At 45.7% G+C, this 144,179-nt stretch overlaps 2 protein-coding genes across 2 annotated transcripts; both read left to right on the forward strand.

Annotated features, from left to right (window-relative positions):
• Window positions 1-21,268: 21,268 nt before the first annotated feature.
• Window positions 21,269-54,459, forward strand: LOC138664665 (keratin, type I cytoskeletal 19-like). Its single transcript, XM_069751561.1, has 8 exons — window positions 21,269-21,742; window positions 22,570-22,652; window positions 34,778-34,934; window positions 41,148-41,309; window positions 48,513-48,638; window positions 52,735-52,952; window positions 53,151-53,182; window positions 53,455-54,459. Exons 1-8 carry the CDS (start codon window positions 21,281-21,283, stop codon window positions 53,544-53,546), a joined length of 1,332 nt encoding a protein of 443 aa, XP_069607662.1. The 5' UTR covers window positions 21,269-21,280; the 3' UTR covers window positions 53,547-54,459.
• An 18,520-nt stretch (window positions 54,460-72,979) lies between these two features.
• Window positions 72,980-90,973, forward strand: LOC138666700 (keratin, type I cytoskeletal 19-like). Its single transcript, XM_069754885.1, has 9 exons — window positions 72,980-73,537; window positions 74,763-74,845; window positions 76,045-76,201; window positions 76,388-76,549; window positions 81,158-81,283; window positions 82,991-83,223; window positions 85,985-86,010; window positions 89,532-89,608; window positions 90,845-90,973. Exons 1-9 carry the CDS (start codon window positions 73,043-73,045, stop codon window positions 90,971-90,973), a joined length of 1,488 nt encoding a protein of 495 aa, XP_069610986.1. The 5' UTR covers window positions 72,980-73,042.
• Window positions 90,974-144,179: the final 53,206 nt, after the last annotated feature.

Below are 144,179 nucleotides of genomic sequence, written 5' to 3' on the forward strand. Positions count from 1 at the left end.
GCGAAGCGGCCCGCATTCCCAGGGGATTCCCGTTTAAATCACAATCTCGTGCAAAGTGGCCCGGCTGCTGGCAACGGCGGCAAATGGGCTGTCCATCCGGTTGGTAGCGGTCGCGGGGTCGTCCTCTCCATGTCGGGTATCTCCGGGGTCTCATCCATGGAACATCCTCTCTACAGTTTGCCAACTCCATCTTGTGTCCTCTCATCTCCTGCATGGTTTTAGCCATTGAAGCAACAACATCAGCTAAAGAGTCAAGCTTTTGTTGAAGAGCCTCATTAGTACTGGGCCCCAGGGGCTTAGCAATGGCCCCAGACATAGCTGATGTCACTGGCACTCCCTGTTGTTGAGGTGCCTCTGCCATGGGTTGCGCAGGATCCTGATCCCGAGGTGCCTCTGCCAGCTGGAGACGTATAGCGCTCTCCTTTAATTGGGCAAATGTCAATTCAGGGTTCTTAAAAACAAGCATGCTCACATGCCCCCGGTGAGAAGGGGTGTAGAGTCCCTCAATAAATTGATCTCTTAGCAGTTTATCCGCTCCGGTGTTAAAAATGGGTTCAGCCAGTGTAAGTGATTTAAGGGCTTCCTGCAGGTTTAAGGCAAAGTCTCTCACGCCCTCATTAGCTTTTTGTTTGCAATTAAAGAATCGTATTTTAGCTTTGCTGCTGGCCGTGGTTTCAAATGTAGCTTTTAATCCAGCAAATATGCGTTCAACAGTGCCTTTTAGATCAGCTGCCCATGCTGTGACTTCTCGCTTAGCATGGCCACTTAACTGCATCATCAGGAGACTAACACGCTGAACTTCACCCACAGGGAACATGTCAAAATGGGCCAGCATCTTTTCTCTGAAATCGTCAAGGGTATTAGGCTCACCTTCATACATTGGAAGCCATGGGCCACCCGGGGTATATGGCATCAGCACCGGCATGATGGGCGCCACTCCTTGCACCGCTGCGCTGCCGGACTCTCTATTGACACTCTGTCTTTTAGCTGCATTAGCGTTGCCGGGTGCTGCGGCGTCTCCGTGCTGCGACATACTGTGCCCCCTTAGTTAATCCGGACCCTTCCGGTCCTCCGCTTCCGTCGGGATAGTGTAGATTCGTTCCGCTGTGCAGCAGGATCGATTTTCCCCTTGCTCTGATGTCAGAGCGCTCAGCTTGGTGCCGCCCACAATGACACGCCCCCTGCTGCTCCCACCCACCGCGCTCTGTAATGGCGGATTCTGAAGTTTTTCAGTTAGACTGGGGCTCAGGTGATGGCGTAGCTCAATTAACAGTCTCGTGCCTAAGGGTTATGAAGTGATTACCTCAGGGGATGGCGGCCATCTTTACTCCATTATAACCAATGGGGAAAAGTCACTTTCAATAGTTTTCAATGGGGAATGGATTTTTCTTTAATAAAGTCAATTTTCAAGATTTTTCATCCCAGTTTTCACAGTTTTGGGCTCCAATCACGGCACACAATACCCGGTATACGGGCTGGCTAGATCCTGTTCGTGACGCCAATTGTGACGCCCAGGAGACCGGGATACCCAGCACCGGACCAATGGAGTCTGTCTCTTGAGGGGGATGTCACGGGTGGCTTGACCCGGTGCTGTGGCCTCAGGCAATGCACAGTGTAAGGGGTATCGTGAGGGGACAGGCACTTACTTGATCAGCAGCAGATTCTCCCAGCGGTGACGATCCCGATCCTGGATAGATGGCTATTGTCCAAATGAAAGACTGAGGCACTGAAACGTTTAACCAGTTTACTTTAACATAAAAGGATTTACAACCAGTCCTGTCACCGGAGTCTGTATGGGAACTCTGAGTTACTTTGACCCTGCCGGGGTCTTCGCCTCTTATTGTGCGCAATTTCTGTGTGGCCCTGCTGCTGTATGTGAACTGGCTGCCGGCCCAATCTGTCCCCTCCAGGTCCTGGTTCGACGGGCAACCCGAGTCCTTTTATCGGCTTACCCCCTCCGGGAGTACCGCTGAAATCTGTATCTGTTGCTGCGTCCGGCCCTAGTGAAGCTGATATCACCTCACGTTTTTCCGGTTGCTGTATTATATATAATGAATACAGCCACGGATCCGGTATCCGTCTTTGCGCCTGTTCTGGGTAGTGATTAATGCTACCCGGTTCTCACAATGTCCTTTTTCTCTGTCCCTCTTCTCCTCAGGCCGGTGATTTAGGCCTGGTAACAGTCACAGGGCTGTTAGAGATTCAACTGTATGACCTCTCACTTTCAGCTCCTTAGCCCAACTGCCAGTTCTTCTCTCAGACCAGAATGGATCAAGGGGAGTCTCTGGAGCTCCCCCTTCTGGCCGGAAGTGGTAGTGCAGTTTTGCTATCTTAATATTTGTATTTAGTGTCAGTAACTATTTTTGTGGCAAATACCCCTAGGGGTGCCACACTCACCTCTCTTCTCAGGACGCCAGCGCTTTCAATAATTACCTGCTCCTCGTGCGGCTCCGACTCCAGCACTGACGCTCAGCAGAGGGCGTGCACTGACTACGTCACAGCGCCCTCTAACCTGAGCGTCACTGCTAGAGGACGCTGCAGACGGAGCCGCACCGGAGCGAGGAGCAGGTAATTATAGCGCTGCGCTCCCCTTACCTGCTGCGGCGTGGTCCCTGCAGTCCCTGGCTTCTCCGGCGCTGCAGCTTCTTCCTGTAGTTGAGCGGTCACATGGCACCGATCATTTACAGCAATGAATATGCGGCTCCTTCCCTATGGGGGTGGAGCCGCCTATTCATTTCTGTAATGAGCGGTGCCATGTGACCGCTCAGTGCAGGAAGAATCTGCAGCGCCGGAGAAGCCAGGGACTGCAGGGACCACGCCGCAGCAGGTAAGTATGACTACACAGCCCCCGCTCCCCCTCCCCTGCCGACCCCCGGGTATATGACTCGAGTATAAGCAGAGAGGGGGACTTTCAGCCCCAAAAAATGGGCTGAAAATCTCGGCTTATACTCGAGTATATACGGTAAGTAGTCTTTAAGCTTCCAGATAGGAACATTGGGTATGTTACTGTATGTACAATTAGAAATGTTAGCTTTCACCAGACCCTTTCTTCCAAACATAAACTTGCCAGGCTGAGCGCTAGTAGGTTTATTGGGTGACATGCAAGCAATAAGTACAGCGACCACTTGGAATATTCATTTTACATAGCACATAATCCCTTTAACTGTTCTCAGCTCACAAAAGGTGATCATCAATACTCAGTCCTATATAAAGAGCATAAGATAGTTGCAAGGTTTTATTGTTACCTTGGACTTTGAATTGCAGTAAAGAGCTGCAAGTTACACACACGCGCGTGTACACATGCAAACAAACACATGAATGAGCACATACAGTACAGACCAAAAGTTTGGACACACCTTCTCATTTAAAGATTTTTCTGTATTTTCATGACCATGAAAATTGTACATTCACACTGAAGGCATCAAAACTATGAATTAACACATGTGGAATTATATACTTAACAAAAAAGTTTGAAACAACTGAAAATATATCTTATATTCTAGGTTCTTCAAAGTAGCCACCTTTTGCATTGATGACCGCTTTGCACACTCTTGGCATTCTCTTTATGAGCTTCAAGAGGTAGTCACTGGGAATGGTTTTCACTTCACAGGTGTGCCCTGTCAAGTTTAATAACTGGGATTTCTTGCCTTATAAATGGTGTTGGGACCATCAGTTGTGTTGTGCAGAAGTCTGGTGGATACACAGCTGATAGTCCTACTGAATAGACTGTTAGAATTTGTTTATGGCATGAAAAAAGCAGCTAAGTAAAGAAAGCTAGTGGCCATCATTACTTTAAGAAATGAAGGTCAGTCAGTCCGAAAAAATTGGGAAATCTTTGAAAGTTATCCCCAAGTGCAGTGGAAAAACCCATCAAGCGCTACAATGAAACTGGCTCACATGAGGACCGCCCCAGGACAGGAAGACCAAGAGTCTCATCTGCTTCTGAGGATAAGTTTATCCGAGTCACCAGCCTCAGAAATCGCAGGTTAACAGCAGCTCAGATTAGAGACCAGGTCAATGCCACACAGAGTTCTAGCAGCAGACACATCTCTATAACAACTCTTAACAGGAGACTGTGTGTAGCAGACCTTTATGGTGAACTAGCTGCTAGGAAACCACTGCTAAGGACAGGCAACAAGCAGAAGAGACTTGTTTGGGATAAAGAACACAAGGAATGGACATTAGACCAGTGGAAATCTGTGCTTTGGTCTGATGAGTCCAAATTTGAGATCTTTGGTTCCAACCACCATGTCTTTGTGCGATGCAGAAAAGGTGAACGGATGGACTCTACAAGCCTGGTTCCCACCGTGAAGTGTGTCACCCCACGTAAGGGCAATGGGGTACTCGGTACCGGGTCCTTCAGTTCCCTCAGCTGGGATGTCACGGTGGCCCGACCCGGACCGTAGCCCTCTGAGGGGTGCCCAATAAAAGGGTAGAGTTCATAGATAACGGTAGTGTTCGTGATGCCACCTGTGGTATTCGGTCAGGGTGACCGACGCTGCTTAGGGGTCCGCTGGGGTGATGGAATGGCAGCTAGATGGTATATCTTCCCACAGGTGAAATATATCCCCAGGGCTTCCCAGAAGTGTAAATGGTGATGGTGGATGGTGCAAGGCGCGGTGAATAATGAGGACACAATGGGTGCAGTCTCTTTACCTTTACTGAAGGCTTCAGCATCCACAGTCTAGGGTGCCGGATGACAGGGTAGGCAGAGTCCGGCCGGTCTGATGGCAATTCCAGAGTCCCCCTATCCAGGTGGAAATCACTAACCTTCCCCTTGCACACAGTAACATAGTAGGCCCCTACGTGCATTAGCTCCCATAGGGTCCTCACTCTTGTTACTCTTCTCTCGGTCCCCCAGATGGATAGGACCAACCCCTATGACGGTGGTGGCCTGAGGCTTTTTTATAGGGATCCTAGCATCACCCCTCCTCCACGTTGCCACCTTGTCTGCTTAGGTTCTTAGGTCAGGCAGCCAACTTGGAAATGACTGTCCTGCCGGTCTCTGAAGTAAAGCGTAGAGTCTATTACTCCCTCGGTGTTCCGGCCACTGGATCTGCACTCAGTGGGAGGCAGCCTGCTTCTAGCTGGTCTCCCACTGGTGTTATACTCCTGTTACTATGACTTCAGTGCTCACTCACTACGGCACACTTCCTTTCTTGTCCTTTCCTTGGAAGCAATCAGGTGCAGGCGAAGCTCCGTGTCCTTCTTTCCTTCCTGGGCCGAGCCCAGTCTGCTCCTCTCCTTTCCTCCTCCTGAACTCCAACTCCAACTGAACTCACTTCCTAACCAAACTCCCAGTTTTACCCAAGTGTGAGGAGTGGCCTAATAGATAGAACCTTTTGCTCCCCATGGTGGCCGGCGTGTGAAGTGTGTGTGTGGCTATGATACCTAGCAGGGTGAACTCCTTTGGTGCCATCAGACGTAACATCGCTCCCCCTGGTGGAAGAACGACATTACTGCAACGACCAGGACTCTGGGGCACTGCACTCCCCCCCCATTAAATAGAGCACTCCCGGGCTGGGAAAAGAACACAACAATTACAGGTTAGCAAAAGACATGCAACATTTTTTAAATGCTTTAAACAAATAAATTAACAGTGCTTCCCTTTATGGGAGGTGAGAACACTTGAACGTTGCAAACAAAAACATATTCAAATTATGCATATTATAAAAGAGAACAATTACTAACTTACTATGAAATACAATTACCCATACAGGTATTCTATCTTACTAAGTGCAAGTACCCTCTAAGGGTATACTATCATTAACCCTTAATGTGCAATTTTAACCTTTTCTTTATTCTTCTCCTCCATATGCAGGACTATCTGTCTACCCCTACGGGCCTACTGCATTTTTTTTTCTTCCTAAAACCTTACTTTTATCTAAAGTATGTCATTAACATTCTATCACTATCTAGATACATACTATCAGCTACATAAACATTATTAAAGTGTAACAAGTAAACATTCCCTTTAAGAGGAAAAATCAGTCTTTTCTGAGGCAGTGCAAATAACCAACAAGCCAGTAATAAACTTTAAGACTGTAGAAACTTTCACGTTGTTATCAGGAACAGTTTCTTCGCAAAGTCTTCTTGCTTGTAAAACCAGTAGAGAGCACCCTTAAGAAGGTGCAAACTATTTACAGAGGACAGTTCGGGAACCATTCACCGTCCATGATTCCAATGTTCCTTTTAAAACTATGATGAACTTTTGTAAACTGGAACAAAATAGGGATCCCGGGTAAACTAAGGGATCCCTTTAAGAGTTAACCCTGAACGGGTTCAAAGCAGCAAAAGAATGAAAACAGTTAACTATATACATTTTTCAGGTTTTCGAGGTTTACTCAAGTTCTGGTGGTAGTCCAGCTGGAGACTGGCGGTTATCAGGTGCTGCAAAGGGGACTCCCTCACTCACGATGGGAACCTGAGCACCCACAATGTTCCGCTCAGGCTCAGGTGAAGCACGGGCCACCGCAGGCATTAGTTCCGTAATCACCACAGTGGTAGCTGGATATACAATAGGGGTGATGTTAATCTGCAGGACCCTCGGTGGTTCAGCAGTTGTAGCAATCGGGGTTGCTTCTTTAACACTAGTTGGCGCTGTCAACGGCGCGCACCTCTTAACATTTCGGGCGTACCAACCTTTGTTTCCCCAATGATGGGTGTAAAGTCACCGGGTCCCCGAGGTGCAAGTCTCGGTCTGGATGCCCCCTTCCAAGATGCGACTCCACTTCGTATCTGTCAACCCGAACTTTTGGCACTATCCCGGATTCCTGAATAAAGCCTTTCCCTCTTTGGAGATGGTAAGTCACCACTATACCGTGGCTCACTGGGGGACGGTCGTCTCTTCGAACTCCAGCGGTCGATGTGGCACTTTGAGCATTCGGTTTATTCCGCTCCTTCCATTGCGAAACCAGGCATTGTTTGTATTGCTCCCAGGTGAGTACTACGATATAGGAGCCCTCCTGTCTGGACCCGTCCTGCTTCTAGCTGGTCTCCCACTGGTGTTATACTCCTGTTGCTACGACTTCGGTGCTCACTCACTATGGCACACTTCATTTCTTGTCTTTTCCTTGGAAGCTGCCGCAATCAGGTGCAGGCGCAGCTCCATGTCCTTCATTCCTTCCTGGGCCGAGCCCAGTCTGCTCCTCTCCTCCTCCTAAACTCCAACTGAACTCACTTCCTAACTAAACCCCCAATTTTACCCAAGTGTGAGGAGTGGCCTAATAGATAGAACCTTTTGCTCCCCTGGTGGCCGGCGTGTGAAGTGTGTGTGTGGCTGTGATACCTGGCAGGGTGAACTCCTTTGGTGCCATCAGACATAACATTGCTCCCCCTGGTGGAAGAATGACATTACTGCAATGACAAGGACTCTGGGGCGCTGCACTAGCATGGAGTAGGAGGAGTGGTGGTGTGGGGATGCTTTGCTGGTGACACTGTTGGGGATTTTTTCAAAATTGGCATACTGAACCACCATGGCTACCACAGCATCTTGCAGCGGCATACTATTCCATCCGGTTTGCGTTTAGTTGGACCATCAATTATGTTTCAACAGAACAATGACCCCAAACACACCTCCAGGCTGTGTAAGGGCTATTTGACCAAGAAGGCGAGTGATGGGGGGCTACGCCAGATGACCTGGCCTCCACAGTCACCAGACCTGATGGTTTGAGGTGAGCTGGACCACAGAGTGAAGGCAAAAGGGCCAACAAGTGCTAAGCACCTCTGGGAACTCCTTCAAGATTGTTGGAAGACCATTCCCGGTGACTGCTTCTTGAAGCTCATCAAGAGAATGCCAAGAGTGTGCAAAGCAGTCATCAAAGCAAAAGGTGGCTGCTTTGAAGAACCTAGACTATAAGACATATTTTCAGTTGTTTCACACTTTTTTGTTAAGTATATAATTCCACATGTGTTAATTCATAGTTTTGATGCCTTCAGTGTGAATGTACAATTTTGACAGTCATGAAAATACAGAAAAATCTTTAAATGAGAAGGTGTGTCCAAACTTTTGGTCTGTACTGTACAAACACACACGCATGCGTGTGCGTATGCACACATATACAGTGCATTGAAAAAATATTCGGCCCCCTGTAACTTTTCAACCTTTTCCCACATATCATTCTTCAAACATAAAGATACCAAATGTAAATTTTTGGTGAAGAATCAACAACAAGTGGAACACAATTGTGAAGTTGAATGAAATTTACTGGTTATTTATACATTTTTGTGGAAATTCAAAAAGTGAAAAGTGGGGCGTGCAATATTATTTGACCCCTTTACTTTCAGTGCAGCAAACTCACTCCAGGTAAGTTCATTGTGGATCTCTGAATGATCCATGTCCTAAATGCTTAATGATGATAAATAAAATTCACCTGTGTGTAATCAAGTCTCTGTATAAATGCACCTGCTCTGTGATTGTCTCAGGGTTCTGTTTGAAGCACAGAGAGCATCATGAAAACCAAGGAACACAACAGGCAGGTCCGTGATACTCTTGTGGAGAAGTTTAAAGCCAGATTTGGATACAAAATGATTTCCAAAACTTTAAAACATCCCAAGGAGCACTGTGCAAGTGATCATATTGAAATGGAAGGAGCATCATACCACTGCAAATCGACCAAGACCCGGCTGTCCCTCTAAACTTTCATCTCAAACTAGGAGAAGACTCATCAGAGATGCAGCCAAGAGGCCCATGATCAGTCTGGTTGAACTGCAGAGATCTACAGATGAGGTGGGACAGTCTGTCCACAGGACAACAATCAGTCGTACACTGCACAAATCTAGCCTTTATGAAGAGTGGCAAGAAGAAAGCCATTTCTCAAAGATATCCATAAAAAGTGTTGATTAAAGTTTACAACAAGCCACCTTGGAGACACACCAAACATGTGGAAGAAAGTGCTCTGGTCAGATGAAACTAAAATCAAACTTTTTGGCAACAATGCCAAACGATATGTTTGGCGTAAAGGCAACACAGCTCATCACCCTGAACACACCATCCCCACTGTCAAACATGGTGGTGGCAGCATAATGGTTTGGACCTGCTTTTCTTCAGCAGGGACAGGGAAGATGGCTAAAATTGATGGGAAGATGGATGGAGCCAAATACAGGACCATTCTTGAAGAAAACCTGTTGGAGTCTGCAAAAGACCTGAGACTGGGACGGAGATTCACAAATAAACGTATCCAGGTGTTGGAATGGCCAAGTCAAAGTCCAGACCTCAATCCAATTGAGAATCTGTGGAAAGAGCTGAAAACTGCTGTTCACAAACGATCTCCATCAAACCTAACTGAGCTCGAGCTGTTTGCCAAGGAAGAATGGGCAAGAATTTCAGTCTCTTGATGTACAAAGCTGATAGAGACATACCCCAAGTGACTTGCAGCTGTAATTGCAGCAAAAGGTAGCACAACAAAGTATTAAAGGGACAATGTCACCTGAATTTGGAGGGAACAATCTTCAGCCATGGAGGCGGGGTTTTGGGGTTTTTGATTCACCCTTTCCTTACCCGCTGGCTGCATGCTGGCTGCAATATTGGATTGAAGTTCATTCTCTGTCCTCCGTAGTACATGCCTGCGCAAGGCAAGATTGCACCTTGTGCAGGCATGTACTACGGAGGACAGAGAATGAACTTCAATCCAATATTGCAGCCAGCATGCAGCCAGCGGGTAAGGAAAGGGTGAATCAAAAACCCCAAAACCCCGCCTCCATGGCTGAAGATTGTTCCCTCCAAATTCAGGTGACAGTGTCCCTTTAAGCTAAAGGAGCCGATTAATATTGCACGCCCCACTTTTCAGTTCTTGAATTTCCACAAAAATTTAAAATAATCAATACATTTTGTACAACTTCACAATTGTGTTCCACTTGTTGTTGATTCTTCACCAAAAATTTATATTAGGTATCTTTATGTTTGAAGCATAATATGTGGGAAAAGGTTGAAAAGTTCCAGGGGACAGAATACTTTCGCAAGGCACTGTACATTCATGTGTCACGGGGTCCTTCTCCGGTATTACACAATCAACAGAGCGAGAAATAAGTGAAAAGACCCAAGAACCTTTATTTATGCAAAAATACGAAAGGTCCATATATAATCCACCACACAAAGGATAAAATAGTCCAGAAGCCGAATGCAGTTCAGTAACAGGATAAAAGTCCAACAATTCAGCAGACAGAGGATAACATAGTCCATACACACTTCTTTCTCTCTGAGGTGCTGTGAACACATCATCATTCCACACAGGACTGACTGTGTCTCACCTCCCTGATTTTTACAAGTCCCTCTCTTCATTCACAGGTTAGGGGGGTGGGTCACAGGGGCTCATTGCTTCAACAAGCAAGGTCAACATGTCATTAGCATATAAGCAAACAATACAGTACCTTGGGGGCTGATATCAGATGGCAGCAACAGCCATTCTTCAATAAGCAAATAACTCCATCTAAAAGAGAACACCATGAAAATAAGTAAAATATAAATGTACACAAAAATGATACCCACATAGCATATCACACCATCACAACCTCTCCCCCCTCATAATAAGTGAGCACGCTATGAGGTCTACACAGACCTCTGGCCTGCTCACTTTAGTCCACATTGCTGAATAGTTTATAGTTCCTTATACAGTGGCAGGGGTTGCAATAATCATGAGCACTTGTCCATAAATTCCCTGGTCCTGGCATTATGGACATACCAGGCTTTTTGACTGGATTGGGCCGTTCGTTGATGTTCATTAGCCAAGGTAGCTAGCTGGGCGAGACAGTCTCTGAACTCTAGAACGTAGGGAATGATGGGCATTCTGGTATCTGCGATATCTCCCTCCAATTGTTCTTTCAGAAGAGTGAGAGGCCCACGGAACTTCTGCTCCCACAAAATGACTTTGCAACTCCCCAATGTAATTTCCAAGGAGGATATCTGCAGGAAGTCCTCCCATAACTCCAATCCAACACGGTTTTTCTCCAAAACCATAATCCAAATGTACTAAAGCTCGCTGTATATATTTGCGGACACCCCCGCCAGGACAATGGGAATTCCCGGGCCCTGGTGAATTGCCTTGGGTTAAACCACACGGAGGTCAGCGATAGTCAGGAATGCCCCCGTGTCTCTAAATCCCGACACTTTGAATCCATCAATTAAGACATCCTGCAGGTGGATGTATTTCTGATGGACAAAGTCCAGAGTCCGTACACTCCAGGAGGGGTATCTATGGTGCCGTGGTCGGTGGTCCACTCTGGTGGGGGTGGTGGTAGCTCTTCCTCAGGCAGATGGAATGCACAAGATGTACTGGATGAGGTGGGGCTGCATGGGGCTTCCTCTGAATCCTTGAGGGACAGCCAGACTGCAAATGTCCAGGTTGCCCACACCCATAACAACTCCTCTCTGTGATACCCCCAGGTCGTGGTCAGAACTGTTGGGGCCCAGGATTGCTTTCAGCCGTCGCCGACATGCCTGGGACATCTTATGTGCATTCATCCTAAACGATCCCCCCGTGGTGCAGGGGAGGTCTCGGAACTTGGCCCTATAGGAGTCTGGGGTGATATCATGGTAATCCAGGATAGTCCATTTTACAATGTTATAATCCCGATTCTGCTGTGAGTTAATGGTTTGGTAAGCCTTCGCCATGCTTCCGTTAAGGAGTCCCACTAACAAACGCATCCAGCCAGAGTGGGGCACCTCCAACACAGCACACTGCTGCTCAAAGTCCTTGAAGAACCCCTCCACATCTCCAGAAGCCTCATAAAATGGCTTAAACTCTGTCCTGGTGATCCTTACAGGCTCCAGGATCGTTGGGTTTACACTCCACATTGCATTACTCCCTCTTTCAAGCTCCATTGCTTCTTGTCGTCGCTGTGTCCAGCAGGCTGCCTCCTCCTTGTACTTCTGAGAGACGCCTGGGTCCAGAACCGCCATCTCTTCTTCGTAGCACACCACCCACTGACTTTTTGGGGTGGGGGTCCTCGTCTCCTGGGCTTGTCCTTCAAACATATGGGAGTAGGTAGTCTGGCTAGCACCCACCAGTAGATCAATTAACGCTCACCTACCTGATATTTACAAGTCCCTCTCCTCATTCACAGGTTAGGGGGGTGGGTCACGGGGCTCATTGTTTCAGCAAGCTAAGTCAACATGTCATTAGCATATTAGCAAACAATACAGTAATCTGGGGGCTGAAATCAGATGGCAGCAACAGCCATTCATCAATTAGCAAATAACTCCTTCTACAAGAGAACACCATGAAAATAAGTAAAATAGAAATATACACAAAATAGATACCCACATAGCATATCACACCATCACAGCATGTACATGTGCAAACATATGCATATGCTTGTGCGCACACACACTGTTATGCTATGACAGTCTGCAATAAAGAAGTGGGGCCTCAAACCATCTCTGGAGCTGGGACCCTAACTATCCCTGTCCTGGAGGTACTCTTAAAGGTAGAAAGGTCCGAGTCTCGGATGTTACTATGCTCCTAAAAAACCTTAATGTGTCCCCTCCCCCACCTCACAAAGCCTGAGACAAAAATGAAAGGTAAACTAGACACAAAGACAAGACAGGAATAACAGAAAACACTAACCAACAATAGGGAGTAGGATAGGGACAGGGAGCAATTAACTGAATGGGAAAAGGAAACAGGAGATAAAAGATACCGTCACATTAAGCGACGCTGCAGCGATATAGACAACGATGCCGATCGCTGCAGCGTCGCTGTTTAGTCGTGTGGTCGCTGGAGAGCTGTCACACAGACAGCTCTCCAGCGACCAACGATGCCGAGGTCCCCGGGTAACCAGGGTAAACATCGGGTTACTAAGCGCAGGGCCGCGCTTAGTAACCCGATATTTACCCTGGTTACCATTGTAAATGTAAAAAAAACCAAACACTACATACTTACATTCCGGAGTCTGTCGCGTCCCTCGCCGTCAGATTCCCGCACTGACTGTGAGGGCCGGCCGTAAAGCAGAGCACAGCGGTGACGTCACCGCTGTGCTTTACGGCCGGCACTCACAGTCAGTGCGGGATGCTGAGGGCGAGGGACGCGACAGACACTGGAATGTAAGTATGTAGTGTTTTTTTTTTTTACATTTACAATGGTAACCAGGGTAAATATCGGGTTACTAAGCACGGCCCTGCGCTTAGTAACCCGATGTTTACCCTGGTTACCAGTGAAGACATCGCTGGATCGGCATCACACACGCCGATTCAGCGATGTCAGCGGGAGATCCAGCGATGAAATAAAGTTCTGGCCTTCTAGCTCCGACCAGCGATGTCACAGCAGGATCCTGATCGCTGCTGCGTGTCAAACACAACGATATCGCTATCCCGGACGCTGCAACGTCACGGATCACTATCATTATCGTTGTTAAGTTGTTCAGTGTGAAGGTACCTAAACACACACGTACAACAACAACCTACAGAACACCACAACTTCAAGTCCAAAATTCAACTTCTTAGCTTTAGCACCAAGCACAGGAAGACTAATCTTTCACTGGCAGGGACTAAACGCCCAGAGTTTGTATATATAGAGGGAGTAAAGGGTAAGCCGTTGCAGCTGAGAACAACCAAGTAAAAGAGTCCTCAACCCCCTCAGCACTGAAGGAAAAAGAAATGCATTTAAATTCACACCATCTCTAAAGAGGACAGCGTTTCATTACCCGACATTACCGTCTAATTGCAAGTCTTCCAGGGGGACATGACACCACACACATATATACATGCATGTGTGTGTAAGGTACTATCAGGAACGCGGGATGCAGTGACGAGCAGGAAGCAGAGCAAGAGTTAACAGGTTTTATACATGAATTTATCTCAACTATAAATACTCCATGGAGGGAGTAAGGGGGTGTAAATATACAAGCCCAAACTGTGTATACGGCAAAAGTAACTACAACAGGTAATATAATGGGTTAACTTATCAGTCTCTGGTTCTCAGACGATCTTACCTGGAAAATCCCACGATGGCGCTGTAGGTGGTGCGAGAAGTCTCTGAGCCGTTCCTGGAGAAAAGTATAGCACTGTCTCTGTATGGCGGCGAAGTATCTTGGTCTTCTTACAAATGGTCCTGTGGTCCTGGAACAATGCGCCGAATGGAGAAGATTGGCGGCACAGCTATGGATGTACAAAGTCCTGGAGTGGAGGCTGCAGTCTCACCGCTGCGAACTGCATGCAACGCCTGATCACCTTTGCAAAGAGAGTCAGCAGACATCCAATGCACCAACCAGTTAGTGCTGTCAAGCTCGGGGGATAGCAGGGAGTTTGTCTCAGGAGTTGCGCAGTCTCTATGCACGGGGGATGGAATGCTGCAAAGTGGGCCTGTCAGTTTGCATCAGACAGCGGAGAGAGAGCCAACCTTCTCATATAACACATGCTGGGTACCCACCAAAAGCCCCGTTCCAGCGCACTCAATCTCTTTGATATCACACCCGCCACCATCAGTCAGGGGGAAAGGTCTACTCCGGTCAGTGCTTCAACTGGCAACAATGGTTACAGCCCCAATGGTTCCGGCCCGGACACACAAGAGGGACCACTATTCTGGTCCATCTTCCTACATTCCCCCACTCCTTTTGCCCGCCATTCCACGGGCGAGGGTTTTGTGAAACACATGACCGTCTTCCTCTCTTTAATACATTTTGCTGCCAAATGAAATGTTCCTGATTGAATCAATTGGGGGGTTTGCCCGCTGTGTTTCATTTGGAGCATCGTAAATTGGAAGGCGTAGCGGAGTCCCTTTAAGTGGTGGAATCAGGTTGTACAGAAGGGAGCAATGGTTCATCTGTATTCTAGAGATCAGATTCTTTGGGGACCTCAGGTCTTGGTTCCTCACTCTCTTCATCCTTTCTTCTTCTATTATTATTATTACTTATTTATATAGCACCAGTGATTCCATGGTGCTGTACATGAGAACTGGGTTCTTTGATAGACAAGGCCGAAGCATGTTCGGATGAACTATTTGAGTGGGAGAGCTCTCCCTCAGGCTGAATCTTGTACACAGGCCCCTTGGAGCTGACTCGTCGCTTTACCCATTACGAGTCCTCTCAGTATGCTCCAACTCCCGAAGCCTAGTCTGCACCAATTGATGCAAAGTCTGCAGGCGATGATGATGTTCTCGAACCCTGGAGGACACCCTCGTCCATGGGTAGTCCTCTTTTTGATCCAATTCTAACTCAATGATTCCCTTTCCAGCCCAACCGAAGAGGAGAGAATAGGGGGTATAACCCATGGTTCGGTGTACTCGATTATTGTATATCCACACCAAATCGGATACATACTCCGGCCTCCGGGCCTTCCGATCTTCTTCCAGAGTTCACAACATTTGAATTAACGTACTATTGAACCGTTCACAGGCGCTGTTTCCCTGAGAGTGATACGGTGTGTTGTGGGATTTGTCAATCCGGTAAATGCAATGTAAATCTTCGATCACTTTACCCAAGAAAAAGGCACCCTGGTCAGAATGGATCCATGTCAGGCATCCGTAGAGTTGGATGAATTGCATGTGCAGCTGACTCCGCAGTTTGATCCCTGGTTGGAGTCACAACAGCAAATTTCATGAAATGATCCACCATCACTAAACAATGTTCATACCCCTGGTGGGCCGGTCTGATGGTCAGACAGTCTGTCATAAACAGCTCCAGGGGAGTGAATGTCACAAAGGACTGTATGGGGGCCCTCTGCTCCGGCGATTTAGCCAAATCACATGTCCGACAGGCTCGAGAAGTCTCTTTCACAACCGCCTTTAACCGAGGATGAAAGATGAACCGTTGTAACCCCTGAAAAGTCTTCTCCTGACCAAAGTGTTCTCCTTTTTCATGTGCTTCGGTGGCAATCTCAGACAACAAACCTTCTGGAACTATGACTTGCCAGGTGGCACCCAGCTCTGCCTGAAGTTGCACTTTCAGATACAGTAATCCATTCTTCATCTGAAGGCATTCTCACTGTCAAAGAATCCGTAGAGTTTCCTGGGACAGGGTACTTCTTTCCGCCAAACTTGGAAGTCTCTTTGAGGTCACACACCGTCTAAGCAGAGCAAGTTCACTATCTTCTTGTTGTAACCAGACCTACTCATCCTGGGATCAGCCCAAGACGCCCTCACTGAGTCAGGATTTGTGCCTGATCCTGCAATGTCACCACCGTCCTGGCGAGGCCTAGGAAACTGGAAACCTCCTCACTTTCCAGTTCTTCATCTCTACTTCGTTCAGGTTAAGCATGTTTCATCCTAAAGAGGGCATCCACATGACTGTTCTTCTCCTCTTTTGTAGGCAATTTTGTATTAAAACTTTGCCATATGGGCCACCCACCGTTGTTCCAGAGCTCCCAGCCTCGCGTTTTCCATGTGAGCCAATGGGCTGTTATTTGTGCGTACCAGTACTTCAGAACCGGACAAATATTCTTTGAACCTCTCCGTCATAACCCACACCAACGCCAGCAGCTCCAACTTAAAGGAACTGTAATTGTCTGGATTACATTCAGAATCGTGAAGGGATCGACTTGCGTAAGCGTTCACCCTTGCTCTCCCCTCCAGTATCTGTGACAACACAGCTCCAAGTTCATGCAAACTCCTGTCGGTATGGAGAATAAACGGCTGAGAAAAGTATGCATAGGCCAACACAGGAGCTTCCATCAATGTCTTTTTCAGATCTTGAAAAGCTTCCTCCTGGTGTTCCTTCCAACGAATGTTCCAGTCCTTTGCGCCTGAGGGCACTCCTTTAAGCAGCTCCAGCAGCGGTCTTGCTCGCTGGGCAAAATTCTTCACAAATTCTTTGGTGATAATATCTGGTCAATCCCAGGAAAGCTCGAACATCCTTCACCCTCTCTGGCATGGGCCAATCCTGTATCACCGCGAACTTTTCTCGGGATGGTTTTACCTCGTCAGCAGAAACAACATGGCCAAGTACTCAATCTGAGTGAGGAATAAATGACATTTTTGAGGTTTCACCTTTAATCCTTCTAATGGTGACTCAACACCTGTTCCAGTCATTGTAGATGGTCCTTAAATGTAGCAGTGTAAACTATAATGAAGTCTAGAAAGATATGCATGGCTTCAAAGTTCAAGTCGCCCAGACACCTTTCCATGAGACGTTGAAAAGTTCCGGGAGCAGTGGCCAAGCCGAACGGCATTCGGTGGAATTAAAACAGGCCCATGTTCGGACATCGGCACTTGCCTATAGCCGCTTGCGAGGTCCAACATAGAAAAAAACTTGGCTTTTCCTAATGCAGACAGGGATTCCTTAAACCTGGGTAAGGGGTATGAGTCTCTCATGGTACAAGCATTAAGCTTCCAATAATCCACACAAAAATGCAGAGTCCTATCCTTCTTCCGCACCAGCACTATCAGAGCAGCCGAGGGACTATGACTCTCTGATGACACCTTTCTGCAACACCTGTCCCAACATATTCTTTACCTCTTGGTACAGCTGTGGTGAGATTTTCCAACAGCATTTTCTAATGGGCGCAGTATTTTCAGTGGGTATTTCGTGTGTGATAGCCGTGTTGCAGTCAAAATCGTCTTCATGGTGAGCGAACACGTCTCTATATCGCCCTATCAGAGCTTCCACCTGTTGCACCTGTGCCTGAGTGAGTTTGGCCAATTCATCCCGCATTTGTTCCAGGACAAGTCATCCATCCTGAATGTATTGGGTTTCTGGTGATGAAGAGGAGTTCAACGTCACAGTCCAGGGGTCTCCTTGCCGTAACTCCAGTTGTACAGTCCGAGATGATATTACCTCTTCAGGCATACTCACAATCTGGATACTTCATATTTGGGAAGAACTGTGATGTCCTGATCCTCTAAATTAACGCAACGTACAGGAACAGTTCCATCGCGCACGATGGCTAATGAACGTGCTACCAAGAATCCCGAGGGAAGTTGCTCAGAGAAAGAGGGCTCAACTTGAATCTCAACCAAATCCAATGGGATGCGAGTTCGAACGGGCAAAGTAAGTACCGTTTGTCCAAGTGGTAGAATGAGTTTGGAAGAAGCTGGAACAATCACTTTTCCTAACACTCCTCCTTCACGGCAAGATTCTTGAGCTTGAGCTGCACGCACTAATTGTTGGAATACTCTTCTCTGAGGAGTATGTGGACTCCACCATTTCAGAGTTTCGTTTGAGGGTTCATAGATGAGGAGACTCACAAATTCTTTCAAAACGTTCATTCCTAGAGTGGCGGTATGTCTTCTACTTACTTCTCCCTGGGTTAGCACCACTCCCTTTTGTCCTAGGTCTTTGCCACAAATGGAAATTTGCATCCACGCCACCCCTGCAACCGGAATGGGCAGTTGGTTGGCAGCCATCAACTTTATCACTGGGCCCCATTCAGGCCACCTTGCTTCAGGAAAATATAACTGGAAGTAGGTTTCTGGCATTGTTGTTACTTGAGAACCCATGACCACCAGGCAGCGCACTGCGCGACCATCGAATTTGGCCCATACTAGAGGGCATGCTCATGCTAGACTTGCTGGACTTCCACTACTCCTCTGCATCTGTCCTGGCTCCGGGTGGCGTCCCCCTGCTCGAAGCCCGTTAGTTTAACAGATGACGGAGTGGAACTCTTCCCCGACATGTACATTCCTGGGCTATATGTCCATTCTCGCCACAATTAAAGCAAGTGAGAGATCTCTGTCGACGAAGCATTCTGATGTAATGGCGGGACTGCAGGCCTTCCCTTTCCCCTGATGCATTTGCGGCCGTCTCTGACTTCTTTCTATTGTCAGCCAATTCTCCTTTAATATTCAGAAGTTCCCTCCTCAGCTCTTCCACCCATTAGGGTTCAGTGATTGTATTTATGGACACCTCCCCGCTCCAGACCTTCCCCACCGGGACTGTCAACCCCTGCTCCTGTTCACGCGTGCGCGCTTCACTTCCTATCTCAGAAAAAGTCACCCAAGGGTTTACCCGCACATGCTCTCGCAGGGTCTGTTTCGCCATCATGTCCTGCAAACCTGTCACTAAAAGGTCTCAGCATTATGTCCGTAGGGCCTACGCCAACACCATCATTCCTGACAATCGCAGTATGCAATTCCTGCAGTGCATTCATGTACTGATTCACGGTCTCCCACTCCCTTTGCATGCAACTAAAGAGACGTGTCCTCAATTCCCCTACATCTGTGGGATCTCCATGGTTCTCTTCCAAAATTTGCAGCAGTTTATTAAAAGTGTCTCGCTCTCTGGGGGTCCACAACATAACTCAGTCTCTGGCTTCTTCATCTAATGCCATGATAGCCACTTCAGCTTCCAATTCCGGAGTCATCCTCATTATACCGCTTATACGATCAGTCCTGCTCTACAACATGGTGTTACTCCCCATGAACGTTAAATTGTTTAACATTGCTCCCAGCTAGATGCTGGTCCTAGGCCCTCCCTAACTGCTTGGTCTGCCACCTCTGTGCTGTTGCACTGCATCCTGCCGACTACGCCAAGTGTAAGGTACTAGCAGGAACGTGGGATGCATTGATGAGCAGGAGACAAAGCAAGCGTTAACGGGTTTTATATATGGATTTATCTCAAAAGTAAATACTCCACGCAGGTAGTAAGGGGGTGTAAATATACAGGCCCAAAATGTGTGTAAGGCAACAAAGTAACTGCAACGGGTGATATAATGGGTTAACTTATCAGTCGTTAATGCAGCAGCTAGGGTTGTCCATCTAGCTAATCGGTATTCAGAAGTGTCCACTCTTCCCCAGTCGTTACACTGGCTGCCCATTCATTATAGAATCCAATTCAAAGTACTTGTTCTCACCCACAAAGCTCTCCACAGTGCAGCACCCCCTTACCTTTTCCCCCTCATTTCTGTATATCGGCCTAACCGGTCGCTCGCAGCGGTGACAGCCAGGGTTCTTCGGAGGGGTGAGTATATCCATATTTTTTATTTTTTTCTTTATTTTTTACATTAATATGGATCCCAGGGCCTGAAGGAGAGTTTCCTCTCCTTCAGACCCTGGGAACCATCGAGGATACATTCCGATATTTGTGTCCCATTGACTTGTATTGGTATCGGGTATCGGTATCCGATATTTTGCCGGTATCGGCCGATACCGATACTTTCAAATATCGGAAGGTATCGCTCAACACTACTTATGACTGTTGTGTTTGAAACTGTTAAATTGTAAAGCGCTGCAGATTATGTTCATGCTATATAAATAAAGATTATTATTTTTATTAGTCTCTGGTTCCCGGACAATGGTGACTGGAAAATCCCACGATGGCACCGTAGGTGGCACGAGAAGACTCTGAGCCAGTCCTGGAGAAAAGTGTAGCCCTGTCTCTGTACGGCGGTGAAGTATCCTGGTCTTCTTACGTGTGGTCCTGTGATCCTGGAATGAGGTGCAGAATCGGGAAGGATCCGCTGCGCAGCTATGGATGTAGAAAATCCCAGAGTGGAGGCTGCAGTCTCACTGCTGCGAACCACGTGCAACGCCAGATTAGCGTTGCAAAGAGAGTCAGCAGATGTCCGATGCACCAACTGGTTAGTGCTGTCAAGGTCGGAGGATAGTGGGGAGTTGGTCTAAGGAGTTGCACAGTCTCTATGCATGGGGGATGGAAAGCTGCAAAGTGGGCCTATCAGTTGGCTTCGGACTGCAGAGAGGGAGTCAACCTTCTCCTGTAGCACACGCTGGGTCCCCGCTAAAAGCCCCGTTCCCGTGCGCTCAGTCTCTGTTATATCACACCCGTTCCCATCACTCAGGTGCAATGGTCTGCTCTGGTCAGAAAGTGCTTCCCTCAGCAACAATGGTGACTGTGCCGACGGTTCCATCCCAGACACGCAAGAGGGACCGCTATTCTAGTCCATCTTCCTACATGAGCACACACATACATGTGTGCAGACACACAGATACAAATGCACACAGTACAGTGTGAAATATACATTTTTGTATGATGAATCTCCTTACATTTATTACACTGTTAAACCTTTCATAGACACTAACAATTACAATATGCTTCTTCTTCTTATTAACCTAGTAATAAGAAATTATACTACACGAAACACCTAGATTCTTCCACTATGAGCAGTGCATACTTACTTTGTTTTGACAGCTACAACTAGTCTTTACTTTTGTGTGTCACAGGGTGTCACCTCGTCTGATGTTCACCTTTCTACATACACACAAAATATTATATATAGTTAAAAAACCTTTCATGAAGCTGGGAATAGGCCTGGCATAGGAACGGACTCTTGTAAAATTCCAATAAAAACACTCTTCTGTATGCGACACCCACTAAACGCCCTATAAAAGAAGTATACCTTGAAGTTTTCCTTTTCTTAATTTAATACAACCTACCTGGACCTAACCATTGTATCACCATGAGCAGCAGCGGGAAGAAAGCTTGGACTTCTGCTGGATCCCTCAGAGGAACTTATCATTTTGGTGGTGACCCTAAAAAACTGTCACGTTGTTTGTCCTTACCATACAATGGAGGCTGCTCAGGGACATTTAGTGTACTTGGTGGAACAAAGCTAAGGAGAACAACTCAGGATGCTTTTCATTATGTCTTTGGACCTGAGAGTTTCCACAAAAGCTATAGTCTTAGAGCTGCTGGAAGTAATAATGAGTGGAAGAAGGAAAGCCTATTCAGCACGAACTCTAAAGAAACCATGACGTTTCTAAATGATCGGCTTGCAAATTATTTAGAACAGGTTGCAAAACTGAAAGAAGAAAATAATCGACTGGAAAGAAATATACAGGCATGGAATGAGAAAAATGCTCCAAAAGAACTACCAAACTACAAATCCTACTTCAAGATCATTGAGGGGCTTCAAAAAGAGGTAATACAAGTCTACGGATAGGGGTAAATGGAGGATGCCGTGTTTTCAGTCAAATTTAGTTTCTGTGATGCCAGATAGATATATCAGAAAATACCATACCGTAACTGGAATCAGTGAGATCTTACAGGGAACCTGCCAGCATGAATCGGAGACTGGCTGCACGATTGTAGCCAGGTATATTTTTCTCTGAAATGCTCCAGCGGTTCAGAGAAAATAAACTTTAATGATCCTTTACACATGAGTGAGAGACCTGTCAATCACCTGTAGCAGCGCTGGGTAGAGCCGGCCAGGGGCGGTGCAACATTAGTCTGGATATGATTCTAGATCCGATCTTTAAAGTTTATTTTTTCTGAGATTTTCACTTTAAATCTGCAAAAAAATCTCATTAAATATTTTTTTCCAAGGCACTATTAGAAATTCTGATTTAACAGTGGTTACTGGGTCCCCATTGAGGAGCCTCTTCTATCTGCCACAGTAGGTGGCAGCTACAAGTCATTTCTTTGGGGGATCTAGCATGTCCATGCCTTGTGCAACCCATATATTTCATGAAAATGGTGTAATAATATACTACTTCTAGGATAAAATGGAATTCTATTGGTCTCAGCAGTAGGACACACTGTCACCCGTATAGCATTGATAGTCCCTTCTAACAAAAAATGATTTTCCAAAGAGGAGAACTACTTTAAGGACTGCAGGGGTCTTTTTTTTAAGTTGTATCAAAATAAAAAAGTCAGTCATATTATACGTTAGTAATTTATAGCCCATATTTAATTAGTGTGGCCTTGAGACATTTATCTGACATGTTCAGTTTCTGCCATCCTTTTCAGATTTTGAATGCTACTATTGAGAATTCGCAGACTGTTCTGCACATAGACAATGCCCGTCTTGCAGGGGATGACCTACTAAACAAGTAAGTATATATGTAATGAAAGAAAAGTATAATTTTATCAAGACATTTATGTTGCCTTTAGGTATTAGATTTCATACTGGTTGGGTGTTGGAATACAATTTCATATGTATAACCAACAGTGTAATACAGGGGTGAGCAATTAGCCTTCCCAAGTGCAAAACTGGGGCTGTTGTGAAGGGCTGAAACAATAGGCTGAACTTAAAGAACTTAAAAAGGGGTATTCCCATCTCCAAGACCCTATCCCAATATGTAGTAGGTGTAATAATAATATTAGCAAATACCTCTAATTAGAAATATAGTATAGTTCTTCTGATTCGCTATGTTGCTTACCCCATGTGCAGGGCATGGCAGTAGCTTAGGTATCCATGGATATGACCACTAACAGCTAACTAACTAAATAACTAACTGTCACTATATAAGTGGTCATAAACATGGATGACTAAGTTACTGCAATGCCCTGCACATAGGGTAAGGGTACCATCACACTAAAACGACGCTGCAGCGATACGACAACGATGTCGATCGCTGCAGCGTCGCTGTTTGGTCGCTGGAGAGCTGTCACACAGACAGCTCTCCAGCGACCAACGATCCAGAAGTCCCCTGGTAACCAGGGTAAACATCGGGTTACTAAGCACAGGGCCGCGTAAACGTAAAAAAACCAAACACTACATACCTACATTCCTGTCGCGTCCCTAGGCGCTGTGCTTCTCTGCACTGACAGTGAGCGCTGGACAGCCGGAAAGCACAGCGGTGACGTCACCCCTGTACTTTACGGCGGCCGGCGCTCACCAGTCAGTGCGGGAAGCTGAAGGCGAGGGACATGACCAGACACTGGGAAGGTAAGTATGTAGTGTTTTTTTTTTTTACATTTACACTGGTAACCAGGGTAAATATTGGGTTACTAAGCGCGGCCCTGCGCTTAGTAACCCGATATTAACCCTGGTTACCAGTGAAGACATCGCTGGATCAGCGTCACACACGCCGATTCAGCGATGTCAGCGGGAGATCAAGCGACAAAATAAAGTTTCAAACGATCTGCTACGACATACGATTCTCAGCGGGGTCCCTGATCGCAGTAGCGTGTCAGACACAGCGAGATCGTAAGGATATCGCTAGAACGTCACGGATCGTGTTGTCCTAGCGATCAAAGTGCCACTGTGTGACGGTACCCTAAGTGACATAGCAAATCAGAAGAACTAGATTACATTTCTGATTGGAGACATTTTCTATTATTATTTTTATTACACCTGCTACTTAATGGGATAGGATTTTGGAGATGGGAATACTGCTTTAAGTCTGCTACTGATTTTGATCAGATGCTACCGGTGAGAATAGATGTTATGATAAGTCCTATGTGTGGAGAACCGGTGTAACAGGCCTGATTAACCCCCCCCCACCCAGAATATTCCCTGGCTTAAAGTGGCCTAGCCCTCCGGGTCAGAATATACCCCAGCCGCTGTAGATCAGATTTTTCATGTTTTTGAGATCCATTGAGTGACATACTTAATAACGGGGCCCCAGTCAGTGCACAGGGGTCCAGGCAGCACACAGGGGCCCCAGGCAGCGCATAGGGGGCAGAGACACCGAACGGGGCCCCAGGCAGCACACGGGTGGCAGAGACAGCGAATGGGGTCCCACGCAGTACACCAGGGCCCCAAGCAGTGCACAGGGCCCCAGAAAGCACACGGGGCCCCAGGTAGAACACAGGGGCCCCAGGCAGTGCACAGGGAACCCAGGCAGCACACAGGGGCCCCAGGCGGTACAGGGGCCGAGACACCGAACGGGGCCCCAGGCAGCACACGGGTGGCAGAGACAGCGAATGGGGTCCCACGCAGTACACCAGGGCCCAAAGCAGTGCACAGGGCCCCAGAAAGCACATGGGGCCCCAGGTAGAATACAGGGGCCCCAGGCAGTGCACAGGGTCCCCAGGCGGTTCAGGGGCAGAGACAGTGAACAGGGTCCCAGGCAGCACACAAGGCCGCAGGCAGTGCACAGGGGCCCCAGGCAGAATACAGAGGCCCCTGGTAGCACACGGGGCCCCAGGCAGCACACGGGGGCCCCAGGCAACACAAGGGGGGCAGAGACAGTGAACAGGGTCCCAGGCAGCACACTTTCCCCCCTTGCGTGCTGTATCTCCCCCCTTGCGTGCTGTCTCTGCCCCCCTGTGCGCTGTCTGGGATCCCATGCGCTGTCTCTGACCCTCTGTGCACTGCCTCAGGCCCCTATATGCTGCCTGGGGCCACTGTGTGCTGCTTGGCACCCTGTGCGCTGCCTGGGGCCCCGTGTGCTGCCCGAGACCCCGTTTGCTGTCTCTGCCCCATATGCTGCCTGGGGCCACTGTGTGCTGTCTGGGGTCCTGTGTGCTGCCTAGGGCCCCGTGTGCTGCCAGGTGCCCCTGTATGCTGCCTGGGGCCACTGTGTGCTGCCTGGGGCCCTGTGCACTGCCTGGAACCCCCATGTGCTGCATGGGGTCCCGTGTGCTGCCAGGATCCCCTATATGCTGCCTGGGGCCACGGTGCGCTGCGTGGTGCCCTGTGCACTGCCTGGGGCCCCTGTGTACTGCCTTGGGCCCTGTGCACTGTGTGGAGACCCCGTGTAATGCCTGGGGCCCCATATGCTGCCTGGGACCCCGTTTGCTGCCTGTGCCTCCATGTGCTGCCTGGGACCCCTGTGTGCTGCCTGGGCCCCGTGCGCTGCCTGGGGCCCAGTTTGCTGCTTGGGACCCCGTTCTCTTTCTCTGCCCCCTTGTGCCGCCTCGGACCCCGTTCTCTGTCCCTGCCCCCCCCCCCCCCTCAGCAGAACATTTCCCAGAATATCACATAGCCCAGCCTTCCAGTTTCTGTAAGATTTTCATTATAGTAATACCTCATGGGCTCTGGAAATGCAATATAGCGCTCAAAAAATATTCCAGCAAAATTTTGACACCAAAAGCCAAGTGGTGCTCCTTCACTTCTGAATCCCAACATATTCCCAAACAGTAGTGTGTGACCACAGACATTATGTATTATTGCAATGCTTAGGAGAAAATCTGTTATAACTTACGGCATGTTTTTATTAGCTATTGGAAAAATATTGATATTTTATTACAACACATTTTTCATTTTCATTGCTCAATGGTAAAGAAACCTATGAAAAACCAAGGGAAAACTTCTGACTATACCCCTAGATGAATGAATTCCTGGAAGGGTGTAGTTTCTAAAATACAGACACACCTTTGGGGTTTCCACTGTACTGGTACCTCAGGGGCTCTGCCAATTTGTTACAGTGATCGATAACGATTACAGCAAAGTTTGCACTCCAAAAGCCATGTCCCTTCTAAGCCCTGTCAGTGCCCAAATAACCACATATCGCCGTACTTTGGATAAATTGCGGAGCCATTTTTATCTTTTTGCTGTTTTGGAAAGTAAAGATAAGAACTGAAAAAAAATATTTTTTTTTACATGACAGACAAATTTCTAGAGGGGTTCAGCTTCCAAAATGATGTCTTTTGGAACATTTTCTGTTGTGCTTCTCACCTCAAGGTCTCAGCAAAATAGGTTAATAAATACAGTGGGTACGGAAAGTATTCGGACCCATTTACATTTTTCACTCTTTCTTTAATTGCAGGCATTTGGTAAATTCAAAAAAGTACATTTTTTCACATTAATGTACACTCTGCACCCCATCTTGACTGAAAAAACAGAAATGTAGACTGGCCAAGGAGCTCAGAGACAGAATTGTTGCAAGGCACAGATCTGGCCAAGGTTACAAAAGAATTTCTGCAGTAGCCAAGTTTCCTAAGAGCACAGTGGCCTCCATAATCCTTAAATGGAAGAAGTTTAGGACCACCAGAAGTCTTCCTAGACCTGGACGTCCAGCCAAACTGAGCAATCGTGGGAGAAGAGCCTTGATGAGGGAGGTAAAGAAGAATCCCAAGATCACTGTGGCTGAGCTCTAGAGATGCAGTAGGGATATGGGAGAAAGTTCCACAAAGTCAACTATCACTGCAGCCCTCCACCAGTCTGGCCTTTATGGCAGAGTGGCCTGACGGAAGCCTTTCCTCAGTGCAACAGATATAAAAGCCCGTATACAGTTTGCTAAAAACACATGAAGGACTCCCAGACTATGAGAAATAAGATTCTCTGGTCTGATGAGATGAAGGTAGACCTTTTTGGTGATAATTCTAAGCGGTATGTGTGGAGAAAAACAGGCACTGCTCATCCCCTGCCCAATACAATCCCAACAGTGAAACATGGTGGTGGCAGCATCATGCTATGGGGGTGTTTTTCAGCTGCAGGGATAGGACGACTGGTTGTCATTGAAGGAAACACGAATGTGGCCAAGTACAGAGATATCCTGGATGAAAACCTCTTCCATAGTGCTCTGGACCTCAGACTTGGCCGAAGGTTCAGCTTCCAACAAGACGATGACCCTAAGCACAAAGCTAAAATAACAAAGGAGTGGCTTCAGAACAACTCTGTGACCATTCTTGACTAGCCCAGGCAGAGCCCTGACCTAAATCCAATTGAACATCTCTGGAGAGACCTGAAAATGGCTGTCCACCAACGTTCACCATCCAACCTGATGAAGCTGGAGAGGATCTGCAAGGAAGAATGGCAGAGGATTCCCAAATCCAGGTGTGAAAACTTGTTGCATCATTCCTAAGAAGACTCATGGTTGTACTAGTTAAAAAGGGTGATTCTACTCAATACTGCGCAAAGGGTCTGAATACTTATGACCATGTGATATTTCAGTTTTTCTTTTTCTGTAAATTTGCAAAAATTACTACATTTCTGGTTTTTTTCAGTCAAGATGGAGTGCAGAGTGTACATAATGAGAAAAAAAATTAACTTTTATGAATTTACCAAATGGCTGCAATAAAACAAAGAGTGAAAATTTAAAGGGGTCTGAATACTTTCCCTACCCACTGTATATCAAGTTCCATATACCTGGTTGTGTTCCCTGCTGCATTGCCCAAAAAAATGGATCAAGATTGATCCAGGCTGCAAAAATACATAAAACAAATAGAAATAGATAAAAAGTTAAGAAACTTCCTCAATATTATTTTGAATACTATAAGGAATGCATTATTTAACATTGAGTGATTTGGATATGGGGTGAGGAATTCAAATCTGTAAGTCGCTCAAAAGTCATTGAAAACTTAATAAAAAAAAAAAACTGGGGGGCGTGGCTATGTAGCTGAAGAAGAAGGAGGCATCCTAGGAGAGCTCCATACATCCTGAGCTGAGTTTGCTATAAATATTGTGCGTGACCGAGCGGTACTAGCCCGGATCGGGACCCCGTGCACCGGAGAGTCTGGTGGACCTTCTGGGAGACCGCTGTGGAGATTTGCGGAGCCGGGAGCTGCAGAAGCTAAAACAGGCAGGAGAGCCCCATGTGCAGCGGCGGCCATCTTGGGAGCGCGCGCTAGGGAGCACAAGACACCGCGCTGTTCATTGCCGGAGCTGGACCCCCCACTATCTCGGAGGCAGCGGTGACTGACCGCACTGGTGGGCGCGACGAGGGACCTGCAAGAGGGAGCAGGAAAGAACGCGGTGCTGCTCTCTGCTGGAGCCGGGTCCCCCTCATCTTGGAGGCGGTGGCGGTGGATACTACTGGTAAGCCGTGAGGACTGATGCAAGTGGCGGTACATGCCGGGGGTAGCGGCCATCATATCAGCGCACACCCTGACAGTTAGGGAAGTGCGCTTCTAATCTTATTAGCGGCGCTGGGCGGTGAGTGTGCGCCTGAAGAAGTAGGGGTGGTGCAGTGTGTGCCCTGAGAAAGTGGGACCTGCGCCCCCCTGTCGGGTGGACATTTTCCCTGCTAACGCCATAACATTACAGGGATTAACCCCTTTTCAGCTGCTCCCCTTACGATAACTGTGGAATTGCACGGCTTGAGTGTTACAGCGGCTATCTCTATATACCGGATACCCTAAACTGCCTGCCCAGTGGACTCCTGTCTTATAACCTCGGGCTCCATAATACAAGTCTCAAAATCGGAATACAGCTTGTCCATAATTACTCCTTGGGTCGCTTTGTGAAATTCCCTTGTGAATATCCATCATGCAGCACCCTAGAGGAACATCGGCTGCTGAAAAATTAAAAAAATATGCCAAAGATGATCCTCATGATAATGTGCGCAATCTTAGAAATAATCCTACACCGTCTCAACGTAAAGGACGCCCCTCCGACAGCAATGAGGAGGGAGGAGAGGATGAACTGACTCTTAAACAGGCATCAGAGCAGTTGATGCAGGCTATCTCCCTCACTAGATCAGCTCTTACGGAGAAAATAGAAGATGTACATACTGAGGTGGGACGCCTGCGTCATGACATGCAAACTATGAGAGGGCGCATCACGGAGGTTGAAACGAGGGTGTCTCATATTGAAGACACTATCGCCCCTATGGAGGCTAAACTGACCAAAGCTGCCGGATCCGTAAATGCCTGGAAGCAAAAGGCAGACGACTTGGAAAATAGACTGCGCCGCAATAATATCCGAATTATAGGTCTCCCGGAGCGGTCGGAGGGTCAGCAGCCTGAACAGTTTCTGGAGGAATGGCTCAAGTCATCACTGGGAGATGGATTCTCCTCGACATTCGCGGTGGAAAGGGCCCATAGGGTCCCGACCAGGCCTCTTCCTCCTGGAGCCCCGCCGCGGCCTTTCCTGGCACGTCTCCTTAATTGTAGAGACAGAGATATCATCCTCCGCTTAGCACGGCAGAAGGGCCTCATCAAATTCGATAATGCTACCATATCGATTTTTCCAGATTTTTCTATGGAACTTCAAAAGCAGCGAGCACGATTTATGGATATCAAGAAACAACTTAGAGATAAGAACATCGTTTACTCCATGCTTTATCCGGCCCGGCTTCGCATCGTTTATAAGGGCTCCTCCTTATTCTTCACGGATCCAGCGGAGGCGACTGAGTGGTTGCGGTCTCGCGGGGGGTCGAATGCGGAAGACTCCTAACTTGAGCTCCCTGATTAATGGCAACATAGATAGAGCTTTCTGCCTGGATGCGGAAAATATTAACAATACCGGACACTGAGTCCAGTGAGGGTATCCCCTATTCAATTTGACTGTGGGAGTATGGAAATATGCTCCCCTACTGTTCAAGTTTTGTTTAGTTTGGTTTTATATACTAGTTTTAGATGTTTATTAAGCATGGCTGCCTCTAATGCTAATTCTTTGCTCTGTGCGGTGCCGTTAGACTGCACCCGAATGATAATGATATATATCAATGCTCCCTTTAAGAGTAAATATGGGGGCTGAACTTATATGTATGACCTGGAACATACGAGGTATAAAAACTCCTCGAAAGAAAATTAAGGTGTTTTCGCAGATTAAAAGATATCACCCTCAAGTCGTAGCTCTGATAGAGACACATCTGACAAGAGACACGGCTCGATGTATACAAAAGCCATGGGTACAGTGGTCCCTACACGCATTCCACACTAGCTATTCAAGAGGGGTCTCCCTGCTGATACACAAAGAGGTCAGATGGGAGGCTAAAGAGGCGAGACGTGATCCGGAGGGTCGTTTCGTCTTTGTGCATGCATTTATTAACTCACGAGAGTATGTATTGTTGTGTATCTATAACCCCCCTCCCGCTAACATGTCAATCCTACGTATGGCTCTGGGCTTCTCCTTAAAATATCCGGAAGCCAATGTTATTTGTATGGGAGACTTTAATTTAATAATGAATCAGTCCATGGATAGATTGAGATTGGACGATGTGGACTCAGGGGAAGTTGTGCCTCAGCACCCCTCACAATTAGCACTATTTATGGAAGGGAGTGGGTGGCTAGATTTATGGAGAATAAACCATCCAGAAGTTAAGGGGTACACCTGCCACTCGTCTACTAGGCAGTCTTTGTCTCGAATAGACTATATATTTGGGTCGGGTGGCTTGGCGCTATGGGTGGATAGCATCGAACATGGTAACCGGGGGATCTCAGACCATAGCCCGATCATTCTTAAACTTAAATATGGGCAATCCGATAATAGTAACAGGTCCTGGAAATTAAATCCCTTTTGGTTAAAATTGATAGACTCTAGTGATAGGACGGTTGATCAGTTGAATAGCTTTGTGCTGACACATTCGGAAATCCAAAACCTTGGTCTATTTTGGGATACCCTGAAGGCATACTTGAGGGGATGCTTGTCTTCTACCATTTCCTATATTAAGAGAGTGACGGCGAGGGAGGACGAGGAGATAGAGCAAAGATTAAAAGACTCAGAGGCCACTTATATAGCTAATCAGTCCAGCAGTAATAGAATTGAGTGGCTTACTTCCCAGAGATTGTATACCCAACATACAGATGCTAAGTCAAAGCGCAAATTATTTTTTACTCGTCAGTCCTACTTTGAGCTAGGGAATCAAGCCAGCACACTCCTGGCCTTCTTGGTGCGCCAGCATAGCACCTCCAACACAATATTGCAGATCCGGGTGTCCGATGGCTCATTGGTGTCCTCTACTGATGGAATACTTCAGGGCTTTTATGATTATTATACTTCGTTGTATAAGTCTAAGAGTGGTTTAGATGTCGATGAATGCCTGGATTATCTATCGGATATAACATTCCCCTCGCTGAGTCCATCCCAACGAGCTCTTATGGAGGCTGAATTTACTCTGGAAGAGGTAGAACATGCTATAGCAGATATGGCCACCGGGAAGGCCCCGGGACCTGATGGATTTCCCATTGAATTTTATAGAAAATATCGTGATAAATTAGCACCTATATTGCTGAAGGTACTAAGGGGAATATGGGAGGGAGAATCGGTACCCGAATCGTTTTATGATGCTAATATTATCGTGCTTAGGAAGGAGGGGAAGGATCCTCTGGATTGTGGATCATATAGACCAATTTCTTTAGTGAATGTGGACTACAAAATTTTCACTAAAATTCTGGCTACTAGATTGAATGCGATCATATTAGATCTCATACACCCAGATCAAACTGGCTTTATGCCCGGGAAAAATACCTCTATTAATATTAGAAGAGTGCAATCGGTCATTCAATATAGTTCATTAGAGCCAGACAATAAGTGGGCATTAGCTTCGTTGGATGCAGCTAAGGCTTTTGATTCCCTTGAGTGGTCCTTTTTAACTGCATGCTTACGGAAATATGGGTTTGGGAATAAATTTCTAAGAGGGATAGGTACACTATATGCGAAACCTGGGGCACGTATGGTGGTAAACGGTTCTGTATCTGCACCATTTTCCTTACATAGGGGAACTCGCCAGGGATGCCCTCTCTCCCCAGCTCTATTTGTCTTGGCTATAGAAGCCCTGGCAATACGGATGAGGTCCTCTGTAGACATTAAAGGGATACATATTGCTGACCGGGTGGACATTATTGGTCTTTATGCAGACGATATGGTGGTGTTTATGGACCAGACAGAAGATACATTGCCAAAAGTAATAACGATGATTGATAAATTTAGTACATTTTCTGGTCTATATATAAATTGGGATAAATCTGCTTTGATGCCTCTCTCCCATACCCCAATGCCATGCCTTGAAACCCTCTCGCTGCTGCCCATTGTCTCCAATTTTAAATACCTTGGAATACATATGTCTCAATACAGTCACCAAGATTTGCATCTCAATATATATCCACTATTGGACGTGGTTAAATCTAAATTTGCTACCTGGGACAAGCTCCCGCTATCTGTGGCTGGTCGTATTAACCTGATCAAAATGATATTACTCCCAAAATTGAGCTATTGTCTTCAACATAGTGCCGTTTTAATACCTAAATCTTTCTTTGCAACCCTGAATTCCCTTACCACATCCTTCATATGGGGGAAAGCTAGGCCTAGACTTAAATTATCCATTCTACAGAGACCCAAACAGGGGGGTGGGGCTGCCTTGCCGGACTTCTATCTGTACTACCTTGCTGGGCAGGCAAAAATGATAAATAAGTGGATGCCCGGGGAGTCTCTTCCCAACTCTGAAAGCCATGTATTACATTCAGCTCAGATTGATTGCCCGCTGGGCTTTTTGGAAATGGAGAAAATTACTGTCCCTCGTTTGCTTCCTTTGCTCCGATTGGCCCGTTCGATATGGAGGCAAATTAAAAAAGTTACAAAATCTGTTGATATAGCAGCCGAAATGCCATTGTGGAACAATAGCTATTTCCCGGGATTATTAGGCCATCCATCTACTGAATTTTGGATATCGTATGGTGTCCTCACAGTGAGTGATATACATAGCCAAGGAATTTTTGTTTCTTTTGAACAATTACAAAATACTCACAATATACCGAGATCTCAATTTTTCCGTTATTTACAATTAAGATCTGCTTTCCAATCATATGTACGGCATGCGGGTGCAGGTAGAACTATTTCAACTTTACCATTAATAGGAATTCTCAAATCACAAGGGCCTCAGGGACTCATCTCCTCTTTATATACCTATATGTTATCCATAGGCGAAGAATCCACCTTAGATTTAATTAAGGGAAAATGGGGGAGGCTACTTCCAGATACACTAGGAGAAGAATGGGATGAAATCTTGGAATCCCCGACTAGGGTCTCCCCATCAATCAATAATAGGATGACCCAACTGTATATTATATATCAATCCTATTTGACCCCGACTCGTCTATTTAAAATAGGCCATCTTCATTCATCAGACTGCTTGAGGTGTCATTCCAGTGACGCAGATTTCATTCATATGATCTGGAAATGTCCTGTTGTTTTTCAATTTTGGAAAGAGGTAACGGTACTATTGACATCCTTGGTGTCGATCCCTGTTCCACTTGAGCCACTGGTATGCCTGTTTGGGGTATGGGAGGCAGAGACATGGGATCACCACACGGGAATCTTTCTGAGAGAATCGCTATTTATGGCACGAAAGGTGTTAGCAATGCGTTGGATGGGAGGTTCCTGTCCATCTCTTAGGGCATGGATTGACTTAGTGAACTCAATTATTCCATATGAACGGACGCTATATCACAACAGGGGTTGTCCAGCCAAATTTGAAAAGATATGGGGAAGATGGAACTCATCCGGCCATACTGTTTAGATCAAAATAACTCAGTATAAGCATAAAAAGGGTGTATGATTATGCGGACACTATTTACTCACAGGGCGGAGTCTATTTAGAACTCTCCTGCAAGAGGCACTATGTTATGTTAGTTTTAGAAGCTTTATTAGAAGTTAATGTAGTTAAGGTTCAAATAAGATGTTACTGATTAACATACACAGTTTATTATCTTTATAATATTTTATACACGGCTATGTATGGTAATTTTCTGTAACTAACTAATGGATAATGATGTATACAAGCAAATGTGTGTATGATCTGTCCTGTAATTAATAAACGAATTTAAAAAAAAAAAAAAAAAAAAACTAATAAAAATATAAGTTTATACTTTTGAACTACTGTGTTAGTTTTCCAATGTCAGCCAAATAAAAGGATGTATAAAAAATTATGCCAACAAAAATAAGACATATGGAAAATGTAATAATTAACTGTTTTTTTTGTTTAATGAATATCCACTTCATTGGCAGAAGAATTGGAAATATGTCCAATTTTATTTTTTGTAAATTTCAATTTTTTTTTAAATTAACGCAAAACCAATTGACCTAAATTTAATAATAACATAAAGTACTATTACCACGTAAAGTGACAAATGTCAGATTAGTACAATGGCTGTATACTAATGTCCAAAATTTGCCAAATCATTAAGGTTGAGCAAGCTATTTGTGCCCGTCACCAACCAACGTCTATAGGTCCATAGAATAAGAATGGCAAATTTTTGTATTTGTTTTTAATGTTGCCTCTCCGTTGCAATGTTGCAATAGTCATGAGCGAACATGTTTGGATAAAGTGTTTTCGGTGTGCTCGAATAACATGTTCGAGTCTCTGCAGCTGTATGTATCGTGTCTGTTAGACAACCGCAACAAATGCAGGGATTGCCTAACAAACACCTTATCCAAACACGTTTGCTCTTGACTAATTAATCAAAGTATTTGGTAGCTAATGAGTTAACCTTAGTTTCGTCCATGTCCATGTGGGTGAAAATAAAAAGTTTGGTGAAAGGTCCTTAATAAAATCAGAAACATATTATAAAGATTACCTGTCACTAATAACATAGGTTAAAATAAAGTGATATATTTCTTTTCAAGATATTCCATGGAGCTCAGTTTGCGGAATAATATAGAAGCAGACATTAAAGCCTTGCGGAAAGGTCTTGATGGACTGACCTCAGAAAAATCTGACCTTGAATTTCAGATTAATTTCCTCATGGAAGATTTGTCATTACTAAAGAAAAGTCATATTGAGGTACTGTGATTGAGAATGATGGAGTAACTATTTTTGTACAACACTATACAGTACTACACGTCGGTCACTACACAACAATGCTCAATACTACACAATTAGCGTACAATACTACACATTACACAATAATGTGCAATACTTCCATTTTACAAAATAATAATAATCATACAGGGCAAAACATCATTACACTATACTGTACAGTACTACACAACACTGTACTTACAATACTAGCGCTTAGTATGTTATATGGTACAATGTAACACCTCAACACACAATGTCTGAGTACAATGTACAACACGGTAAAATTAGTATTCACTACATCACACTGGTCAATACTACACCTCCCTAAACTACATTACAATGTAAAATACTACACCTCACAACATTACACTGTACAAAACTACACCCCACTACACTATACATACAATATTACACCTCACTACATTACTTTGTACAATTCTACTCCTCATTACACTATATCATACATTACTACACCTCACTACACTACAATATATTGTATAATGCTACATCTCACTTATATACTGCATTGTATAATACTACACATCATTTCACTATACTGTACAAAACTGCACCTCACTACAATATACTGTATAATACTACACCTCACTATACTGTACAATACTACACTACATTATACTGTACAATACTACACCTCACTACACTATACTGCACTATATAATACTTCACCACACTACATTGTACAATATTACACCTCACTACACTTCACTATACTGTACAATACTGCACTGCACTTAATTTAATTCTTCATCTCACTACAATATACTGTATAATACTACACCTCACTATACTGTACAATACTACACTACATTATACTGTACAATACTACACCTCACTACACTATACTGCACTGTATAATACTTCACCACACTACATTGTACAATATTACACCTCACTACACTTCACTATACTGTACAATACTACACTGCACTATATTTAATTCTTCATCTCACTACAGTATACTGTATAATACTATGCCTCACTACGCTACACCTCGGAATGCTTCACCTCACTATACTATACTATACAATACTTCACCTCACTGCAGAGTACTATATAGTACTGCACCTCAGTACATATACTGTACAATACTGCACCTTACTACACCATAATGCACTGTATAATACTTCACCACACTACACTACACTGTACAATATTACACCTCACTAAACTTCATTATACTGTACAATACTACACTGCACTATATTTAATTCTTCATCGCACTACAGTACACTGTGTAATACTACACCTCACTACACTACACAATATTACTCTTCACTACACTACACTGTGCAACACGTCACCTCACTATACTATACTGTACAATACTTCACCTCACTGCAGTATACTATACAGTACTGCACCTCAGTACACTATACTGTACAATACAGCACCTCAGTACACTATACTGTACAATACTGCACCTCAGTACACTATACTGTACAATACAGCACCTCAGTACACTATACTGTACAATACAGCACCTCAGTACACTATACTGTACAATACAGCACCTCAGTACACTATACTGTACAATACAGCACCTCAGTACAATATACTGTACAATACAGCACCTCAGTACACTATACTGTACAATACAGCACCTCAGTACAATATACTGTACAATACAGCACCTCAGTACACTACACTGTACAATACAGCACCTCAATACAATATACTGTACAATACAGCACCTCAGTACACTATACTGTACAATACAGCACTTCAGTACACTATACTGTACAATACAGCACCTCAGTACACTATACTGTACAATACAGCACCTCAGTACACTATACTGTACAATACAGCACCTCAGTACACTATACTGTACAATACAGCACCTCAGTACACTATACTGTACAATACAGCACCTCAGTACAATATACTGTACAATACAGCACCTCAGTACACTATACTGTACAATACAGCACCTCAGTACAATATACTGTACAATACAGCACCTCAGTACACTACACTGTACAATACAGCACCTCAATACAATATACTGTACAATACAGCACCTCAGTACACTATACTGTACAATACAGCACCTCAGTACACTATACTGTACAATACAGCACCTCAGTACACTATACTGTACAATACAGCACCTCAGTACACTATACTGTACAATACAGCACCTCAGTACACTATACTGTACAATACAGCACCTCAGTACAATATACTGTACAATACAGCACCTCAGTACACTATACTGTACAATACAGCACCTCAGTACAATATACTGTACAATACAGCACCTCAGTACACTATACTGTACAATACAGCACCTCAATACAATATACTGTACAATACAGCACCTCAGTACACTATACTGTACAATACAGCACCTCAGTACACTATACTGTACAATACAGCACCTCAGTACACTATACTGTACAATACAGCACCTCAGTACAATATACTGTACAATACAGCACCTCAGTACACTATACTGTACAATACAGCACCTCAGTACAATATACTGTACAATACAGCACCTCAGTACACTATACTGTACAATACAGCACCTCAATACAATATACTGTACAATACAGCACCTCAGTACACTATACTGTACAATACAGCACCTCAATACAATATACTGTACAATACAGCACCTCAGTACACTATACTGTACAATACAGCACCTCAGTACACAATACTGTACAATACAGCACCTCAATACAATATACTGTACAATACAGCACCTCAGTACACTATACTGTACAATACAGCACCTCAATACAATATACTGTACAATACAGCACCTCAGTACACTATACTGTACAATACAGCACCTCAGTACACTATACTGTACAATACAGCACCTCAATACAATATACTGTACAATACAGCACCTCAGTACACTATACTGTACAATACAGCACCTCAGTACAATATACTGTACAATATAGCACCTCAGTACACTATACCGTACAATACAGCACCTCAGTACACTATACTGTACAATACAGCACCTCAGTACACTATACTGTACAATACAGCACCTCAATACAATATACTGTACAATACAGCACCTCAGTACACTATACTGTACAATACAGCACCTCAATACAATATACTGTACAATACAGCACCTCAGTACACTATACTGTACAATACAGCACCTCAGTACACTATACTGTACAATACAGCACCTCAATACAATATACTGTACAATACAGCACCTCAGTACACTATACTGTACAATACAGCACCTCAGTACAATATACTGTACAATACAGCACCTCAGTACACTATACTGTACAATACAGCACCTCAGTACACTATACTGTACAATACAGCACCTCAGTACACTATACTGTACAATACAGCACCTCAGTACACTATACTGTACAATATTACTCCTCACTACACTATATTATAATGTACAAAACTGCACCTTACTACACTATACTGTACAATCTTCATCGCACTACACTATACTGTACAATATTACTCCTCACTACACTATACTATAATATTCAATACTACAACTCACTAAACTATACTGTACAATACTTCACCTCACTACACTATAATACAGAACAAAAGGCACCAAGCGCACTACCATGGCATGAATGTAAATCGAACGGGGTGCAAAACAGTGGTAAATACTGAGTTCTGTAATGTAGAGAAAGCACCACTGTAATAATGCACACGACGCAATATATACAAAATGCAAAAAGAGGTTTTTATTGGTACACCACACACATGTTAAAACATCACTAAAATGCAACACAGCAAAGAACCTAGTCCATTAGAGATAATATCCACATGACAATCCGTGCATAATGTAATAATAACCAAACAACAGCCTATCATCTACTGGCTCATGGGACTGCTAATCAAAAACTTTATAAACAGTCAAAAAATGACCCCAACAAAAATATCCTAATAAGGAAATACAGGGCACAACCATTCCCAGGGCAAATGAGCCCTTGACCGGGAAACATATGCAAAGTTACCAGAAGGCCCATAAAGCAGACACCAGAGAGTTCAATAGAGTATGGGGCCTTGTTCCTGGGTCCATCTACTCGGTGCATGGGGAGACCTGCCCCTGCCAATATCTACAACGGGTAATCTATACTCTATTGAACTCCCTGGTGTCTGCTTTATGGGCCTTCTGGTAACTTTGCATATGTTTCCCGGTCAAGGGCTCATTTGCCCTGGGAATGGTTGTGCCCTGTATTTCCTTATTAGGATATTTTTGTTGGGGTCATTTTTTGACTGTTTATAAAGTTTTTGATTAGCAGTCCCATGAACAAGTAGATGATAGGCTGTTGTTTGGTCATTATTACATTATGCAAAGGATTGTCATGTGGATATTATCTCTAATGGACTAGGTTCTTTGCTGTGTTGCATTTTAGTTATGTTTTAACATGTGTGTGGTGTACCAATAAAAACTTATTTTTTGCATTTTGTATATATTGCGTGGTGTGCATTATTACAGTGGTGCTTTCTCTACATTACAGGACTCACTACTAGTGTTGAGCGATACCGTCCGATATTTGAAAGTATCGGTATCGGATGGTATCGGCCGATATCCGAAAAATATCGGATATCGCCGATACCGATATCCGATACCAATACAAGTCAATGGGACACAAATATCGGAAGGTATCTGTAATGGTTCCCAGGGTCTGAAGGAGAGGAAACTCTCCTTCAGGCCCTGGGATCCATATTAATGTGTAAAATAAAGAATAAAAATAAAAAATATTGATATACTTACCCTCGGACGGGCCCTGGTTGTCACCGCTGCAATCGCCATGCTTTTCTTCCTAAGAATGAGCGCTTTAATGACCTTCGATGACGTCGCGGCTTGTGATTGGTCGCGTGACCGCTCATGTGACTGCTCACGCGACCAATCACAAGCCGCGACGTCATCGAAGGTCATTAAAGCGCTCATTCTTAGGAAGAAAAGCATGGCGATTGCAGCGGTGACAACCAGGGCCCGTCCGAGGGTAAGTATATCAATATTTTTTATTTTTATTCTTTATTTTATGCATTAATCTAAATCCCGATACCGATTCCCGATATCACAAAAATATCGGAACTCGGTATCGGAATTCCGATACCCCAAATATCGTCCGATACCCGATACTTGCGGTATCGGAATGCTCAACATTACTCGTCACTACACTATACTGTACAATATTACTCATCACTACACTATACTATAATGTACAATACCATACCTCACTACACTACACTATACTGTACAATTCTACACCTCACTACACTATACTCTAATGTACAATACTACACCTCACTTTACAACACTATAGTACACTATACAATACTACACCTCTCTACACTATACTGTATAATACTATACGTCACTACACTGTACTATAATGTACAATTCTGCACTGCACTATACTGAATAATTTTCCTCACTGCACTATACTGTACAATATTACACCTCACTACACTATACTGTATAATACTATACGTCACTACACTGTACAATTCTGCACTGCACTATACTGAATAATTTTCCTCACTGCACTATACTGTACAATATTACACCTCACTACACTATACTGTATAATACTATACGTCACTACACTGTACAATTCTGCACTGCACTATACTGAATAATTTTCCTCACTGCACTATACTGTACAATATTACACCTCACTACACTATACTGCACAATACTTCACTTCACTACACTATACTGTATAACACTGCACCTCACTAAACTATACTACACTTTACAGTTTCCATAAAAAAGCTGGCTTCACGGAAGCGCCAATGTCATAAAGAGACTTTTTATTCATTCTTCATTAATACACTAAATAAAGAAGTAATTTTAATTGCTTGAAGCATGTGTGAATTAACCTTTTCTACTAAGATTGTATTTACTTCATCTGGTATAACTGAATCCTCAACAAATTGATTTTTGTTAGGCTGATGGATGAGACAGGGTCACATGGAGGTGAGATGATGTCTTTGTATGTGTCTGGTGCTTGTGGTATGAGGAATACAGATTGAAGAACATATATGAGGATATCGAACATCTGAATGAGTCCTTACATATAAAAATAAAACAAAGAATAATTATCCTGCAGGGATCAATCAGATCAATTTCAGGCTGCACAATAAATTTGCTTTCTTTTTATTCATCTATATATCTGGTAGAATTACAGTCTAGTATTTCTTTAGGAAGTGAACAGCCTTGAAACACAACTTGGAGCCAGAGTCAATGTGGAGGTTAATGCTGCACCGTCAGTCGACATGAGTAAGATCTTGTTAAAAATTCGAACGGAATATGAAAACTTGATGGAGGAAAACACGAAGGACGTGGAGAACTGGTTCAAGACTCAGGTACTGTTCTCAGCTCAGGAAAAAAAACACTGGATCCTGTGGAAGGAGCCAGCTGTGTGAATAGTTAGACCATTTTTTCATGACTGTGGTCCAGATATTTGTAAACAGGTATTAAGTCTCTGCTTAACCTTCCTTTTTGCAAGCTAAACATTCCCAGATCTTTTAATTGTTCCTCATAGGACATACTTTACAGTCCGCTCACCATCCTGGTAGCTCTTTTCTAAACTATTCTTTTAGTCGCCGCTCATTATTCAAGCTTATCTAGATCCTTTGGAATCCTTTTTGTGTCTTCTCTAGCGCTAGTTATCTCTCATAGCTTTGCATCATTTGCAAATTTTATTAGTTTACCTTCAGTTCCCTTATCTAGATTATTTATAGAAATGTTGAACAACACTGGGGCAAGGACAGAGCCTTGTGGTACCCCACTTGAAACACTTTTCCATTTGGATGTTCAAACATTTTTTACCACTCTTTGACTATGATCACTGAGCCAGTTATGAATCCATCTATCCAAAGCCTTGTCAATCTCATACTTAGTCATTTTTGCAGTAAGGATAGTATGAGATACTTTATCAAATGCTTTGCAGAAGTCGAGATATACAATATCTACCGCATTTCTCTGATCCAACCAGTCAGTGATTCCATCTTAGAGGGAAATTAGATTAGTTTGTCATGACTTGTTCGCTACAAACCCATGCTGGCTCTGGTTAATTATTGTATGCTTATCCAAGTTCTTACATATATGCTGTTTAATAACATATAGTAAAAATTAGGTCACCGCGCTACCTAGCTCCTAGATGGTGGACTCAGTGTACTAAACTCCTAAATTGTTCCCACAGAAGAAATAAAATCAGCACTTACTTCGTAGCTGAATGCCGATGCTATATCAGTGGGGACGTGGTGGAGCGCTGGGTAGATGGAGGCAGTCGCTCCTCCATGTTTCCGAAGTTAGAGGTCCGAGCGGCGGCGTGAAACGGCAGGCCTGAGGGGAGCGTCCTCCCCTATTGGCGCCTAGCCACCACGCGCGCCAGAAAAATGAACAAGCGGCATCCTGGCCAAGGGTGCCGCTACACTGCAGCGGGGAATAGGGGGGCGTGGTCTGGGTGACGTCACCCGGAGCTGCAAGAGATGAGCAGGAGACGCATGCCGAGCAGGGCCTCTATTGCCTACGCGTTTCGAAGGTCACCGGACCTTCTTCGTCAGGGCTAGAGGTCCCCGGCTGTCTTCTGCTCTATATAAGAAAAAAGCACCACCCACTATTCAAGAAAAAAATGCATATATGTGTGTGTGAGAGTGTCACATACGGGAAAGCTATAAACCTGATACAGTGCCTTAGGAAAATAGGTTACCTACACTACTTTAGAAAAATATGGGCATAATACTAACCTTAAAACTAGTTTTTAATAAATTACTTTTAATAAATTACATAAATGATATAGCATCGGCATTCAGCTACGAAGTAAGTGCTCATTTTATTTCTTCTGTGGAAACGATTTAGGAGTTTAGTTCACTGAGTCCACCATCTAGGAGCTAGGTAGCATGGTGACCTAATTTTTACTATATTAGTTCTCTTGTATATATGACAGGCTTGGCACAGTAGCCGTCTAGGCACCGTCTAGGCACCAGCAGCTTCCCCCCATCTCCACGCTCAACATCGCTTGGAGCGCCGGTGTATTTATCTTATCTGTTTAATAACTTGTTCAAATATCTTTCCTGGCTCCAAATTCTTTCCTGCTTTGAATATAGGGACAACATTTGCCCTACATCAATCTTCTTGGAATTCTCCTGCTTTCCAGGATTTTTTAAAGATTCTTTTTACAAAACTCTAGGATGTAATTAATCTGGACCAGGGCATTTAAATTCATTTAAATTAGCTAAATGTTCTCTCAACATTTCCCTTTTTATGGATAGTGTGTATTCTTTTATTTCATTGATGGTGCCGTGAAGGTTAGTTGATTTTGCATTTGATTTCTTAGAGAACACAGATGCAAAATAGGATTGTAAAAGTTCATCCATCTTAACATCATTTTTGATCGCTTAACCCTTTTCATCCTGTAATAATCCTATAGCATCTTTGACTTTTCTTTTGCTTTTGACATACCCCAAAATCCTTTTTGCTACTTTTGGTCTCCTTTGCAAGCCTTACTTCATTACTGGCTTTAGCTCTTCTAACTCTTGTCCTGCATTCCATGCAAACAGCACTATATTCTTCTTTAGCTATGCCACAACTTCTTTCCATTTGACAAGTGATTAAGTTCTGTGTTCATCCATCCTAAGCTCTTTAAATGCTTCCAATTCTTACTTCTTTTCATGATTGCTATAGATTGTGTGGTGAGAATTTAATTTAGCAAAATCTCCCATCCTTCTTGGACATTTCTGTCCTTTAGAACACCCAGCCATTGGACCTTTCCTATTCTCTTTCTGAGTCCATTAAAATCTGCCTTTCTGAAGTTCAACCTTAAAGTCTGAGTCCTCACTGGTCTTCCTCCTCTTGTAATCCAAAATTTGAGGATAGCATGATCACTGCCTCCTAAGTTCCTAGCCACCTTTACTTCCTCAACCATTTGCTCCCTGTTGGTAAGAATTAGGTGCAAGATTGCAGATACTCTTGTTCTCTATTCTACCTTTTGAATGATAAAATTGTCAGCAAGAGAAGATAAGAATTTTCTGGATTCAGTACTTTTGCTTGAGAGAAAGTCCCAATAAATATCTGGATAGTTAAAATCTCCTATGATCACTATGTTGTACTTTTTTGAGAACAGTATGATGTATCTGATGTAAAAAGAGTTAATCCATATCTTCGGTCTGTGCAGGTAGCCTAAAATTAACACCTACAATAGTGTACTTTCTGTTCTTCTCTCCTTGAATTCTTACCCAAACAGTTTGTACAGTGCTACCAGTCTCTTAAGCTTGGATCTCTGTGGAGATTTGCATTTTCCTAACATACAGTATAGTGCAACACCTTGTCCCTTCTTGTTAATCCAGTTTTGAATAAATAAGTTGGAACCATCAAGGTTTGTATTCCAAGCATGTGTATCATCCCAAAAAGTTTCAGTGCCATCATATCTCTCTTCCTGTGTTAGCAGGTCCAAATCTTCTTGTTTGTTTCCCATGCTCTGTGCATTTCTATAGACACATTTTAGTTTGTAGTTGGCTTCTCTTACTCCTCTATTTTCACTCAGAGTATGTTGTTTTGTTCTTTATTTCCACTTATAAATGCAGGGTTCTCAAAAGAATTCATTAGCAGCATATTTCTTTCTGGCCGTATATTTCCCATCCTATATTGCTATAGCTTAAATCTAGATTAAGATCTAATTTGATATTATTTTCACAAAGAATAAAACTTTGTTTTTTTTTCAATTACTGGTAATTTCAATGCAGGTTTTTATCACTTGACTTTAGGTGTACTAACCAACTCTAGTTTCAGCTTTTTAGGGAGAAATCTAATAGAATCCAGGAGTTTGTGCTGGATTTTTAAAACTTATACTGAGTACTTCCTCTGATTGCCCCACTGATTGTGGAACAGTTTTTGTTTTTCTTCTGGGCCAATCTATTCCAAAGTTACACCCTCAGTATTAAACTGAACATGTAGCAGGATTGTGCACAGTAACCTACAGACAGTGTCAGGTTGCCGTCGTTATACTAATTAAAATGATACCTTGGGTGATGAAATCCGTCCTGTGGTTGTTGTTTAATCTTTATTTGTACTTTTGCGTTAATGCTATGCTCGTGCTTCGGGGCAGCCTGTTAGGGGTCTTCATGTGGTGCACTGCTTAGCTATTAATACTGATGGCATATGACAGGTCCCTGATCCTTCAGTGACCATCCAACTATTTTACATACTGAATATTATATGTACTGAAAAGAAAATCTCATTCTGCAGGCAGGCACCTGCGCTGCAGCATGATCACATGCATAATATACATTTAATTATTTTATTTGCTGATATAAATTTATTCATGAAAAAAACTATCGGCGATCCGCTGGCGCCATCTTGCTAGAGAAAAAAATTACTCCACTAAGATGGCACAGTGGCGCCTGTGCAGTAGCATCTACCAGACCGCCATTTTCAGAGATTTTTTTCTGAATAAATTTTTATCAGCAAATAGAATAATTAAATGCATATTATACATGTGATCATGTTGCAGTGCAGGCACCTGCCTGCAGAATGAGATTTTTTTTTTTCAATATACCTTATATAATGACTTGTCATAAGCCATCAGTATGAATATCTAAGCAGAGCATTACATGGAGCCTCCCCCAAACAGGCCCTGAAGCACGAGAATCTCATTAACTGAAAACTACAAATTAAACAACAACCACAGGACAGATTTCACCAACCAAGGTATAATTTATTCAGTATAACGGCGCCGACCTGACACTGTCTGTAGGTTACTGTGCACAATCCTGCTGACAGGTGTGTTTTAATGGTGGAAATTTTCCCTTCAAGTTACTGGGTGTACACCACAGAACTTCTCAGTGGGCCTTTGGTTTTTGTCCTCTAATGCTGGCAAATCAAAATTTTGGATCATAGGGGCATGAAAGAAACTTAAAACTGTTCCAGAATCACTGAGCAGCGATCAGTGGAGGAAGTATTCAATTTAAGTAAAAACAAAATCCTGTGAAAGGTACATTTTAAGAATAGCTGGTTGTGTTTTACAATCAGAAGATAAGAAATTAGATCTCAAAATTGGAAGTGCAAGGTGTGGGGATTTCCCTCTTTGGTAGTCGCCAGGTCCACACAGGCACGAAGGTTCTTGGTGCAAACAGAAAAGTAATAAGACTTCATAAACTTTCACATAATGGAAAACCAAGGGACTTTCCTCAGGCATTAAGGTGAAACAAAACAATCAGAAAACAGACAAGTTTCCAGCTCTTAATCTCTGGCAAAGACACAACATCAGAGGTCCTTCTACCTCCACTCACAGACCAAGACTGAAGCACCTGAGCTGCTTTAAAGGGGTTGTCCAGTCCAAATCATTAAGTCTGCAGTCACTCTGTGACTGCAGACTTATGCCCCAGTGCATGCACTGTGCACTGCGGGTATTCGTCAGTTTCTGACCCAGGACTGGGAGGGTATGTATGCATTATACATACTCCTCCTAGGGCCTGTATAGTGGGCCTGGCCTCGCTCCATACAAATGTATGGAAGCAAGGCTGCACCCACTAGCCTGGAGTATGTATAATTTTTACATACACTCTGGGCCTGGGTCAGAAACCGGCGAATCCCCTCAGCTCACAGTGCGTCAGCTGAGGGGATTCATAAGTTTGCAGTCACATAGAGTGACTGCAGACTTATCGATTTGGATCACTTAAATAGGCTGTTCAGCTCCTAGGGCGGAGATATGGGAACATCCAGTCCTGCCCATCTCTTCTGATTTATTAAAAAAAACCTCTCGGCACTACTGTGCTGGAGCATGCTTCTCGGGCGTTACATCATCGAGCCTAACCACCATGGTGACACATACAGTGGGGCAAAAAAGTATTTAGTCAGTCAGCAATAGTGCAAGTTCCACCACTTAAAAAGATGAGAGGCGTCTGTAATTTACATCATAGGTAGACCTCAATTATGGGAGACAAACTGAGAAATAAAAATCCAGAAAATCACATTGTCTGTTTTTTTATCATTTTTTTGCATATTATGGTGGAAAATAAGTATTTGGTCAGAAACAAACAACCAAGATTTCTGGCTCTCACAGACCTGTAACTTCTTCTTTAAGAGTCTCCTCTTTCCTCCACTCATTACCTGTAGTAATGGCACCTGTTTAAACTTGTTATCAGTATAAAAAGACACCTGTGCACACCCTCAAACAGTCTGACTCCAAACTCCACTATGGTGAAGACCAAAGGGCTGTCAAAGGACACCAGAAACAAAATTGTAGCCCTGCACCAGGCTGGGAAGACTGAATCTGCAATAGCCAACCAGCTTGGAGTGAAGAAATCAACAGTGGGAGCAATAATTAGAAAATGGAAGACATACAAGACCACTGATAATCTCCCTTGATCTGGGGCTCCACGCAAAATCCCACCCCGTGGGGTCAGAATGATCACAAGAACGGTGAGCAAAAACCCTCAGAACCACGCGGGGGGACCTAGTGAATGAACTGCAGAGAGCTGGGACCAATGTAACAAGGCCTACCATAAGTAACACACTACGCCACCATGGACTCAGATCCTGCAGTGCCAGACGTGTCCCACTGCTTAAGCCAGTACATGTCCGGGCCCGTCTGAAGTCTGCTAGAGAGCATTTGGATGATCCAGAGGAGTTTTGGGAGAATGTCCTATGGTCTGATGAAACCAAACTGGAACTGTTTGGTACAAACACAACTTGTCGTGTTTAGAGGAAAAAGAATACTGAGTTGCATCTATCAAACACCATACCTACTGTAAAGCATGGTGGTGGAAACATCATGCTTTGGGGCTGTTTCTCTGCAAAGGGGCCAGGACGACTGATCCGGGTACATGAAAGAATGAATGGGGCCATGTATCGTGAGATTTTGAGTGCAAACCTCCTTCCATCAGCAAGGGCATTGAAGATGAAACGTGGCTGGGTCTTTCAACATGACAATGATCCAAAGCACACCGCCAGGGCAACGAAGGAGTGGCTTCGTAAGAAGCATTTCAAGGTCCTGGAGTGGCCTAGCCAGTCTCCAGATCTCAACCCTATAGAAAACCTTTGGAGGGAGTTGAAAGTCCGTGTTGCCAAGCGAAAAGCCAAAAACATCACTGCTCTAGAGGAGATCTGCATGGAGGAATGGGCCAACATACCAACAACAGTGTGTGGCAACCTTGTGAAGACTTACAGAAAACGTTTGACCTCTGTCATTGCCAACAAAGGATATATTACAAAGTATTGAGATTAAATTTTGTTTCTGACCAAATATTTATTTTCCACCATAATATGCAAATAAAATGTTTAAAAAAACTGACAAATTTTTTTTTTTGGGATTTTTTTTTCTCAGTTTGTCTCCCATAGTTGAGGTCTACCTATGATGTAAATTACAGACGCCTCTCATCTTTTTAAGTGGTGGAACTTGCACTATTGCTGACTGACTAAATACTTTTTTGCCCCACTGTATCTCCCATCAAAGACGTGTCCAACTGCAACCTTACAAAAGTTAAAGAAACTTGTCAAGTATATGGATCTAAACCTGGCATAGGGAAGTTATATGTCATGTTTTATATTTTCATTTAACTACATAGAGTGAAGAATTGAACCAACACATGATTTCCGGGACCGAGCAGCTGCAGACAGTGAAATCTGAAGTCATTGATCTACGGCACACCATACAGACATTAGAGATCGATCTCCATGCTGACATAAGCAAAGTACGTGCTTACACTGTAAGATGAGGTAGAGGAATGGGTCTGTGCACGTTTGGTATTGACATGAAGTATGTTGGACAATTAAGAGCAACATACAATACTACAGAAAACTTCGCAGAAATCAGCACCCCAGCAGTTCTAAAATCATAGTTATAACAAAGCCAAGAGTAAAGACCAAATAGGTCAGAATGATTAAAGGGAACCTGTCACCTGAATTTGGCGGCAACGGTTTTCGGTCATATGGGCGGAGTTTTCAGGTGTTTGATTCACCCTTTCCTTACCCGCTGGCTGCATGCTGGCCGCAATATTGGATTGAAGTTCATTCTATGTCCTCCTAGTACATGCCTGCGCAAGGCAACCTTGCCTTGCGCAGGCGTGTACTACGGAGGACATAGAATGAACTTCAATCCAATATTGCGGCCAGCATGCAAGGAAAGGGTGAATCAAACACCCGAAGACTCCGCCCATATGACCGAAAACCGGTCCCGCCAAATTCAGGTGAGAGGTTCCCTTTAAGTCAAGCCACTGGTGGACTACTTTCATTTTTTTAGACTTTAATAAAATGTTTTTGAAGTTTTTCAGTGCCAGGTCTCCTTCCACTTTCTGGACTACTGTTGCTACAGGAAATTCCAAGCAGAAGTGAGCTGACCTAATTTTGTATTTGGCTTTACAGCACCATGCTACAGTATTGTTACCAATCATGAACTCAGCCCTTGTCTATATACTATTAGATCATATGGTTGCCCAATGGGCAAGAACAGAGCACTATCATTTGAGTGGCCACCATATTTTATTACGTTTCCCATGCAGAAGTTGACTGACTTCTTTTGGAATTATCAACTGATTGATAGGTAAATCTTATCTAAAAGGGGTTGGTTATGGTAACACAGCTTCTGTTACATTTTTTACGATATTAGAAAAAAATGTCTTAGGCTACGTTCCCATGATGAGTTTTGGTGCATTTTTGAAGCTTTGTACAGTTCCAGCAAAGTGGATGGGATCTAGAGAAGTCTCATGCACACTGTGCTTTTTTACTTAGCATATACTCACCTGCGTTGCATGTTTCCACTCCGCAATTTATCAGTTTCTCTTGCAGATATGCTGAGTTTTCTTCGCTGTGCAGATTTTCCCCATAGACTTGCATTAGATGCCAAAAAACACATGCGTTTTTACTGTGTTTCTGCAGAGTTAGCACATTAAAAACGCATGTTATCAGCACCTAAGTACATCAGTTAAGTTATGTTAAACCCACATACCAGGAAGTATGAAAAATAAAGCAGCTTTATTTAACCTCTTAGTGACCGAGCCAATTTTGACCTTAATGACAGGTCAAATTTTACAATTTTGACCCGTGTCATTTTGTGTGGTAATAACCCTGGAACGCTTCAATGGATTCCACTGATTCCGAGAATATTATTTTGTGACATAATGTACTTCATAGTAGTGGTAAAATTTCTTCGATATGACTTGCGCTTATTTATGAAAAAAATTGAAATTTGGAAAAATGTAGCAAATTTTGCAATTTTCAAACTTTTAATTTTTATGCCTTTAAATCAAAGAGATATGTCACACAAAATAGTTCATAAATAACATTTGCCACTTGTCTACTTTACATCAGCACAATTTTAGAGACATGATTTTTTTTGTTTGTTAGGAAGTTAGAAGAGTTAAAAGTTGATCATTGATTTCTCATTTTTCCAACAAACTTTACAAAACCATTTCTTAGGAACCACATCAAATATGAAGTGACTTTGAGGGGCTTATATGATAGAAAATACCCAAAAGTGACACCATTCTGAAAAATGCACCCCTCGAGTTGTTCAAAACAACATTCAAGAAGTTTATTAACCCTTCAGTTGCTTCACGAGAACTGAAGCAATGTGGAAGGATAAAGTTAGCATCCAACTTTTTTTACAAAATATTTACTTTGGACCCAAACTTTTTTTTATTTTCACAAGGGTATCAGGAGAAAATGGACCACAAAATGTGTTGTGCAATTTCTCCTGCGTACGCCGATACCCCGTATGTGAGGGAAATCCACTGTTTGGCGCACGGCAGGGTTCGAAAGGAAAGGAGCACCATTTGACTTTTTGAACGCAATCGAGAGCAGACACCATGTTGTGTTTGGAGATCCCCTGATGTGCCTAAACTGTGGAAACCCCTCACAAGCGATACCATTTTGGAAACTACGCCCCTCATTTTATCCAGGGGTATAGTGAGCATTTTGAACCTACAGGTACGACACAGAATTTGAAAACTTTAGGTCGTCATATTGAATATGTCGTCTTTAGTGTTAAGCCCAAGTGCTCACTACTCCAGTTTGCATTAGGTGCTCGGGTGTGCACCAAATATCACAGGTGCTTGAGTGACATGCTCAAGTTCCTGCCCCGCATGTTTTAAGGCTGTTAGACACCCCAAAAAAAACATTCAGGAATCCAGGATACTCTGTGCATACCTGAGCATCCAATGAAAGCTCGAGTAGTGCGCACTTGAGCTCAACAGTAGCCGTCATACTGTCAGGATTTTTTTTTAACTATTGAAAAAACCTAATTCTAACTCCAACCCTAACAATATCCTAATCCCAACCCTAACCCTAACACAACCCTAACACAACCCTAACCCTAGCTCCAACCCTAACACAACCTTAACCACAACCCTAACCCCAAGCCTTTTTTCTAAATAAGGCAGTGACAATGGGGGATTTGATTTTCTATTTTTTTTAATTTTGATATCAATGATAGGGTCTATCACAATGATCAAAAGGAACCAATAGGAAAATTTCCCTATTGTTGCCGGATACCGTCTGGCAGATCTCAGCGGGCGCACTGCACATGCGTCCACCATTTTTTCCCAGGAAGATGACATGGAGGGCCAGGGGACAGAGCAGGAGGGTCAGGGGATGGCAGACATATCAGTGGAGCCTCGGGGGACCCCATTTCTTTCTTCTCTGACATGCTAGTTCATCTCAGAGAAGAGAGATATTATTTTTAAATCAGGCCTTTTTTTGGTGATCGCCGTTATTTGGTGACAGGGGACGGTAAAAATGGACCATGATCATGTTCTCCAGGGTCTCCATGTTCTCCGGAGACCCCAGAGATTTTCCTACGCTGGGGGGCATTAGACCCTTATTTCTCAGCGCCATTAAAAAGCAGCGCTGAGGAATAAGTCCCCTTAACTGCTGTCGTTAAAGGCGTATCGGCGGTCATTAAGAGGGTTAAAGCATGACACACCAAACAGAGACAAAAACTGTAGCATCAAAGCCGCGATAAAATCACAGGTTAGAAACATGCACAAAAATGCAATGAAAAACTGCAAGTAACCAAATTGAAATAATGGGTGCAGAAATGGTGCGGAAATTCTGCAGAATCAAAAGCTCAGCAAACACGCATTATGGGAATGTAGCCTTAAGGGTATCTGTCACCAGGTTTTTGCTATACCATATGAGAGCAGCATAAAGGAGGGACTCCCTGATTCCAGTGATGTATCACTTACATTACTAGGTACTATAGTTTTGATGAAAAACAGGTTTATTTGCTACAGATCTACCAGTTCTCTAAATGCTGAGCTCTGTATAATCCCACCCACACCACTGTGCATAGGCAGAAATCTGCCAATCAGTGGTGGGGCCGGGATTTGAGTACATACCAGCAGGGTTACTAGTCCTCTAATGATAGTCTCCTGCAGAAAAAAACAGTGATTTTATAAAAACTACACTAAGTAGCTCAACAAGTGACACATTGATGGAATCAAGATCTCTGCTCCTTCATTACGCTGCTCTCAAAATAGGTAGAATAAACATGATTACAGATTTCCCTTAAACCTGAGCCTGACATTAAAAAAATGGTCTGCTGTTTTCCACCAGAAACAGCACCACTGTAGTCCATAGGCTGTGACTGGTATTGCAGCACTGTCATTGTTAGTTGAGCGTGGAATGTTTAGAAGTAAAAAAAAGTCAGAAATATTTCTGCAAACACAATGCACATCTTTTTCTGTGCAAAAAGTGGTGTCGACAATTTGGGCAAATATTTTGATGAGTATTCATTTGTTTATTAATAATTATAACTGCAAATGACTATTATTTTGCCGTGACCTGTTGCAGAAATTGGCTTTGGAAGGCTCTTTGGTCGAAACAGAAGATGATTATGGGAGTCAGCTAGCTTATATACAAGGTTTGGTTAACAATGTGGAAGCTGAGTTTTCCAGGCTACGATACGATCTGGAGCGTCAACAGCATGAGTATAAGATTCTGATGGATGCAAGGACGCGCCTGGAGATGGAAATCGCAACGTATAGACGTCTCCTGCAAGAAGAAGACATGTACGTAGGGAGGAAAAGCTACTGTGTCTTTAAAGTATACTGATGGGACAAGATTTTATCAGTTTCATCTTATAATCCATATGTATGGTTAGGTTATGAGTTTACCATACAGTACATCTATAGTATTGAGTAGGTATAAGCCTAAATCTTAGGAAATAAAGCCAGTTACATGCATGTTTCCTCTTTTCCTCATTACAGAATTCCACTGCCTGAATCAAGAAAACCAAAAGGCAAGTAAAAATTCCTATCCCAACGGTTATTAGGACCCATGTAACTGATTCAGGGATAGCAAGTTTCGTCAGCCATATTAAAAGAGATCAGTATATAATATGGAACGTGGCTAGTGGGGGCCTTGTTATGGATTTTGCCTCTGTATTTAGGAGCTCCCAACACCCCGTTTTTGTGACTCTGTAAGGGGACTCTCTCTTCTATGTATATTACTGGTATTTTGAGTGTTTCTGTTCTCAAATGATTAATGCAATTTTGCTCTTTCTCCATTTAGGTTCACGTAGAAGTTTGAAGATTGTTTCCATCATAGAGGAATTTGAAGATGGGAAATTTGTGTCAAAGCAAGAACAGATTCATCATCTTTAATGGAATGTGCTGTGAAATGTACATAAGTGTTATTACATCCTGCAACATATTGCATAATAAAATTTAACCTGTGAAAAACACAGAAAAAAACAGTGGTAAAAATACAAAATTACCAAACAATGTAAATGATTAAAGAGGTTGTCCACTGCTTTAACATAGTGGTCATCAATGTTAAAGTAGTGGACAACCTCTTTAAATAATCCACTCTCTATACACACAAATGCCCATTCAGTGGTGAGATTCCCAGCGAATGATCAAGTATAAAATGTATGTATGGGAATATCACACTTAGAAGAGAGAACATCACAGATGTTGAGGCAAGAGAGTGTTCATCTACAGTATGTGCTGTGTCATCAGGTCCACATTTTTGATTAGGTGTTTACCATACAGATGAAGCAGAATTTTAGGAAAGGTACATAAAGAAGACATTAGTTCCATCTTTACGTCTTTCTTCGATAAGCCCCCTATCTTACCACTCGAACGTCATCTTGACCACCAAGTTGTTGAATTGGCCTGCTCTGTCACGGTCACCCTACACTCAGACATGACCTACCTTGGAGTTTTATTTACTTAAATGAAATTTATTTATTGATATCTCTGTTATCTCTCTTTCATATTTCCAGTATTAATTATTAGTTTATGTAAATATTTTTGTATGTTAAAAAATTCTGTAATTGCATTTTCGTGTGTTCATGTGTACAAATCTAATAAAATAAATGTAATATGAAACCTCAGCAAAACCCCCTCAAAGGATCTTTGAAAGTACCACCTCCCATAAAGATCTATTTCCAATTATAAGAAAGCGTATATAAAATGATGCCTCCTCTTTTTCTGAGTTGTGACCACCTTTTGTGTGCAGCCTTTTTGTTGAGTCCCTCCTTAGCTGCCATGTCACATAAAGTGACCAGGTTTGTGGAGCATCAAGGCTGAATAGAGGACAGAAGAAAGTCAGATGAGGGAGCGTTGTATCTCTTCTCACTCACAATGCCGATGCATCACTTCCCGAAGGTCAACTCATTTGGTCATCAGCTAGCTGTTCCAACCCCAGATTTCACATGTATGTTCAGGTCGTGTCATACAGCCAACTGATCTTGCTTTGGATGACTTTAATGTGTGTCAAAGTCTTAAGGAGGAAATTGCCAAGGTCTTTGTGCTACTGACTTCATTCTTCATGTGAACAGCACATAGTTGGAGAAAAATCTGGAGCATAATCTACTTATACCATTTAAGGATAGACCCATAATTTGGAGGCAAACAAGGTAGCCAGACTGGGCAAAATGACACTTGGGTGAGCTAAGCCAAGCTCATGACTTAAAGGGAATCTGTCACCATGAAAATGCAGTCCAATCTACAGGCACAATGTTCTAGAGCAGGGGGAGCTGAGCAGATTGATATATAGTCTTGTGACAAAAGATCTATATAACCTGTGTTTTGGTAATTTAAACCTCTGCTCTTACTGGAATTTTAAGTCCAGTGGGTGACCCTCTCAGTGATTGACAGCTTTCTTTGTATAAGTGTGTATACATAGGGAGTTGTCAATCACTGTTAGGTCCACTCATTGGACCAAAAATCCCATAACAAGCAAAGGTTTAAATGATTGAATCACAGGTTTTACCGATTCTTTTATCACAAAACTATATATCAATTTAGTTCACTCCACCTGCTCCATTAAATGATGCCTGCAAGCTGGATTGCATTTTGGTTCTCTGTAAAAGAAGGGTGTGAGAAGAATACAATACAATGCTCTGCTCTATGCTCTACTGCTATCCTCATTAGCCTAAGGGTACTTTCACACATAACGATATCGTTAAGGATATCATTGCAACGTCACGCTTTTTGTGACGTAGCAACAATCCCGCTAACGATATCTTTATGTGTGACAGCGACCAACGATCAGGCCCCTGCTGGGAGATCGTTGGTCGTGGGGAATGATCAGGACCTTTTTTTGGTCGCTGATCACCCCGCTGTCATCGCTAGATTGGCGTGTGTGACGCTAATCTAGCGATGTGTTCACCTGTAACCAGGGTAAACATCGGGTTACTAAGTGCAGGGCTGCACTTAGTAACCCAATATTTACCCTGGTTACCATTGTAAAAGTAAAAAAAAAACACTACATACTCACATTCCGATGTCTGTCACGTCCCTCGCCATCAGCTTCCCTGCCAGGGGACGTGACAGACATCGGAATGTGAGTATGTAGTGCTTTTTTTTTTACTTTTACAATGGTAACCAGGGTAAATATCAGGTTACTAAGCGCGGCCCTGCACTTAGTAACCCAATGTTTACCCTGGTTACCTGGGGACTTCGGCATCGTTGAATACAGTTTCAACGATGCCGAAGTTGTTCCCTTGATCGTTGGTTGCTGGAGAGAGCTGTCTGTGTGACAGCTCCCCAGCGACCACACAACGACTTACCAACGATCTCGGCCAGGTCGTATCGCTGGTCGTGATCATTGGTAAATCGTTTAGTGTAATGGTACCTTAAAGCTTTTCAGCTACTATAAAACTAAACTTAGTATCAAGCGGAACAAGTCTTGTTCTGAAGTGTACTGGGAAGCCACTTTATTGAATATCAGCTGTTCTGCAGTACCCAACTGTAACTGCTACACATTGAATGCAGCTGCTCTTTGCAGCTGTATTCCATGTGTTCACATCCAGCTTGCTGAGCTTGTAACAGCTGATTGGTGATGGTGCCGGATGTCAGACCACCACCAATCGGACGTAGGTCATCAATATAATTTGACCAGACAACCACTTTAATGCATATTAAATAATAGCTGAACTCGTATTTGCCCATCATTTGAATTCCATTGCCACAAGTCTTGTTCTGAAGTGTACTGGGAAGCCACTTTATTGAATATCAGCTGTTCTGCAGTACCCAACTGTAACTGCTACACATTTAATGCAGCTGCTCTTTGCAGCTGTATTCCATATGTTCACATCCAGCTTGCTGAGCTTGTAACAGCTGATTGGTGATGGTGCTGGATGTCAGACCACCACCAATCGGACGTAGGTCATCAATATAATTTGACCAGACAACCACTTTAATGCATATTAAATAATAGCTGAACTCGTATTTGCCCATCATTTGAATTCCATTGCCCAATTCTTGTGAATATAGCAGTGGCTCTCTCATAAAAGACAAAAGAATCCTCAGCTGAGCAGAGAGTTCTTGTATAGGGGGATTCTGAAGAGATAGCTATTAGCCAAATGATCAGCTTATGGCTATCTAATGTTTATGTCCACCTTTAAACCCCAATGGAAGTTACAATAAACCCATTCAACATGAGGAATTTTGAAATTACAAGAAAAACAGTTTAAAATGGCGAGTGGCAGACATTAGTTCTTCCCAGGTTTCTATATCCTATTAATCTTACCAGTGTAGGTGGCAGATATAGGTTGGAACCTGCCAAATATAATTTAAAAAGGTTTCACATATTAGGGCCCAGTAATGGAGTGCAATTCCATGGAAAAAAAAAACAAAACAAAAGAAACTTCTGCTAGTTGCAATGTACTTATTGTTGAGATCATTGCACACACAAGACATATCACTAACATTGATTTTTAATGGATTAGTAGTGATTCGTGAATCATAAGAAATATGTCCCAGTGACATCTCAAAATAAGTTGTCTGCTATTGAACCATTTGAGTAGCATTGCTGTTGGGGATGGTTTTAGACAAAGTGGGGCCCTGGGCAAAAGTTTAAAGTGGGGCCCCAAATGCTAATACATTGCACCATCACACAGAAACATTTCGGTTGTATTTACATGTGCTGAATTCAGGTCATTAAACGAGCGTGATCGACAATATTGAAGTCATTTGACGCCTGCTCCCCGGCCTCTTTACACCGGCTGAGGAAGAATGATGGGCGCAGAACGATCACTGGTAGATCAATCCGTCCCCATACAGTATCATATTATCAGCAGCATGTCTGCAGTTTTCACCGGTAAATGTGCTGCTGAGAACAATGATTTGTTTCGGCATAAACAATACAATCACTCGATGAATAGGCAGCATTTTCTTAATTTAGCATAGTGCACCCCATAATCCTCCACATAGTATAATGCACACCCCACAGTCCTCCATATTGTATAATGCACCCCCCATAGTCTTCCATATAGTACAATGCATGCCCCATAGTCCTCCATACAGTATAATGCAATCCCCAAAGTCCTCTATATAGTATAATACACTCCCAATAGTCCTCCATATAGTATAATACACTCTGCTCAGTCTTCAATATAGCATAATGCACCCCAATAATCCTAAATATTTTATAATGCACCAAAATAGTGTTCCATATAGTACAATGAACTCCGCATAGTATATTGCACCCTAGTATTTCATGTAATATAATGCATTCCCCATAGTCCTCCATACAGTATTATGCATTCTTTATAGTCCTTGATACAGAATAATGCAGCTGTAATGGGCTGGGTGGTGGAACCACTGTGTTGAGGCCTAAGAAGAGCCTGGAGAGGCATAACTAGAAACCTCACCCAATCTAACCTCGTATACACAGCAGCATACAATACCATGAACAGAGAAGAGACGAAGGAGGTGGATCAGGTGCTACTCCAGGACTGACCTTGGGTAAATGGCAGCTGACCCCCTAGGAATGGGTAGCTGGAGCAGCCCAAACGAAGATATAGTAGATGTAAAGATGGACACAGGCAGTTGCAGGCTGGACCGGGACCGGTTCAAGTAAAGACAGGCGGACATGGCTGATAGATTGGCAGGTGGGCACAAATGATAGACGATCTGGCGGACACGGCTGATAGACGGGCTTATATAAAGGAATACGAGCACTGGGACAAGAGAACTAACAAGAATGTTAGGAATAAGCTGACAATGTTGCACAGGCAGCTCCCACCTGCTGGTGCCACTTTAGCACTGCACACGCTGTCTCTTTAATGCTGCCCCCATTGAGTATAATGCCGCCCCATACAGTATAATGCAGCCCCATATGGTACAATGCAGCCCCATAAATTTTAATGCAGCTCCATAAAGTATAATGCAGCCACAATGAGTATAATGTAGCCCCCATAGAGTATAATGAAGCCCTCATATGGTATATTGCAGCCCCATAGGGTACAATACTGCCCTATAGAGTATAATGCAGCCCCACAGAGTACATATAGTATAATGCAGCCCCATAGAGCATAATGCAGCCCCATAGAGTATAATTTAGACCCCCATCGAATATAATAAAAAATAGTCACAGAGAAAAAAGCAGAGATGGTTTACCTGCTGAAGCCTCCAACCAAATGCACCAGCAGGGCGCAGCAGACCCGATAAATGATGGCAAACACACAGGTGCAAAAAATACCGATGAAACAACCACTTTCAATCCAGTGTTGGCTGTTTGGCATTAGTGCACAATAAGATAAGAGATACTAGTCTGTATATGGCATAATTCACACAAACAATGCAGAGCATCTGGTTTACAGCCTGTTAGTAACACACATACAGGCGGGCTGCCCAGTGCTACAAAATGCATGCTGTGCGAACAGGCGCCAATAGTTTACAGAGCCATCTTGGTCCGACTGCGCCCTGCAAGATAAAGTGCAAAGAGAAAACCACATATCAATGTATGTAAGGTATTAGTTTACATTGGGGCCTCAATACGTAAGCTGGCAACCCACGTCAAGGGTCCTTACAATTTGCCAGTCCTAACGCTAAACATTAAATAAAAGCTCAATGATACAAAAAGAGGACTTAAAAATCCGGTGTCGGAGTCTGTGAGCTTTTATTTAATGTTTAGCGTTAGGACTGGCAAATTGTAAGGACCCTTGACGTGGGTTGCCAGCTTACATATTGAGGCCCCAATATAAACTAATACCTTACATACATTGATATGTGGTTTTCTTTTTGCACTTTATCTTGCAGGGCGCAGTCGGACCATGATGGCTCTGTAAACTATTGGCCCCTGTTCGCACAGCATGCATTTTGTAGCACTGGGCAGCCCGCCTGTATGTGTGTTACTAATAGGCTGTAAACCAGATGCTCTGCATTGCTTGTGTGAATTATGCCATATACAGACTAGTATCTCTTATCTTATTGTGCACTAATGCCAAACAGCCAACACTGGATTGAAAGTGGTTGTTTCATCGGTATTTTTTGCACCTGTGTGTTTGCCATCATTTATCGGGTCTGCTGCGCCCTGCTGGTGCATTTGGTTGGAGGCTTCAGCAGGTAAAACATCTCTGCTTTTTTCTCTGTGACTTTTTTGAATTTTTTGGAGGATTTTTAAGTCCTCTTTTTGTGTTGGTGAGCTTTCCCATCGAATATAATGCAGCCCCATAGAGTATATTGCAGCCCCATATAATATAATGTAGCCTCACAGAGTATAATGCAGCCCAATAGAGTATATTGCAGCCCCATATAATATAATGTAGCCTCATAGAGTATAATGCAGCCCCATAAAGTATATTGAGGCCCTATAGAATATGATGCAGCCCCATAGAATATAATGCAGCCCCATAAAGTATATTGCAGACCACTAGAATATATTGCAGCCCCTTAGAGTATAATGCAGCCTCCATATAGTATAATGCAGCCCCATAGTCCTTCATTATTATGGCCACCACATACAATTTAAAAAAAATTACCTACTCATCTCTCACTGTTCCCCCACTGCTCCAGTCTCTGGAGCAGGTCTCTGAAGTTATGTAATTGCGCCTGCTGCATCAGATGCCAGATGCAGAGGGGGGATGATGGGAGAGTGTTGTGAATTCTGTGGCTGAATTCACTCCTGTGGTCACAAGTGGTACTGCAGCTTCTGAGCTTCCTCCCTCAGGTGTTCTGGTGAGCTCGTTAACTGCTTCATTACTTAACTCCGCCTGATGCTGCTATCCTTGCTCCTTGTCAATGTTTCAGTGTTGGATCTGAGCTTCTCCTGATTGTTCCTGTGACCTGCTGCTCTGTATAGCTAAGTGCTTTTTGTTTTTTTTGTTGCTTTTTTTCTGTCCAGCTTGTCTTTTGTTTTGCTGGAAGCTCTGAGACGCAAAGGGTGTACCGCCGTGCCGTTAGTTCGGCACGGTGGGTTTTTTTTGCCCCCTTTGCGTGGTTTTGCTTTAGGGTTTTTTGTAGACTGCAAAGTTCGCTTTACTATCCTCGCTCTGTCCTAGAATATCGGGCCCCACTTTGCTGAATCTATTTCATCCCTATGTTTTGTCTTTTCATCTTACTCACAGTCATTATATGTGGGGGGCTGCCTTTTCCTTTGGGGAATTTCTCTGGGGCAAGTCAGGCCTATTTTTCTATCTTCAGGCTAGCTAGTTTCTTAGGCTGTGCCGAGTTGCCTAGGTAGTTGTTAGGCGCAATCCACAGCCGCTTTTAGTTGTGTTTAGGATAGGATCAGGTGTGCAGTCTACAGAGTTTCCACGTCTCAGAGCTCGTTCTTGTATTTTTGGGTATTTGTCAGATCACTGTGTGCGCTCTGATCGCTATGCACACTGTGTTTCTGGATTGCCTTCATAACACCTGTCATTAGCAAACATAACAGTACAAGGAGCCAAACTAATGATTCTCAATAGAGGGAAAGAAAAAGTTCTGACATCATTTTTTTTTTTTTTCTGCTCTGTGTTCACTTTTTTTTTTTCCCCTAGACATTTGGGTGATTCTGGACACAGGTGGTGACATGGATATTCAGGGTCTGTGCTCTTCAATGGATAATCTCGTTATAAATGTACAAAAAATTCAAGATACTATTGATCAGAAATCTATGTTAGAACCAAGAATTCCTATTCCTGATTTGTTTTTTGGAGATAGAACTAAGTTTCTAAGTTTCAAAAATAATTGTAAGCTATTTCTGGCCTTGAAACCTCATTCTTCTGGTAATCCTATTCAACAGGTTTTGATTATTATTTATTTTTTGCGCGGCGACCCTCAAGACTGGGCATTTTCTCTTGCGCCAGGAGACCCTGCATTGAGTAGTGTCGATGCGTTTTTCCTGGCGCTCGGATTGCTGTACGATGAGCCTAATTCAGTGGATCAGGCTGAGAAAAATTTGCTGGCTTTGTGCCAGGGTCAGGATGATATAGAAGTATATTGTCAGAAATTTAGGAAATGGTCAGTACTCACTCAGTGGAATGAATCTGCGCTGGCAGCTTTGTTCAGAAAGGGTCTCTCTGAGGCTCTTAAGGATGTCATGGTGGGATTTCCTATGCCTGCTGGTTTGAATGAGTCTTTGTCTTTGGCCATTCAGATCGGTCGACGCTTGCGCGAGCGTAAATCTGTGCACCATTTGGCGGTACTGCCTGAGGTTAAACCTGAGCCTATGCAGTGCGATAGGACTATGACTAGAGTTGAACGGCAGGAATACAGACGTCTGAATGGTCTGTGTTTCTACTGTGGTGATTCCACTCATGCTATTTCTGATTGTCCTAAGCGCACTAAGCGGTCCGCTAGGTCTGCCGTCATTGGTACTGTACAGTCCAAATTCCTTCTGTCCATTACCTTGATATGCTCTTTGTCGTCGTTTTCTGTCATGGCGTTTGTGGATTCGGGCGCTGCCCTGAATCTGATGGATTTGGATTATGCTAAACGTTGTGGGTTTTTCTTGGAGCCTTTGCGGTGTCCTATTCCATTGAGAGGAATTGATGCTACACCTTTGGCCAAGAATAAACCTCAATACTGGGCCCAGCTGACCATGTGCATGGCTCCTGCACATCAGGAAGTTATTCGCTTTCTGGTGTTGCATAATCTGCATGATGTGGTCGTGTTGGGGTTGCCATGGCTACAAACCCATAATCCAGTATTGGATTGGAATTCCATGTCGGTATCCAGCTGGGGTTGTCAGGGGGTACATGGTGATGTTCCATTTTTGTCGATTTCATCATCCACCCCTTCTGAGGTCCCAGAGTTCTTGTCTGATTATCAGGATGTATTTGAAGAGCCCAAGTCCGATGCTCTACCTCCGCATAGGGATTGTGATTGTGCTATCAATTTGATTCCTGGTAGTAAATTCCCTAAAGGTCGATTATTTAATTTATCCGTGCCCGAACACGCCGCTATGCGCAGTTATGTGAAGGAATCCCTGTAGAAGGGACATATTCGCCCATCGTCATCACCACTGGGAGCAGGGTTCTTCTTTGTAGCCAAGAAGAATGGTTCGCTGAGACCGTGTATTGATTACCGCCTTCTTAATAAGATCACTGTTAAATTTCAGTATCCCTTGCCATTGTTATCTGACTTGTTTGCTCGGATTAAGGGGGCTAGTTGGTTCACTAAGATAGATCTTCGTGGTGCGTATAATCTGGTGAGAATCAGGCAAGGAGATGAATGGAAAACTGCATTCAATATGCCCGAGGGTCATTTTGAGTATCTAGTGATGCCGTTCGGACTTGCCAATGCTCCATCTGTGTTTCAGTCTTTTATGCATGACATCTTCCGTGAGTATCTGGATAAATTCCTGATTGTTTACTTGGATGACATTTTGATCTTCTCAGATGATTGGGAGTCTCATGTGAAGCAGGTCAGAATGGTTTTTCAGGTCCTGCGTGCTAACTCTTTGTTTGTGAAGGGATCAAAGTGTCTCTTCGGTGTGCAGAAAGTTTCATTTTTGGGGTTCATCTTTACCCCTTCTACTATCGAGATGGATCCAGTTAAGGTCCAAGCCATCCAGGATTGGATTCAGCCGACATCTCTGAAAAGTCTGCAAAAGTTCCTGGGCTTTGCTAATTTTTATCGTCGCTTCATCTGTAATTTTTCTAGCATTGCCAAACCATTGACCGATTTGACCAAGAAGGGTGCTGATTTGGTTAATTGGTCTTCTGCTGCTGTGGAAGCTTTTCAGGAGTTGAAGCGTCGTTTTTGTTCTGCCCCTGTGTTGTGTCAGCCAGATGTTTCTCTTCCGTTCCAGGTCGAGGTTGATGCTTCTGAGATTGGAGCAGGGGCGGTTTTGTCACAGAGAGGTTCTGATTGCTCAGTGATGAAACCATGTGCTTTCTTTTCCAGGAAGTTTTCGCCCGCTGAGCGTAATTATGATGTGGGCAATCGAGAGTTGCTGGCCATGGAGTGGGCATTCGAGGAGTGGCGTCATTGGCTTGAAGGAGCTAAGCATCGCGTGGTGGTATTGACTGATCATAAGAACTTGACTTATCTCGAGTCTGCCAAGCGCTTGAATCCTAGACAGGCCCGTTGGTCGTTATTTTTTGCCCGCTTCGACTTTGTGATTTCGTACCTTCCGGGCTCTAAAAATGTGAAGGCGGATGCTCTGTCTAGGAGTTTTGTGCCCGACTCTCCGGGTTTATCTGAGCCAGCGGGTATCCTCAAGGAAGGAGTCATTGTGTCTGCCATCTCCCCTGATTTGCGGCGGGTGCTGCAAAAATTTCAGGCGAATAAACCTGATCGTTGTCCAGCAGAGAAACTGTTCGTCCCTGATAGGTGGACTAATAAACTTATCTCTGAACTTCATTGTTCGGTGTTGGCTGGTCATCCTGGAATCTTTGGTACCAGAGAGTTAGTGGCTAGATACTTCTGGTGGCCATCTCTGTCACGGGATGTACGTACTTTTGTGCAGTCCTGTGGGATTTGTGCTAGGGCTAAGCCCTGCTGTTCTCGTGCCAGTGGGTTGCTTTTGCCCTTGCCGGTCCCAAAGAGGCCTTGGACACATATTTCGATGGATTTCATTTCTGACCTTCCCGTTTCTCAAAAGATGTCAGTCATTTGGGTGGTCTGTGATCGCTTTTCTAAAATGGTCCATCTGGTGCCCTTGGCTAAATTGCCTTCCTCCTCTGATTTGGTACCTTTGTTCTTTCAGCATGTGGTTCGGTTGCATGGCATTCCTGAGAATATTGTTTCTGACAGAGGTTCCCAGTTTGTTTCGAGGTTCTGGCGAGCCTTTTGTGGTAGGATGGGCATTGACCTATCCTTTTCCTCGGCTTTCCATCCTCAGACTAATGGCCAGACCGAACGAACCAATCAGACCTTGGAAACATATCTGAGATGTTTTGTTTCTGCAGACCAGGATGATTGGGTGTCCTTTTTGCCGTTGGCTGAGTTCGCCCTTAATAATCGGGCCAGCTCGGCTACCTTGGTTTCTCCATTTTTTTGCAATTCTGGGTTCCATCCTCGTTTCTCTTCAGGACAGGTTGAGTCTTCGGACTGTCCTGGTGTGGATTCTGTGGTGGATAGGTTGCAGCAGATCTGGACTCAGGTAGTGGACAATTTGATCTTGTCCCAGGAGAAAGCTCAACTTTTCGCTAATCGCAGACGCCGTGTGGGTCCCCGACTTCGTGTTGGGGATCAGGTTTGGTTATCTTCTCGTCATATTCCTATGAAGGTTTCCTCTCCTAAATTTAAACCTTGTTTTATTGGTCCGTATAGGATTTCTGAGGTTCTCAATCCTATGTCTTTTCGTTTGACCCTCCCAGACTCCTTTTCCATACATAATGTATTCCATAGGTCGTTGTTGCGGAGATACGTGGCACCTATGGTTCCATCTGTTGAGCCTCCTGCCCCGGTTTTGGTGGAGGGGGAATTGGAGTATATTGTGGAGAAGATTTTGGATTCTCGTGTTTCTAGACGGAAACTCCAGTATCTGGTTAAATGGAAGGGTTATGCTCAGGAAGATAATTCCTGGGTTTTTGCCTCTGATGTTCATGCTTTCGATCTTGTTCGTGCCTTTCATGCGGCTCATCCTGGTCGGCCTGGGGGCTCTGGTGAGGGTTCGGTGACCCCTCCTCAAGGGGGGGTACTGTTGTGAATTCTGTGGCTGAATTCACTCCTGTGGTCACAAGTGGTACTGCAGCTTCTGAGCTTCCTCCCTCAGGTGTTCTGGTGAGCTCGTTAACTGCTTCATTACTTAACTCCGCCTGATGCTGCTATCCTTGCTCCTTGTCAATGTTTCAGTGTTGGATCTGAGCTTCTCCTGATTGTTCCTGTGACCTGCTGCTCTGTATAGCTAAGTGCTTTTTGTTTTTTTTGTTGCTTTTTTTCTGTCCAGCTTGTCTTTTGTTTTGCTGGAAGCTCTGAGACGCAAAGGGTGTACCGCCGTGCCGTTAGTTCGGCACGGTGGGTTTTTTTTGCCCCCTTTGCGTGGTTTTGCTTTAGGGTTTTTTGTAGACTGCAAAGTTCGCTTTACTATCCTCGCTCTGTCCTAGAATATCGGGCCCCACTTTGCTGAATCTATTTCATCCCTACGTTTTGTCTTTTCATCTTACTCACAGTCATTATATGTGGGGGGCTGCCTTTTCCTTTGGGGAATTTCTCTGGGGCAAGTCAGGCCTATTTTTCTATCTTCAGGCTAGCTAGTTTCTTAGGCTGTGCCGAGTTGCCTAGGTAGTTGTTAGGCGCAATCCACAGCCTCTTTTAGTTGTGTTTAGGATAGGATCAGGTGTGCAGTCTACAGAGTTTCCACGTCTCAGAGCTCGTTCTTGTATTTTTGGGTATTTGTCAGATCACTGTGTGCGCTCTGATCGCTATGCACACTGTGTTTCTGGATTGCCTTCATAACACCTGTCATTAGCAAACATAACAGGAGAGGGAGAGTCACCTGAAGCTCTCTTCTTCATCATTGCCTTCAACTGTATCGGCATCCATGATGCCGATACAGTTGAAAGCATGGGATGAGGGAGGGGGTGAAGCCAGTGCTGGCAACTGGCCCCCCTGACTTACGGACACCATAGCGGCCCTGTGGTGTGTCGCTATTAGCAGCACGCCACTGGCTGTGATCCCTTGGGGGGAGAAGTGCACCAAGGAAAATGTCTAGTTTGCCTGCCCCAAACGCCAGCCGTGATTGCTATGTTAGATTATCAGCTGTGATAGGATCTTCTGATGGATGATCCCAACTTATTTGACTAAGATCCAATTTTAAGACAAACTCTATTTAGAAATGAATTATAAAAAAAAAAATCAGCAGAATGCATTACGGTCAGCTCATCTGAAATTTATAACAATATTTTTATTCATAACCTAAGGAGCTAGTAATATATGTCTGAGTATGTTAGTAAGGTGGCAAAATCCACATACACCTTATCATGAACAGGGTAATTCACAGCCAAGCAGTGTTTTCCACTCACACTATGCTGACTATTCTAGCTCTTCAATGTGAAAAGACCTCTCAGAAGGATCTTTCACCATGAGTCAGTGTCTATACTAAACCTGGTCATACTTTATTGTCATTTTTTTCTTTGTTACAACCTTACCATAAATATTTAGGATGGTTAATTAGGCTAGAAAAATAAAATCTTATTAGAAATCACATGGATTTATGACTGGAACACGTGTCTTGTTGCTTACCTAGCTTGCCTCTATTTTCTGCCATATGTTAGTTTAATGATTTTACTTTTCATCTTAAAGAAATATTGTGGTGATTATCTGATAAGTAAGAACTGAAATCAGGCTCTTCTTCAAGGGAAATAAGTCTTTAAAAGGAACTCATTAGTATGTATTCCCTATATAAACTATATGTACCACCTTTTAGTTGTCTTTAAAGGGAACCTGTCTCCAGGATTTTGTGTCCCAAACTAGTGCTAAGTATGTAAAGGTGCTTTAATGCTGATTAAATCCTCATGCTGCTTGTAGAAAACAGTTTTTACGTTTTAGAGAAACCCAACATTGAAATGTTGCTGTAATGAGTGGCAAGTGCAGCTGGGTGGTTCAATGCACTTGCTGTTCTTCTGCTCCCGTCCTCCTTCTACCACCAACCTTCTCGATCCTGTGTCTAAATGACAGGTCACTCTTATTTCAGTGACCCGCTTTTCCTATTTAGTTCTTCTGCCAGTGCCATCAGTGCACCCTGCAAGCCTTGGGGATTCAAAGATAAGTGGAGCAGCCTCTCCTCCACCTGCCGCCATGGCCCCTAAAGTCACCCATTGCTCAGTTAGCGAGATTGCAGGATGCCGCGCGTGCGCAGATGGCAATCTCGGCGGCCATTTTCCTGAAGCCCCGGGAAGCCGAGAAGAACCATCTGCGCATGCGCGGCCTCAGGAAGATGGCCGCACCCACCGATAAATGGCTGAATAGCGCAGATCGCGCTCTTTTCCTTCAAGCTGCGCAGTGGATTCGCCAGTTGGACATGCGCACACCACTACGCCACCAACGGAGATCTGGGGGAGAAACAGCGCTGTCACCACGCCCACCTGACCAGACCAGCGTGAGTGACAGCCCAAAACGGCGACTTTACAAAGGTATTTCGGCAGCATAGGTGGGAAATAAAGGCTCACAAAATACACTAATGTAAAGCACAGCTCTGCCCCTATTTAACGCTATTTGTAGCTCATCTTGAAAAAACAGGGTGACAGGTTCCCTTTAACACATTCAAGAGCCCTTTGATAAGCAACATTTTTTGTTTTTTCTTCAGGTGCAAAGATGAACAGATTTTTGGCAGTTCCAACTCTTGAACAGGCCACATAGAGTTGACCATGAGAAAAGCAAGGAGATTGCAAATTGATCCCTACTACTTTCAAGGACTGTCCCTGAGCCTTGTTAATGGACATTGCAAATGCCAGTCAAACTGGAAACTGGAGGCGTTTAAAATCAAAAATCAAATCAGATGGAAAGAGAGGAATTCTTGGAATGAAAATGTCCTCTCCTTTGGTACATCCTGTCAAAATGGTTGCTTCAATTACATGTGTAAACAGGTTCTTAATCAAGAGTCTTGTTCCATTACACAGCTTGAGTGGATCTAAATTTCTCAACAGCAGAATAGGTGCTCCAGGTATTCGAAAGAGTTTATGCGGAGGAAGTCCTTGTGGTTCCAAGGAGTTGAGGAACTCTATTGGATGGAATAATGCTTGATCGGGGTCTGTTACTGTATCCACTGACTTGTAGGTCGTGCACATACCTGGAAGGAGACATAAAATATGAAGATTGATCTTGTAGACTCTTGTAGAATCATTTTTCGGAGCTAGAAAAATTCACACAGCCAGCCAGACTTGTGAATGTTGCCTTATACACAGCCTCATACTGCAGCAGCACCTCACTTCTTCATTTGCCTCTCGCGCACACACTCCACTATTTGCCCTTCGCGCACACACTCCACTATTTGCCCCTTGAGCAAATACTCCACTATTTGCCCCTCACGCACACACTCCACTATTTGCCCTCGCACACACGCCACTATTTGACACTCGCGCACACACTGCACTATTTGCCCCTCATATACACACTCAATTATTTGCCTCTCGTGCACACACTCCACTATTTGCCCTTCGCGCACACACTCCACTATTTGCTCCTCGTGCATACACTCCACTATTTGACACTTGCGCACACTCCACAATTTGCCCCTCGCACACACACTCCACTATGCCCCACACACTACACTATTTGCCCCACACACTCCACTATTTTTCCCTCACTCCATTATTTTCCCCTCAATCCACTATTTTCCCCTCACCTCTCTCATTTTCTCCTCACTCCTATTATTTTACCCTCACTCCTCTCTTTACCTCACATGTGCACAGCAACTTCCTGTTATGAGCATAGCGGTCTAATCCATGAGGCTCCTCCCTTTCTCTTGACATCATGCCTCACAGGAGCAACTCCATTCTAGACCTGACAGAGCTGGATGTGGCCTGTGCTTTCTGCGCACTGATACAGTGAAGGCAGCGGCCCTGATTGTAGCTCACAGCAGCTTGGACATTGCAGCCAGTGAGTTTTGCAGGATGGCTTTTCGAGGTGAATGTGTCTCAGCCTGTGTGCGCTAACAATGTGGGCTGTGTGGACGGGGCTTTGTATGTTGAGTGAGTGTGGCTATGTGGAGTGGGTGGGGCTATGTGGAATGGGAGTGGCTTGATACATACACGCACATACATACACTTAGCTTTATATATATAGATTTCTTCGTGTATGTACTAATTGTGTCATGTTTTATAAATAAAATCATGTTCATTTTTTATTACCAAAGAAAACAGCACTCCATTATTCCAAAATCTTTGCATCTTTTCTAAGTCAGTAGCAGTGTTAGAGTTTGGCTGTCTTCCTGCAAGTCTGGCGCTGAGGCTAATTTTTTTCTAGTGCTGAATTAGTAGAAATTCTGGAATGTGATTATAAATGAGAAGTCATATTTAATGGTACTCTTTGCCTTTCATAATAAGTAGCAATGTAATTAGCAAATAATAAAAAGAAACAATGAAATGTCAAATATGACACCTGACCTGGTGAGACAACTGTCCATAACTATCCAAAGTCAAAATGTTATTATGAGATCACATTCTATAAGCTAAAATTCAAATAGATGAACTAGAACCTGACAGTAAAGAGGTAGTCTTCAGCTATGTCATCCCACACCATGTGCTCAATGTGGTGGAAGTATTGTGTGACAATCTGATGAGGAAAGTATGCTCTTGTAAGGGTGGTGGACTATGCTATCACGTTCCTCCCCCTGGAGACACCAATCATGTTATATGTTGTATTGTAGTGTGAATAATGTCTTGCATCTTTTGTAGATATTGTGTAATTTTAGTCATGTAAACTGTAGGATGCATAATGTAAGGAATAGTGTTATAGGGCAGGCAGTATAAGGATGAAGATAATTGGCTGTAGCATAGGTAATGACAATAGGGTAAGATAAAGTTAATGTTTGGACTAGCCCACAAGGATGGAGTTATTGTTAAAGAGAGCGACTTATTCTTGTTAGGTAGTCAGATAGGGTCTGGAGCACGAAGTGAACATAGCTGCATGAAAGGGTGTCCCTGAGTTAGAGAAGACTAAAGGCGGGAGATAGTGAGATCCTAAAAAGTGTGACCAAAAGAGACAGAGGGGCCTTCCAGAGAAGAGTCCTTAGAGAGGACGCCGAGTCACAAACACGTGGAATGGAAATACAGAAGGTAATAGGCCTAAATATAACTGAGTACATGGGACTGGGGGGTCCTGAGTGCAAGGGTTCCATGGCACCAGTAGTGGAGGAAAAAGGAAGTGCAACCGAAGAGCAAGTAAGGAGACTTGCTCATCAGAGGAATAAACAGAATCGTTTTCCACACAACAAGTCTTCTTTCTTTTTCTCTGAGTGCTTGCTATTTTGGAGGGCCTAATTTCTTAATTGCCTCACTGATGATCCGGCAATCTAACTTTTGGGTCAAAGAAAAACAGCTACAACCCTGCTATTTCTTGTATACAACCCTTAATGAGATATTGTTGAGTAAACACTTTGAATTGTGGTCTCCCCCATTGAACTGTGAAATATCTGGTCCTGGTGATTCTACGCTGCTGGCATGAGCTTAAGTCCCTCACAGCCCCAGTCAACATGACCAAGCAGGACCCACACTTTCATGTAAAGTGCCTTGCCTGTGGCTACCATCAAAACCCGGGTTAAACTCCTATAGCTAAAAGAATATTCAATTTCACAAAAATGTGTTGTTCTTGGGTTCCTATGAATATCAACTAATTTGAGAGATGTTTGAGCTGCTGGGAATCTACATACAACATATATAGCTGTGATTTGCTTTTGAATAATCTATAAAGAATATATTTATATTGGCACTTAGGTCTTGCAGTTATAGGTCCCCATGAAGTACCTTCAGATCTCTCACTGTCTATAAAGCATGGATACTAATGGGTCATGAGGCTTATAAAATGTAATTGTATACATCAATTTACTATTAGTAAATTATACATTAATAAAGAGGATATCCTCCATGAAAACCCTCATCTTTTAACCAAGGAAAAACATTTCTGCAAAGAACATCTCTCACATTGGTGGGCCTGGACTGTCTATACTTAGGGCTTGCAACTTGAAGATATGCCAAAATTTTGCTACTTTTGGAGTTTCCAAGCCAGTTTCTCCCATCTCTGACAAAGTAGGTAGAGCTAGGGCGCGGCAGGGATGGAATTCCACAGCTCATCTATTTCAGGATGATCAGAGGCATTTTTTACTCCTGAGATCTCACTTTAGTACCTGCCTGGAGTAAGATTTCTGATGTAGCACATGGAGGCACTCACTACTTGTCAGATCCTCTAAATTCATGAACAGGTGTGCACCTCTTCATGAATCAGAACTTTTCCTCATCAAATTCGGCATGAACAAGTCCAGTCTTGTTGAATCAGGCCAATGGTCTTTTGATCTCAATAACCATAGTCTTTTGATTTCAACAATTTTGCAATTCTTAATTTTCCCTGTGGTAGTGCTGCAGGTGAATTGAACAAGTACTACCACTTAGACCTAGTCACCACATGCTAGGGGTATGAAGTGTAGCATCTCACACCTGCTGGGTTGTGTTCCAAAAAACAGCCACTCTCAAAGTAGAGCTGTACCTATTCCTTGCATATCTCAAAAAGTGAGTAGCTTACTGCTTTTTACTTTCCAAAAATATTGGCGATACAGCACCCCCCTTTCTTCTTACCTTTCCAGGATCCAGAAAGAGACAGAATGAGACCAATGTAAAGGCAGTTGGCTTCTAGGGAAAACTCATGTTTAATAGAAACTGCAGACCATCCACATTGGTGACAATTCACTTTGCACCCAATTTCCTAGCTATCCTGTTGTAGTAAAAGACAACTTGGTCACCTGGTACAAACTGCTGAACAGAGAACGAAATTTTGGAGGCATCTGGTCTACCGAAATTCAAATAAATGATTGGGATAAGTTAGAGATTCTGAGGTTTCCAACATTGTGGTTTATCAAACTGTGCAAGCCTGTTAAAGATTGTTGAAGAGTTAAAGAGTTACAAACATAGGACCACAACTTAGTAAATGAAACAATTAATTTGCTAAGCTGTCGGAGTTACGAACCATTGGGAATGTTTTAAGATTGAAATTTCATCAGATTCAATGACCCTATCAGGTCATTGAATTTGTGTTTGGAACTGATTTCTGTTGCTTAAAAAGCAGAATGAAGAGAATACAGAGATTCAGCGAGCTGGAGCTGTGCACAGTACCATTATTTTGTTTATGGCTGTCCCTGGTACTGCAGCTCTTGGAAGCTGAGTCTGATTATGGTGGATTAGACAGTTCTAGATTTAAAGAAAAGGTAAGGTGCTTGCTAAGAAGCCTTGGTCCCTCTATTTAGCTGATTAGCAGAGCAGTAAGGAATCAGACAGCATCAGCTATTGATGACTAATTCCAAAAATATTTTTCAAAATTTTATGTAAAACAAGGTCATACTGACCATTTATACAAAACATGTTTAGTTATTGTAGTACATTTATTACACTTACTAGTGGTTTTCAAATGTAGACGTTTCTTTGTCTAAAGTACATGCATATTATAATTTACATTTATAGTATATCTTAAAATTGTAATTATTTTTTATAGTACATTGTGACTAACGACAAAGACCCCATGACTACCATGGTTTGTAAACAAGTCATACATTTAGGGTGTGTCAAAGTGCACCAACACAATGAATAAACAGGATTTCATCAATGACTCTACATTTATATTATTCCGTGATGGAAGCCTTTTACTGCTTCATAACAATAGCATTCAGTTAACAACATCTTTGATGCTTTATAAAAGCTTCTCCACTTCAAAAATCAACTAGACTTTCTAACTCAAGCTACAGCATAACGTGTGCCTCTATCCACAGTAGCCTTCATTCTAATTCCATCATGACTCAAACTACCAAGCAGGTTAAATCTGAATCACTCCAAGGAGGCTGCCAAACATCAGCTCAAAATATACCTGTTCATCAGACAACAACTTTTAGCTCTCACCAAGGGACAAGCCATCAAGTCCGTCATGGACGTCATTTCAGAGCTCCTAGTGTTCATGGTGGATCAGGAGGAAAAGGCATTAGTATCTCCAATAACTTCACTCAAGGGTGGAACTCTAGAATTACGTCTTTATATGTCCATGGAAATCAGTCCGTCAACAATGGGGCTCACAATGTATTAAAATATGATGGACTTTTCTGCTTCAATGAGAAGGAAACTATGCAGCAACTAAACAATCGGTTGGCTTCATATTTGGAAAAAGTAAGTTCCTTGGAGAAAGAAAACAGTCAACTGGAGAGGAGCATTCGACAATGGTATGAGAAGAACCAGCCTGACGGTTTGCCTGACTTCAGCAATTACTTGAAAACCATTCAGGAGCTCCAAAAACAGGTGATTTGATCAATTACACTCTCTTATTCTTTATTTCTTGTTGATTAAATAGTGCCACCATATATGCTGTAAGGGATTCCCATCAGTCCTTGTCTTAAATAGAGTTGATTTTATTTTATAATTTTCCCACCAGAGAAATATAGAAAATAGGAACAACTTCATAGAAAGCAAAACCCATTCACCTATAAGTGTGAAGGGAAAACAAGATAATAGGAAACGTATTTTATTCACAGGGAGAATGTATAATCTACATGCCCTTGGTTGGATTTGAACCTAGGAACCCTCTGCACCTCCATGGGTGTCTACAGATTATGCCATGTTTAGGTAGAATTTGCTAAAATTTTATTTGACAGAAAATATTCTATTTGTTGTGTTACCTTACAATGGAAATACTGTATCTACTGCATAGAGGGGAAATAATATCAACTCAAGCATATGAGTGCTTAAGGTATTTAGGTGAATATCTTAGGCTAGGTTCACATTGCGTTAGCAGCAGCCCGTTCAACACATACGTTAACTGGCTGCTGCTAGCGCAAGTGCCTGCGCTACATCACGCTAGCGCAGATGGAGCATCTGCTAGCTCCATCAACGCTAGCAGTGACGGACCCGGAAACGCTGCAGCCAGCGTCTCGGGTCCGTCACTCAAATGACGACACATCGCTAGCGCACACCCATTGTGGGCGTTATGCCGCTGTGCAACGTAGTCCGTTTAACGTAGTCAAGGAACGAAATGTGAACCTAGCCTTAGTGTTGTTAATAATGTTTTCTTGCTTCTGGGGGAGAGCTATTTTGCATGTTTCTCATGGAGCAATGAATGTAAGATTCTATACACTAGCTGGATCTTCTCAATTTAAACTGTTGCGTATGGGTAATACATACATTCCGTTTTTAGATTTTTTTACATAAATATATAATAATATTATATGTATTCGGGTAGGATGCAGGAACAGTTAGAGGCATCTGAAAACTCTTGAAGTTTCATGCTTTATCATAACCTCTTCACATTGTTATTGTCCTATAGTGTGTCTGAACAAATTTCCATGAATTTATTCTGGTAGATCCTGTAGTGTTTTGATTTATATGTGAGATGAAGACTGGATCATGGAGTTCTTGTAAAGCACTTAAACTACTGTACATAAGTTATTAAAATCAATGTATTGTTCTTTTAAGGTAACATAACATGTAAATATCGAATTCCTTGACCTGCATGTACATTATTTTATAGATTCCGGCATTCCATTCAGAAAATGCCAAAATTTTCCTGGACATGGACAATGCAAAACTAGCTGCAGATGACTTTAGGAACAAGTAAGATTAAAAAAAAATAGAATTTATAATGAGATGCTAAGAATTTTGTCCTTAAAGGGAGCTTGTAATGATGAACATGGTATCCCGTCTGTGGGTAACATTTCACAGAATAAGAGGAGCAGAGCTGAGTAGACTTATGCAGTAGATATACTGAACAAAAATATAAACACAACACTTTTGCTTTTGCTCCCATTTTTGCATGAGCTGAACTCAAAGACCTAAGACTTTTCTATGTACAAAAGGCCTTTTTCTCTCAAATATTGTTCACAATTTTGCCTAAATCTGTGTTAGTGAGCTCTTCTCCTTTACCAACATAATCCATACACCTCACAGGGGTGGCATATCAAGATGCTGAGTAAACAGCGTTATCATTGCACAGGGTGGCCACAATAAATTTGTGAACAATATTTGAGAGAAAAAGGCTCCTTGTGTACATAGAAAAAATCTTAGATCGTTGTGCTCAGCTCATGAAAAATGGAAGTAAAAACAAAAGTGTTGCGCTTATATTTTTGGTCAGTATAGTTTAGCGCCGAAAATGCTAAGTATAGCTTTTTGCAATGAATGAGGATTACGGTGCTTCAAAGTCTACGGAGGTGAAGCACGAATGCGGTTTATTTCTCAATGTGTTTCAAGGTTTCCAAACCTCTTCATCAGGATGAAACCACAATGGTTTCATCCTGAAGAAGAGGTTTGAAAAGCGTTAAACGTGTTGACAAATAAACTGTACTCATGCTTCACCTCCATGTGTTGTCGTATTTCTGGAACCTTGGGCAGCGGGACTATGAACCACCGTATTCCTCATTCATTACATCGTATCTCCTTGGTGGTCCTGCTGAAGCCTTTTACATGCTTCTATAGGTACTGTTACTATCGCAACCCTATCAGGTGAGCATACTTATCACAACTTATACCACTTGTCTCTCAGATAAGACCATATTTGAGCTTTTTGTCTCCCCAGCTTTACTATTTTTAAGTATACGGTAGCTTTTTATTTCTTCATTTTTTTTTAATGCAAGTTGATTCTGGGCTCAGATACCCAGAAGGTGGTCTTACTCAATGATTAAAAGCTACCTCTGTATGCACAAGGAGTTAGACTGCCCACTGGACTCCTATGTTCTCGTAAGTGGCAGTTTTTCTACCTTTAACAATTCCTGATATTGATATTAAGTGATATACTGTGTATTTTTTCCATGCATTAGGCTTGAGTTGGAAATGAGTCTGAAAAAACACATTGAGTCCGACGTCAAAGGCCTCCGAAAAGTTTTAGATAGACTTAGCATGGAGACATGTGACCTAGAGATGTCTGTTCAAAACCTTGAGGATGAACTTCAAGAACTGAAGAAGAACCATGAGGAGGTAAATTATAGTGTGGAGTAAGAGGTTTGACGTGGAAATTACTTTTGAATTTTCATGTCTAAGAGGACTGTCAGACATCTTTTGGTATATTCTTTGAGGAAAATTAGATGATTTGGTTGCAGTTTCATAGCAGATTTCTATTATTTTCCTCAATACAGTCAATTATTACTTTTTTTTTTCTTATAGGAAGTAAACTGTCTACGTACACAGCTGGGTGCCAGGGTCAGCGTTGAAGTTAATGCTGCTCCATCTGTGGATCTGAACAGTGTGTTGTCAGAAATCCGACAACAATATGAAAAACTGCTGGAAAGAAATCTCCGAGAAGTTGAAGAGATCTTCCTTGCAAGGGTAAAAAAAGTGTCAGGCCCCTGAAGCCCATTTGGCATAGTATATGGGTAAAGTTTAACTGCCTGTAGTATAAAATTCAATCCTGTCTATAAGAATAGAAATGTGAGTATAAACTGCCGTGAGTATGAAAAATGTGATCTGAGCACACATATGGTTTCTGGGGTGGACATGTGTAGCACAACACAAGGTCTGTTTTTGATTTAACTTATGGCAATCTATGCTTTACAAATTATAGCAAAGATACAGCTCACAGCTTGGACTGACAGCCTCTTTAAAGGCCCATCTGCCACATAGGAAGACAACTGTGTTATAAATGCAACATTAAAAATGTTCGTACAAGTGTTGCATGACATTATAAGTGCAGAGCTTGAAGGAGGAAGAATAAATAAACTGAGAACACATAAATATAAAAAACTACACACACATATAAATACCCTGTAGGTCAAGTCCTTGGCAAAAATGACTTTCTCATTATCTACCAAGCCACAGAACTATGTATACATCTCCACATATACGCCAATGAGCACAAATATGTGCGGCGTTAGCCTCCACCACTAGCCGCTAAAACCTCCGACCAGCTACATTGGTGCACAACGGATTTCATTTCCATAGCCATCGGATCCTCAAACCTCATTCCCCAGGGTCTGCCCCTTAAAGGAGATAATTATATATCAGTTAATCATCAAAACTGGTATGTGCCAATAGATATGAAATGGAGCTGTCACGGGGTTATCACGACAGTGTGGAGCCAGAATACCACAGCATCTGATTGCTCCTACTCCGGCGCTGAGAAGAAGCACTTCTCTTTCATTTTAAATGTGTTGATTTCTTCTGTCAGAACAGGGGTTAATTGGCCAAGTCAGAAATCCCTGTGCTCACAGCTGAGCTCGGTTAGCCACTCCTTTCCCCTTTATAATCTGGGCTCTGCTGCAAATCCTTGTCAGAGCAAGCATTTGCTGCATGGCTAATGGAGGGAGAGGAGTTCATATGAGAGTGTGGCTGATCGGAGATGTTTGGTGGGTCCGGACTTATGTCTTGGTGACTTGGTGTGGCTGTCCTCTAGGAACATTAAGCTGAGGTTCCGTTTTGGAAACTGGGTCCCAGGTTTATTGGTCCTTATAAGATCGTAGCCATTGTCAATCTCATAGAAATTCGCCTTGCTTTACCACCTACCTTTAGGATCCATAATGTATTCCATTGATCTCTCCTCAAAAAATACATTGCATCTTCAGTAGTATCATCTCTACCACCGTCTCCTGTCATTGTCGATGGAAATTTGGAGTTTCAGATTGCAAAGATCTTGGATTCTCGTGTTGTTTGCATGTCGCTTCATTATCTGGCACATTGGAGGGGGTACAGTCCTGAGAAGAGGATGGGGGTACCAGCATCTGATGCTCATGAAGCCACACCGATCCAAGCTTTTCACGTGGCACACCCCAATAGGTCTGGTCCTCAGGTTACAGAGGTCCCAAGTAGAAGAGGGGGTACTGTTATGGGGTTACCGAGGTTACACGGGGTTATCATAGTAACATAGTAACATAGTTAGTAAGGCCGAAAAAAGACATTTGTCCATCCAGTTCAGCCTATATTCCATTATAATAAATACCCAGATCTACGTCCTTCTACAGAACCTAATAATTGTATGATACAATATTGTTCTGCTCCAGGAAGACATCCAGGCCTCTCTTGAACCCCTCGACTGAGTTCGCCATCACCACCTCCTCAGGCAAGCAATTCCAGATTCTCACTGCCCTAACAGTAAAGAATCCTCTTCTATGTTGGTGGAAAAACCTTCTCTCCTCCAGACGCAAAGAATGCCCCCTTGTGCCCGTCACCTTCCTTGGTATAAACAGATCCTCAGCGAGATATTTGTATTGTCCCCTTATATACTTATACATGGTTATTAGATCGCCCCTCAGTCGTCTTTTTTCTAGACTAAATAATCCTAATTTCGCTAATCTATCTGGGTATTGTAGTTCTCCCATCCCCTTTATTAATTTTGTTGCCCTCCTTTGTACTCTCTCTAGTTCCATTATATCCTTCCTGAGCACCGGTGCCCAAAACTGGACACAGTACTCCATGTGCGGTCTAACTAGGGATTTGTACAGAGGCAGTATAATGCTCTCATCATGTGTATCCAGACCTCTTTTAATGCACCCCATGATCCTGTTTGCCTTGGCAGCTGCTGCCTGGCACTGGCTGCTCCAGGTAAGTTTATCATTAACTAGGATCCCCAAGTCCTTCTCCCTGTCAGATTTACCCAGTGGTTTCCCGTTCAGTGTGTAATGGTGATATTGATTCCCTCTTCCCATGTGTATAACCTTACATTTATCATTGTTAAACCTCACGACACGACAGTGTGGAGCCAGAAAACCACAGCGTCTGATTGCTCCTAGTCCGGCGTTGAGAAGAAGCACTTCTCTGGCAGAACAGGGGTTAATTGGACATTTTGGAAATCCCCGTGCTCACAGCTGAGCTCGGTTAGCCAATTTTTCCCCTTTTATAATCTTAGCGACTCTGTTACAAATCCTTGTTAGAGTAAGCATTTGCTGCATGGGTAACGGAGGGAGAGGAGTTCTTATGAGAAGGAGAGTTGGAGGAGTTATCTGTGACTGTTGTTTAGTTTGTATGAGTGGCAACTCCTTATCCTTCTCTATTTTGGTTTATTCCCTTGCTCCACGCCTCGGTGCATGTCACTGTTAAATGTGAGTGAATATTTTGTATGCCTGGAGTTTTCTGTTTACTCTTGTTTGTGTTGCCTTGTTTGTCGGGTTGGTGTACTATAGTGCACAGTAGCACCCCTCTTCCCTGGGTGGGGGAAGAGAACAGACGGAGGGCTAACCCAGGAGATAAGGTAAGGGTGGAGGCCCCGGCATCTTCACCTTCAGAAGTATACCATGGAGTATGGCAAGCTAGGGTGCCCCCTAGTTTTAGGGATAGGGAAGAAGCCCCTGGTCCCGAGTTACCAGACAGCTGTGTTGTGACAGGAGCCGCTTCTTGTTACCAAGGACCAGCCACAGTGTACAACACTTAACAGCTCTATCATTAAATGCCTAAAACTACTAATAACTCCTATATACCCTAAATTATCCCCCAGACCTAAAAAACATTTTACGCTATGATGCCAGTAAGGGCGGGTGGGACATCAATAGTCCTGACTAGGGTTGAGCGACTTTTGTTTTTTTAGGGTCGGGTCGGGTTTCACGAAACCCGACATTCTCAAAAGTCGGGTCGAGTGAAATCGGCCGATCCTATTAAAAAGTCGGGGTCGGGGTCGGCCGAAACACGAAACCCAATGCAGTGCAATGGGAAACTAATGGTTCCCAGGGTCTGAAGGAGAGGAAACTCTCCTTCAGGCCCTGGGATCCATATTTATGTGTAAAATAAAGAATAAAAATAAAAAATAGGGATATACTCACCCTCGGACGCGCCCTGGTACTAACTGGCAGCCTTCCTTCCTAAGAATGAGCGCGTGAAGGGCCTTCGATGACGTCGCGGCTTGTGATTGGTCGCGTGACCGCTCATGTGACCGCTCACGCGACCAATCACAAGCCACGATGTCATCGAAGGTCTTTCACGCGCTCATTCTTAGGAATGGAAGCTGCCGGTTACAGCGGTTAGTACCAGGGCGCGTCCGAGGGTGAGAATATCCCTATTTTTTATTTTTATTCTTTATTTTACACATAAATATGGATTCCGATACCACAAATATCGGTCGATATCCGATACTTGCGGTATCGGAATGAAACGCGACTTTTGCGCGAAGATCGCCAACATCATGGCCGACCCCACACAGGTATCGGGTCGGGTTTCATGAAACCCGACTTTGCCAAAGGTCGGCGACTTCTGAAAATGGCCGACCCGTTTCGCGCAACCCTAGTTCTGACTGTAAAATGGTGTCTTAGCCGGGAAAAATCATCTATGTGAACCCTCTATTAGCCACACCCACGAACCTTACCTTACCGACCACCCTGCTTGTCGTCTTTCACTCAAAATCTAAGCCCTCTCAAGCCACATTCCAAAACAAAATTAACCCCTTTCTGCTCTATCCTGTCATGAGTGCGCTGTGCTTATCCTGCGTAAGCTCAAGGCAGCCATTAAAGAGTATCTGTTAGCAGGTTTTCGCTATGTAACCTGATATCAGCATGAGGTGACGACAGAGACTCTGATTCCAGTGATGTGTATTTAGTTTACTGGGTGCAGCAGTTTTCTCTTTTGTAGATCTAACAGAGCTGAGATGTTGAGCCCTGTATAACCTCATTCACACCACTGATTGGCAGTTTGTATATACATTGTATAGTGACAGAAAGCTGCAAATCAGTAATTGCGGAGAGGTTAGACAAGAATGCAGGAGGCTAGTTGTCCTGTAGTGATAATCTCCTGCTGACAAAACACTGATTGTATTGAATAAGCAAAACACAGCCCAGTAAAGACACTTTCCCTACATCACGGTGCTAACAGATTACATAGCAAAAATCTGCTGACAGATTCCATTTATGGAATCGAAGCTCAGAGTTTCGCCCCTGGCCCTGACCTCTCACTACTCATACAACATACATAGCTCATGTTTTCCTTATGTCCATCTTGTCTTTATTATTATTATTGCAGACTGAAGAACTGAATCGAGAGATGATTTCTGGGGCAGAGCAGCTGCAGACAGTTTCTGGTGACCTAATTGAGTTAAAGCGTAATGTTCAAACTTTAGAAATCGAACTGCAAAGTCAACTCAGCATGGTATGACCTTAATTATCAAGTCTTATAAGCTTATTGAAAACTTGACGACGAAAATCTATTATAACCATGTCCCTTGTACACTAACATTGGAAATAAAGACTTTTTTTTCTTTACACACTGGATATTAAAGGGGTTGTTCACTACTCAATGTTCTCCCGAGTAAAATAATAACCTACACTTACCTCCAGTGCCAATGCCATTCGAGCAGGATCGGCACGGGCTCTCCCGGGGCTTGCATGACATCATACTTGCTCCCGATCATTATTGGCTTCACTGTCCAATCCTTCGGAAAAAGCAGACACCCGTAGGAAGTCGGAGCTGCAGTTGCTGTCTTGCTTCTTCCAGATTTCAATTATGTCTGAAGGATGGGGTAGTGAAAACAGTGCTGATTTGGCCGCAGGGATTGCGTGACATCATAATGTCATGTGAGGCCTGGGAGAGCGAGTACCATCACTGCTGGAAAGGTGCCGGCACCTGAGATAAGTATAGGTGTTATTATTTTCATCAGGAGAGGCATAGGGATTTAGAAAAAGTTGACCGAGTAGTGGATAATCTTTACCATAGATTATGTATCAAATGTGTGATCAGGGGCTGACATTGGCTGAAGAGAGCCCTTGGGTAAGAGGTGTATGTGGTTTCCATTAAAATGCTGGACTCCTAAACACTGGGCACATGCCACATATGTGTCATTCCCATGTTGGACACGTCACGCGTGCCACTTAAGCATAAAACACATGCCATCTACATAACCTTCTCACACATAGAATATCTTCTGCACACTGTAGTAGAATGAGCAAGAATTAAATGGATTCCACGCCCTGATCACCGTCCCTGCTGCACACGACCCCCTCACAAACTGGACACATGCCTTACAAGGGACGCTGACAATACACCCAAGCCACTTTTTTACATTTTATTGGCCTAGTACTGACTCTTGGTGAAATCCTTCATTCAAAAGAAATATCTTCCATAGTCAGAAATTCATACTCTCGTATACTAGTAAGCCACTGGTGGCCCATTTCTGGCAGAGAGGGTCACATTTCCCTTCTGGCCCCTTGTGCACCATCTACATAAGTCTGTCCCTGTACTGGATGTATCTACTCAATTACACTCCTTTTGCCGATATCCTGGAAGTTAGCCCCTTGATCTCCAGATTTGACATCATGTACATCGCTATGATTGACATATTGATGCTGAAATCGTTGAATGTGTAAGGCTACTTTCACACTAGCGTCGGACTCGTTCCGACGCTAGCAGTGAAACGGAGGCACAACGGAGGCAGCGGATGCATTTTTCCTGCGCATCCGCTGCCCCATTGTAAGGTGCGGGGAGGTGGGGGCGGAGTTCCGGCCGCGCATGCGCGGTCGGAAAAAGCGGTCCGTCGGCAGCAAAAAACGTCACATGTAACGTTTTTTGCTCCCGGCGGTCCGCCACAACAAGGTGCAACCATCGCACGACGGTTGCAATGTGTGTCAATGCGCCGCAATGTGTCGCTAATGTTAATCAATGGGGCAAAAACGCATCCTGCAAACAACTTTGTAGGATGCGTTTTTTCCCCTAAACGACGCATTGCGACATATTGCAAAAAACGCCAGTGTGAAAGTAGCCTTAACTGTCATCATTTTCTGTGTAGTTTCAAAAGACAATAACCTTGACAAGGTTTTTAGTGATTGCCAGTAGTCTAAAAACTTCACTTTTCTTCCTCAGAAATCGGCTCTTGATGAATCCCTTAATGAGATTGAATCCAGTTACGGCTCCCAACTGTCCCAGTTACAATGCCTGATCAACCATGTGGAGCTTGAATTGGGACAGATACGGTCTGAATTGGAACAGCAAAATATTGCATTCAAACAGCTTATGGACCAGAAGAACCACCTGGAAATGGAGATTGCCACATACAAACGTCTTATAGAAGGTCATGACTTGCAGCATATGAAAAGGTGAAGGCTGAAAACAATTATTACTATAAGTTTTTTTTCCATTTATGTTTGGAGTTAAAGGGGTTGTCCACTCCCATATATCCCCTTCTTAACAGCTCCTCTATCAATCCTAGAAAACCATGCATACTTACCTCCTGGACCAGTACAATTGCAGTGCGTTTGTCTTTTGGAGGTCACATGAAATTATTATGTTACTTAACTACTTTAGCCAATCAGCGGCCATTGATCGCATTCTATTCTGTCAGAGCAGACTTCCTGCAATCAGAGGAAGGGTGCCGGCCTGGGAAGTCTGTATGCATTTTTTTTATTTTAAATTAGACGATAGAACTGCTAAGAAAGGGTTTTCCAGTGGTGGACAATTCCTTTAAAGGGGTTGTCAGTGAGTTGCCCACCAGGGCAATGGGGATACTTGGTACAGGGTCCAGTCACACTTAAAGGGGAGGTCACAGTGGCTGCGACAAGGGCTGAAGGGAAAAGTCTTTTAAGGGGTTTGTATTAAAGTTTGTCTTCATGATGCCACCTGTGGTTCTCGGTCAGAGGGGACCGACGCTGCTTAAAGGGGTCCTCTGGGGTGGTGTTACTGCAGCATAGATGGTGACGCTTCCCACAGGTGAAGCGGGGTCCCCAGGGCTCCCTGTGTGCTGGGCAGAGATGGTATATGCCGGCAATTAAATGGAGGACACAGAGTTGTAATGTCTTTACCTGGTTTACTGATGGTAGCAGTCCACAATCCAGGGTACCAGGCACAGGTGGTGATATGGATCGGCCGGCCTGGAGGCAAAGGTAGATCCCTCTCCTAGGTGAGGTCCGTAAGCCTTCCTACTCACGCTCGTATGCGAGGTCCCTGCTGCCTGTAGCTTGCTGGCAAAGTCCTCTCGCTCCTATCCAGGGACAGTTACTTGTATGATGAGCAGTGTGAGCCTTTTTATAGGGTCTCTATCATTACTCGGGCTCTTAGTGTACTGCTGCACCTTCAGGTGTGGGTGTAGGCAAATTACATAAAGTCCTATGCCTTCTGGTTCTGCCATGCGACCTGGAGTACAACACAGCCTCGGGCTCCCAGTGCCCAGTTCCTGCGCTTCGGCTCTGAGGGTGCCCGGTCACAGTTCCTCTCTGAGCCCCTTTCCTTCTCCTGTTGCTTCTTTCCTCTGATGCTTCACCACATTCAAACCCTCAGGTTATCTTCCTTTGATAGAGCTGCAGCTCAGTCCTGGCTGCATGGCCCCACTGTCTGCTCTCCGTCCTCACTCCTCCACTGTCTCTCCAGACTAAACTCTTCTCTAGACTGAACTAACTCCTCTTCCAGACCAGAACACTTAAAGCTAGGGAAGCTTCCTTGAGCTCGGGTTCAGAGCTCCCCCTTCTGGCCTGGATTCAGAATGTGTTGTATGTAGGTGCGTTACCTCGTAAAGGGGATCCTCCTTGCCTCCAAGCATAATATCACCCTCCCCGAAAGGAAGGCAACATCACTGTAACAACCGGTTACCTGGGGTGTTACATCAGCATATCAACTTTTAAGAAAAAAGCAGGGAACCCCAGATTCACTAAACCTGGATGACTGCATTCCAATATTAAAGAAGGGAGAGCTGTGTGAAGGGAGTGTGTGCCTCTTAAGGAATTTGGCTCATTTTACGACAGCTGTGCAGCTCTGCAAGGTATGCTCTGGCTTAATTTACATCACTTTTGTGGCATAAATTATGAAACTTGGCCATGCCCAGTCTCAGTTCCGCTAACTTTTCAAAAAAAATTGTAGAATTTCCAATTGTACAAAAATTTTGGAACATAAATCGCTTGATAAATTGAGGTTTAAAAGTAGTCTGCAGCCCCAAAAAGCCTTTTCGACCAACTATAGAGTGATTTAGAGGACTGTTATAAAAATCTTACTAGCACTCTGCCTGTTAAAGCTCATGTAGACGACCATAATTCCAGTCCAAGTGTGATCCGTCAGAACATAGGATCCTTCTCACTCCATTGTTATTCGATAAGGCAGTATACATGTTTGATTTTTGCCATGGACCGAGGAAAAAAATATTGTGACATGCACTTTTTACCTTTGATAATCGGATGACACTCACCCATTCATGTCTATGGGTCCATGGAAAACATCGTACATACAGTACTTGGTTGACATTGGAGTGTGATCTGATTTTTATGGACAAATTGAATGGAAAAGTTGGAGAATTTTTGTTTTTTAATTCTCCACGTTTGAAAACACAGATCACGCTGTGATCAAGCTTTGATCAGAGTGTGATTAGCATAATCAGACATTTTTTTTCGGATGGAACACATACAGTCATCTGGGCCTGTCCTTACTGGTACAGTGCTTGTGGAAATAACTTTTAATCCGTATACAAATGAGGGGTCAGTACAGCCACCATCAGTACGCTTGTGCACACACGTGGGGCAGGGTTCTCTCTAGGAGTGAGCTCTGTCCATCACAAGCTAGGCTAGTCCAAAGGACGCCAATTGAGAAGGCGTTACAGTGCACCCAGCTCATGTTCATGCCATGGGCACACCGAAGGCCCCTCATTTACATATGGATTAAAAGTTATTTTTGTAGGCACTGTGCCAGTAATGAGCACAATGCTAGTATGCGTTTTATAGGGGTCAATCTTTACAATACATAATGTAATGCATAACTGCGACTCTGTTTCTTGTGTTTCCGTCTATGACATGCCAAATGCATGCAAGGACACATAGTAAAATGTTTTACATATTGTGTATTAATGTGACTAATATATGATGTTTTCTCTCTCAACAGCGTTCCTATTCACCAATCTGATAATGGTAAGAAATTTTCTCTAAATTATAATACTAGGTTCCCCTCCCGGGGTAACAATGTCCAATGTGATAGAGATACATAATAACTTATGCATGTATCGACTATTCTCTGTATAATTTTACTTGCTATTTTCAGTTTAAATTTCACATTTTTTATTTACCCTGCTCTATGTAGCCTATTTAAAAAGGGATTTAACTGAATCAAGAACCTGTGAAACTATTTATATTGTGTGATCAACAGTAAGGCATAAAATTGTATATATGGACCATTTACCCTTTAAAGGGAACTTGTCATGTGAAAAAAATTGCTATTACCTTCAGATATGGGGTTTATCTGCAGGTTATTATTGTTCTGAACCTGCCTGGCACTGGCACTTGGACCCCCACTGCCGGGGGGGAAATTAACTTTATTCCTTCCTGTTCAGTAATGGGAGTGGATCCGGCACGTGCTCCATCACCGCTTTGTGTATAGAGAGCTGTGGCTCTAACTGTTCCCCTCACACTGACTGACAAACTGCCCTAATACTGAGCAGCCATCAGCCAGTGCGGGGGTATGGTTAGAGCCGCTGTGCACTATACACAGAGCAGTGAGAGAACCAGCGCTGGCGCCACCCCGTGACTGGATGTGGAATGCTACCGAGAGGAATAAAGTTAATTTCCTCCCAACTGCGGGGGTTAATAGAATCTATTCATGTGACAGGTTCACTTTAAGATGACCTTGTTTAGAGTGTTCCCTTTCCCCTTTTTAATTGTTTTTATTAAATATGGATATTAAAATTTATCTCATTGTATTATGGTAGTGGGTATGGCTGTTTTTGTAGGATGTATGTGGGGAAACAGGGGGTTGGCGGGTGCTCAAGTCTGCTAGCTGGAACCGCATGGACCAGGGATCGTCCCGCCTAATGCCCGCTCTCCCATTAACATGGGCATAACCCTACTCAGACAACACAGGACGATGGTAAAACAGTGTGGCAATGCTTTAGTGAACCACAAAACAGGCAGAAAATATGTAGAAAAAACCTCAAAAGAAAAAGTGTATAGGGGTTCCAAATCATCCATCACCCCCATGGCTGAAAGAAGAATGCAGTGTGCGGCGTACGCTGCATTCTTCTTTCGGCCATGGGGGTGATGGAAGCCCCCTCATCTTCTTTCCCCTGATGAACCCTCCATCTACTTTGAGAGGGGGAAACATGTTAGGACGTGCCTAACTGTTGGCTGATAAGTATCATGGCTTTACCACTTTTAGTGCCAGTGAATGTTACATTAGCATGGCGAACTATTATTGTTTGCATATGATTTAGCTACTGTGTGTGGGCCTGGCTGATACCTCTGGGTTGAGTTGTAGCGTGACCTCTGGGCTGCTAATATTTTGTTGCCATTGTTTGAAACTGACACTCTTGAAGGGGACTGCCTGATCTCTGGAACCAATATATTTATGCCCACTTCTCGAACCTATATACAGTATGGGAGAAAGTGATTTTTATGGTATGCCCACTATATAGAAAATCAGATTGTGCCTATTGGTGTGAACTAATACTGAGTCGGGATATATAGTATATATTTGTGCAAACTATTATGAGAGCTATTATACTGTACTCGTATTTATTGTGTGCACAAAGAAATTTTGAACATAGGAAATTCAGAATATATACTGTGTTGGCTTTTGAATTATGCTATTTTGATGTACCCGTGCACATATAAATCTTTTTATTAGACTCTGATAATGACTCAATATGAGTCCCTGATTGGAGCCCATCTGTAAAAACGTTTTCTAGGCTCAGTACTGTGAGGTAAGGATTTAAACTGACACCTCTAAGTGGGCACTGACCCTACCATTTAGTGACAGCGCACCCAGTATCTTGGGTACTACGAGATAAGTTCTTGATACACTCTGAGACATTTTTCTCCCCACTAGGGGTATTTTTTCGGTTATTTGTGTGTGTGTGTTTTTCTGTGTGTCCCTTTCTTTTGGTATGCTAGGGTGATATAGGGACTCTAGGGATACCGACGTTGAGCGGGGGCGTCATATCATCAACAACTAGGGTGCCAACCTCCGCAGTCAGGTAGGGAATCATCTAGGACCTACCAGGGCGAAAATAGTCTCCCTTCCCTCCCTAATAAATATAACTCTTAGTCATTTGACGTTTTGCAGATATATGTGAGTCCTTTGATTGTCACTAACGTTGACATGTTAAAATATATTAATAAAAGGTATATTTTAAGGGTTTCTTTTGGTTTGTGGTGTTTAAGATAACACATACAGTCCCAGCAAAATACCCCAAGATGGTGCACATTACAGAGTCTCACCCTTCCGCTGACTCGCCGGATAATGGCAGATGTTACGTCAGAGCTCCCAGGGTCGGATACCCCACCTGTGGTACACACACAAATAGGAAGTAACGGCAAGTGTAGGAAGATGCCAGTTTATTGAGTCCATACGAAGTACAAGGCCTGTTGACATGAGAATCTCAACCTGGCTTATTCGAACATCTCCATGGAGCCGGCGTACAGAGTGTCCAAAACCTGGTTTTCTCCAAATGTATCCATGGTTCAAAAATGGTCAATGGAGCAGATCTGTATCCTTCCAATCGGAGCCGAAACCCCTAGGTTGCTTCCTATAGAATAATAGATCCGTGTCTCTCGTGATGGTGCCATGATGAACTGGCTGCAGTCCTATCTCTCTTCCATTGAGTGTTTTGCAGAATGTCCGGCTGTGTCACTCTCTGTCTCTCTGTCTCTTAAGCCCCCGTCTCACATAGCGAGATCGCTAGCGAGATCGCTGCTGAGTCACAAGTTTTGTGACGCAACAGCGATCTCAGTAGCGATCTCGCTATGTGTGACACGTACCAGCGATCAGGCCCCTGCTGTGAGATCGCTGGTCGTGTCGGAATGGCCTGGGCCATTTTTTGATCGTTGAGGTCCCGCTGACATCGCTGAATCGGCGTGTGTGACGCCGATTCAGCGATGTCTTCGCTGGTAACCAGGGTAAGCATCGGGTAACTAAGCGCAGGGCCGCGCTTAGTAACCCGATGTTTACCCTGGTTACCAGCGTAAAAAAACAAACACTACATACTTACATTCAGCTGTCTGTCCCTTGCCGTCTGCTCCTGCACTGACTGCTGGCCGTAAAGTGAAAGTGAAAGCACAGCACAGCGGTGAGTCACACAGCGGTGACTCACCGCTGTGGCTGTGCTCTGCTTTCACTTTACGGCCAGCAGTCAGTGCAGGAGCAGACGGCAAGGGACAGACAGCTGAATGTAAGTATGTACTGTTTGTTTTTTTACGCTGGTAACCAGGGTAAACATCGGGTTACTAAGCGCGGCCCTGCGCTTAGTTACCCGATGTTTACCCTGGTTACCGGGGACCTCGGGATCGTTGGTCGCTGGAGAGCGGTCTGTGTGACAGCTCTCCAGCGACCAAACAGCGACGCTGCAGCGATCCGGATCGTTGTCGGTATCGCTGCAGCGTCGCTAAAGTGTGACGGTACCTTATGTCCCTTTATACAGAGGCATGTAACCTATTTTTAGATTTACCCAGTGTCCTTCAGTCCACCCTCACAGATAAGGAGAAGAATAGTGACAACCAAGTTACCTTGTTTGATTATGTAATCTATTTGAATAGATTTTCCTCCTCAACGAAATTATCTGGGCTAGACAATGTATAATTATCATATCAGTAGACCTCACTATTCATCAAGGCTAAAAGCACACTATGCTATATCAAATATCAGTTTACAAAGCCAATATTCCAGGCTTAGGATATGTGCACACGTCAGGATTTCTTGCAGAAATTTTCCTGACAAAAACCGGACATTTCTGCCAGAAATCCGCATGCGTTTTTACATCGATTTTACCGCGATTTTGATGCGTTTTTCACGCGTTTTTCACGCGTTTTTGGTGAGTTTTTTGTGCGTTTTTTCCCAAATGCATAGAATTGCGGGGAAAACGCAGAAAATCCGCAAAAATAATGAACATGCTCATTTTTTTACCGCGATCCATTTTTTTCGCGGAAAAAAACGCATCCATGTGCACAAAACATGCAGAATGCATTCTAAATGATAGAATGCATAATATATGCATTTTTAATGAGTTTTTATAGCGTTTTTAGCGTGAAAAAACCTGTACGTGTGCACATAGCCTTACACAAACAAAAGTCTGTTTTCTTGACCCACCAGAAATCAACACTTAAATCCAAAAGCTAGCATACAGATAAAAAGTCAATTCTTCTTGGTTTGCTAAACATGGTTGTCTAAGTAATTAAGATATAGCCTGGTTTCTTGAAAATGTGTAATTGTCATTGACAACCACACCGAATTTTGTGTTCTTTTGAAAGCTCTGTGGCTTTGGCAATCTTTGTAGGCTCTATATGAATACATGTTTGTTAAGTGAATGAGAGTTTATTTAAACTACTGGAAACCTAAAAAAAGTGTTACTTCTGGAGATCTTATCTCATCTCCATTGAACCTCATCATTTATGGGCTGTAAATTGGACTTGTTGGAACTATTTATCATTAGAAAGAATATGATAATGTTGTATTATCTGTGTTAACGGATTTGCTTTGGTCACTCTTAAGTCATCAATTATATTGAGATGTCTCACCAGGGTTGTTGGTTGTTGGGGCATATTTTTTGTATGCAAACCTTATTTGAGTCAAGAAATATGAGGACTGACATGAAGATTATCATATATTTTTTAATACCAGTTACTTCAAAATATCACACGAGGGCCAAATTTGGACCCTGTTTGGGCAACATTAGAAATTAATGATACTTCTGTAGCACATAGGGTTAAAATTCTGTCTGTAATTCTCTAACTTGTTAACTGTTCATTTTTGTTTCAGAGCAACATAACAATTTTAAAGGTCATCAAGCAATCACACAAGTTCAGCAAACCAAAAGTTAAATCTGACCATCTCAGCAACTTCAACTTTCTCCCCACTCACAAATATCCTGAGAGATTACATTTCTAATGCTTACCTAAGACTTACTGACAATGGCTACTAGTCAGATTCCATCTGTATTGCAAATCATTTAAAAATTTACACGAAGTGTGACTGGTTGACATGGTGAATATTACTGTATGTCTACATAAACCGGTTGTATATATATAAACATAAATATAGTTATAGCCTATTCTTCTCCTGCCATTATCGATTGCTGATAAAAAAAAATATTGCTGACAAAAATAATAATATAAAGCACAAAAAAAATCTGTATTTTTAATAATGTCATAAAATAAATTCTTGCAATAGTGATGATTTCTCACATTGTGCTTGATAAATATTTACTGGAGACCCCACAACATTCCGGTCTTTTTAAATTACATAATTTTTCTACCTGCTGCTCATTCTGTAATGTGAGATCACATTTTCCACGTCACGTTCACTATTGAGAAACTGTGACCTTGATTAATAGGGGAGAAGTGATATGGAGCAATAGCTATACAGAGAGGATGGGTCATGGGACGGGTTTTTGAGGATGGGTGTGATTGAAGTATGTTTGAAGCATGAGGGGAAGACACCAGTTGTTAGTGACAGGTTGAAGAGGTGGGTTAGGGTTGAGATGGATACTGTGGTAAGATTTGGAATGAGAGGTGCCAGTATTGGGTCAAGTTCACAGGTGGTGAGATGTGATTTGGCTGGTAAAGAGGAAAGTTGATCTTCCATAATGGTGGAGAAGTTGGTTTTGAGGAGAGTTGAGTAGGTATGAGGAAATGCTGTGAAGACTTTAGGCAAAAGCTTTGCCTTATGTTGTCAATTTTTCTGCTTGAAGAATGAGGCAATGTCTTCAGCTGAGATGAGTGGAGAGGGAGTGGTAGCTGGGGAAAGGAGGAGTGAATTGAAAGTACTGAGCAGCTGTTCTAGGTTGTGAGACAGGGATGATATGAGAGATGAGAAGAAGGCCAGCACCAGGCATATCCGGGTAAGTGTCGGGCCCTGAGCACGCAAGTGGGCCAGCTCACCATCGGAGACACTGACACACTATGGGGGCCCAGTGCCAGTGTCGGCGCCCGCGAGTCGGCCTCCCCCACTTGCTCAGGGCCCTGGCACTTGCGAAACTTGCCTCTTACTGTTCTATCGCAGCGGTGTCTTCCTGACTGTGACGTTTCAGGGCAGAAGGTGCAATGATATAACTAGTGTGCTCCCTCTGCCTGAACAGCCACAGTGCAGAGAGCTGTAAGATGGTGATGCTGAGGAGTCCAGAGTGGAGTAGCGGCCAGTGAGGAGAGGTGAGTATTTCATTTTCATTTTAATGTTTGTAGCAATATATGGGTCCAGTCATACACTGCAGCATCATATATGGGGCCCATCATACACTGGAGCATCATATGGGACACATTAAATATGGAGCATTATATGGGGTCCATCATACAGTAGAGCATCATATATGGGGCCCATTATATATGGAGCATTATATGGGGCACATCATACACTGCAGCATCATATATGGGGCCCATCATATACTGGAACATCATATGGGGCCCATTAAGTATCGATCATTATATCCTGTGCATCATACACTGGAGCATCATATATGGGGCCCATTATATATAGAGCATTATATAGGGCCCATTATACACTGTAGCATCATATATGGGGCCCATCATATACTGGCGCATCATATGGGGCCCATTATATATGGAGCATCATATGAGGCTCATTATATATGGAGCATTACAAGAGGATATAATACTGTATGGAGCACTATATGGAGCCCATAATACTGTTAGGAGGACTATACTGTTCGGTTTCTGAGCTATAGATATCACTCGTGTAATGTAAAAAGTAAGTGAAATTTTTGGCATTGTACTATACCTATATTTCTCTGCTGTATCTCTGCATCATGAATTGTGGAATGTGTTAAAGGAACCCACTGAGACTCTTTCACTGGGAGCCCACAAAAACCTGGATCCGGCCCTGGATGAGAAGTATGTTTTGCTGCAGTGAGTAATTGCACAGCATTTTGACAACTTCTGTTACTGGATAGGCTACTCAACTCCCTTTCTTTGTCAGCCACACAATGGTATGCCTTGTGGATGAGGGCCAGAAAGAACATGTGTTCCTGTGGATTACAATCTCTGAATCAAGAGGCCTCTTCAACTCTTCCTCCACCTTAACTTCACACACAGTAGAATCCTCAGAAGTGTCACCCTAATTATCCTTGTTTCCCCATGTCACAACTTTCCAATCACCAAACTGACTGTGGGGAACCACAGATGGGTGAGTCTGCAGAGCTATATGCACATTCTATTCCATGGGCATCAGAGGTGTGCGCCAAAGATTCACAAACTCAAGAGGAGGAAAGCATAAGCACCGATGAGCAAAAATTTTTTCAGTTGGATTTAGGGCCGGACGAGTTAGGGTTCGAGCAAAATCAAGACCCGTGTCATCAAATGTTAACCCCCCAGGGGTAGAGGTGATCCTGATGAGACTCAGATACCTGAGGCGCATGTGGACTGTATTTGGCTGTCAGGGCAAGAAGAGGAGGAGGGTGACTCTCAGGGTGAGGAATGGAAGAACTTAGAGATATTGTTATCCCTTTTGCATCCTCCTCTGCTTCCACCTCTTCCTCTGTGACCATCACCTCCTCATGCAGACTATTCAAATTGTGCTCCAGAATGTACAGTAGATCATCGGAATAACGATGCTGATGAAGGCATCTTCAGTGCTAACCATCTTAGCAACCATTTCAAAACTGTGCAGAAGGGTGTAGAGGTCCTTCATCTGTGCCAACTGCAACAGCGTGATTTGCACCAGCACTAGGTCTGAATTGCATTTATCCAGGCTATGCAAAAGGACATACTGCATCGGGGCTCGTCTCTGCTGCCACAGAATCTGCAACATGTACAGAGTGTAATCCCATAGTGTCGGGACATCACACATCAACCGGTTAACTGGTAGTCTGAAAAACCTCTGTGATGCAAGTCCATGACCTGCGCCATGAGAACGGTGGGAGTACACAGTGACCGTGCTTTCTTCAGCAGCGCATCCAGGCTGGTATAGTGGTGGAGAAATTGCTGTACCACTAGGTTGAGAATGTGAGCCATGCAAGCTATGTGTGTGAGGTTGCCCCAGCATAGGGCAGCAAACCAGGTTTGCACCATGATCGCGCACAGTCTTTCCTGGCTCCAGGTTCAGTGGAGACAGCCATTGCTTAAACTTGGCCTTGATAGCTGTGCACAATTCTTGAGCTGTGTGACTAACGCATATTAATTTAAACAGTGCTTGATTGCTTTGAGTTCTGGCTGCTCAATATGGTGGTGAGGGGATTCTTTTTACACTGTTGGAATGCATGCCTCATTATAGGAGAGGTTGAGCGCACAGGTGGAGGAGGCATAAGCAGTGCAGAAAGTGTTAGACACAGAGGTTTGTCCCATAAGTCTTGTGGATTTCAATACTTGTGGAGCAGCCCCTTAATCACCTGGCTCTACAACCACCAGAGTCACTGTTTGCCCAGTCAGCAAGATGTAATGCTCCCGCCAATGATTTCTCATCCAGGTGTCAGTTATGAAGTGCACCCTGGCAGACAAAGATTTTTGCAGAGAAAGGGGAATGTTGCTTGCGACATGCTGGTGTAGCACAGGCACAGCTTTCTTAGAGAAGTAATGGCGATTGGGCAACTGGTAATGGGGAACTGCAATGGCCATCATTTTTCAGAAATTGTCTGTATCCACCAAGCAAAAAGGCACCATTTTCGGGGTCAATAGATTGGAGATGGTGGCGTTCAAGCTCTTAGCTTTGGCATGTGTAGGAGGGAACATTCTTTTACATGACCACAACTGTTGGACCGAGTGCTGGCTGCTGTGCTGAGATAGGGTGGAGTAGAGTGACGAGGACAAATTGATAGACTGTGAGTGAGGAGCAGGTGACACAAAAACAGCAGGCCTCTCCACTTCAATAACATCTGACGTGCTCTCACTTACCCCAACTATATCGGGTGAACAAGTGGATTTTCTGCAACTGGAGACCTGTGTGAGAACACTTAGCACGGTCATATAGGAGGATGAAGCAGCAGATGTGGTTGATCGGACAGCCGGTGTTTGGCGAGGCCCACTAATCAGCATTTTTGCATAGTGAGACTAAATCATGTTGAATGCACATATGCAGCTTTATGCATTTAGTTGTCAAATTATTGCAATTTTTGCGTCTGCTTAGTATTTTCATGCACATTTGGCTGATAACTAGAGTTGGGTCATCCTTTCCGGTCTCAAAAATAAGCTCAGGCTAGGCAACCCTTGCCGCCCCTGCGAACTGCAGACTCACGACCGGTTCTGGCCGCAGCCATAGTTGTAGAAAGCCACAACATCACCTCCTCATCTTCCTTCTCCTCCACCTCTTCTACTGAGATACCCAGCTGTGTACCTCTGGGTTCATACCAAGTGGGATCTACAATCTCATTGTCATCCTTTCTGTTCTCTTCCTGCCCTGACACCACAGTACACTCCGTGTGTGCCTCAGGTTCACCTCCACCCCTGGTGTTTAACGTCTGGTGACAGGGGTCTGTATTCTGCTCCTACTTTTTCAGGCTCTGGATCAAATAAGGAAAAAATATTGGGCATCGGCGCAGATGCTTTCCTCCTCTGGATTCTGTGAATCTTGGAGCAGAACACTGATGCCCATGGAATAGAATGTGTGAAGAGCTCTACAGAATGGCTCGTCTGTGGTTCCCCACAGTCAATTTCGAATTTAGAAGTTTGTGACATGATGGAAACACAGTGCCACCAATGAGGATTATACTGTGTGTGATGTTAAGGTAAGGCAAGAGGAGGAGAGGCCACTTTATGCAGCGCTTGCTATCCACTGGAGCACATGCTCTTTCTAAACCTCATCTACAAGGTGTACCGCTGTGCGGCTTTCAAAGAAATGGAGTCGAATTGCTCGTCCAGTAACAGATGTTGTCAGTGGTCTTTGGATACAACTAGACTGTGTCTGTTTAGTTCAGCTTTTATTAACATTACACAGTTTTATCCCAAACAATTTGGATTATCAAATGGGGTCTCCTGGCTGAAGCCAAATATTAGGCCTAATGATTTTTAAGTGGAAATGTGGCCTTCTGATTTCTCACTGGAACATAGTTTTATCACAAACGATTTGGTCGGCAAATGAAGCCTCCTGGCTGAATCCCTATATTAGGTCTAATAAAATGTGGTCTTCTGATTCCTTAATGCAATACAGTTTTTGCCCAAACGGTTTTGATTAGCAAATGGGGCCTCCTGGCTGAACGACTATATTAGGCCTAATGATTTTTAAGAGGAAATTTGGCCTTCTCATTCCTCACTGCAACACAGTTTTTTGCCCATACGATTTAGATTAGAAAATGGGGCCTCCTGAGACTGCAACACACACACACAAACTAGTTACATGCTGAAAGATTCGATTTCACACAGGACAGGATCCTATCTAGCTGTCAAATTCACTTTCAACAGCAGCAGCACTAGCAGGAGCATTTTCTCTGCACTGTGACCTGTGGCACTGAGAAAATGTTGCCAGCAAAACAAAATGTTCCCTTTTTATATGGACAGGGAGATGTGACTTAGGCAACCAATCAAAGAAGACCTTGTGTCATGACATTGTGGATGGTTTCTGTTCCCTGATTGGCTGCTGGAATGTACACAATTTAAGTTATTAAAGAAAAAAAAACAATTACACTCCGCAGCTCCTCTGACCTAGCCACCACCCCACCTCATCAAACACATTCCCTTGACCTCCCCACTCATCATATAGCACCACTATCCTAGGCAAAGTCATAATAAAAGCATTAGCGGAAACGCATTGATTTACCTAACTGCGATAGAATTTTGCCAACTTTGAGTAAAAATGCTTGGGAAGCCGAATATGAATCTGAATGTGCTAAATTTGAGATTGGCTAACATTGCCTAACATTTTCCAAACAAGTTCGCTCGTTTCTAGTAAAGAATTGCAGTACATATTGATTAAATCTCCTTTCTTCTAGACACAGAAGATGTCCCTTTATTATCATTGCAGGTCTTGATGTAACAAGATCATAGAAAGATATATCTACTGTCCATTCATATATTTGCATTTTGTAATGACATCGTTGCCTTAATACATTTTAATTTGTATATCCTATTTTATTTAATTATTTTGTTTTGCTTTTTGCAATTAATGAATAAACTATCTTAACAAATTAATAAAGGTCTGCATTTTGACAGTTCTTCATAGAACCTCATTGTTCTATTATTGGAATTAATAATGACTCTTTCAACTCAATTGGGTAATTCACTACCTAATACGGTGGGTTCTATTTCAAGCTTACTTGAGAGACTATATGTGTGCTATTAGCGGCAATCAAGCTAACTACCTGAATATTCAGGTAGTGTTCTGCCTGAGCTGACCTATAAGAGGTTGATTGGATTATTTACTTGAAACAGGTCTTGTAGGGTCTACAGCTGATGACTCTAAAATTCAGCCAGGTCAAAATAGCAGCATCGCCATGTCTATTTATTGTTTAATGAGTAACTAAGCTCATATAACTTACTGCCCTATACAAACACAACTTAAACTAAAACTGCTGATACGCAAGCAAGGAAACCTCCTATGCATCAAGCATAAAAAAGCACTGATACATGCAGTAAACGTGCATTAGACAATTGTTGTTCAGAGAAAATGTCTAAACAGCAACAATGGCATTCATATACATATATGCATGCATACGTATATATATATATATATATATATATATATATACACATATATATATTATTGTAGCGTTTCACCCACTACGTATTTTGGGGAACACTCGCTTGGCAGCAGAATAATCATAGACAGGCACGTTTCCTCACATAAACAGTCCATATGGTTTATTTAAAGGGAAGGTGCCACCAGTTTTCTTGTATTTTGTTTTTTTTTTTGTGAAATTAAGCTTAAAATAGTAATTAAAATGTATTAATGCAATGTTTGCACTGTTTGCAAACATTTCTATATGAAAAATATTATATATTTTTTACAAATATACATATTTACCACTAGGGGGAGCATTTTCCGTTTTAGACCTCAAGCAGCTATAGTAAGATTTACAAGCTTTGCTGTTAGCAGCAAAATTGGGGCAGTAACTGCTGACATCACCATTTCCCTCCCCTTTTGGGTGGTCTAATATCCCTGGGGCAGAATGAAGAGCAGCATCACAGGGCAGCGCCATTTTGTGTGTGACTGCCCTGTGACCTGCTGTCACCTGCAGTTACTGCATCAGAGGCACAGCTTGTTTGCAGAGGAGCAGAACACAGTGGACTCAGCAGCATTTTTTGTGAATAACATTCTTGCCATCCCCCGTCCCCCACCTTAATCCCTCTCCTGTCAGCTGCCCTGCTCTCTCTCTCTCCAGGTGTCACCTCCCTCTCTGCAGGCTGTGAGTGCAGCTTACCAGAGATCACAGGGACTGTGTGTGAGGGGGAGGTGGAGACACAGCAGGAGAAGCACACAGGGCAGTGTGTGAGGAGCAGAGGATGTGTGCCTGCTTGGCGTACACAGGAGCAGTGAGGGCTTCTTCTGTCCTGGGATAGAGAGTAAGTGGAGCTCGGCAGATAGCACAGGGCTATAATAAAATGGCAGCTAGTCACACCTACAGCAGTGAGTTGTGCAGCCCACAGAGGCGTGCCCAGCTCATTGCTAATGCTGCTGCAATGTTACAGATAGGGTCAGCGCTGGTCTATTATCTCCTATGTCCATGGGGTGCTGTAATCTGACACTGATAGTGTCCTGCTACTGCTGCAAAACCAAGATGTCAGCCCCCAGTGCATTCTTTAAACTCATATAACACATGAAATCTGTTTCACATGCATTTAAAATTTGCTTATAGCAGCATGTTATGCTACATTACAGCAATTTATAAATCCTACATAAGAAAAGGGAACTCCAGACCCATACAAAATCTGAGATCTAATAACCACATATAGAAAATAAGGTCTGATCAAACATAATTTTATTAAATATATTACAAGGCTCAGAAACACTTAATGTGCAAATAGTAATAATTGGACGAGTATACAAATAGGAGAGAGCAAAAAGACAGAATACACGGTGAAACAAAGCGGGTCATCCCTACAAAGACAGGCCAGAAAAAGTACCTAGCCACTAAGGTATATAGGTTCGAGATCCTGTCGCACTAAACCAAAAGGCAGGGGTCACACTAATGTAGCAGGCCGAAGAAATCAATCCGGATACCTGCAGACCACAAGCCAACGCTGCTTATTGCATAACATGTATTGTATAAATGAAAAAGGTGCTAGTGCAGAAAAGTGCCAAAAGTGCAAAGTAGCAGCAATCGGTTCGAATCATAGCTTACCCATGTGGGGAGATGATGACGCTGTCACCGTGTATCCGCACTGCCCCGATGCGCGTTTCGCGTTGCGGGCTTCTTCGGGGGCCGTGTGGCTACACCAGACACATCTCAGCCTTTTATATGTGCCCTGAGAGCCACCCGTGTGAACGCATGCAGGGCGGGACCCAGGTTGCCATGCGACGCGTCCGTACATCCGACTTGCGGTGCGGGTCAAAGGAAAAACTTCCTGTGACGTCACTGGCCCGGACCGCAGCCATAAGGATTACTTCGGAGATGCAGGCAAGTCTGAGATCACACGGCGCATGCGTGTCTGGGAGCGCTCAGTAACACAATACAACAGAGAGAAGGTACTTCCAAGGCTGAGGATGGAAATAGTGTCACGGTGCAGTAGCTTAATACAGTATGTATACATAACTAGGGTCCAAAAAATAAAACACACACAATACAATAAAAAAAGCCTAATTAACACACTTGTGCACTAGTAATCTAAATGTTATGGGAGTGCCGAATATCAGTTGTTGGAGCGAATCTTGATTGTCATAAGTTCTTTATATAGGAGAAGGGGTTAATAAGGCGGTTAATAAGGCGATTATTCCCGCATCCTCCATATGTAATTCCAGCCTCATTTTGCCGGGATCAACTCCAAAGCGAATCCTAGTGCATCCATAGAGCTGTTGCCAATTATAACAGTGGGTTTCTATAGGCAAGGACAAGGACAACCAAATGTACAGGACACTGAGTGAAAAAAATAAAAAGAATAAAACACAACATCCGAAAACATACTATATTAAAAACCAAAAGGAAGCAGAAGGGAGAGAGGGCATCATTGGAAGGGAATTAGAGAAATGGGAAAGCTTTTCGTTCAGACCGTGAGGAGACATGGTACCTAAGGAAACGATCCATCGACACTCAAGCTGCGCCAGAACCCGTTTAGGATCACCACCCCGGGTACCACAATGTACCCTATCAATGCCCCGTATCCGTAAACCGGTGGGGTCACAGTTGTGGCGCAGCCTGAAGTGTCCAGGGATCGTTTTGAGGTCAGATGGATCAGTGCAGTTTTTTGCAGCCTGGATGTCCCTCACATGTTCCCTCGTCCGTATCCGTAACTCACGTGAGGTAAGTCCCACGTAAATGAGCTTACAGGGACATACAGCATAGTAAACCACATATGTGGTACTACAGGAGATGTAATTCACAATCCGGTAGTCCCTACCTCCATCTGCTGAGGTAAAAGATGTGGCCCGATCGATATTACGACAGGCCAGACAAGATCCACAAGGATAACAGCCCCATCTCTGTTTAGATGTCCCAAAAACATTTGGGGGGGTGGCTACGTAATGGCTCCTCACAAGTATATCTTTAAGGTTTCTCCCTCGTCTAGCCGTCAGCAATGGTTGATCCGGAATAATACGTTTTAGGGTGGGATCTGTTCTAAGAACCGCCCAGTGCTTCTGCAGCACTTGTCTCATAGTATCCCACTGGTTATTATACGTTGATATAAACCTTAGGGGTGGATCTTTCTTAGTCCTGGGCGGAACTCTGCACAGTAACCCATCACGTGGTTCCCTTTTTGCACGGGAGTATCCATTTTTGATGCTCCTGTTGCTGTACCCTCGGTCCCGGAATCTCCTGGATAGGTCCCGAGCCTAGTCCTCAAACGAAACATCTGAAGAACAGATTCTTTTCATCCTTAAAAATTGCCCAATTGGGACTGCTTTTATAGTTGAGGACAGGTGTGCAGAGGTGGCATGTAAGAGTGAGTTTACCGAAGTCGCCTTACGAAAAACATCACTCTGAATGTTGCCCATACTGTCCACCAGAATTTTTATGTCTAAAAAGTCAATCTCTTCGGCATCGATTTTATACGTTAATTTGATGTTATAGGGATTTGAATTCAGCTCCTGGATGAGGTCTCGAAAACCGGGCTCGGTACCCTGCCACACGACGAAAATATCGTCTATGTAATACCAGCACTGTGCATGGGAGGCGGCCCGTACGCCCTCCCCGAAAATCTCCCTCTCCCAGAAGCTGAGAAAGAGATTTGCGTACGAGGGCGCACAGGCCGCGCCCATCGCAGTGCAACGCTGTTGGAGAAAAAAACGATCTTAAAAGTAAAATAATTATGCGTCAGTATGAATTCCAGGAGCTCCAGGACCAGGGAGCACAGATCAACATCCAAATTGCTGTTGTGCAGAAAGAAAGATACGGCCCTTAGGCCGTCAATATGTCCTATGCTTGTATAAAGCGATTCCACATCGATCGCCGCCATCAGCATATCTGGTTCGAGGGAGAGGCCATTTATTTTCCCCAGGACGTCCGTTGTGTCTCTGACATAGGAGGGCAGAGTCTCCACAAGTGGGTGAAGATAGTATTCAATAAATTTGCAAACTGCATCACACAGCCCTCCAATGCCAGAGACAATGGGACGCCCCGGGGGGACCAAAGGGTCCTTGTGGATCTTGGGCAGAAGGTAAAAGGTAGGGACTACCGGATTCCTTGTGCTTAAACCATCACGAATTTTTCTGGGGATAATACCCTGCATAAAGGCCCTGTCTGTTATGACCTGGTGGTAAGGACAACAATGGACCTGATGGTTAAGAGCACCCGGAAAGACCTGATAGCCACAAAACACAGAACAAGCTCTGGGAAGTGGGAACTCTGCTGACCGCAATCCCTAAGCCTATCACACACACTAAAAATAGCCATGGATTGCTCCTAACGCTCCCTATGCAACTCGACACAGCCTCAGAAACTAGCCAGCCCTTAAGAGGAAAAATAAGCCTACCTTACCTCAGAGAAATTCCCCAAAGGAAAAGGCAGCCCCCACATATATTGACTGTGAGCAAGATGAAATCACAAACACAGAGATGAAATAGATTTAGCAAAGAGAGGCCCGACTTACTGAACAGACAGAGGATAGGAAAGGTCACTTTGCGGTCAGCACAAAAACCTACAAAAGCCACGCAGAGAGTGCAGGGAAAAAAAAACCCTTCCGCACCGATTCACGGTGCAGGGGGCGCCCCTCTGCGTCCCAGAGCTTCCAGCAAGCAAGGCAATATTTAACAATAGCAAGCTGGACAGAAAAAATAGCAAACAAGCAAAATAGCAAAGAGGAACTTAGCTTCTGCTGGAGTAACATAGTAACATAGTAACATAGTTAGTAAGGCCGAAAAAAGACATTTGTCCATCCAGTTCAGCCTATATTCCATCATAATAAATACCCAGATCTACGTCCTTCTACAGAACCTAATAATTGTATGATACAATATTGTTCTGCTCCAGGAAGACATCCAGGCCTCTCTTGAACCCCTCGACTGAGTTCGCCATCACCACCTCCTCAGGCAAGCAATTCCAGATTCTCACTGCCCTAACAGTAAAGAATCCTCTTCTATGTTGGTGGAAAAACCTTCTCTCCTCCAGACGCAAAGAATGCCCCCTTGTGCCCGTCACCTTCCTTGGTATAAACAGATCCTCAGCGAGATATTTGTATTGTCCCCTTATATACTTATACATGGTTATTAGATCGCCCCTCAGTCGTCTTTTTTCTAGACTAAATAATCCTAATTTCGCTAATCTATCTGGGTATTGTAGTTCTCCCATCCCCTTTATTAATTTTGTTGCCCTCCTTTGTACTCTCTCTAGTTCCATTATATCCTTCCTGAGCACCGGTGCCCAAAACTGGGCACAGTACTCCATGTGCGGTCTAACTAGGGATTTGTACAGAGGCAGTATAATGCTCTCATCATGTGTATCCAGACCTCTTTTAATGCACCCCATGATCCTGTTTGCCTTGGCAGCTGCTGCCTGGCACTGGCTGCTCCAGGTAAGTTTATCATTAACTAGGATCCCCAAGTCCTTCTCCCTGTCAGATTTACCCAGTGGTTTCCCGTTCAGTGTGTAATGGTGATATTGATTCCCTCTTCCCATGTGTATAACCTTACATTTATCATTGTTAAACCTCATCTGCCACCTTTCAGCCCAAGTTTCCAACTTATCCAGATCCATCTGTAGCAGAATACTATCTTCTCTTGTATTAACTGCTTTACATAGTTTTGTATCATCTGCAAATATCGATATTTTACTGTGTAAACCTTCTACCAGATCATTAATGAATATGTTGAAGAGAACAGGTCCCAATACTGACCCCTGCGGTACCCCACTGGTCACAGCGACCCAGTTAGAGACTATACCATTTATAACCACCCTCTGCTTTCTATCACTAAGCCAGTTACTAACCCATTTACACACATTTTCCCCCAGACCAAGCATTCTCATTTTGTGTACCAACCTCTTGTGCGGCACGGTATCAAACGCTTTGGAAAAATCGAGATATACCACGTCCAATGACTCACCGTGGTCCAGTCTATAGCTTACCTCTTCATAAAAACTGATTAGATTGGTTTGACAGGAGCGATTTCTCATAAACCCATGCTGATATGGAGTTAAACAGTTATTCTCATTGAGATAATCCAGAATAACATCCCTCAGAAACCCTTCAAATATTTTACCAACAATAGAGGTTAGACTTACTGGCCTATAATTTCCAGGTTCACTTTTAGAGCCCTTTTTGAATATTGGCACCACATTTGCTATGCGCCAGTCCTGCGGAACAGACCCTGTCACTATAGAGTCACTAAAAATAAGAAATAATGGTTTATCTATTACATTACTTAGTTCTCTTAGTACTCGTGGGTGTATGCCATCCGGACCCGGAGATTTATCTATTTTAATCTTATTTAGCCGGTTTCGCACCTCTTCTTGGGTTAGATTGGTGACCCTTAATATAGGGTTTTCATTGTTTCTTGGGATTTCACCTAGCATTTCATTTTCCACCGTGAATACCGTGGAGAAGAAGGTGTTTAATATGTTAGCTTTTTCCTCGTCATCTACAACCATTCTTTCCTCACTATTTTTTAAGGGGCCTACATTTTCAGTTTTTATTCTTTTACTATTGATATAGTTGAAGAACAGTTTGGGATTAGTTTTACTCTCCTTAGCAATGTGCTTCTCTGTTTCCTTTTTGGCAGCTTTAATTAGTTTTTTTAGATAAAGTATTTTTCTCCCTATAGTTTTTTAGAGCTTCAATGGTGCCATCCTGCTTTAGTAGTGCAAATGCTTTCTTTTTACTGTTAATTGCCTGTCTTACTTCTTTGTTTAGCCACATTGGGTTTTTCCTATTTCTAGTCCTTTTATTCCCACAAGGTATAAACCGCTTACACTGCCTATTTAGGATGTTCTTAAACATTTCCCATTTATTATCTGTATTCTCATTTCTGAGGATATTGTCCCAGTCTACCAGATTAAGGGCATCTCTAAGCTGTTCAAACTTTGCCTTCCTAAAGTTCAATGTTTTTGTGACTCCCTGACAAGTCCCCCTAGTGAAAGACAGGTGAAACTGCACAATATTGTGGTCGCTATTTCCTAAATGCCCAACCACCTGCAGATTTGTTATTCTGTCAGGTCTATTAGATAGTATTAGGTCTAAAAGTGCTGCTCCTCTGGTTGGATTCTGCACCAATTGTGAAAGATAATTTTTCTTGGTTATTAGCAGAAACCTGTTGCCTTTATGGGTTTCACAGGTTTCTGTTTCCCAGTTAATATCCGGGTAGTTAAAGTCCCCCATAACCAGGACCTCATTATGGGTTGCAGCTTCATCTATCTGCTTTAGAAGTAGACTTTCCATGCTTTCTGTTATATTTGGGGGTTTGTAACAGACCCCAATGAGAATTTTGTTACCATTTTTCCCTCCATGAATTTCAACCCATATGGACTCGACATCCTCATTCCCTTCGCTAATATCCTCCCTTAAAGTGGACTTTAGACAAGACTTTACATAGAGACAAACCCCTCCTCCTCTCCGATTTTTACGATCCTTTCTAAACAGACTGTAACCCTGTAAGTTAACTGCCCAGTCATAGCTTTCATCTAACCATGTCTCGGTTATTCCCACTATGTCAAAGTTACCTGTAGATATTTCTGCTTCTAGTTCTTCCATCTTGTTTGTCAGGCTTCTGGCGTTTGCGAGCATGCAGTTTAGAGGATTTTGTTTTGTTCCAATCTCCTCACTGTGGATTGTTTTAGAAATGTTCTTACCTCCCTTCTGAGTATGTTTTCCTGGGTCGTCTTTGTTCGAGTCTAATGTTTTTCTTCCCGTCCCCTCTTCTTCTAGTTTAACGCCCTCCTGATGAGTGTAGCGAGTCTTCTGGCGAATGTGTGTTTCCCAGGTTTGTTGAGGTGTAGTCCGTCTCTGGCGAGGAGTCCATCATACCAGTAATTCACACCGTGGTCCAGGAATCCAAATCCTTGTTGTCTGCACCATCGTCTTAGCCAGTTGTTTGCATCAAGGATCCTGTTCCATCTCCTGGTGCCATGCCAGTCTACTGGAAGGATAGAAGAAAAAACTACCTGTGCATCCAGTTCCTTTACTTTCTTCCCCAACTCTTCAAAGTCCTTGCAGATTGTCGGTAGGTCCTTCCTTGCCGTGTCATTGGTGCCAACATGTATCAGAAGAAATGGGTGGACGTCCTTGGAGCTGAAGAGCTTTGGTATCCTATCGGTCACATCCTTGATCATCGCACCTGGAAGGCAGCATACTTCTCTTGCAGTTATGTCCGGTCTGCAGATGGCTGCTTCGGTGCCTCTCAGTAGTGAGTCTCCCACCACCACCACTCTTCGTTGCTTCTTGGCTGTACTTTTTGCTGTCACTTGTTGCTGTGTGCCCTTTTCTTTTTTGCTTGCTGGTATTGCTTCATTCTTAGGTGTGCCATCTTCATCCTCTACAAAGATTTGATATCGGTTCTTCAGTTGTGTGGTTGGTGATTTCTCCATGGTCTTCTTGCTTCTTTTGGTCACATGCTTCCACTCATCTGCTTTTGGAGGTTCTCTGACACTTTTTGCACCTTCTGTGACCAGTAGAGATGCTTCTGTTCTGTCTAGAAAGTCTTCATTCTCTTTGATGAGTTTCAAAGTTGCTATTCTTTCTTCCAGACCCCGCACCTTTTCTTCTAAAAGGGCCACTAGTCTACACTTCTGACAGGTGAAATTGGATTCTTCTTCTGGTCGATCTGTGAACATGTAGCACATGCTGCAGCTCACCATGTAGGTTGTCACATCTGCCATGTTGCTCCTAGATCCTGCTGACTTGCTGTGTGTTTTCCTTCTTGTGTAATCTACTCAGCCAAGCTCTCTTGCAATAATGTCCTACAGGCAAAAATTGGTGATGCTTTCGAAGCAGCTGGTCCCGGCTGTACCCAACGATCTTCTAGCTTAGGGAGACTTCGCTTCTCCCAGAAGGCACCTGGAATATGCAAATTAGCCTCCTGAAGCTTGAATCCCTGGTTTGGTGATGCTTTCGAAGCAGCTGGTCCCGGCTGTACCCAACGATCTTCTAGCTTAGGGAGACTTCGCTTCTCCCAGAAGGCACCTGGAATATGCAAATTAGCCTCCTGAAGCTTGAATCCCTGGTTTGGTGATGCTTTCGAAGCAGCTGGTCCCGGCTGTACCCAACGATCTTCTAGCTTAGGGAGACTTCGCTTCTCCCAGAAGGCACCTGGAATATGCAAATTAGCCTCCTGAAGCTTGAATCCCTGGTTTGGTGATGCTTTCGAAGCAGCTGGTCCCGGCTGTACCCAACGATCTTCTAGCTTAGGGAGACTTCGCTTCTCCCAGAAGGCACCTGGAATATGCAAATTAGCCTCCTGAAGCTTGAATCCCTGGTTTGGTGATGCTTTCGAAGCAGCTGGTCCCGGCTGTACCCAACGATCTTCTAGCTTAGGGAGACTTCGCTTCTCCCAGAAGGCACCTGGAATATGCAAATTAGCCTCCTGAAGCTTGAATCCCTGGTTTGGTGATGCTTTCGAAGCAGCTGGTCCCGGCTGTACCCAACGATCTTCTAGCTTAGGGAGACTTCGCTTCTCCCAGAAGGCACCTGGAATATGCAAATTAGCCTCCTGAAGCTTGAATCCCTGGTTTGGTGATGCTTTCGAAGCAGCTGGTCCCGGCTGTACCCAACGATCTTCTAGCTTAGGGAGACTTCGCTTCTCCCAGAAGGCACCTGGAATATGCAAATTAGCCTCCTGAAGCTTGAATCCCTGGTTTGGTGATGCTTTCGAAGCAGCTGGTCCCGGCTGTACCCAACGATCTTCTAGCTTAGGGAGACTTCGCTTCTCCCAGAAGGCACCTGGAATATGCAAATTAGCCTCCTGAAGCTTGAATCCCTGGGTAACAGGTAACCAGTACGATCCAGGAGCAAACTAGAGCCATAGTACAACATTGACAGCTGGCATCAAGCAATGATCCAAGAGGAGTTAAATAGAGTAGCCAGCTAACGAATTAAGCTCGTCACCTGTGGAAGGAAACTCAGAAACACCCACAGCCACCAGAGAAAGTCCATGGACAGAACCAGCCGAAGTACCATTCCTGACCACAGGAGGGAGCTCAACAACAGAATTCACAACACCTGTCCAGGATTTCCTCCAAAATCGCTGTGTATTTCACAGTAGGATTCTGAGCGATTTATTAATGATCTACAAACGCGGTACCTTCCCTTTAAACTCTGCATAAACCAGATAGGCAGTGACACTGCTACCATGAGGCGATTTGAACTCTTTGGCTCAGTCGGCAGAAGAGAGTGGGCGGCAGATTCTGTAGTATTATACTCACCTACTCCCGACACGGTCCCTGGAGGTCCCTGCTTTTTCCAACGCTGCAGATTCTTCCTGCACTGAGCGGTCACATGGTACCGCTCATTACAGAAATGAATATGCGGCTCCACCTCCCATAGGGACCGCTCAATACAGGAAGAAGATGCAGCGGTGGAAGAAGCAGGGATGCAGCGCCAGCAGTAGGTGAGTAAAGGGGGAGCACAGCGCTGCGTGATATTTACCTCTCCTCGTTCCAGTGCGGCTCCGTCTTCAGCGTCCTCTGGCAGTGACGCTCAGGTCAGAGGGCGCGGTGACGTAGTCAGTGCGCGCCCTCTGCTGAACGTCAGTGCCAAAGACGGGGCCGCATGAGGAGCAGGTAAATATTGCCAGTGTCGGGGTCCTGAGCGAAGAGAGGTGAGTATGTGATTTTTTTTTTAATCGCAGCAAAAGCATATGGGGCAAGTGACTGTATGGAGCATCTTATGGGGCCATAACGCTTGTGCAGCATTATAAGGGGCAAGTGACTGTGCGGAGCATCTTATGGGGCCATAACACTTGTGCAGCACTATAAGGGGCAAGTGACTATACGGAGCATCTTATGGGGCCATAACACTTGTGCAGCATTATATGGGGCAAGTGACTGTATGGATTATCTTATGGGGCCATAACACTTGTGCAGCACTATAAGGGGCAAGTGACTGTATGGATCATCTTATGGGGCCATAACGCTTGTGCAGCACTATAAGGGGCAAGTGGCTGTGCAGAGCATCTTATGGGGCCATAACTCTTGTGCAGCACTATAAGGGGCAAGTGGCTGTGCGGAGCATCTTATGGGGCCATAACACTTGTGCAGCACTATAAGGGGCAAGTGACTATACGGAGCATCTTAAGGGGTCATAACACTTGTGCAGCATTATAAGGGGCAATTGGCTATATGGAGCATCTTATGGGGCCATAACACTTGTGCAGCACTATAAGGGGCAAGTGGGTGTACGGAGCATCTTATGGGGCCATAACACTTGTGCAGCACTATAAGGGGCAAGTGGCTGTGCGGAGCATCTTATGGGGCCACAACTCTTGTGCAGCACTATAAGGGGCAAATGGCTGTGTGGAGCATCTGTATGGGGCCATAACACTTGTGCAGCACTATAAGGGGCAAGTGGCTGTGCGGAGCATCTTATGGGGCCATAACACTTGTGCAGCACTATAAGGGGCAAGTGGCTGTGCAGAGCATCTTATGGGGCCATAACTCTTGTGCAGCACTATATGGGGCAAGTGACTCTACGGAGCATCTTATGGGGCCATAACTCTTGTGCAGCACTATAAGGGACAAGTGGCTGTGCGGAGCATCTGTATGGGGCCATAACACTTGTGCAGCACTATAAGGGGCAAGTGACTGTACGGAGCATCTTATGGGGCCATAACTCTTGTGCAGCACTATAAGGGACAAGTGGCTGTGCGGAGCATTTTATGGGGCCATAACACTTGTGCAGCACTATAAGGGGCAAGTGACTGTACAGAGCATCTTATGGGGCCATAACTCTTGTGCAGCACTATAAGGGACAAGTGGCTGTGCGGAGCATCTTATGGGGCCATAACACTTGTGCAGCACTATATGGGGCAAGTGGCTGTACGGAGCATCTTATGGGGCCATAACTCTTGTGCAGCACAATAAGGGGCAAGTGGCTGTACGGAGCATCTTATTTGGCCATAACGTTTGTGCAGCGCTATAAGGGGCAAGTGGCTGTGCGGAGCATCTTATGGGGCCATAACACTTGTGCAGCACTATAAGGGGCAAGTGACTGTACGGAGCATCTTATGGGGCCATAACACTTGTGCAGCACTATATGGGGCAAGTGACTGTACGGAGCATCTTATGGGGTCATAACTCTTGTGCAGCACAATAAGGGGCAAGTGGCTGTACGGAGCATCTTATGGGGCCATAACGTTTGTGCAGCGCTATAAGGGGCAAGTGGCTGTGCGGAGCATCTTATGGGGCCATAACACTTGTGCAGCACTATAAGGGGCAAGTGGCTGTGCAGAGCATCTTATGGGGCCATAACACTTGTGCAGCACTATATGGGGCAAGTGACTGTACGGAGCATCTTATGGGGCCATAACACTTGTGCAGCACTATATGGGGCAAGTGACTGTACGGAGCATCTTATGGGGTCATAACTCTTGTGCAGCACAATAAGGGGCAAGTGGCTGTACGGAGCATCTTATGGGGCCATAACGTTTGTGCAGCGCTATAAGGGGCAAGTGGCTGTGCGGAGCATCTTATGGGGCCATAACACTTGTGCAGCACTATAAGGGGCAAGTGGCTGTGCAGAGCATCTTATGGGGCCATAACACTTGTGCAGTACTATATGGGGCAAGTGACTGTGCGGAGCATCTTATGGGGCCATAACACTTGTGCAGCACTATAAGGGACAAGTGGCTGTGTGGAGCATCTTATGGGGCCATAACTCTTGTGCAGCATTATAAGGGACAAGTGGCTGTACGGAGCATCTTATGGGGCCATAACACTTGTGCAGCACTATAAGGGGCAAGTGACTGTACGGAGCATCTTATGGGGCCATAACTCTTGTGCAGCACTATAAGGGACAAGTGGCTGTACGGAGCATCTTATGGGGCCATAACACTTGTGCAGCGCTATAAGGGGCAAGTGACTGTACGGAGCATCTTATGGGGCCATAACTCTTGTGCAGCACTATAAGGGACAAGTGGCTGTACGGAGCATCTTATGGGGCCATAACACTTGTGCAGCACTATATGGGGCAAGTGGCTGCACGGAGCATCTTATGGGGTCATAACGCTTGTGCAGCACTATAAGGGGCAAGTGACTGTACGGAGCATCTTATGGGGCCATAACACTTGTGCAGCACTATAAGGGACAAGTTGCTGTGCGGAGCATCTTATGGGGCCATAACACTTGTGCAGCACTATATGGGGCAAGTGACTGTACGGAGCATCTTATGGGGCCATAACACTTGTGCAGCACTATATGGGGCAAGTGGCTGTACGGAGCATCTTATGGGGCCATAACACTTGTGCAGCACTATAAGGGGCAAGTGACTGTACGGAGCATCTTATGGGGCCATAACACTTGTGCAGCACTATAAGGGGCAGTGACTGTATGGATCATCTTATAGGGCCATAACACTTGTGCAGCACTATATGGGGCAAGTGGCTATACAGAGCATCTTATGGGGCCATAACGCTTGTGCAACACTATATAGGGCAAATATCTCTATGGAGCATCTTATGGGGCCATTATTAACCTTTATGCAGGATGATATGGGGCATATTTTAATATGGAGCATCTAATGGGGCCCATCAAACTTTATGGAGCATTATATGAGGCTCCTGATTCAATATGGATATTCAAAAACATTTAACCTACTGATGTCTCAATTAATTTTACTTTTATTGGTATCTATTTTTACTTTTGAAATTTACCGGTAGCTGCTACATTTTCCACCCTAGGTTTATACTCGAGTCATTAAGTAAAATTAGGGGAAGTCGGCTTATACTACTCGGGTCGGCTTATACTCGAGTATATACGGTAACTGGATTTGCGCTGCTAGGTTTTTTTTTTTTTTTTATAAAACTCCGGGGTCAAGTGCCCACCCCCCCTCCTCCTTCCCTCCTTCCTGACTGTGTGGGGGGGGCTCCATTTTTCCATTCGCCTCAGGCAGCAGAGAGGCTAGGTTCACCCCTGCAGATAGGGTACAGTCCATTTCATTACAGCCAGGAAACATCATAGGACATCAGTCAGTTCATATAGCAGATAGGCTTCTCTGCCGTATATTGTGATCCCCTTGTCCGGGGTTACCTTTCAGGAGTTCCACTCCTGACTTCACTTCAGTCCCAGGTCCTCAACACAGACCATCCAGGTCTATGGTCTCTAGGTGCTTCCAGGACCTACAGCACACAGGCCACTCAGTGCCAAACACAGGAACATGTGACCCACACCCTGGTCACATTATATACCTTTTAACCACTCCCCTGGGTGGGAGTGTGGATGTGTGGCCAGTTTGTCTCGCCCATCTCACATAACTAGCCTAGTAAGTCCCCCTTCATAACTATACAAACTCTTGAGGGACTACAGGTCCCAGAACAACAACATTGTATCAGACTTACCACGCAGACTCCTTCTGCGACACATATCGGCCATTCACAACTCTGCCAGTCACTGTTTCATCAGCTTTATGCCTCCAAGCGCATCTTGAAGTGCACACACAGTGCCCCCTAGCTGTAACGTGGGTCACAACACCACATACCTCCCCCTTTGTTCAACCCTATCGGGGTGGACACATGACATAAACCCGGGGTTCCGATACCGGGAAACCACGTCACCTTTGATAGGCCTCCCCCGTCCGCAGCGGTCAGTTTGTCGGCCTTGGGTTTCAACCCTTGAGTCACCATCCGTCAGCAGACCCTTTTTTTGTCAACCCACTTACAGTCGAGCTAACTGTCTGTTCTGATAATAAACCAAAGAACCTAAAGTATGGAGATCAATGTCTATAATAAAAAGAGTGTATTCGTGTATATCTAGTAACCCAATTTAAAAAAGTAAGGACAAGGAAAGGTGCAGTATAATAAAATGCCTTTATTAAGATTAATATATAGATATATATATATATATATATATATATATATATATATACAGGGCAACAATAGGCAATCACAAAAGTGTGCCTGTAACTGGAGGATAAAATATATATAAAAAATATAGCAGCAAAATAGCAAATACTTATAACGGACACAAAGAGGACTGGGTATATCTAAAAATAAAAAAATATACATAGTTTATAGATGGCAGTATAAATATAAGTTTTGAGACGAAGGAACTTGGCGGCACTCACCGGTCTTCAAACAGGTATCTTTATTGCTTCACGGCACGGGGGTACAAACAAGAAAAGAGCAGCAGGCGAACGACGGCCGTTTCGCGCCCTCCCGGCGCTTCAACGGGTTCAACGGAGATGCGGATGTGACGCCTGAAGTAGCGCTGAAATCAAACGCCACTCCCCGCACCTGCACCCGCCCGCCCACAGTACACTACACATACAATTAAAACAACATTAATAAAAGTGCGTTAAAAACAAAACTTAACACTTAAACACTGAGCTATTATTACACTAACCACGCAATACTGCACAAGTTATAAGGTTTCTTATGAGGTTTCCGTAAATAACGGTACACGGAAAAAACTTTAAACGGACCTATTGTACCTTTTGAGATCTATGTATCTCACCGCTATATTAGCATGGGACTATTGCATATCCCCTACGGTACCCATCCAAAGTATCTTTCCTAAGTCTATACACCAATTACTACGCTAGCCACAATGAGACTCCAATATGCTGAGATCCTCCACCCTAACGCGACCCTCTCATGATGCTACTCAGAGGAAAACAGACATGTCGACTTTGTCGTTGAGCCCTGCCGGGCCCATGGCTCCTGTACGTATGATCCACATTGCCTCACATCTCAGTAGGGCATTGTGGTGATCACCCCCTCTACTCGGGATCTTTACTTGTTCCACACCTGCAAATGTGGGTCAGTTGATTACATGTAGAACCAAAAATGTAGTGTATGTCATATGGTGCCCATGCGGACGTTTTTATTTGGGCAAGACGATTAGGTGCTTGTATGAGCGTTTTCGAGAGCACCGTCGGTCGATCATTACAGGGAAAGGAGTACCTAGACTGATCAAACATGTACGGGAAGAACACGGAGGGAATGCGGAGACTTTAACATTTGCAGGTGTGGAACAAGTAAAGATCCCGAGTAGAGGGGGTGATCACCACAATCCCCTACTGAGATGTGAGGCAATGTGGATCATACGTACAGGAGCCATGGGCCCGGCAGGGCTCAACGACAAAGTCGACATGTCTGTTTTCCTCTGAGTAGCATCATGAGAGGGTCGCGTTAGGGTGGAGGATCTCAGCATATTGGAGTCTCATTGTGGCTAGCGTAGTAATTGGTGTATAGACTTAGGAAAGATACTTTGGACGGGTACCGTAGGGGATATGCAATAGTCCCATGCTAATATAGCGGTGAGATACATAGATCTCAAAAGGTACAATAGGTCCGTTTAAAGTTTTTTCCGTGTACCGTTATTTACGGAAACCTCATAAGAAACCTTATAACTTGTGCAGTATTGCGTGGTTAGTGTAATAATAGCTCAGTGTTTAAGTGTTAAGTTTTGTTTTTAACGCACTTTTATTAATGTTGTTTTAATTGTATGTGTAGTGTACTGTGGGCGGGCGGGTGCAGGCGCGGGGAGTGGCGTTTGATTTCAGCGCTACTTCAGGCGTCACATCCGCATCTCCATTGAACCCGTTGAAGCGCCGGGAGGGCGCGAAACGGCCGTCGTTCGCCTGCTGCTCTTTTCTTGTTTGTACCCCCGTGCCGTGAAGCAATAAAGATACCTGTTTGAAGACCAGTGAGTGCCGCCAAGTTCCTTCGTCTCACTGCTGTTTCGCTTATACTCGTTGTTCCGGCTGGAGCACCGCAGGTCTGCCGGCTGGCTAGCAACTGTGGATTCTGGGAGCCTTGGTCGTGGTAGTAGTGGTGCGGTCAGCTGTTCACTCCTGTTTGCATAGAGTTTCTAAGACTGTAGTGACCTTGCACACCGCGGGACCGTGGAATCACAGTGGTACCGCTGAATCACAGTATTGCTGTATGGACAGTACGTCCAGGTCGTTGGTAACGATCATGGACACAGAAGCCGGATCCGGGCGCACAGGTTTACAAGCCGGCCGGGTGGACGTAATGAACTATTTTAAAGAGTGCGAGCAGGTTGATGAAGTACACACCTTGAGCACAAAAGCATTGGAACAAAAGCTATTTACACTATCCGAAAGAGAAGTGAAATTATTCTGGACCAATAACTCTCTAACCTCCTATGTGGATAGTGGGAGGGTACCACGCGGATTAAGGGTGTGGAAGGAAATTTCCCACTTTACCAACGACCCAAGTTTCCGGACACAGTGGGAGCAAATAATGTTAAAATGCTCACAAGAGTTATTATTGTTGGTCTTAAAATCGAACACGCAAAACTATGAGTCCGTTGAGAGAGACATAGAAAAAACACGGGCTGAATTACAGACACGCCTTACGGATAACCAGTGGGTCCAACTGAACAAAAAATTAGAGGCCAGACTTATTCCGATACAAGCGGACATTAAATATAAAAAACGCGACAAATTTATTAGAGACAAAAAAGACTTTGAACTGGGCCAAATTTTTACGTGGAACAAGCAACCTAAAGGTGAAGGACGTTCCAATTTTGATAGATCTGGCCGCACAAAAAAGAGGCCCTGGAGGCGTAACACCCACCAAAGAAAGGATTATGTTACAACTGAATCTGACTCTAGTCAGAGTGCGGGAGCTACAGCCTCAGAGAGCCTAAAGGCCCCTTCACAATAAGCGACGCTGCAGCGATACCGACAACGATCCAGATCGCTGCAGCGTCGCTGTTTGGTCGCTGGAGAGCTGTCACACAGACCGCTCTCCAGCGACCAACGATGCCGGTAACCAGGGTAAACATCGGGTAACTAAGCGCAGGGCCGCGCTTAGTTACCCGATGTTTACCCTGGTTACCTTCCTAAAAGTAAAAAAAACAAACAGTACATACTTACCTAACGCTGTCTGTCCTCCAGCGCTGTGCTCTGCACTCCTCCTGTACTGTCTGTGTGAGCACAGCGGCCGGAAAGCAGAGCGGTGACGTCACCGCTCTGCTTTCCGGCTGACCGACGCTCACAGCCAGTACAGGAGGAGTGCAGAGCACAGCGCCGGGGACAGACAGCGTTAGGTAAGTATGTACTGTTGGTTTTTTTTACTTTTACGCTGGTAACCAGGGTAAACATCGGGTAACTAAGCGCGGCCCTGCGCTTAGTAACCCGATGTTTACCCTGGTTACCAGTGAAGACATCGCTGGATCGGTGTCACACACGCCGATCCAGCGATGTCCACGGGAGATCCAGCGACGAAATAAAGTGCTGGACTTTCTTCAGCGACCAACGATCTCCCAGCAGGGGCCTGATCGTTGGTCGCTGTCACACATAGCGATTTTATTAACGATATCGTTGCTACGTCACAAAATGCAACGATATCGTTAACAATATCGTTATGTGTGAAGGTACCTTAATAGAGGATTTAACCCTTCCAGGCACCTCCGTGACAGATCTCCCTTTAGGAGAAGAAAGACACGCCGGGGAGGCAAGAGGAATCAGATCCGTGCAAGATCGGAAAAGGAAGTTTGTGTCATGGAGGCAGAGGAAATGAATAGACTCCATGCACAGCATGTAGTGAATTTGACTGATCATATATTAAATCCTGCTCACTTGTCGTTGCTTGCTAAAGGTTTAAATTATTGTATCCCTAGGGAGTTTGATATGGCTGAATTCCAGATTGTTTTATTTAAATCTATTCGTAAAATCCACCTATACAAGCACTTTCGTAATATCCCCACATCACATCAGATTTTGGAGGGCGAGCGTCCGTGCACCATTGGCCCCCTTGGATTTATGGCAGGGGCCGGGTTGCACACGATGGCAGACACCCATGGTGAGGCTGAATTATTGGTGGGTCTCACGGAGACTGACAATCTAGGCCCGGAGACACATACAACATCCATGGCCCCCTTTACAGGGGGGATCACGTCACGATATATGCCCCCGGTGTCCCCGGGAAACGTGATTGACTTGTTTGAGACACAGGTCATCAAGGACATGGAGGCATTGATTTACCCTAAAGCACTAATTTAACGGTACAAGAACAAATGGCCCTAAAAGAAATAAAGGGATGGAAGGATACCGTAGTCCGGCCTGCGGATAAAGGGGGCAAAACAGTGCTTATACCCAAGGAGATGTATATTGCAGAGGCCCATAGGCAATTGGCTGATACAAATACCTATAAGAAATTACAGGGTGATCCCACCAATAAATTTAAAAATGAGTTGAGAACCCTATTAAGGAAGGCGGTGGAGGCCAATGACTTATCTACTGACAAAGCTGGGAAGTTGCTGCCGGAGTTCCCCAATAAGCCGCACTGGTACCATGTCCCTAAGATACATAAGGCTGTCAATAATCCCCCAGGTCGACCCATAATGTCAGGGGTGGGTTCATTGACAGAACCCCTGTCTAGGTATATAGATTGGTTGCTACGACCCTTACTAACACATATACCAGCATATACAAAAGACACTAGTACTTTTTTGAAAGAAATTCGTTCTTTCACTTGGCAACCAACCTTTCAGTTAGTGTCAATTGACGTAGTAAACCTTTACACACGTATACCACAAGACCTGGGGGTTAGAGCGGTGCGCCATATATTAGACACCACAGATATGGGACAGAACACCATAGAATTTATATGTGACAGCCTTCATTTTATTCTTTCGCATAATGCGTTTACGTTTTTGGACCTCTGGTATTTGCAGATTGTCGGTACGGCGATGGGGACTCCGGCAGCTTGTACTTTCGCCAACCTATATCTGGGATATTTTGAAGAGTCCTATGTGTACTCCGATAAGAACCCCTATTTGAAGCATATCAGGATGTACCTACGGCATGTCGGCGATATGTTTTTCGTCTGTGATGGGACACAGGACACCTTTGAACAGTTTGTTTTGCATCTTAATGATAATGCCATGGGTATGGCCTTTACATCCAGTTTTGGGGGAACACATTTAGAGTTTTTGGACGCAGCCATAGATATAGTGGATGGTGAGGTTAACACGTCATTATATCGCAAATCAGTCTCCACAAATGCATTGATGCATTACCATAGCTATCACCCGGGTCATACGAAACGCTAGTTGCCCTATGGACAATTGGTACGCACTGGTCAGGCTAATAATACTAAAGAGGGCCTTACAGCACAAACCCTGGATTTGCAGCAGAGATTGAGGTATCGAGGATACCCAGATCATGTGTGGAAAGATGCCTGTGTAAAAATGAATAGTAGAGATCAACAAAGGGGTAAGGTACAATCGACTGTGGGCAAGAGGTTTACATTTTGTTTCCAGTACGGCCCCATGGACCGGCAGATCAGGTCCGCCATAAGAAAGAATTGGCATTTGTTAGATAGGGACAAGGAGTTAGCCGAGGTGGTCGCTAGAGGCCCCCTTATCTCTAATAGAAGAAGTACCAGGCTTAGGGATGTAATAGTACGAAATAGAGTGGTAGAGAATAAGCCGGACAATTGGTTGAAAAGAAATACTCCGCAGGGGAATTATCAGTGTGGGCACTGCACGTTTTGTAGACAACATGTTACAGATAAGGTTCTGCACATTGGGCCAGTGAAACATAAGGTGGGTCAGTTGATTACATGTAGAACCATAAATGTAGTGTATGTCGTATGGTGCCCATGCGGACGTTTTTATTTGGGCAAGACGATTAGGTGCTTGTATGAGCGTTTTCGAGAGCACCGTCGGTCGATCATTACAGGGAAAGGAGTATCTAGACTGATCAAACATGTACGGGAAGAACACAGAGGGAATGCGGAGACCTTAACATTTGCAGGTGTGGAACAAGTAAAGATCCCGAGTAGAGGGGGTGATCACCACAATGCCCTACTGAGATGTGAGGCAATGTGGATCATACGTACAGGAGCCATGGGCCCGGCAGGGCTCAACGACAAAGTCGACATGTCTGTTTTCCTCTGAGTAGTATCATGAGAGGGTCGCGTTAGGGTGGAGGATCTCAGCATATTGGAGTCTCATTGTGGCTAGCGTAGTAATTGGTGTATAGACTTAGGAAAGATACTTTGGACGGGTACCGTAGGGGATATGCAATAGTCCCATGCTAATATAGCGGTGAGATACATAGATCTCAAAAGGTACAATAGGTCCGTTTAAAGTTTTTTCCGTGTACCGTTATTTACGGAAACCTCATAAGAAACCTTATAACTTGTGCAGTATTGCGTGGTTAGTGTAATAATAGCTCAGTGTTTAAGTGTTAAGTTTTGTTTTTAACGCACTTTTATTAATGTTGTTTTAATTGTATGTGTAGTGTACTGTGGGCGGGCGGGTGCAGGCGCGGGGAGTGGCGTTTGATTTCAGCGCTACTTCAGGCGTCACATCCGCATCTCCATTGAACCCGTTGAAGCGCCGGGAGGGCGCGAAACGGCCGTCATTTGCCTGCTGCTCTTTTCTTGTTTGTACCCCCGTGCCGTGAAGCAATAAAGATACCTGTTTGAAGACCGGTGAGTGCCGCCAAGTTCCTTCGTCTCACTGCTGTTTCGCTTATACTCGTTGTTTTGGCTGGAGCACCGCAGGTCTGCCGGCTGGCTAGCAACTGTGGATTCTGGGAGCCTTGGTCGTGGTAGTGGTGGTGCGGTCAGCTGTTCACTCCTGTTTGCATAGAATAAATATAAGTTTGTATGAGTAGATATAATTAAATAGCCGAAAATAGGGGCACTCAGCAAACAAAGTGAGGGCTACATAAACAATATAAAAAGGTGTTATATAAAAAACGTGTACTATATAAAAAACAGGAAAAAATACTATGAGTATGAATATGTGCACAACTAGCAATAAAGTGCAACGAAAGTGCAAAGGAAGGTAATCCAAACTTGTGTAATAAGTGGGTGATAAGAACACCTGAGCAATCAAATATAGGTATACACACACACGTGTGAAAATATGGTGTAGGGTGTGCCCAGGGTCACAAAACTGCTTAGTGCAGAGTATATGATGCGGCCAAGATAATTACCTCTTCCTACTAAGGGTCCGATCCTCCAGGTACAGCGCACCAATACTTTTAACCACTCCCCTGGGTGGGAGTGCAGTGCCCCAGAGACCTGGTCGTTGCAGTAGTATCGCTCTGCCACTAAGGGGAGTGATGGTACCTCTGATGGCACTAAAGGAGTTCATCTGACCAGGTATCACCAGCACACATTACACTTCACACTCCGGCCACTAGGGGGAGCAAAAGGTTTTATTTACTAGGCCACTCCTCACACTGGTAAATCTAGCGGTTGGATAGGAAGTTAGTCAGAAGCTGACTGGGTTTTGTCCAGGCAACATCCCGTGGCAGGGGGTGTTGCGGGGAAGATTCAGGGGGGTCCCTGTCAGGCGTGGGAACCTGGCAGGTACCTAGCGACTAGAACAGAACGTTACGGAACCACACCTGCACACCCCGCGGCGGTATCCTAAGAAAGAGACACGAAGCGAAGGATATTGTGGACAGTGAGAAACAAGATCAAGCACAAAGGAGAGCCAGTAGGAGTCGTGCCCGGAGAACGGCAACATCCTACTGAGGCGCGTAGCCGGTGGCCGGAATACCGAGGAAGTAACTGACTCTATGCCTTACTTCAAACTCCGCAACACAGTTAATTATAGGTTGGCTGTCTACCTTACATCACCTAAGCAGATATAGGGGGCAACGCGTGGAGAGGGGCGTCTCTATGGTCCCGGAAGAGCTCCGAGCCTTCCCGTCATACGGGTGCGTCCTAGCCATAGCATAACTGGGGGACGAGAAACTAGAAACATCTGGAACGAAAGAGAAAGAATTAGAAAGAATGAACGAACGAGAACAGAAGTTGTGAGGACTATTCCGAATGCTCAGCAGGGTAGCACTACAACACACAGGCGCTAGTGGTAGGCCACGATTTCCACCTGCAAAGGGAACTCTGGATGTGCCATCGGACCGGCCGGTCTCAGACAGCCCTGTTAACCATGCTCTGGATTGAGGATCGTGGAGTCTTCAGTAAAGAGGTAAAGAGACTGCAACCTTGTGTCCTCGTTAATGTCTGTACCTCACACCATCACCATCCACCTTACTGGGAAGCCCTGGGGACATACTTCACCTGTGGAAAGGTATACCATCTAGCTGCCATTCCATCACCCCAGCGGACCCCAAGCAGCATCGGTCACCCTGACCGAACACCACAGGTGGCGTCACGAAACCTTGACAAACTACCATCACTCCTTTTATTGGACGCCCCTTAGCAGGGTCACGGACCGGGTCCAGCCACTTTGACAACCCCAGAACTGAGACGGAAAGGACCGGTACCGAGTAACCCGCGGCCCTGCGTCTGGGGGCGCTCCAGGAGTGTGGATGTGTGGCTAGTTTGTCTCGCCCATCTCACATAACTAGCCTAGTAAGTCCCCCTTCATAACTATACAAACTCTTGAGGGACTACAGGTCCCAGAACAACAACATGGTATCAGACTTAAGGTACCTTCACACTGACTAACTTCACAACGATATCGCTAGCGATCCGTGACGTTGCAGCATCCTGGCTAGCGATATCGTTGTGTTTGACACGCAGCAGTGATCTGGATCCTGCTGTGACATTGTTGGTCGGAGCAGAAAGTCCAGAACTTTATTTCGTCGCTGGATCTCCCGCAGACATCGCTGAATCGTCGTGTGTGACGCCGATTCAGCAATGTCTTCACTGGTAACCAGGGTAAACATCGGGTTACTAAGCGCAGGGCCGCACTTAGTAACCCGATGTTTACCCTGGTTACCAGTTAAAATGTAAAAAAAAAAAAAACACTACATACTTAAATTCCGGTGTCTGTCGCGTCCCTCGGCGTTCTGCTTCCCTGTACTGTCAGCGCCAGCCAGCCGTAAAACAGATTACAGCACTGACGTCACCGCTGTGCTTTACGGCCAGCTGGAGGTCACAGTCAGTGCAGGAAAGCACAGCGACGGGGGACAGACACCGGAATGTAAGTATGTAGTGTTTTGGTTTTTTTACATTAGCACTGGTAACCCGGGTAAACATCGGGTTACTAAGTGCGGCCCTGCGCTTAGTAACCTGATGTTTACCCTGGTTACCAGGGGACTTCGCATAGTTGGTCGCTGGAGAGCTGTCTGTGTGACAGCTCTCCAGTGACCACACAGCGACGCTGCAGCGATCGGGATCGTTGTCTAGATCGCTGTAGCGTCGCTAAATGTGACGGTACCTTTGCCACGCAGACTCCTTCTGCGACACATATCGGCCATTCACAACTCTGCCAGTCACTGTTTCATCAGCTTTATGCCTCCAAGCGCATCTTGAAGTGCACACACAGTGCCCCCTGGCTGTAACGTGGGTCACAACACCACAATATACAGTATATATATATATATATATATATATATATATATATATATATATATATATATATATTTATATATATATATATATATATATATATATATATATATATATAAATCAGGACAAAAATTCTAATATCCATGTATTTGTATGGAATAATGAATCCAATGCAAGTCAATGGGAAAGCCGAATATTATTCTGCTGCACCCAACAAACAGGTCTGGGGAGATGGGAAAAAAGGGAAATGGATGGGAAAGAGCTAGAACTAAATGGGAACAGCATGGAGAAGATGCCTTCATGCCTTTCTAACTCACATATGGTGCCTGGGAATAATGTTCTCAGACTATTGTTCCGGTTTTATGGATTTATAAAAAGACCTACCACACCAAACCTACAATTTTTTAGAGGGAAAAAATGCTAAGAAACATTTTTTCCTTCATAATTAAATGTATAGAGTGCAAAATAAAAATTAAAAAAAATTATACTTCCCCTTTAGCTTCTGTTCACACGGAGCATTTTGTGGTAGTTTTTCCTTTAACATCTGTGAGGGTTCTCACTCCTACATTTGGGAGGTCCGTCCCTCATTCCAAATTCTTATCTAGATAGTGGAATACATATTCCCCATGCCTTTATATAGCCAGGTAAAACATGACCATTTGAATTTTGGGCTTCACCTGCCACCACTACCAAGTCCACCGCCATGTCATTATGAGGACCTCGCTTCACATTTTCAGAGGGCCAGCAGGTGCCATGAAACCTGAGTTTACAAAGGGCCCTCAAGTGTCCTGTATCATACATTTAGGAGAGCTCTCACTCCTACATTTTGGGAGGTCCCTCGCTCATTCCAAATAGAAAATAGTGGAATACATATTCCCCATCAATTTACAATGCCAGTTAAAACATGTCCATTTGAATTTTGGACTTTGCCCACCACCACTACTATGTCCACCGCCATGTCATTATGCAGCCCTCGCTTCCCATTTTCAGAGAACCAGCAAGTGCCATGAACCCTGAATTTTGGGAGTTCCACAGATCATTTTGGCCACTGGATCCCAATGGAGCCACTGTCATTGTTGGGGTAGCTGTATGATCAATGTCAGTAAATTGGATTCTATGAGACACCAAAAGCAAGATAGGAGAAAAAAGGAGTACCAGGTGATTTTTTTTAATAAAAAGCAGTATAAAAAATCCTTATTACATATCAAAAGACAAGTTGGGTAGCAGGACCAACAGTGATTTTTTTATATATTATATATATATATATATATATATATATATATATATATATATATATATATATATATATGATTATGCACCCATCTTGTCTTTTGATATGTAATAAAGATTTATACTGCTTTTTATAAAAAAAAAATCACCTGGTACTCCTTTTTTCTCCTATCTTGCTTTTCTTTTTGTGTTTTTAATTATATTTTTTATCTGTATATATCTTTATAGTGATTCTGTGACTCCTCATGATTATATGGCCTTCATTCCATCCCCTGATTGATTTCTTTCTTAATTGGCACCGCAGATTATTGGCTTTTCGGACTGGCATATGGAATCTCGACACTGGCATCCTATAATCATACAACAATGAAGCCCTCACTATTGTGTGAACTTACAGCATATGGATGGTTGAATTACATATGATATTTGCTATATTTATTATCTTTATGTGGTTGTGGGTTTAGATTGTTTCCATTTGTAAATGCCGTCTGATGAGGGTGATCTATTTTTTATTCATTTCCCCTCTTTTTAATAACGATTATGGTACCTATTTATATGTATTGTCACAATTGGGGCACTGTCCCTATTGTATCTGCAACATTTACATTGTTTGGTGCTGCTTGGTATAGCATTGTTTGCTCTGTATACCCCGTTTTGGCTGTGTACATGCGCGGTGTGGCTCATCGGCTCCATATGCCGCCAGGCATCTTCATGCCCTCGGTGCACCTTGCGCCGTGGTATTTGATGCCCTGGCTGCTGCAGAACCTGGTGCACGCATTGCACATGCACCGCAGACGCCAATATGATTGGCCCATTGTGACCATGTGATCTATGATGCGGGCTATTTTAAGGTCCAATTTGCACATTGTAGTCATCCCCTAGAGAAAGCTAGGTCTGTGCCAGTGAAACGCGCGTCGGGGCTGACATCCTTTTGCAAGGTCACCACGTCTCCAGTTCACAGGCCTTGGTAAGCTTGTCCCCTTGCATTTTTATGTCGCACTCTGTGGGAATCGCGTTCATTTACTTGTTAGGGTCATTCTTCTACGTGGTCTGTCATGCACTATGGCTATATGAATGCTTTATACTTTGGACCGTTTAAGTGGTGACCTCTCTCCCTGTCTGTACCTTTCTGAAGTATGTGTTACTGCTATATATTGTGGTTTATTTGATCTTTTGATATGTAATAAAGATTTATACTGCTTTTTTTTTTTAAAAAATCACCTGGTGCACCTTTTTTCTCCTATCTTGTTATGTCCCTTGGAGTTGGTTTGGTTGTTAATAGGGTGGGCCACCACAGGTGCTCCTTTCCTATCATTTGATATGCAGCTGGGTTGGTTATTACCAAAAGCATTAGAATTAAATTCTGAATACAGTGTATGCAAGCAAGAGCCTGTATTGTGGTCAGTTTGTTAGGCTTGAAACCCATGTCAGGAACATGTACAAGCCTCATTTTACTTGGAAGCAGCCTACTCAACGGAAAGAGACAGGAGTGCAATTGACCAATCTGCACAAGCCTATGCAGTTTTTCTGGAGACTACCCAACCAGACAGAATGTATCTTTTGAATGATTTTGAACAACAATGGAGTAAGTACAGGACATGTCCCATAGAGTGTCCAAGTTTGTGGAGTGTATTATTCAGGTGACAGGCAGTGCTACAGAGCTCACGTAAAGACCTTAGCATGACAATTAACATGTTCCAATATGTGTAAGGCTGCGGCCTGAATAGGTCTGAGGAGCGTATTAACCTAGTCTCTTAGACGTGCTTAAAATGTACATAAACTAGCCAATACCCCACCACCATTTTCGTAAGGACCCAAACTTAGAAAATGTAAGGGAAGTAACAGTTTAATAAAAAGTCTCATTTATGAGTCTGGAAAAGCCAGCAATGGTCTTTGTCCAGCACCGGCCAATGTAAAGCGCAAACGAATATGTATGCCCTAACTAGCAAGTTGTAAACAGACCTATATGCTGAAAAGGAAAAACTAAAAGTTGCACTGGGACAACAAACTGGATGCGGTTCCTGACTGCTGTGTATGTGCAACTGCAGGTTAATCATAATAATCTTTATTTTCATATAGCGCTAACATATTCCGCAGCGCTTTACACACATTATCATCGCTGTCCCCGATGGGACTCACAATCTAAATTGTGAGTATGTCTTTGGAATGTGGGAGGAAATCAGAGTACCCAGAAGAAACCCACGCAAACACGGGGAGAACATACAAACTCCTTGCAGATGTTGTCCTTGATGGGATTTGAACCCAGGACTCCAGCGCTGCAAGGCTACAATGCTTGCCACTGAGCCACCGTGCTGCCCCTTGTGAACAGGAGGTGACAGGGCCTCCTTCCTGGACAGCAGATTGGGAAGGATGTAACACAGGGGAAGGGTCAGTGGTTTCACCATCAGACACAGATTTTGTAAACAGGCATTCCGCCCATGTACTTGGGTGCTGCGTATATGAGCAGTATATGGCGTATGCTAACAAAGGTATTATGTAGAATTTCCCTTTTAAAGGGATGTGTGAGTAAGATGATTGAACTAGTAGCATGTATAGAAAGCATGTTTCATTACTCATATTATTATTCTGTGTAAGGCTGAAACCTAAAGAATTGTGTGGAGCATATTAATGCATTGATGTTCCAAAATGTCCATGTGCAGATCCAAAAATCAACATCAGGCTACCAGATACAGACTTAAAGAGACCATGTGAAGGGCAACACAATAGAAAAATTATAATAATAGAGATTGAGAGGAGAAGGAGATTGACATAGAGATTGCGAGGAGAAATTTGACCATTGCACAAATTATAAAGGTTTCCAAAAAATTCCTAAAGGGGTTTGTATCATACACGCTGAAAGAGTTTTTGATGGGGTCCATACAATCCATTTTGCAGTAATTATAGTAGGTAGAGATAGGGAGTACAAGTTTCACCATTGCACAAAGTCAATGTGCAAAGGCGTCTGTACTATACAAGCTGAAAGACATCGTGATAGGGATCTCACAACACATTTTGCAGTTATTAAAAGAGGTAGAGATACAGAAAAATGCTGCTGGAGAAAAGAGCGCAATAGGGTCTTATCCAGGATACAATTGATTAGATAGATCAGATTCTACTCACCAATTTGAGCCGAAGAAAGGCTCATAGATATATCCTGATGCAGCAGATCCACCGGTCCAAGCGTGACCAACAGAGTTAAAAAAAAGTGGGTAAAACGTGGATTTAAACTTAAGCTGAATGATTCAAGGTCCAAATATGTAGCCATTAGATTGTGGATTTCAAAGCGTTTCAAAGTACAAGACTTCTTCATCAGGACACAACAATAGGTAGAAGTAGAGATAGGGTGTACAAGTTTCACCATTGCACAATATGCAAAGTTTAAAAAAAATTACCCAAGGTGTCTGTATCAGACCAACTGAAAGATGCCGTGATGGGGACCTCACAATAAATTTTGCAATTATTAAGAGAGGCAGAGATAGGGAGTACAATTTTTACCATTGCACAATGTGCAGAGTTTTCAAAAAATTATCCAAAGCGTCTCTATCACACAAGCTGAAAGACACCGTTATGGGGACCTCACAATACATTTTGCAGTTTTTACAAAAGGTAGAGATAGGGAGTACAAGTTTCATCATTGCACAATGTGCAAAGTTTTACAAAAATTAGGCAAGGGGTCTGTTTCGGACAAGCTGAAAGAGGCTATGATGGAGACCTCATAATACATTTTGCAATTATTAAAAAAGGTAGAGATGGGGAGTACAAGTTTAACCATTGTACACTGTGCAAAGTTGTCAAAAAATTGCCCAAGGGTTCTGTATCAGACAAGCTGAAAATGGCCGTGATGTGGACATCACAATACATTTTGCAGTTATTACAAAAGGTAGAGATAGGGAGTAAAAGCTTCACCATTGCACAATGTGCAAAGTTTTCAAAAAATTACCCAAGGCATCTGTGTCATACAAGCTGAAAGATGCTGTGATGGGAACATCACAATACATTTTGCGGTTATTACAAGAGGTAGAGATGGGGAGTATAAGTTTCACCATTGCACAGTGTGCAAAGTTTTAAAAAAATGACCCAAGAGGTCTGTGTCAGACACGCTGAAAGTGGCCGTGATGTGGACATCACAATACATTTTGCAGTTACTACAAAAGGTAGAGATAGGGAGTAAAAGCTTCATCATTGCACAATGTGCAAAGTTTTCAAAATTTAAAAAGCATTACCCACTTGGGGTATACATAGATGACCATTTAGTACTTGTTGCAGAAGCAGGAGGAGAAGGAGATTTCCTGAACAAAATGGGTTTGGATGGTAAGGGATTGATGTTTAGATAACTTTAAAATAAATTGGGCTGCATTTATGTTACGTTGCTGTCATCCATAGGGTTTACAAAGTCAGAGGAAATCCAGCCTTTGTTCAATTTTAGAAGAGTCAGCCAGTCTGGCATTTTCCGTTGACAGCCATGTGGGCCTATCCATTATGATTAAGATTATTATAGTGCTTTGTAAAAAGCACTATATTGTTATTCCACCGTCGTCAACTTATTATAGTGCTTTTGTAAAAAGCACTATATTGTTATTCCCCCGTAGACAACTTATTCTTCTTCTTATTATTATTCAGTCCGCAATTAATGCGGCCCGAACCGCTGCACGCACAGACTCCAGTGAGGTGTCATTTCGAAGCCAGCGTTCCTGGGAGGTGTGCTAAGTATTTTTCGTATCGATCGGATTTGTAGTTTTGGCGCAATTTGCGTTTGAAAATGTTGTCTCAATGCATTTCAATAGGGAAATCTTGCCATAAGCTTATAATGGCAGTTATTTGGAAATTGCCTCAGAAATCAGCCCAACTGCCACCTGGCTGATTAGCTCATTGATATGCGAAGTCAGACCCAGTTACTATGCCAACGCCTACGAACTCTACATGACCCCACCAGGACACAGTTTTGCCAGATAATATCAGCTCTTAAAGTGACCCGCACACCAAATCGGACCCAGAGTGACCCCGGCCACCAAATCGGACCCAGAGTGACCCCGCCCTCCAAATGTGACCCAGAGAGACCCCGCCCATCAAATGTGACCCAGAGTGACCCCGCCCACCAAATGTGACCCAGAGTGACCCCGCCCACCAAATGTGACCCAGAGTGACCCCGCCCACCAAATGTGACCCAGAGTGACCCCGCCCACCAAATGTGACCCAGAGTGACCCCGCCCACCAAATGTGACGCAGAGTGACCCCGCACACCAAATGTGACCCAGAGTGACCCCGCCCACCAAATGTGACCCAGAGTGACCCCGCCCACCAAATGTGACCCAGAGTGACCCCGCCCACCAAATGTGACCCAGAGTGACCCCGCCCACCAAATGTGACCCAGAGTGACCCCGCCCACCAAATGTGACCCAGAGTGACCCCGCCCACCAAATGTGACCCAGAGTGACCCCGCCCACCAAATGTGACCCAGAGTGACCCCGCCCACCAAATGTGACCCAGAGTGACCCCGCCCACCAAATGTGACCCAGAGTGGCCCCGCCCATCAAATGTGACCCAGAGTGACCCCGCCCACCAAATGTGACCCAGAGTGACCCCGCCCACCAAATGTGACCCAGAGTGACCCCGCCCACCAAATGTGACCCAGAGTGACCCCGCCCACCAAATGTGACCCAGAGTGACCCCGCCCACCAAATGTGACGCAGAGTGACCCCGCCCACCAAATGTGACCCAGAGTGACCCCGCCCACCAAATGTGACCCAGAGTGACCCCGCCCACCAAATGTGACCCAGAGTGACCCCGCCCACCAAATGTGACCCAGAGTGACCCCGCCCACCAAATCGGACCCAGAGTGACCACGCCCACCAAATGTGACCCAGAGTGACCCCGCCCACCAAATCGGACCCAGAGTGACCCCGCCCACCAAATGTGACTCAGTGACCCCGCCCACCAAATGTGACTCAGTGACCCCGCCCACCAAATGTGACCCAGAGTGACCCCGCCCACCAAATGTGACCCAGAGTGACCCCGCCCACCAAATGTGACCCAGAGTGACCCCGCCCACCAAATGTGACCCAGAGTGACCCCGCCCATCAAATCGGACCCAGAGTGACCCCGCCCACCAAATCGGACCCAGACTGACCCCGCCCACCAAATGTGACCCAGACTGACCCCGCCCACCAAATGTGACCCAGAGTGACCCCGCCCACCAAATGTGACCCAGAGTGACCCCGCCCACCAAATGTGACCCAGAGTGACCCCGCCCACCAAATGTGACCCAGAGTGACCCCGCCCACCAAATTTGACCCAGAGTGACCCCGCCCACCAAATTTGACCCAGAGTGACCCCGCCCACCAAATGTGACCCAAAGTGACCCCGCCCACCAAATGTGACCCAGAGTGACCCCGCCCACCAAATGTGACCCAGAGTGACCCCGCCCACCAAATGTGACCCAGAGTGACCCCGCCCACCAAATGTGACCCAGAGTGACCCCGCCCACCAAATGTGACCCAGAGTGACCCCGCCCACCAAATGTGACCCAGAGTGACCCCGCCCACCAAATGTGACCCAGAGTGACCCCGCCCACCAAATGTGACCCAGAGTGACCCCGCCCACCAAATGTGACCCAGAGTGACCCCGCCCACCAAATGTGACCCAGAGTGACCCCGCCCACCAAATGTGACCCAGAGTGGCCCCGCCCATCAAATGTGACCTAGAGTGACCCCGCCCACCAAATGTGACCCAGAGTGACCCCGCCCACCAAATGTGACCCAGAGTGACCCCGCCCACCAAATGTGACCCAGAGTGACCCCGCCCACCAAATGTGACCCAGAGTGACCCCGCCCACCAAATGTGACGCAGAGTGACCCCGCCCACCAAATGTGACCCAGAGTGACCCCGCCCACCAAATGTGACCCAGAGTGACCCCGCCCACCAAATGTGACCCAGAGTGACCCCGCCCACCAAATGTGACCCAGAGTGACCCCGCCCACCAAATCGGACCCAGAGTGACCACGCCCACCAAATGTGACCCAGAGTGACCCCGCCCACCAAATCGGACCCAGAGTGACCCCGCCCACCAAATGTGACTCAGTGACCCCGCCCACCAAATGTGACTCAGTGACCCCGCCCACCAAATGTGACCCAGAGTGACCCCGCCCACCAAATGTGACCCAGAGTGACCCCGCCCACCAAATGTGACCCAGAGTGACCCCGCCCACCAAATGTGACCCAGAGTGACCCCGCCCATCAAATCGGACCCAGAGTGACCCCGCCCACCAAATCGGACCCAGACTGACCCCGCCCACCAAATGTGACCCAGACTGACCCCGCCCACCAAATGTGACCCAGAGTGACCCCGCCCACCAAATGTGACCCAGAGTGACCCCGCCCACCAAATGTGACCCAAAGTGACCCCGCCCACCAAATGTGACCCAGAGTGACCCCGCCCACCAAATGTGACCCAGAGTGACCCCGCCCACCAAATGTGACCCAGAGTGACCCCGCCCACCAAATGTGACCCAGAGTGACCCCGCCCACCAAATGTGACCCAGAGTGACCCCGCCCACCAAATGTGACCCAGAGTGACCCCGCCCACCAAATGTGACCCAGAGTGACCCCGCCCACCAAATGTGACCCAGAGTGACCCCGCCCACCAAATGTGACCCAGAGTGACCCCGCCCACCAAATGTGACCCAGAGTGACCCCGCCCACCAAATGTGACCCAGAGTGGCCCCGCCCATCAAATGTGACCTAGAGTGACCCCGCCCACCAAATGTGACCCAGAGTGACCCCGCCCACCAAATGTGACCCAGAGTGACCCCGCCCACCAAATGTGACCCAGAGTGACCCCGCCCACCAAATGTGACCCAGAGTGACCCCGCCCACCAAATGTGACGCAGAGTGACCCCGCCCACCAAATGTGACCCAGAGTGACCCCGCCCACCAAATGTGACCCAGAGTGACCCCGCCCACCAAATGTGACCCAGAGTGACCCCGCCCACCAAATGTGACCCAGAGTGACCCCGCCCACCAAATCGGACCCAGAGTGACCACGCCCACCAAATGTGACCCAGAGTGACCCCGCCCACCAAATCGGACCCAGAGTGACCCCGCCCACCAAATGTGACTCAGTGACCCCGCCCACCAAATGTGACTCAGTGACCCCGCCCACCAAATGTGACCCAGAGTGACCCCGCCCACCAAATGTGACCCAGAGTGACCCCGCCCACCAAATGTGACCCAGAGTGACCCCGCCCACCAAATGTGACCCAGAGTGACCCCGCCCATCAAATCGGACCCAGAGTGACCCCGCCCACCAAATCGGACCCAGACTGACCCCGCCCACCAAATGTGACCCAGACTGACCCCGCCCACCAAATGTGACCCAGAGTGACCCCGCCCACCAAATGTGACCCAGAGTGACCCCGCCCACCAAATGTGACCCAGAGTGACCCCGCCCACCAAATGTGACCCAGAGTGACCCCGCCCACCAAATTTGACCCAGAGTGACCCCGCCCACCAAATTTGACCCAGAGTGACCCCGCCCACCAAATGTGACCCAAAGTGACCCCGCCCACCAAATGTGACCCAGAGTGACCCCGCCCACCAAATGTGACCCAGAGTGACCCCGCCCACCAAATGTGACCCAGAGTGACCCCGCCCACCAAATGTGACCCAGAGTGACCCCGCCCACCAAATGTGACCCAGAGTGACCCCGCCCACCAAATCGGACCCAGAGTGACCCCGCCCACCAAATCGGACCCAGAGTGACTCCGCCCACCAAATGTGACCCAAAGTGACCCCGCCCACCAAATGTGACCCAGAGTGAGACCGCCCAACAAATGTGACCCAGAGGTGCCCCGCCCACCAAATCTGACCCAGAGGTGCCCTGCCCACCAAATCTGACCCAGAGGTGCTCTGCCCACCAAATCTGACCCAGAGTGGCCCCGCCCACCAAATCTGACCCAGAGTGGCCCCGCCCACCAAATCGGACCCAGAGTGGTCCCGTCTACCAAATCGGACACAGAGTGGCCCCGCCCACCAAATCATCCCCTGAGGGGCCCCGCCCACCAAACCAGCGCCTGAGGGGCACCCAAGTGTGAAAGTCTTGCAGGGGCAGCCCGGGCACCATTACAAAGCACTATCTGTAGTTCCTTCAGGAAATACCCATCTAGTTATAGTGCTTTTGTAAAAAGCACTATATTGTTATTCCCCCGTAGACAACTTATTATTATTATTATAGTGCTTTGGGACAAAGCACTATATTGTTATTCCACCGTAGTCAACTTATTCTTCTTCTTATTATTATTCAGTCCGCAATTAATGCGGCCCGAACCGCTGCACGCACAGACTCCAGTGAGGTGTCATTTCGAAGCCAGCGTTCCTGGCAGGTGTGCTAAGTATTTTTCGTGTCGATCGGATTTGTAGTTTTGGCGCAATTGGCGTTTGAAAATTTCGTCTCAATGCATTTCAATGGGAAATTGTTCCAACAATAAGGGATAATGGCTGATTTCTGAGGCAATTTCAAAATAACTGCCAACTGCCACCTGGCTGATTAGCTCATTGATATGTGCAGTCAGACCCAGTTACTATGCCAACGCCTACGAACTCTACATGACCCCACCAGGACACAGTTTTGCCAGATAATATCAGCTCTTAAAGTGACCCGCGCACCAAATTGGCACCTGAGGTGCGCAGCCCACCAAATCGGACCCGAGTGGCCCCGCCCGCCAAATCGGACCCAGAGTGACCCCGCCCACCAAATGTGACCCAGAGTGACCCCGCCCACCAAATGTGACCCAGAGTGACCCCGCCCACCAAATGTGACCCAGAGTGACCCCGCCCACCAAATGTGACCCAGAGTGACCCCGCCCACCAAATGTGACCCAGAGTGACCCCGCCCACCAAATGTGACCCAGAGTGACCCCGCCCACCAAATGTGACCCAGAGTGACCCCGCCCACCAAATGTGACCCAGAGTGACCCCGCCCACCAAATGTGACCCAGAGTGACCCCGCCCACCAAATGTGACCCAGAGTGACCCCGCCCACCAAATGTGACCCAGAGTGACCCCGCCCACCAAATGTGACCCAGAGTGACCCCGCCCACCAAATGTGACCCAGAGTGACCCCGCCCACCAAATGTGACCCAGAGTGACCCCGCCCACCAAATGTGACCCAGAGTGACCCCGCCCACCAAATGTGACCCCGCCCACCAAATGTGACCCCGCCCACCAAATGTGACCCAGAGTGACCCCGCCCACCAAATGTGACCCAGAGTGACCCCGCCCACCAAATGTGACCCAGAGTGACCCCGCCCACCAAATGTGACCCAGAGTGACCCCGCCCACCAAATGTGACCCAGAGTGACCCCGCCCACCAAATGTGACCCAGAGTGACCCCGCCCACCAAATGTGACCCAGAGTGGCCCCGCCCACCAAATGTGACCCAGAGTGACCCCGCCCACCAAATGTGACCCAGAGTGACCCCGCCCACCAAATGTGACCCCGCCCACCAAATGTGACCCAGAGTGACCCCGCCCACCAAATGTGACCCAGAGTGACCCCGCCCACCAAATGTGACCCAGTGACCCCGCCCACCAAATGTGACCCAGAGTGACCCCGCCCACCAAATGTGACCCAGAGTGACCCCGCCCACCAAATCGGACCTAGAGTGGCCCCGCCCACCAAATGTGACCCAGAGTGGCCCCGCCCACCAAATGTGACCCAGAGTGACCCCGCCCACCAAATGTGACCCAGAGTGACCCCGCCCACCAAATGTGACCCAGAGTGACCCCGCCCACCAAATGTGACCCAGAGTGACCCCGCCCACCAAATGTGACCCAAAGTGACCCCGCCCACCAAATGTGACCCCGCCCACCAAATGTGACCCAGAGTGACCCCGCCCACCAAATGTGACCCAGAGTGACCCCGCCCACCAAATGTGACCCAGAGTGACCCCGCCCACCAAATGTGACCCAGAGTGACCCCGCCCACCAAATGTGACCCAGAGTGACCCCGCCCACCAAATGTGACCCAGAGTGACCCCGCCCACCAAATGTGACCCAGAGTGACCCCGCCCACCAAATGTGACCCAGAGTGACCCCGCCCACCAAATGTGACCCAGAGTGACCCCGCCCACCAAATGTGACCCAGAGTGACCCCGCCCACCAAATGTGACCCAGAGTGACCCCGCTCACCAAATGTGACCCAGAGTGACCCCGCCCACCAAATGTGACCCAGAGTGACCCCGCCCACCAAATGTGACCCAGAGTGACCCCGCCCACCAAATGTGACCCAGAGTGACCCCGCCCACCAAAGGTGACCCAGAGTGACCCCGCCCACCAAATGTGACCCAAAGTGACCCCGCCCACCAAATGTGACCCAGAGTGACCCCGCCCACCAAATGTGACCCCGCCCACCAAATGTGACCCCGCCCACCAAATGTGACCCCGAGTGGCCCCGCCCACTAAATCGGACCCAGAGGTGCCCCGCCCACCAAATCGGACCCAGAGTGACCCCGCCCACCAAATCGGACCCAGAGTTACCCCGCCCACCAAATGTGACCCAGAGTGACCCCGCCCACCAAATGTGACCCAGAGTGACCCCGCCCACCAAATGTGACCCAGAGTGACCCCGCCCACCAAATGTGACCCAGAGTGACCCCGCCCACCAAATGTGACCCAGAGTGACCCCGCCCACCAAATGTGACCCAGAGTGACCCCGCCCACCAAATGTGACCCAGAGTGACCCCGCCCACCAAATGTGACCCAGAGTGACCCCGCCCACCAAATGTGACCCAGAGTGACCCCGCCCACCAAATGTGACCCAGAGTGACCCCGCCCACCAAATGTGACCCCGCCCACCAAATGTGACCCAGAGTGACCCCGCCCACAAAATGTGACCCAGAGTGACCCCGCCCACAAAATGTGACCCAGAGTGACCCCGCCCACAAAATGTGACCCCGCCCACCAAATGTGACCCCGCCCACCAAATGTGACCCCGCCCACCAAATCGGACCCAGAGTGACCCTGCCCACCAAATGTGACCCAGAGTGACCCCGCCCACCAAATGTGACCCAGAGTGATCTCGCCCACCAAATGTGACCCAGAGTGACCCCGCCCACCAAATGTGACCCAGAGTGACCCCGCCCACCAAATGTGACCCAGAGTGACCCCGCCCACCAAATGTGACCCAGAGTGACCCCGCCCACCAAATGTGACCCAGAGTGACCCCGCCCACCAAATGTGACCCAGAGTGACCCCGCCCACCAAATGTGACCCCGCCCACCAAATGTGACCCCGCCCACCAAATGTGACCCCGCCCACCAAATGTGACCCAGAGTGACCCTGCCCACCAAATGTGACCCAGAGTGAACCCGCCCACCAAATGTGACCCAGAGTGACCCCGCCCACCAAATGTGACCCAGAGTGACCCCGCCCACCAAATGTGACCCCGCCCACCAAATGTGACCCAGAGTGACCCCGCCCACAAAATGTGACCCAGAGTGACCCCGCCCACAAAATGTGACCCCGCCCACCAAATGTGACCCCGCCCACCAAATCGGACCCAGAGTGACCCTGCCCACCAAATGTGACCCAGAGTGACCCCGCCCACCAAATGTGACCCAGAGTGATCTCGCCCACCAAATGTGACCCAGAGTGACCCCGCCCACCAAATGTGACCCAGAGTGACCCCGCCCACCAAATGTGACCCAGAGTGACCCCGCCCACCAAATGTGACCCAGAGTGACCCCGCCCACCAAATGTGACCCAGAGTGACCCCGCCCACCAAATGTGACCCAGAGTGACCCCGCCCACCAAATGTGACCCCGCCCACCAAATGTGACCCCGCCCACCAAATGTGACCCCGCCCACCAAATGTGACCCAGAGTGACCCCGCCCACCAAATGTGACCCAGAGTGAACCCGCCCACCAAATGTGACCCAGAGTGACCCCGCCCACCAAATGTGACCCAGAGTGACCCCGCCCACCAAATCGGACCTAGAGTGGCCCCGCCCACCAAATGTGACCCAGAGTGACCCCGCCCACCAAATGTGACCCAGAGTGACCCCGCCCACCAAATGTGACCCAAAGTGACCCCGCCCACCAAATGTGACCCCGCCCACCAAATGTGACCCAGAGTGACCCCGCCCACCAAATGTGACCCAGAGTGACCCCGCCCACCAAATGTGACCCAGAGTGACCCCGCCCACCAAATGTGACCCAGAGTGACCCCGCCCACCAAATGTGACCCAGAGTGACCCCGCCCACCAAATGTGACCTAGAGTGACCCCGCCCACCAAATGTGACCCCGCCCACCAAATGTGACCCAGAGTGACCCCGCCCACCAAATGTGACCCCGCCCACCAAATGTGACCCAGAGTGACCCCGCCCACCAAATGTGACCCAGAGTGAACCCGCCCACCAAATGTGACCCAGAGTGACCCCGCCCACCAAATGTGACCCAGAGTGACCCCGCCCACCAAATCGGACCTAGAGTGGCCCCGCCCACCAAATGTGACCCAGAGTGACCCCGCCCACCAAATGTGACCCAGAGTGACCCCGCCCACCAAATGTGACCCAAAGTGACCCCGCCCACCAAATGTGACCCCGCCCACCAAATGTGACCCCGCCCACCAAATGTGACCCAGAGTGACCCCGCCCACCAAATGTGACCCAGAGTGACCCCGCCCACCAAATGTGACCCAGAGTGACCCCGCCCACCAAATGTGACCCAGAGTGACCCCGCCCACCAAATGTGACCCAGAGTGACCCCGCCCACCAAATGTGACCCAGAGTGACCCCGCCCACCAAATGTGACCCAGAGTGACCCCGCCCACCAAATGTGACCCAGAGTGACCCCGCCCACCAAATGTGACCTAGAGTGACCCCGCCCACCAAATGTGACCCAGAGTGACCCCGCCCACCAAATGTGACCCAGAGTGACCCCGCCCACCAAATGTGACCCAGAGTGACCCCGCCCACCAAATGTGACCCAGAGTGACCCCGCCCACCAAATGTGACCCAGAGTGACCCCGCCCACCAAATGTGACCCAGAGTGACCCCGCCCACCAAATGTGACCCAGAGTGACCCCGCCCACCAAAGGTGACCCAGAGTGACCCCGCCCACCAAAGGTGACCCAGAGTGACCCCGCCCACCAAATCGGACCCAGAGTGACCCCGCCCACCAAATGGGACCCAGAGTGACCCCGCCCACCAAATGGGACCCAGAGTGACCCCGCCCACCAAATGTGACTCAGAGTGACCCCGCCCACCAAATGTGACCCAGAGTGACCCCGCCCACCAAATGTGACCCAGAGTGACCCCGCCCACCAAATCGGACCCAGAGTGACCCCGCCCACCAAATGTGACCCAGAGTGACCCCGCCCACCAAATCAGACCCAGAGTGACCCCGCCCACCAAATGTGACCCAGAGTGTCCCCGCCCACCAAATGTGACCCAGAGTGACCCCGCCCACCAAATGTGACCCAGAGTGACCCCGCCCACCAAATGTGACCCAGTGACCCCGCCCACCAAATGTGACCCAGAGTAACCCAGCCCACCAAATCGGATCCAGAGTGACCCCGCCCACCAAATCGGACCCAGAGTGACCCCGCCCACCAAATCAGACCCAGAGTGACCCCGCCCACCAAATCGACCCAGAGTGGCCCCGCCCACCAAATCGGACCCAGAGTGGCCCCGCCCACCAAATCAGCACCTGAGGGGCACCCAAGTGTCAAAGTCTTGCAGGGGCAGCCCGGGCACCATTCCAAAGCACTATCTGTAGTTCCTTCAGGAAATACCCATCTAGTTATTATTATTATTCAGTCCGCGATTAATGCGGCCCAAACCGCTGCACGCACAGACTCCAGTGAGGTGTCATTTCGAAGCCAGCGTCCCCAAGAGGTGTGCTAAGTATTTTTCGTGTCGATCGGATTTGTAGCTTTGGCGCAATTTGCGTTTTTCCCCTGATTGGAATGCAATTTCTCAATGGGTAAATTTTCCCATAAGGTAAAATGGCTGTTTTCTGAGGCAATTTCAAACTAACTGCCAACTGCCACCTGGCTGATTAGCTCAGTGCTGTGTGCAGTCACACCCAGTTACTATGGCAACGCCTACGAACTCTACATGACCCCACCAGGACACAGTTTTGCCAGATAATATCAGCTCTTAAAGTGACCAACCCACCAAATTGTTAAATTGTTACCTGAGGTGTCCAGCCCACCAAATAGGAGGCAGAGGGGCCCCGACCACCAAATCGGAGGCCGAGGGGCCCCGACCACCAAATCGGACCCTGAGGGGCCCCGACCACCAAATCGGACCCTGAGGGGCCCCGACCACCAAATCGGACCCTGAGGGGCCCCGACCACCAAATCGGACCCTGAGGGGCCCCGACCACCAAATCGGACCCTGAGGGGCCCCGACCACCAAATCGGACCCTGAGGGGCCACGACCACCAAATCGGACCCTGAGGGGCCCCGACCACCAAATGTGACCCAGAGTGACCCCGCCCACCAAATGTGACCCAGAGTGACCCCGCCCACCAAATCGGACCCAGAGTGACCCCGCCCACCAAATCGGACCCAGAGTGACCCCGCCCGCCAAATCGGACCCAGAGTGACCCCGCCCGCCAAATCGGACCCAGAGTGACCCCGCCCGCCAAATCGGACCCAGAGTGACCCCGCCCGCCAAATCCGACCCAGAGTGACCCCGCCCACCAAATCGGACCCAGAGTGACCCCGCCCACCAAATGGGACCCAGAGTGACCCCGCCCACCAAATGGGACCCAGAGTGACCCCGCCCACCAAATGGGACCCAGAGTGACCCCGCCCACCAAATGGGACCCAGAGTGACCCCGCCCACCAAATGTGACCCAGAGTGACCCCGCCCACCAAATGTGACCCAGAGTGACCCCGCCCACCAAATCGGACCCAGAGTGACCCCGCCCACCAAATCGGACCCAGAGTGACCCCGCCCACCAAATCGGACCCAGAGTGACCCCGCCCACCAAATCGGACCCAGAGTGACCCCGCCCACCAAATCCGACCCAGAGTGACCCCGCCCACCAAATCGGACCCAGAGTGACCCCGCCCACCAAATGGGACCCAGAGTGACCCCGCCCACCAAATGGGACCCAGAGTGACCCCGCCCACCAAATGGGACCCAGAGTGACCCCGCCCACCAAATGGGACCCAGAGTGACCCCGCCCACCAAATGGGACCCAGAGTGACCCCGCCCACCAAATGGGACCCAGAGTGACCCCGCCCACCAAATGTGACCCAGAGTGACCCCGCCCACCAAATGTGACCCAGAGTGACCCCGCCCACCAAATGTGACCCAGAGTGACCCCGCCCACCAAATGTGACCCAGAGTGACCCCGCCCACCAAATGTGACCCCGCCCACCAAATGTGACCCAGAGTGACCCCGCCCACCAAATGTGACCCCGCCCACCAAATGTGACCCCGCCCACCAAATGTGACCCCGCCCACCAAATGTGACCCCGCCCACCAAATGTGACCCAGAGTGACCCCGCCCACCAAATGTGACCCAGAGTGACCCCGCCCACCAAATGTGACCCAGAGTGACCCCGCCCACCAAATGTGACCCAGAGTGACCCCGCCCACCAAATGTGACCCAGAGTGACCCCGCCCACCAAATGTGACCCAGAGTGACCCCGCCCACCAAATGTGACCCAGAGTGACCCCGCCCACCAAATGTGACCCAGAGTGACCCCGCCCACCAAATGTGACCCAGAGTGACCCCGCCCACCAAATGTGACCCAGAGTGACCCCGCCCACCAAATGTGACCCCGCCCACCAAATGTGACCCAGAGTGATCCCGCCCACCAAATGTGACCCAGAGTGACCCCGCCCACCAAATGTGACCCAGAGTGACCCCGCCCACCAAATGTGACCCAGAGTGACCCCGCCAACCAAATGTGACCCAGAGTGACCCCGCCCACCAAATGTGACCCAGAGTGACTCCGCCCACCAAATGTGACCCAGAGTGACCCCGCCCACCAAATGTGACCCAGAGTGACCCCGCCCACCAAATGTGACCCAGAGTGTCCCCGCCCACCAAAGGTGACCCAGAGTGACCCCGCCCACCAAATGTGACCCAAAGTGACCCCGCCCACCAAATGTGACCCAGAGTGACCCCGCCCACCAAATGTGACCTCGCCCACCAAATGTGACCCCGAGTGGCCCCGCCCACCAAATCGGACCGCGAGTGGCCCCGCCCACCAAATCGGACCCAGAGGTGCCCCGCCCACCAAATCGGACCCAGAGTGACCCCGCCCACCAAATCGGACCCAGAGTGACCCCGCCCACCAAATCGGACCCAGAGTGACCCCGCCCACCAAATGTGACCCAGAGTGACCCCGCCCACCAAATGTGACTCAGAGTGACCCCGCCCACCAAATGTGACCCAGAGTGACCCCGCCCACCAAATGTGACCCAGAGTGACCCCGCCCACCAAATGTGACCCAGAGTGACCCCGCCCACCAAATGTGACCCAGAGTGACCCCGCCCACCAAATGTGACCCAGAGTGACCCCGCCCACCAAATGTGACCCAGAGTGACCCCGCCCACCAAATGTGACCCAGAGTGACCCCGCCCACCAAATGTGACCCAGAGTGACCCCGCCCACCAAATGTGACCCAGAGTGACCCCGCCCACCAAATGTGACCCAGAGTGACCCCGCCCACCAAATGTGACCCAGAGTGACCCCGCCCACCAAATGTGACCCAGAGTGACCCCGCCCACCAAATGTGACCCAGAGTGACCCCGCCCACCAAATGTGACCCAGAGTGACCCCGCCCACCAAATGTGACCCAGAGTGACCCCGCCCACCAAATGTGACCCAGAGTGACCCCGCCCACCAATTGTGACCCAGAGGTGCCCCGCCCACCAAATCTGACCCAGAGGTGCCCCGCCCACCAAATCTGACCGAGGTGCCCCGCCCACCAAATCTGACCCAGAGTGGCCCCGCCCACCAAATCTGACCCAGAGTGGCCCCGCCCACCAAATCGGACCCAGAGTGGTCCCGTCTACCAAATCGGACACAGAGTGGCCCCGCCCACCAAATCATCCCCTGAGGGGCCCCGCCCACCAAACCAGCGCCTGAAGGGCACCCAAGTGTGAAAGTCTTGCAGGGGCAGCCCGGGCACCTTTACAAAGCACTATCTGTAGTTCCTTCAGGAAATACCCATCTAGTTATAGTGCTTTTGTAAAAAGCACTATATTGTTATTCCCCCGTAGACAACTTATTATAGTGCTTTGAAAAAGCACTATATTGTTATTCCACCGTAGTCAACTTATTCTTCTTATTATTATTATTCAGTCCGCAATTAATGCGGCCCGAACCGCTGCACGCACAGACTCCAGTGAGGTGTCATTTCGAAGCCAGCGTTCCTGGCAGGTGTGCTAAGTATTTTTCGTGTTGATCGGATTTGTAGTTTTGGCGCAATTTGCGTTTGAAAATGTTGTCTCAATGCATTTCAATAGGGAAATCTTGCCATAAGCTTATAATGGCAGTTATTTTGAAATTGCCTCAGAAATCAGCCCAACTGCCACCTGGCTGATTAGCTCATTGATATGCGAAGTCAGACCCAGTTACTATGCCAACGCCTATGAACTCTACATGACCCCACTAGGACACAGGTTTGTCAGATAATATCAGCTCTTAAAGTGACCCGCGCACCAAATCGGACCCTGAGGTGTCCAGCCCACCAAATAGGAGGCCGAGGGGCCCCAACCACCACATCGGAGGCCGAGGGGGCCCGACCTCCAAATCGGAGGCCGAGGGGTCCCGACCTCCAAATCGGAGGCCGAGGGGCACCGACCTCCAAATCGGAGGCCGAGGGGCCACGACCACCAAATCGGAGGCCGAGGGGCCCCGACCTCCAAATCGGACCCTGAGGGGCCCCGACCTCCAAATCGGACCCTGAGGGGCCCCGACCACCAAATCGGACCCTGAGGGGCCCCAACCTCCAAATCAGACCCTGAGGGGCCCCGACCTCCAAATCGGACCCTGAGGGGCCCCGACCACCACATCGGACCCTGAGGGGCCCCGACCACCAAATCGGACCCTGAGGGGCCCCGACCACCAAATCGGACCCTGAGGGGCCCCGACCACCAAATCGGACCCTGAGGGGCCCCGACCACCAAATCGGACCCTGAGGGGCCCCGACCACCAAATCGGACCCTGAGGGGCCCCGACCACCAAATCGGACCCTGAGGGGCCCCGACCACCAAATCGGACCCTGAGGGGCCCCGACCACCAAATCGGACCCTGAGGGGCCCCGACCACCAAATCGGACCCTGAGGGGCCCCGACCACCAAATCGGACCCTGAGGGGCCCCGACCACCAAATCGGACCCTGAGGGGCCCCGACCACCAAATCGGACCCTGAGGGGCCCCGACCACCAAATCGGACCCTGAGGGGCCCCGACCACCAAATCGGACCCTGAGGGGCCCGACCACCAAATCGGACCCTGAGGGACCCCGACCTCCAAATCGGACCCTGAGGGGCCCCGACCTCCAAATCGGACCCTGAGGGGCCCCGACCTCCAAATCGGACCCTGAGGGGCCCCGACCACCAAATCGGACCCTGAGGGGCCCCGACCACCACATCGGACCCTGAGGGGCCCCGACCACCAAATCGGACCCTGAGGGGCCCCGACCACCAAATCGGACCCTGAGGGTCCCCGACCACCAAATCGGACCCTGAGGGGCCCCACTTACCAAATCGGACCCTGAGGGGACCCACTTACCAAATCGGACCCTGAGGGGACCCACTTACCAAATCGGACCCTGAAGGGCCCCACTTACCAAATCGGACCCTTAGGGGCCCCACTTACCAAATCGGACCCTGAGGGGCCCCACTTACCAAATCTGACCCTGAGGGGCCCCACTTACCAAATCAGCACCTGAAGGGCACCCAAGTGTGAAAGTCTTGCAGGGGCAGCACGGGCACCATTCCAAAGCACTATCTGTAGTTCCTTCAGGAAATACCCATCTAGTTATTATTATTATAGTGCTTTGGGACAAAGCACTATATTGTTATTCCACCGTAGTCAACTTATTCTTCTTATTATTATTCAGTCCGCAATTAATGCGGCCCGAACCGCTGCACGCACAGACTCCAGTGAGGTGTCATTTCGAAGCCAGCGTTCCTGGCAGGTGTGCTAAGTATTTTTCGTGTCGATCGGATTTGTAGTTTTGGCGCAATTGGCGTTTGAAAATTTCGTCTCAATGCATTTCAATGGGAAATTGTTCCAACAATAAGGGATAATGGCTGATTTCTGAGGCAATTTCAAAATAACTGCCAACTGCCACCTGGCTGATTAGCTCATTGCGATGTGCAGTCAGACCCAGTTACTATGCCAACGCCTACGAACTCTACATGACCCCACCAGGACACAGTTTTGCCAGATAATATCAGCTCTTAAAGTGACCCGCGCACCAAATTGGCACCTGAGGTGCGCAGCCCACCAAATCGGACCCGAGTGGCCCCGCCCACCAAATCGGACCCCGAGTGGCCCCGCCCGCCAAATCGGACCCCGAGTGACCCCGCCCGCCAAATCGGACCCAGAGTGACCCCGCCCACCAAATGTGACCCAGAGTGACCCCGCCCACCAAATGTGACCCAGAGTGACCCCGCCCACCAAATGTGACCCAGAGTGACCCCGCCCACCAAATGTGACCCAGAGTGACCCCGCCCACCAAATGTGACCCAGAGTGACCCCGCCCACCAAATGTGACCCAGAGTGACCCCGCCCACCAAATGTGACCAGAGTGACCCCGCCCACCAAATGTGACCCAGAGTGACCCCGCCCACCAAATGTGACCCAGAGTGACCCCGCCCACCAAATGTGACCCAGAGTGACCCCGCCCACCAAATGTGACCCCGCCCACCAAATGTGACCCAGAGTGACCCCGCCCACCAAATGTGA

The sequence above is a fragment of the Ranitomeya imitator genome, chromosome 2, assembly GCF_032444005.1.
Source record: "Ranitomeya imitator isolate aRanImi1 chromosome 2, aRanImi1.pri, whole genome shotgun sequence".
Classification (NCBI taxonomy): Eukaryota; Metazoa; Chordata; class Amphibia; order Anura; family Dendrobatidae; genus Ranitomeya; species Ranitomeya imitator.

Bases quoted from the DNA above. Each gene is read 5' to 3' on its own strand.
- LOC138664665 (XM_069751561.1), top strand. From the start codon at position 21,281: ATGAGCAGCAGCGGGAAGAAAGCTTGGACTTCTGCTGGATCCCTCAGA. The intron at 21,743-22,569 runs GTAATACAAGTC...CATCCTTTTCAG, and splicing joins TTGAGGGGCTTCAAAAAGAG to ATTTTGAATGCTACTATTGA. The intron at 22,653-34,777 runs GTAAGTATATAT...TTTCTTTTCAAG, and splicing joins GGGGATGACCTACTAAACAA to ATATTCCATGGAGCTCAGTT.
- LOC138666700 (XM_069754885.1), top strand. From the start codon at position 73,043: ATGACTCAAACTACCAAGCAGGTTAAATCTGAATCACTCCAAGGAGGC. The intron at 83,224-85,984 runs GTGAAGGCTGAA...CTCTCTCAACAG, and splicing joins GACTTGCAGCATATGAAAAG to CGTTCCTATTCACCAATCTG. The intron at 89,609-90,844 runs GTAATCTATTTG...TTTTTGTTTCAG, and splicing joins AAGTTACCTTGTTTGATTAT to AGCAACATAACAATTTTAAA.